This window comes from Haematobia irritans, chromosome 4 (genome assembly GCF_050003625.1).
Source record: "Haematobia irritans isolate KBUSLIRL chromosome 4, ASM5000362v1, whole genome shotgun sequence".
In the NCBI taxonomy this organism is placed as follows: Eukaryota; Metazoa; Arthropoda; class Insecta; order Diptera; family Muscidae; genus Haematobia; species Haematobia irritans.
In genome coordinates this window covers 41,722,924-41,850,341 of record NC_134400.1, presented here as the reverse complement: position 1 = coordinate 41,850,341, position 127,418 = coordinate 41,722,924, and the positions used below count along the sequence as shown (strand labels likewise).

General features: G+C 29.8%; 5 protein-coding genes and 2 long non-coding RNA genes across 10 annotated transcripts; 4 read left to right on the top strand and 3 right to left on the bottom strand.

Moving 5' to 3' along the window:
* Positions 1–5,830: 5,830 nt before the first annotated feature.
* Positions 5,831–7,540, top strand: LOC142235156 (uncharacterized). The gene is made up of 2 exons (XM_075306413.1): positions 5,831–6,137; positions 6,201–7,540. Exons 1-2 carry the CDS (start codon positions 5,954–5,956, stop codon positions 7,340–7,342), a joined length of 1,326 nt encoding a protein of 441 aa, XP_075162528.1. The 5' UTR covers positions 5,831–5,953; the 3' UTR covers positions 7,343–7,540.
* A 727-nt stretch (positions 7,541–8,267) lies between these two features.
* On the bottom strand, positions 8,268–9,949 carry RpL10Ab (ribosomal protein L10Ab). Its single transcript, XM_075304409.1, has 3 exons — positions 9,850–9,949; positions 9,337–9,492; positions 8,268–8,869 (listed from the first exon to the last, which is right to left on the bottom strand). Exons 1-3 carry the CDS (start codon positions 9,852–9,854, stop codon positions 8,377–8,379), a joined length of 654 nt encoding a protein of 217 aa, XP_075160524.1. The 5' UTR covers positions 9,855–9,949; the 3' UTR covers positions 8,268–8,376.
* Positions 9,950–17,384: 7,435 nt separating this feature from the next.
* LOC142232985 (NADH-cytochrome b5 reductase 3) lies at positions 17,385–34,461 on the top strand. 3 transcript variants are annotated; one of them, XR_012721270.1, is made up of 5 exons: positions 27,336–27,591; positions 29,547–30,203; positions 30,273–30,372; positions 31,389–31,794; positions 33,908–34,119. XR_012721270.1 is itself a non-coding variant. In XM_075303713.1 (4 exons), the coding sequence occupies exons 1-4, from the start codon at positions 18,350–18,352 to the stop codon at positions 34,078–34,080; spliced, it is 954 nt and encodes a 317-aa protein (XP_075159828.1). In that variant the 5' UTR covers positions 17,385–18,349; the 3' UTR covers positions 34,081–34,461. The 3 variants fall into 3 exon arrangements, 2 of the variants coding, with proteins under 2 accessions (XP_075159828.1, XP_075159827.1); XM_075303713.1 differs by lacking the exons at positions 27,336–27,591; positions 31,389–31,794 and adding an exon at positions 17,385–18,373 and having other exon boundaries at positions 33,908–34,461; XM_075303712.1 differs by lacking the exon at positions 31,389–31,794 and having other exon boundaries at positions 27,353–27,591; positions 33,908–34,461.
* Positions 34,462–38,318: 3,857 nt separating this feature from the next.
* Positions 38,319–39,107, bottom strand: LOC142236566 (uncharacterized). The gene is made up of 2 exons (XR_012722094.1): positions 38,690–39,107; positions 38,319–38,524 (listed from the first exon to the last, which is right to left on the bottom strand). It is a non-coding gene; the product is annotated as an uncharacterized LOC142236566 (long non-coding RNA).
* Positions 39,108–47,638: 8,531 nt separating this feature from the next.
* LOC142232676 (uncharacterized) lies at positions 47,639–48,181 on the top strand. The gene is made up of 2 exons (XR_012721168.1): positions 47,639–47,746; positions 47,804–48,181. It is a non-coding gene; the product is annotated as an uncharacterized LOC142232676 (long non-coding RNA).
* A 10,449-nt stretch (positions 48,182–58,630) lies between these two features.
* CycA (cyclin A) lies at positions 58,631–102,124 on the bottom strand. Of its 2 annotated transcripts, none has more exons than XM_075304264.1 (8): positions 101,790–102,124; positions 101,002–101,466; positions 96,055–96,326; positions 95,118–95,370; positions 66,886–67,109; positions 61,949–62,153; positions 61,639–61,886; positions 58,631–59,626 (listed from the first exon to the last, which is right to left on the bottom strand). In XM_075304264.1, the coding sequence occupies exons 2-8, from the start codon at positions 101,248–101,250 to the stop codon at positions 59,437–59,439; spliced, it is 1,641 nt and encodes a 546-aa protein (XP_075160379.1). In that variant the 5' UTR covers positions 101,251–101,466; positions 101,790–102,124; the 3' UTR covers positions 58,631–59,436. The 2 variants fall into 2 exon arrangements, with proteins under 2 accessions (XP_075160379.1, XP_075160380.1); XM_075304265.1 differs by having other exon boundaries at positions 101,806–102,124.
* Positions 87,207–88,689, top strand: LOC142233735 (RIB43A-like with coiled-coils protein 2). The gene is made up of 2 exons (XM_075304751.1): positions 87,207–87,396; positions 87,467–88,689. Exons 1-2 carry the CDS (start codon positions 87,280–87,282, stop codon positions 88,487–88,489), a joined length of 1,140 nt encoding a protein of 379 aa, XP_075160866.1. The 5' UTR covers positions 87,207–87,279; the 3' UTR covers positions 88,490–88,689.
* Positions 102,125–127,418: the final 25,294 nt, after the last annotated feature.

Genomic DNA, 127,418 nt, shown 5'->3' with positions numbered 1-127,418 from the left:
ATATATATATATATATATATATATATATATATAATATATATATATATATATTATATATATATATATATATATATATATATATATATATATATATATATATATATATATATATATATATATATATATATATATATATATATATATATATATATATATATATATATATATATATATATATATATATATATATATATATATATATATATATATATATATATATATATATATATATATATATATATATATATATATATATATATATATATATATATATATATATATATATATATATATATATATATATATATATATATATATATATATATATATATATATATATATATATATATATATATATATATATATATATATATATATATATATATATATATATATATATTTTTTTTTTTTGTTTATTTCTATACAAAATTTTGTCTAAATTTTATGTCACAAATATTGAACAAGAATAATAAAGTCTAGTTAATATATAGTCATAGTTATTAATATACAATTAAAATTTTTATAAAAACTTTATATACCTTAAGTATTTGAAAAATGTTCTAGATACCAACCGAAAGGTCGGATAATACAACTAAGTATATCGTATATGTATTAGTCACATAAAGCAAAGATAAATGTTTATAACATATAAAACTGATTAGATGATTAAAACCTAATTAGAATTAAAATTAATATACATTTTTGGGCATATTGTAAAATTATAGAAAATTCCTGCATAAATAACCAATTGACAAAATATATTAGAAACAACCCCATAAACATTTAAATGCGAAAACTCTTTTAAACCAATAAACTCCTCCCCCATCCATGAAACAGGTAAACTGTAATTATAGCATTTTAACTGAATATAAATAAAAAATAATCAAGCAGAATATATGTTAGAGTTAGCATTTATACAAAAAAAAACGTTTACTAACGATAAGAAAAGAAAAATCAATGGTCAATTTCTTATTTTGTTAAAGTGTATAGGCAAATTTCCCCCATTGAAGTTATTGTCGATAACTCTGTTAACATCTCACTCAATCCCTCGCTATAATTTTCGTATGCATCTCGAGAGAATTTGGGCAACAATGCAGTTTGCCATATATTATATTTCTGCAATAAGATCAAGATTTCGAACCGCAAAACCAAGACACTGGTTATCGTCCAATTGCTGGAGATATGAAAATGGGAGTTGAATGAATATAGAAAAAAATTTTTGAAAAAAATTTTCTATATAGAAAAAAAAAATTTGACAAAATTTTCTATATAGAAAAACAATTCTATAGAAATAAAATTTTGACAAAATTTTCTATAGAAATAAAATTTTGATAAAATTTTCTATAGAAATAAAATTTTGATAAAATTTTCTATAGAAATTAAATTTTGACAAAATTTTCATCATAAATAAAATTGTGACAAAATTTTCTATAGGAATACAATTTTGACAAAATTATCTATATAGAAATAACATTTTGACAAAATTTTCTATATAGAAATTTTCTATAGGAATAAACTTGTAAAAAAAAAATTCTCTAGAAATAAGATTCGTTAATAGTACGAAACATCACGTTAATTAATAGAAAATTCGTTATAATAACGACATATTTCGTCGTATTAACGAATTTGTTTCGTTGGCTGACTTTTAACGACACATTTCGTTAATATAACGAAACTTTTTTCTATTAGTGTAGAAATAAAATTTTGACAAAATTTTCTATAGAAATAAAATTGTGACAAAATTGTCTATAGAAATAGAATTTTGGCAAAATTTCCTTTAGAAATAAAATTTTGGTAAAAAAGTTTAAACCGATTTCTCGAAAATTTGGGGAAAAATTCATTAGAAGTGCACACTGGCTTGAGGAATTTCACTCTACCGAAAATTCCGTTAGCATAAATAATTGATATTTTATTTTTTTGTTTTCTCATGAGGAGGGAAATTTTTGTAAGAGATGCATACCGGCCTTTTTAATGAGAAGTTCACCATCTATGGTATCACCATGAATTTGTTACGCTAACGGCCGGTTAATAAAAAAAAACGTTTGTGCTGTCCCTAGCACTGGCCCATTCTTAAAAGAACAAGAAAAACATGGAATTTGACTAACTCAAAGTAAAAGTAAATGAAACACCTAAAATTATAAAAACAAAATATTATTATTGATACTGGAACAAAAGTAATAATATCGAATAAATTAATGCTTAGCTTTGTGTTAAATTTGCTGTTAAATGTAAAACAAAAACTTAAAAAAAAACAATGTAATGGTATCGCATGTTAATATTGATTATAAATTATAATAATTCCAATAATGATGGAAAACCAATTGACATTTACAGAGAAGACAAACCAAAAAAAACAAAAACAACCAAAATATTAAGCATAACAAATTTATGGTATGAAAATGTGAAAAAATAACAACACAAACGATTGAAGACATTATTAATTATAATTTTAAATAAAAAAGACAAACTATACAATAAATCAATAAAAAAAAATAATTCAAAAATTACCGTTTTTCTTATTCAATATACATAGCCTTTCAGCTTTTTTGAAATTGACGAAACTTTATAGAATCCCCACCGTTTTTATTTCTATAGAAAATTTTGTCAAAAATTTATTTCTATAGAAAATTTTGTCCAAATTTTATTTCTATAGATTTTTTTTTCAAAATTTTATTTCCATAGAATTTTTTTTCAAAATTGTATTTTATAGAAAATTTTCTCAAAAAGTTGTCAAAAATGTATTTCTATGGAAAATTTTGTCAATAATTTTATTTCTGTAGAAAATTTTGTAAAAATTTAATTTCTGTAGATTTTGTTTTCAAAATTTTATTTCTATAGAAAACTTTTGTCAAAATTTTATTTCTATAGCAAATTTTGTTAAAATTTTATTTTTATAGAAAATTTTGTCATAATGTTGTTTCTATAGAAAATTTTATTTGTATAGAAATTTTTGTCAAAATTTCATTTTCTTAGAAAATTTTCTCAAAATTTTATTTCTATAGAAAATATTGTCAACATTTTTTTCCTATAGCAAATTTTATCAAGATTTTTTTCCTATAAAAAATTTTATGAAAATTTTAGTTTTATAGAAAATTTTTGCAAAATTTTATTTTTATAGAAAATTGTTGCAAAATTTTATGGTTATAGAAAATTTTTGCAAAATTTTATTTCTATAGAAAATTTTATCAAAATTTTATTTCTATAGAAAATGTTTGCAAAATTTTATTTCTATAGAAAAATTTGTAAAAAGTTTATTTCTATAGACAAATTTGTCAATATTTAATTTCTATAGAAAGTGTTGTCAAAATTTTTGCCTATAGCAAATTTTATCAAATTTGTATAGAAAATTTTGTAAAAATCTTATGTCTATAAAAAATTTTGTCCAAATTTTATTTCTATAGATTTTTTTTTTTCAAAATTTTATTTCCATAGAATTTTTTTTTCAAAATTTTATTTCTATAGAAAATTTTCTCAAAAATTTTTCAAAAATTTATTTCTATGGGAAATTTTGTCAATAATTTTATTTCTATAGAAATTTTGTCAAAATTTTATTTCTATTGAAAATTTTGTCAAAATTTTATTTCTATGGAAAATTTTGCCAAAATGTTATTTCTATGGAAAATTTTGTCACAATTTATTTCTATAGAATCTTGTCAAAATTTTATTTCTATAGAAAATTTCATGAAAATTGTATTTCTATAGAAAATTTTGTCAAAATTTTAATTCTATAGAAAATTTTGTCAACATTTTTTTCCTATAAAAAATTTTATGAAAATTTTAGTTTTATAGAAAATTTTTGCAAAATTTTATTTTTATAGAAAATTGTTGCAAAAATTTATTTCTATAGAAAATTTTATAAAAATTTTATTTCTATAGAAAATGTTTGCAAAATTTTATTTCTATAGAAAATTTTGTAAAAAGTTTATTTCTATAGACAAATTTGTCAAAATTTAATTTCTATAGGTGTTGTCAAAATTTTTGCCTATAGCAAATTTTATCAAATTTGTATAGAAAATTTTGTAAAAATGTTATGTCTACAGAAAATTTTGTCAAACATCTAATTCTATTGAAAATTTCGTCAAAATTTTATTTCTATAGAAATTTTTCTCAAAATTTTATTTCTATAGAAAATTTTCTCAAAATTTTATTTCTTAGAAAATTTCGTCAAAATTTTATTCCTATAGAAAATTCTCTCAAAATTTTATTTCTATTGAAAATTTTGTCAAAATTTTATTTCTATTGAAAATTTTGTCAAAATTTTATTTCTATAAAAAATTTTGTCAAAATTTTTATACCTAAAGAAAATTTTGACAAAATTTTATTTCTATAGACAATTTTTAAGAAAATTTTATTTCTATAGAAATTTTGTGAACATTTTATTTCTATAGAAAAGTTTGTTAAAATTTAATTTCTATAGAAAATTTATGAAGTACATCTTAGTTGTAGAGGAATATTTTGCAGAATCTATGCACCTCTTGCCAAAATTATCCTTCCCATAAGAAATGCATTGCCATTAATGGACGGTACGGACCCTCAGAGTTTATAATAGCGGTGGGGATAAAATCAAACTATGAAAAGTTGGCAGGGTAATAAAGGTGTTAGAAGTGTATTACCATCAGCTGAATCCTAATATGAAGTACATTAATATATTGCTGGGCCTATTATTTCATAATTATTCATTTTATTGAAAATTAATTAAATATTTTCAAGAATATAACAACCAGAGAATGAATCCGCCGAGTCGCGCCACCGATTTTAGTCGCCGCCGACTAGTTTTTACCAGTCGACGCCGTCGCCGAATTTGTCGACTAATCTCGACTCAAAGTTAGCCGCCAATTAATCGAAAATATTGATTTGAATCAGAAAAAATTATTAATAATTGTTGCATTTTTTGTCAAAATGTTAAACTTTCCACCCAAAACCCGTCCGTATCAAGTTGCTATAATAATTCTGCAAAAATTTAGCTCAGAACATTTGAATTAAATGTAAATGTGATTGGAAGATAAATTGTACAACTAATCTCATTACCATTCGGATAACATCAAATTGATTTTATTATGGATAATTGTCCGCCGCCGATAAGACAAATTTATATCGGCTTAGCCGTCAAGCCGCCGCCGCCGGAGGCAAAAAATTAGTATCAGCCGGCGTGATATGTGTTTATAAATGTTTCCAAACAATGAAAATTACCGGAACACACCTAATATTGCTATTGTACAATTGCCACTACCTGCGTTGTACAACATTGAGATAAGCCGAAAAGCTAATGGGCCAACTGCACTACCATTCAGAGAATGAAGCCGCCGAGTCGCGCCGCCGATTTTAGCCGCCGCCGACCAGTTTCTTCCAGCCGAAGCCGCCGCCGAATATATCGACTCATCTCGACTCATAATTAGCCGCCAAGTAATCAAAAATATTGATTTAAATCAGAAAAATTTATTAATAATTGTTGTATTTTTTGTTAAAATGTTTAACTTTCAACCCAAAATCCATCAGTATCATGTTTCTATAATAGCTTTGCAACCATTTAGCTCAGAAAATGTAAATGAAATGAAAATTTGATTGTAAGTTTGGTTGTACAACTAATCTCATTACCATTCGGATTACCTCAAATCGATTTTATAATGGATAATTGTCCGCCGCCGAATAGACGAATTTATATCGGCTTAGTCATCAAGCCGCCGCCGCCGGAGGCAAAAAATTAGTGTCAACCGCCGCCGGCAAAAATGGGTCGGCTTCATTCTCTGCTACCATTACTAGGTGAGTGTTAAACGTCCCTGTTCTGTCTGATTGGCAGCACTTTCTGTTCTTGTTTACATCAGCTGTTCGAAATTGTAATTTGTTGTTGTAATTGTAAAGGGCCAACATATTTCCCTTGTATACTTCTGGAAATAATTTTAAACTCCAATTAAATAAAATAAAGGACATTTTGTGGCATTCATACAGTTTTACAATGAATCTTGAAAGCATGCTGCAAAATACCCAAAGACAAATTTCTGATTGGGAAATTAGATCAAGTTCAAATCATTTCAAAGCGAACGTAGTACGTGCTTTGACCCTATTAAAACTCCACATACAAAATTATCAACGTATTGTCGTAACAAAACGAAGGAGAGCATTGCAGCGACGCCGGAAACGTAAAATGGATCTTAGAAACCTATTTATACAAATGATGAATGACGTACACATTCAATTTGCAGAAATTATTCCTTTATGTGCAGAACCATCCGCTCTTATGGAAATTGTCAAAGAGAAGACCGATAAAATGTTCCGGCAGTGGGAAGACAATAATATATCAAACGGCGACGATATTACCAAGGATCAATTTAATTTCTTTGAGGATATTGTAAAGCATTTCACAGAAAAACAGTGGAACGATACATTTCACATGACCAGGACTACATATAATTTGATTCGAAATTCCTTGGAGGAGGCTTTTGTCGATAATGATAGTCAAGCAGAAAGTCTGATAGCAATGTGTATTTATGCTATGGCCACAGGAACAAATTTTCAATCAGTGGGCTTAATATTTAACAAGCCACAAACATATGTACAAACATCGTTGTATAGATTTTTAGAGGCAATGATAGAGCAATTTGAAGACCAGTATATCTCAATGCCCCATACACAAACTGAAGCCGATAAAGTCTGTCAAGCTTTCTCTAGAGCATCACATATGCCTCCTTGTTGTTTGGGAGTGTTATGCACTTTTGAATTACCCAACTATAGAAATGAGACTGGTTCTGATTCCAAGGCTTACGATACAGATCGTGTTATTGTACAAACTTTAATAGATGATCGTTTGCTATTCCGCAAAGTTGAAGTTGAGCACCAATCAGAGCCAACCATGTTTCTTAATACATCCAATGAGATTTCCCGCTTCAATGGGGTCAAAGTTGGCCAAGAAATATTGCAACGCTTCGTTGTGGGTCCTCCAATGTATCCCTTGCGCAGCTGGCTTATGCAAAAATACGAAAACCCTTGTGACCATAATGAACATGAGTTCAATAGAGCTCTCAGTCATTTGAATGTATTTAGAGAATTGGCTCTAAACCGACTCTTTGGACGATGGCAAATACTATCTTCTTCAGAATTTTTGGAGCCTGAATCAAGGAGTTTATTGGCCAAGGTTTGCTGCATTTTACATAATATTATGGAGAGTAATGGCGATGTTTATTGCGAGGATTGGAGCGATAACATTGATTTAAGTAAATATCAATACAACATGGATGTCAAGGAGCATATCGAAAGCGTTAGTCATGCACGAGCAGCCTGCGAAACTCGAAATCTGATTGCCCGTTTAATGCTGGGTGATAAAGATGACATGGAAAAAACTGTATAAGGATCCACATATTTTTATTTTGGCCGGTATTTGTGTATAGTTATAATAAATTTTTACTAAAATTAAGAAGAAAGCGGTTTTTATAAATCACCATAGTATTATCCCTTATTATTTATTGTAGTAATATAATTTTGAGGCATTCCAGATTTGAAATTTTGACCATGAGTTTTGAAAATAAAGAACAAATCTTTACTATAATTTTTGCGAAAAAGAGAAATAAAATATTGACAAAATTTTCTATAGAAATAAAATTTTGGCAAAATTTTCTATAGAAATAAAATTTTGACAAAATTTTCTATAGAAATAAAGTTTTGACAAAATTTTCTATAGAAATTAAATTTTGACAAAATTTTCTAAGAAACAAAATTTTGACAAAATTTTCTATAGAAATAAAAATTTGACAGCTTTTTTTTATAGAAATAAAATTTTATCAAAACTTTCGACAAATAAAATTTTGACAAAATTATCTCTAGCAACAAAATTTTCTATAAAAATATTTTTGCAAAATTTTCCATAGAAATAAAAATTTTACATATTCTATAGAAATAAAATTTAAAAAAAAAATTCTAAAAATAAGATTTTGACACAATTTTCTATGGAAATAAATTGTTGACAAAATTTTCTATAAAATGATTATCTCTAGCAATAAAATTTTAGACATTTTCTATAAAAATAAAATTTTTGACAAAATTTTCTATAGAAATAAAATTTTGACAAAATTTTCTATAGAAATAAAATTTTGACAAGATTTTCTATAGAGAAAAATTTTAACAAAATTTTCTATAGAAATAAATTTTTGAAAAAAAAAAAAATTCTATAGAAATAAAATTTTGACAGAATTTTGGACCGCCCTCCTTGTGTTTTCGAGGATTTTTCCTATAGCCGCCCAACTCCCTCCCCCTCAATGACAAACAACAAAACGATATAGGCTTTAAAATTTTCTAGCTGAATTTATTTTTACATTTTTCTCAAAGATCTTCCAATGTAAAAAAATACGTCACAAAAATTCTAAAACGAATATTTAGAGCACTGCTTTAGTACAAGCGTTGGGGTGGGCCCATGGATGACTTGATGTGCAATGAGCGGACGTTTTGCCAGTTCTTCTTCAACAAAGAGACCAAGAAATTAATGGACAAATGGATATTTTGTACCAACTCATCGGGTTCCATGTTGACATGACCGACGGCAACAGACAAACACAACACTTTCTTCATTTGGAACTTGATGGTAGATTTGACTTCTTCAATCTTACCCATCATGGATTCTTGATGGGACAAAAGACCAGGGAACTTGCCAGCCTTGTTCAAACCGGGACCCAAGAGACGGGGAATTTGTTTGATCAAGGATTCAGAAGCCAAGAAAGCATCATAGGACTTGGCCAATTTCTTGACCAACTTCTTGTTCTTATTCAATTTCTTCAAAGCTTCAGCATCCATGCATTCCACATTGTTGGCTTTAGCTTCATCACAATGCTGTTGATCACCCAAGACGCATACCTTCATTTTTGGGCGGGGGATGTGCTTCAATCTGGAAGATGAAAACAAAAAAAAACAGAAATTATTACATATTACTACACCATATTAATAAAAATTCTTCAATGTCTGTTGAAATCAGTGGAAAATACTCCACATAAAAACCAAAAGGCTCTTATGGTTTTCGGTTAATACATGCATATTATAAATAACATCACTTTCGTTTTTCAAGCCCTGGACTCCAAATCAAACTTTTGCTTTCGATTAATAAAACTTACACTTAACCCCTCCAAAAATTGTTTGGACAGAACGGGCAGCGTAGTTAAAAGTTTACATCGATTAATTAAAGGGAAATTATGGGTCGGCTTGTTAGGTTTCTAAGAAACCTGCCAGAGCCTACTCAGTTTGATTTTAAGACCCTGAGTACAGGTCCGCCAAGTGAATGACACTTGACTTCCTGCAGACCAATCACCCAACGGCGGATGTTAAGTCATACAGGTATTTTACTCATCTTCAACATACTTGACGGTGCCGGAGAAACGCTTGTCCTTTTGGGGATCGTAGTTCTTCAAACCGATTTGTAATTCCACGGTTTCCAAGAAACCACGCTTCTTCTTCTTGGAGAAATCCAAAGTAGCATTGACGCTCTCATAAAGCGTATCACGGGAAACCTTTGAACTGTAAAAGACAAGAAAATATACATGTGATTAATTTTCTTAGACTTGTAAATCGATAAAAAAAAAACTGATTATTGGTAAAATTTGTTAAATTTTATCTTTTCGAATCACAAAATCACATTTAGTAATTCATTTTTAAATTGTGATAAAATCTTTTATTCTAGCAATCACTTCCAAACTTAAAGTGGATATTGACAGTCCCATAAAGCTGGTTTGTAATTGCAAATTTATAAGAATATTACGAAAATATTAAATATCCTACAAAAGTGCTTCATAACTGATTGTAAAATTTTATTAAAACCAACTGATGCTCAAGATATTTTACGATTTTATTAAAGGCAAATTGAAGACCACTTACGCCATGACTGCTCTTGTCAAAAGTTTTACCAGAAAGAAATATTCTTGTCACAGTAGCTGGCACTTCATATTGGAGAGAAGTGGAGAGTTGTCTGTTGTGGAGATATTACAGATTTGTATTTCGGCCAATGTTGGCAATAGAGTTGCCACGCCTTATTTAGAAAAATTTGCTGAAAGAAAGTCGCAAAGAAATTACCAACAATTTGTCATATGCGCCGTCCAGGTTTTATTCGGACGGAATGTCTGTGTTTGTAAAGAATATTATGCGCTTAACACACTATCAGTTATTCCGGACGACAGTGCTCGTGTCGAACATATTCCATATACTGTTCACATTATAAGTTAACCCTTGTGTATGTGATAACACTGGAAGCGATACCAGCGTGATGAGGTCCCGTGGGATCTACAATAAAAAAGGATTGTAGAGAGGTTATCCCTACGATATTTTTCGATCATTTACTGTAGGTGGACTCTTCGACATTAAACATTTGGTTGTAAATATAGAGTTTTATTTAATTTTTAATAGGATAGAGATAATGTTAAAATTTTTGATTAGTATACTAGTGGCCCTGATGTTTGACGCAGGCGTGGTACCTATTAGTATCCTTATACGTACCAAGCAACAATATATTGTTTTTGTAGTTGAATGTTCTTAACAAACTGGATTTTTGAAGGAAAAACAATACGATTTTTTTAGTGGCGTTCGTTTTGCTCGCAGTATTATGTGCACAGTGGTTGTTTCAAACTTGGTCCAAATTGAGGCACATCTTGCCAAATTCCAGGAGCCGATAGGTCTGGAAAATGTATAGAAATATAAAAACTTATTTCGACCACGATTTCCATGAAGTTCAAATAACTTTTTTGCACTTTTACTCTCACTATATTGGATATATCAACGAAAGACATAAAATTATGTACTACCAAGCAACGAAACCAATGGAAACTTCAAAAATGACAAATTCTTCCAAATAACGGTATTTTCTGAAAGGATATTAGTGTTATTAATTGTTCCAAATCCGAAAATCGCAATATCTTTACACTGCTTTTTAAACTGTGCTAAAACCACTACCCAATAAACACAAACGTTTGAAAAATGCTAAATTTCAACAATTTTTCAAACAAAGGATTAGGGTAATATTCAAGTTGAGAAATTGTTGAGAAAATCGCGTTCTCAACAAAAAACAGACATTACCCTCAACAGTGAAATTCAACACATTAGCAATAATGTCTCAAGTGTTATCCTCAAATTGAAATGCATCGCTACTCAATAATTTGTCAAACAATTTTCGATGCGAGTCAAATTCAAAATTAACATCGTTGCAAATACTTTTCAACCTAAATTTGTATGAATGATATCCCCACTTCAAATTGAAAGTCAAAGCCAAAATTCTATGAATTTTGTATAATTTATTCATTTTCATCAAAATAAAATATATAATAATACACTACACTACATACTACACTACAATACCAATTGACAAATAATAATCTTATTAAACATATTAACAAATAAGAACAGAAAACAAAAACAAAACAAACAACAAAACTTTAAATATCTTAAACATTATTAGTAAACACTTTTGAATTGATAATTCGATTTCCTTTTGGTGTCATAAAACAGACCGCGTGTTAGAATTGATTTCCAGCAGAAGGAATTCACAAAATATCCATTTTAAACTGATAATAGCATATGAATTAAACTGACGATGTGATGCACATTTTCATCCAGAAGTTGTTGATTTCAACAATTTGTTGTTTTTAACAATTTTAATTGGTTGCACTTGTAATGTTTCTGGAAACTTTTTCTTGTCGATAAGACACTCATTTTTCATTGGTCAGATTCTTAATGTTTGCAAGAATGTAGCATCCAAAGATGTTAGTTTTCTGCAAAGAGATTTAAATTTAGTGACTTCTCTAAAGTGTTGATTTAATTTTTCATATTGACGTACCAATTATTAAAACTATTTGAAGCAGTTCCAGTTAATTGTCCACCATTTTTTCATCGGTCACCTTTTTAATGTTTTCAAGAACGTAGAATCCATAATTTTAATTTTCTGCAAAGAGATATACATTTAGTGACTTCCTTAAAGTTTTATTTTATTTTTTATTTTCACTTACCTATTTTTATAAACTATTTGGTTATTTGTCTAAAATTTTCCATTTTTTTAATTTCTTGCAATTGACCACGAACTTCGTTGCACAAATAAGTATTGAAAACCACATGGTTTTTTCGTTGCATTTTAGGGTAGTGTTTTGTCAAAGTTTTCTCATATTATCTTCAACACCTTTTCAAAGATTTCGTCAACATTTTGGCAAATTGGAAGTAATTCGCAAACAATTTGAAGATGTATTGAAGATGAGCTATTTCAAGTCGAGTTAAATTTATGTTGAAAATTATATTTACCCTCAAACTGAAAAGTTGTTGCATTTGAAAAACGCTCATCCTGTGTTTATTGGGTAATGTAATTAGTAATAGGTCCCATTGGACCTCATCACGCAGAATCACACTAAACTTTTTCAAATACCCATAAAAACCGATTTAATGATTCAATCACATAAAAATTTAAAGTTTTCAACTTAAAACACTTCAGTACAAGAAGTCATAAACCATCAAGCTGAAATTCATATAAAAGATAAAGTTATGTATGAATAAAAATCAACAAGTATATACGGCCGTAAGTTCGGACAGGCCGAAGCTTATGTACCCTCCATCATGGATTGCGTAGAAACTTCTTCTAAACACTGCCATCCACAATCGAATTACTTAAGTTGCGGTAACGCTTGCCGATGGCAAGGTATCTTAAAACCTCCTAACACCATCTTCTAAATTGTATGTAAGTCCATTCGAGGTATATATTAAATCAAAAAAGATCGATCCAATACCTATATAATTCAGTTTGACAAAGTAGACAAAAAATTTTCAACAGAAATAAAATTTTAACAAAATTTTCTATAGAAATAAAATATTCACAAAATTTTCTATAGAAATAAAAATTTTGACAAAATATTCTATAGAAAGAAAATTTTGACAAGAATTTCTACAGAAATAAAATTTTAACAAAATTTTCTATAGAAATAAACTTTTGACAAAATTTTCTATAGAAATAAAATCTTGGTAGATTATTTGTGGCTCGAGTGGCAGCCATGATTATGAACCGAATAAAATTTGAACAAAATTTTCTATAGAAATAAAATTTTGACAAAATTTTCTATAGAAATAAAATTTTGAAAATGATGAAAATTTTATTATGAACCGAATAAAATTTTAACAAAATTTTCTCTAGAAATAAAATTTTTACAAAATTTTCTATAGAAATAAAATGTTGACAAAATTTTCTATAGAAATAAAATTTTGGTAGATTATTTTTGGCTCTAGTGGCAACCATGATTATGAACCGATATGGACCAATTTTTGTGTGATTGGACCAATTTTGGTATGGTTGTTAGCGACCATATACTAACACCACGTTCCTAATTTGGACCGGATCGGATGAATTTTGCTCCTCCAAGAGGCTCCGGAGGTCAAATCTGGAGAACGTTTTATATGGGGGCTATATATAATTATGGACCGATATGGACAAATTCTGGCACGGTTGTTAAAGATCATATACTAACACCATGTTCCAAATAACAACCGGCTTGGATGAAATTTGCTTCTCTTGGAGACTTCGCAAGCCAAATCTGGGGATCGGTTTATATGGGGGCTATATATAATTATGAACCGATGTGGACCAATTTTTGCATGATTGTTATGCACTTTACAGACTATCAGTTATTCCGGACGGAATGTCGGTGTTTGTAAAGAATCTTGCAGTGTGTCGTATCGATACGACTTGTCGGCGATGACTAAATAATCGGTAAATGTGTTATCGATCCCATAAACATGCAGCATTATGCGCTTTACAGACTATCAGTTATTCCGGACGACAGTGATCGTGTCGAACATATCCCATATATTGTGCACACTATAAGTTAAGTCCGAAGGCATAATCGATACTGCTGCATGTTTATGGGATCGATAACACATTTACCGATTATTTAGTCATCGCCGACAAGTCGTATCGATACGACACACTGCAAGATTCTTTACAAACACCGACATTCCGTCCGGAATAACTGATAGTCTGTAAAGTGCATTAGAGACCATATACCAACACCATGTACCAAATTTCAGCCGGATCGGATGAAATATGCTTCTTTTAGAGGCTCCACAAGCCAAATCTGGGGATCGGTTTATATGGGGGCTATATATAATTAAGGACCGATATGGACCAATTTTTGATTGGTTGTTAGAGACCATATACCAACATCATGTACCAAATTTCAGCCGAATCGGATGAAATTTTCTTCTCTATGCGGCTCCGCAAGCCAAATCTGGGGATCGGTTTATATGGGGGCTATATATAATTATGGACCAATTTTTGCATGGTTGTTAGAGACCATATACCAACACCATGTACCAAATTTCAGCCGGATCGGATGAAATTTGCTTCTCTTTTAGGCTCTGCAAGCCAAATCTGGGGATCGGTTTATATGGGGGCTATATATAATTATGGACCGATGTGGACCAATTTTTGCATGGTTGTTAGAGACCATATACCAACACCATGTACCAAATTTCAGCCGGATCGGATGAAATTTGCTTCTGTTTTAGGCTCCGCAAGCCAAATCTGGGGATCGGTTTATATGGGGGCTATATATAATTATGGACCGATGTGGACCAATTTTTGCATGATTGTTAGAGACCATATGCCAACACCATGTACCAAATTGCAGCCGGATCGGATGAAATATGCTTCTGTTAGAGGCTCCACAAGCCAAATCTGAGGGTCCCTTTATATGGGGGCTATACGTAAAAGTGGACCGATATGGCCCATTTTCAATACCATCCGACCTACATCGATAACAACTACTTGTGCCATGTTTCAAGTCGATAACTTGTTTCGTTCGGAAGTCAGCGTGATTTCAACAGACGGACGGACGGACGGACGGACATGCTCAGATCGACTCAGAATTTCACCACGACCCGGAATATATATACTTTATGCGGTCTTAGAGCAATATATCGATGTGTTACAAACGGAATGACAAAGTTAATATACCCCCATCCTATGATGGAGGGTATAAAAAGGTCCAGCGGGACCTCATCACGCACAGAAGGGTTAAGTCCGAAGGCATAATCGATACTGCTGCATGTTTATGGGATCGATAACACATTTTCCGATTATTTAGTCATCGCCGACAAGTCGTATCGATCCAACACACTGTAATGCGCTTTACAGACTATCAGTTATTCCGGACGACAGTGCTCGTGTCGAGCATATCCCATATATTGTGCACATTATCAGTTAAGTTCGAATGCATAATCGATACTGCTGCATGTTTATGGAATCGATAACACATTTACCGATTATTTAGTGATCGCCGACATGTCGTATCGATCCGACACATTGTAAGATTCTTTATAAATACCGACATTCCGTCCGGAATAACTGATAGTCTGTAAAGCGCATAAACCAGGAATCGATAACAACGTCCTAACGAAAGTTTCATTTCATTTGTTATCAATGTATTTCTAACGGGTATTATATTTGTATTATATCGTGTATAATTTCAAAATATTTATTATGGACGAATAAAAGTTTGCGAAAATTCCTGTTACATGCCAATAATACAGTTTTGCTATATTTCATACGGGAGCAAACTAAACGTAGTCGATAACAACGTCTCAGGGACTCAATGTATTTGTTATGGGTAGTACATACCGGGCTTGAGGGGATCGACAACAACTCCTCACGAAATATTCATAAAAAGCAATACATTTCTTATGGGTAGCTGAAATTTCTCACACCGGACTTTATGTATATCAGATATTTCGCTGAAGGTGCCTATCAGACTTTAGCAATTTTAATACAATGTAAAACGTAATTCCCATCTCTGAACAACTAAATATTTTGATATTTTTAGATATCTTACGTTGTTCAGAGACTACATTAGATAATAAATATTATTTATGTTGAATTCTTTGAATGGCATATTTTATGATTATGTTTGAAAGATGCTAATGAAAATGCTATAGAAATCAAATTTCTGTCGAGTTCCCGAATGGGGCAAGACGATTCGTTTAAATGTTTAATCATTAATTGTTGGGTGATTATTTTTGTTTTTCATTTATATGTTCTATATATAAATACATACCATTTAAGTCATATAATTGAGTTATTTCTATACAAATAAGATTTTGACAAAATTTTCTATAGAAGTAAAAATTTTGACAAAATTTTCTCTAGAACTAAAATTTTGACAACATTTTCTATAGAACTAAAATTTTGACCAAATATCCTATAGACCAAAAATTTTGAAAAAATGTTCTATAGAAATAAAATATTGACAAAATTTTCTATAGGAATAAAATTTTGACAAAATTTTCTATAAAAATAAGATTTTGACAAAATTTTGTATTGACATTTTTTATCAAAATAGCAATAAAATGTTGACAAAAAATAAAATCCAATTTTGACAAAATTTTCCAAAAGAAAAAATTTAACAAAACTTTCTGAAGAAATAAATTTTTGCAAAATAATAGTTTTTTTGGTAGTCTCCTGCTAGCATTTCAAAGTTCCATTTCATCCTCATCGCTAATGCTATGTTCCCACTGACTCGTTTTCCTCATTCGTTTTTCCAAAACACTTCACCGTTCACACCGAGTTGAGATGTTTTAGTTTGACAGTTACCATGGAAACTAGAAATTCACATATATGCAACGTATGTTCAAATAATTACCGCGAGCGCAAAGGGAAAAAATGTTATGTAATTTTCACATGTCCATGTTCTTCAAAGCCTTCGTTTATTCCATTTTTTCTATGAAATTTATATCAATAATTTGACATATATTTTGAAATGGGTATATTATTCGGGGTATATTCCAAATTAGGTGGGTTCACATTCTAAAATTGATGTGTTTTTGAGGAAAACTTGTGTGTTTGGTCTTGATTTTTTATATTCATTAAAATGGATTATTAAAGAAAAGTAATCGTGAAAAAATGACGATTTTAGCGGCAAAACTCGAACTTAATACCCACCTTAACACATGATTTGTTCGACTAAAACATTCTTGAAATTCAATAAAATCGTGTTTTTGACTATGGCTTTTATAAAATCGATATTTTCTTCCCGCATGAATTTGTATGTTTTGCCAAATTTGTGAAAGACTATTATACATTATTATTAAAATGTCTACACAAAAGGTACTAAATCATTCGCGGGGCTACTACGGTACTGGCCAGGTGAAAAAATATTGAAAAAGTACTATAGCACTGCACTTTCCATTCCTGGTTCATACCGATTTTTACAGGTAGTAGCAATATCGATAGAAATTATCTAAGTCATCTGACGGAGATTTATATTTTACTACCATGAGAAATAGATTGCCACTGTTATGTACTATTATGCAGTTCTAGCATATCACTAAACCAGTTTGATTGTTTACATTTTGTTACAACAAATAAACAAAATTTCCAAATATTATTTTTCCCACTTGGAATTTTATTTGGGGACCGTTTTATAAAATAAAATATTTACTGCGAGAAGCTTCTTGGGCCTCTCGTAAGTTCAAACATTCTGTCAATTTGCCGGTATAAATACATAAATCTTAATACTCTCTTCCATGGGAACAATCCAATGGACCGGCAAATATTGTCAATTTCTATTTTGTGGTGGCCAAGTAGGAATAGCACGTAAAATTTAATTCAAGAGCATCAGCAACAGCAAATCTCGCATAGTGGGGTTGTTTCAATGAAAAAGAGAACAATAGTCAAATTATACTCGTGGGTTGTGGGCCTCACAATTGAAAGCAAATAATCCAAATGACAGTCTTACCGGGTACAGAGCATGGAATAGACGTACGCAATACTTTCTTCGACTATATCACAGAGGTGACAAAAAAAACAAACTTGAATTGACTGACAATACTATTAGAAATTGTTGTGTGTGGTGTGAAGTTAATGTCGGAAAAGGAATAAATTCCAATTTGAAGTTCCTAAGTAAAAAAAACAATTTTCGTTGCTCTTTGACAAACATAGCCAGCCACGGATTGTTCAACATTTTCCAGTGCCTTTATTAAAACTGCAAAACAAAACTGGATACATACCTTTAACACACAAATTGTTGGAAAAGATAAGAAGAAATCCTGAAATACCAGAACATTTTTGTGTATAATTTGAAGACGCAGCAAGTCTCATTCATGTGTGCTATGCATTGAAAAGCTCAACAGCTGGCTTTTACCTTAAATTGCATAAGAATCCAGCCATTGTAGTTAGACAATTTTACAAAAATCCATACGTAATAACAAACGGAGGAACATAAACAGCAATTTTGGCTTGAGCTATTGCATATTTATTTTGCTTGAGCAACGTCAGACTGATATCATCATTATTAGCGTCGTTTTGTCTGCTGGTATAATTTTTTTCTCTGAGAAAAGTTACGAGCCATAACCTTACACAATGGCACGTCCAATCAATGATAATGTAAGTTAAATAATAATACATTTTCTATGGATTTTTATATACATATATATATTTTTTTTCTTTAAATTCTTGTTCTTATATAAATTTAAAAATGTCCTATAGAAGTGTATTTTTTGTAAACACCATGTTCGTATAGTTTTTTTTTTTCTGTGTCGCTGAACATTTGACCATTATTATGTCATAGTATTATTATCCAAAGGTATAGAATAGACACTGTCATGCAATAATTAGGATAGCCTTATTGACTAAACAAAAATTTAAATTAAAACTGAAAATATTTAATTGAAAACCATAGGAAAGTTGAATTTTGAATGTCCACCAGGATGGAAGGAAAGAAACAGCTCTTAACCGTAGATTGATTAAACAAAAAATTAACTTGAAATTGAAAATATCTAATTGAAAACCATAGAAAAGTCGAATTTCAGATATCCCCCAGAAAAACCTTTCAACCTTAGATTATGGTCCTACAGATAATGAATCTTGAGTGAATGTGAACGTAAAGTGTGGAAAATCAGTGCACGAGGAAGGTTCTATAAGGGCCTAGATTTGGAAAAAAAAACAAAGAAATATTTTAGAAAAATTGCAGCTCGTTTTCCAGAGTAATAACCTTTATATTCATTACACTTGTCCCAGCAACCATATTTTTAAGCCTTCGTACAAATATTGTCCTGCATGCCGGCCAGTGACTTGAAGTTTTTAAATTAAGTTGTCCTAGGCAAAATAACGAGAATACAATGGATGGAACAGTAGGTCTTTGATCAATTCTATCGTGCATTATCACTGTATAGGAAAACTTTTTTCGTGATATTGGATCTCTTGGATTGCGCTTAAAAAGCGACAAACTCCTATCTGAACCACTAAGAAGTACTTCATAAATAAAAAAATTCTAAAGAAACAACATTTTGACAAAATTTTCTACAGAAATAAAATTTTAACAAAATTTTCTATAGAAATAAAATTTGATAAAATTTTCTATAGAAATAAAGTTTTGACAAAATTTTCTATGGAAATAAAGTTTTTACAAAATTTTTCAAAGAAATAAAATTTTGAGAACATTTTCTATAGAAATAAATTTTTGACAAAATTTTCTATGAAATAAAATTTTGACAAAATTTTCTTAGAAATAAAATTTTGACAATATTTTCTATGGAAATAAAGTTTTGACAGCATTTTTCTATAGAAATAAAATTTTGACAAAATTTTCTATAGAAACAAAAATTTTGACAAAATTTTCTATAGAAATAAAATTTTCTGATTATTAATTTTGTTCGGCTTGAGGTCATAGAAACAATCGATTATTGATTTGTTTTAATATTTATTTCCAATATTTCGGTTAGTGCCACTAAAAAAATAAAATTTTGACAAAATTTTCTATAGAAATAAAATTTTGACAAAATTTTCTATAGAAATAAAATTTTGACAAAATTTTCTATAGAAATAAAATTTTGACAAAATTTTCTACAGAAATAAAATCTTCAACAAATTGCTGAAGGCATGGAGAAACGTGTGGACCATATCGGAAGCCGAATTGGGGAGCTGATAAGAAATTTCTTTCTATGGATGAGAAATTTGTGGTTCATGATGAGAAATTTCTACACCTTGAGAAAAAAATGTCAGAACTAGAAATTAAAGGTGGTCCATTGCGCGTTATCGAGGGCTCAAAAACCAAACCTCCTGTTTTCGATGGTTCAACTTCATTTGATGTATTCAAATTCCAATTCGAAATGGTTGCTTGTAGAAATTTGTGGAATGAAGATAACAAAGCAAAGGGGTTACTTTACAATGAGCGATTGAGAAAGATGTTTAGGAAAGTACTAGAAAATAAAGATGATTCTGTTGACGTAATTTTATCGTTACAATTTTAAATTAACGGAAATTAATTGATATACACTTAAATCTAGAAATATCACATCCGTAACAATATAAAGGATATTATTCTCCACATAAAGAAGATCCAGAGATGTGCTACTGAGACGAAGTCCTTAGAACTGCCACAGTTCTAAGGACTTCGGTTTGGCAGGTCTGAATTTTAATTCCACAGCGTCTCACATGTCTGAGGTGTCTACACAGGCGATGCATAGTTTACCAGAAAAGTGCTTTAGTGGTGTATAATTGCACAGGCAGAAATACCACAAGATGTTAGTGAAGATGAGAGATAGTCAGGATGAATGCAACAAAATGTAGACAACTTAGAGTGAAATGTTTTTAATTTTCTTTTCCCTTCCCTACATAATTTTCTTTCTTTTATAGCGACTCCTAAGGTCCATAAAAAGAATTCTGGTTCTTATTGCCAGTATCCATTACCTTGAAATTTCTTCCAAAAATAATTGGCCGAAATTTCTATATAGCTCTATAGGTCAAGTACCACATTTTTTTATTCGTCATTTTAGAAAATGATTCAATAGTTCTACGAAATCATTTCAATCGTAGATGTTATGGTATTGTCAACCACCATGTGATTTTTTCTCTTTTTCAAAAATAGATGTGAGAAGTCATGTTTTATGTATCTGTCTGTCGATGCACATTATTGCACATTCGCACGATCACTTTCTAGACAAGCCTTTCAAACATTGTTCATAGTTTATTGGCCTGTTGGTTTGGTTGTACGATGGATGCTTTGGTATTTAGTATTTTTTGTATTCTAATGAAAACAATTATGTGCATAAATTTAAATGTTGGCAGGTGGAACGTGTAATTTGCTTGTGTATATAAAAATAAAAATTACAGCTGGCTTTTGAAACAAAAGATATAATAGTCATTTTTGTCAAAATTTTTGGATAATGCAATGGGATTTTTTTTCGATTATCGAAAAAGTGTACTGATAAGACATAGGTGCCCAATGCCTGACAATGTAAATTATACCTTGACCCTCGAAAACTGTAAACATTTTTTGTTACAATAAACAGGACACCAATAATAGTGCCATAAGCTTTTACTAAAGGAATTTTGTATACTTTAAAAATTAAATAATTTTATAGAGGTCGATTTTTCAGTTATATGCTTTTTTCCACCTTGTTTCCTTTTGTTTTGGCAGTTTCCCAAGCTCATAGAATTTATAAGTATTTTTTGCTAAAACAAAAAGCGGGAAAAGGTAATTTTTTTTTATTTCTTGTTCAAAATTTAGCATTGTTTCATTAAAAAAAATAAGTTTTTAATAAAAAATGGAAACATGTATAAACCTACTAGCGCTGTCAATGTAACATTTGGTATAAATAAGGTCAATTTCCCATCTTATACAACTATATTGTCTTTCAACCGTACGGAGATGCTTTGAAGTAATCAGAAATATAAACAGAACAGAACTCTTTTTGACATTTTGACTAAATTTGGGATTGAAACTATGGTCCTTTGCATTTGAGGCTGGTTGGCTAACTATTGTGCAAGACATGAATACGAAATACTGATGCGGCTGCCGCAGGCCGATGTGCAGGATATATTGGTTCAATTCGGTGCAGAGAAATCCTAATCTGCTCAAAAATATACTGACCGACGTCCTAAGTTGATCTAATTTTTCATTCGTTCGTTCGTGAATATAACTTTCGCATGGTAGAGGTCCCAATATTTTTCCGATTTTAATGAAATTCGATATAAAGGAGGTTTTTTTATGCACAAAGGCAAATACTTTTGAAATAGAAGAAAATCAATTCAGATTTATAAATGTTTTGGTGGAATTTTTCTATAGAAAATGTTGTCAAAATTTTATTCCTATAGAAAATTTTGTCAAAATTTTATTTCTATAGAAAATGTTGTCAAAATTTTATTTCTATAGAAAATTTTGTCAAAATTTTATTTCTATAGAAAAGATTCTCAAAATTTTATTTCTATAGAAAATTTTGTCCAAATTTTATTTCTGTAGAAAATTTTGCCAAAATTTTATTTCTATAGAAAATTTTGTCAAAATTTTATTTCTATAGAAAATTTTGTCAAAATTTTATTTCTATAGAAAATTTTGTCAAAATTTTATTTCTATAGAACATTTTGTCAAAATTTAATTTCTATAGAAAATTTTGTCAAAATTTTATTTCTATAGAAAATTTTGTCAAAATTTTATTTCTATAGAACATTTTAAATTGTATTTCTATAGAACATTTTGTCAAAATTGTATTTCTGTAGAAAATTTTGCAAAATTGTATTTCTATAGAAAATAAAATAAAATTTTGACAAAATTGTCTATAGAAATAAAGAAAAAAATTTTGTGGAAGCCACCGTGGTGCAATGCCCGCCTTGCATACACAAGGTCGTGGGTTCGATTCCTGCTTCGACCGAACACCAAAAAGTTTTTCAGCGGTGGATTATCCCACCTCAGTAATGCTGGTGACATTTCTGAGGGTTTCAAAGCTTCTCTAAGTGGTTTCACCGCAATGTGGAACGCCGTTCGGACTCGGCTACAAAAAGGAGGTCCCTTGTCATTGAGCTTAACATAGAATCGGGCAGCACTCAGTGATAAGAGAGAAGTTCACCAATGTGGTGTCACAATGGACTGAATAGTCTAAGAAGGGTTTTAGACGATGCAATAATTGCATGCAATAATTGCACGCAATTCTTGTTTGTAGGCAAACGGGGTAGAGAAGCAAAGGGGGTAGAAAAAATTTCATGTTTTCCGTTCCTCTTGCAATTTTTTGACATTTCTGAAACTTGAAATTTCAAGCGATTGCATGAAAAATTTCAACGTATAAATGCTGAAGTTTTTAAGAAGCAACTTTAAAAGAGAATACAAAAAATTGCACGCAACCAATTGCATCGTCTAAAACCCCTCTAAGTGAGTCTGATACATCGGGCTGCCACCTAACCTAACCTAACATAGAAATAACATTTTGACAAAATAGTCTATAGAAATAAAATTTTGAAAAATTCTCTATAGAAAAAACATGTTTACAAAATTTTCTAAAGAAAGAACATTTATACAAAATTTTCTATAGAAATTAAATTTTGGCCAATTTTTCTATGGTAATAACATTTAGACCAAGTCATCTATAGAAATAAAATTATTTAAAAATTTTCTAAACAAATTAAATTTAGAGAAAATTTTCTATAGAAATAAACTGTTGACAAAATTTTCTATAGAAACAAAATTTTGAAAAAATGATCTATATATGATTCTATAGAAATAAAATAATCTATAGAAAAAAATTATGACAAAATTTTCTATAAATTCAATATCTTAAAAAAGCTAATTTTTCGTATTATTTTATACCAAAAAAAAAACATCAAAATAAGATACTTTTATTTGGTTGATCGTGGTAAATTTTTTTCAAATTTTTGTATTTTTTTTGTTTTGGTAAAATTGGCAAAGGTGTCTATGATCCTTTTTAGTGCGTAAAAATCTGAAGATAGATTTATATTGTCCTGATGATAGCCTTTCGAAATAATTATCAATAAATCACAATTTTAATAAAATATAAGGTTTTATTTCTGTGATCAAACTGGTTGAATGTTACACGACCACTACTTCTAAAAAGAAAATCACAAAACGAAAATCAAAACGGAATTCAATAATAATGGAACAAAACAGAGTTGTACATATACATACAGGAATGATCAATAAGAAAAATATAAAGGGTCCTATTCACGACAATATGGAGTTATGTTATGCGCTTTACAGACTATCAGTTATTCCGGACGGAATGTCGGTATTTATAAAGAATCTTACAGTGTGTCGGATCGATACGACATGTCGGCGATGGCTAAATAATCGGTAAATGTGTTATCGATTCCATAAACATGCAGCAGTATCGATTATGCCTTCGGACTTAACTGATAATGTGCACACTATATGGGATATGTTCGACACGAGCACTGTCGTCCGGAATAACTGATAGTCTGTAAAGCACATTAGATTATGAATCGGTATAGAAATTCCTCCATTTCATTTTCCATATTTCCCAGAAATTATGAATTGGTTTGTATTTGAGGCTGCATGCGATTATGGGCCTATGGGAGCCAATTTTCTAACGATTATTGAAGAGCATGTACTACAAACTGATCGATGCCAAGGCAAACTGATCGATGCCATAGAAGTAAAATTTTGTGTATATGACGGATACAGCTATTGGTATCCCCATAAGAATTTTTATTCCAAGTACAATCGAGTACGTTTATAACGAACAGTTTTCAGATACGAAAGATATTTCATGAATTCTTCCTAACTACGGTTATAAACAACTGAATTCTGTTTCGTTGTAAATGTGCTCGGCTGTATTTCTATTCGTTCGAAAGTTTGTGTGATTTCAATAGATAGACTCGGAAATATAGCACAATGTATTTATGTTGTTTATAAGGTTCTAGTGTCCAGACAATTATCAAAACGAGTGACAAATTCAATATATTCCCCTATGTACGTAGAAAACTGATTGTCGAAAGTTTAACACTAATTTCGGTTACCCTAGGTAAAATTATTGACCTTGAAATACTGCAAAATCTCTATATGAACGATTCAAGAGAATATGCTTATTTTATTTCTCTTCACACATTGTTATAGAAATGACGACATGGTACAAAGTAAAAAAAGTACTTATTTATCTGTACTATATATACAAGCAGACAACTAAGTATGTTTGATTGTTTGATCTAACTGCTGTCGGTTGATAGTAGCACGTAGTAGTCTAATTTATCTGTTATGCCAGAGAAGGGAAATCAAAATTCTAATTAAAGCTCAGTATGGATTTCGAATAACAAAAATGACCAGAAATGCATTGGTCATTTTTGATGGCAACAAGTTCACTAGAGGTACATATTTACCGAACTTTAAGAAAAATTATTTTTTATTTATTTCATATTCAATAGAAATTTTTCTTTGTATACTTTTAGGCGGAACAATCGTCCGCTGAGAACATTATGATTCAAATGAGGAAATTGTTTTCCCAATTTTGTATTCGACTGGAAAATTCGATTATTTGTTAAAACATCCGATTATATCCGTAATCTTTAAGGTATTTGGGATGAAAATGTATAAAATTTACAGTATACATAACCGTTATTTAAAAGTGGCACAGTATAGCGAAAAGGTGGCACAATTATGTGAAAAGTATCACATTTAGTGGCACAATAGTGTCATCGGTTGAAAAAAGTGTAAAATTTGCCATTAAAGTGACATAACGGTAACACGGGCCTTATAGAAAGAATATTCCTATTCCGATTCGTGCGCAATTCGTCCACAGATTAAGTGCTCAATATGTCATCAACATAATTTAAATTTTATCTTTCATTGCATTACGATCACTCACACACAGAAGAAATCACCAAAATATTTCCAATTAAAAAGTTGATTGAAGTTGACATTTTTTTTTTCAATTAATAAATAAATTGATACAATTTTAACATTTTTAATTGAACAATTAATTGATACAATTAACTTTTTAATCAAACTCGGAAGACTAAGTCATTTAAAAAAGATGGAGATTTTTAATTAAAAATTTATTTGAAACAATCAATTGTTAATCAAACTGAAAACACTTTTTTAATTAAAAAATTGATTGAGGTTTGCAATCAACATTAATTAAATTCTTGATTGAATCAATTAAATTATTTGAAATTTGCTAAAGAAATAAATTAATTTTTTAATCAAGTTTTTTTTTTTATGACCAATTAAAACTGTGATACTATTATTTTCGTGATTGAAGACATTTCAATTAATTTCGTGATTGAATCAGACAATTTCGTCCAGCGTGATCCAAGTCCCAATTGCGGATTTCGTTAGTTTTCCAAAAATCATGTCCCGCATTAGCCCTTTTTACTAACGATTCAATCATTATATGTACTACTATTTGGAAAGTAATCCAGGAGCCAGGGACCTTCACGGCAATTTCCCACATTTGCAAAAAGTCATAATAATAACGATAACAAAACGAAGAGAAAAGGACAAAGCTTTATTGTTGTAGTTGTAACAGTTTTTAATGTAATTAAAAAGTGATCTGGTGGATAGTCGGATAGTTTTAGTTGGACAAGCGAAAAGGTGACGAGTGTCATGTGGCCCTTGGTTATAGATGGGACACACGTCAGCTACGCTGCTATCAATCACTGATAGGTAGGAATTGAGGCTAAAACCACCCTGTCTGCCTTGGGAGGTCTCTTTCCTCCGGTGCTATGGGCGGTGGTCGGACTTCGAAAACAGGATTAACCTTGTAGCTTCTCACCGCTTCAGCTACAGTATCCTCATGAATCCTGTTCAGACCTGTCTGCACAAAGCTTTATTTTTTTATCGTGAATGATTAGCATTAACATCCCAGCACAAAAAATTTGGAAGTTCTTCAAAAGGAACTACTTTAAAAACGCTTCCAAAAATTACTTCCCACAGATGTTCTTAATTTTAACTAAACAGGAAGTTCTTTTAGTTCAATCTTTTATAACTTGTTTTTTTTTTCACATTTTTAATGGGAAATTTTAATTTTTTTTGCAAATAAGTTAAAAACAGAGTGAAAATAAAATGGTACAAATTATTTTAAATTTGTCGAAATAAATTCTAAATCCATTCTAGAAAAATTGCGAATTTTTAAAAATATTTTGAGGTCAAACGATTTAGACAAACTTTAGAATGCATTAAAAATATAAAAAAATATAAAAATTATTCATTTGGCAAAATATCACAAAATTCACATCCAAAAAACAGGATTCGGATCATACCTTGACAAACCCATGTTAAATTCATTGCTTTTGTGCCAATTTAGCACCACTTCCGGATCCAAAAAGAACATTTAAACTACTTTTTGGCGATGCTTTTTTGCTGAGTTCCCAATGGCCGTTAGTTTGTAAATCCCACCTCTGTCATGTTACTATTATGTGTCTTATCTCTCTCTCTCTCATAAACAAATTCTATACGAACTTTACTCCAAACTTTTTACTGTCAAGCTCTCAAACAAAATGAGAGCTTTTTGTTTATCACCACTTCAGCTGGCTGTATTTTTTTCTTTTTTTCTGTATTTGTTATTGCTATTCTGATAGTAGTCAATCTCATGAGGTCTGATTACGTTGTTGTTATTGTTTTTAATGGGGAATCATAGGTGGCGATACACACAATCTCCGGCAAAAAATGTGAATTTAACAAAATCCAAAAAGCCGCACAGTCATCAACGGGAGTAGCAAGTGTTTAGTATTTGGCTTAGTAGGCGAGGGAAACAAACCTACATTCATATTTGAAAAATTAATAAACATCAGACCGTGCGATTTTTTAAGGGCCAAAATTGTTTTTAGAAATAATGGCATCCAAAGCTGATGAATTCGACGTAAGTTTGAAATAATCCCGCATTGTGTTTACATAACTCGTGTGTTTTTTGTACGCCCTTAAAATGTGGTTTAATATTTGGTGATGTTATATTTGACATTTTATAATTATTATTAATATATAAAAAAGAAATGTTTTCTGGATGTTTCGTTAACCTTTGTCGAGATACATTGTATCAAGTTTTACTCCGTTTTGTGAATTTATAAACTTAAGGGTCAAGGTTTGTAGACATTACTACGATGTGTTTAAATGCAAGCTTCGCAATAGACTTCGATTGGACCAGTACTTCTCAAACGGTTTTCGCGGACCCCTACGCCGAGTTGACCACTATAGTTTCATTAGGTTATGGTTAGCATGCCCGCCGCAGGTTCGATACCTGCTTCGACCGAATACCAAAAAGTTTTTCAGCGGTGGATTATCCCACCTCAGTAATGCTGGTGCCATTTCTTAAGGTTTCAAAGCTTCTCTAAGTGGTTTCACTGCAATGTGGAACGCCATTCGGACTCGGCTTGTCATTGATCTTAACATGGAATCGGGGAGCACTCAGTGATAAGAGAGAAGTTCACCAATGTGGTATCACAATGGACTGAATAGTCTAAGTGAGCCTGATACATCATGCTGCCTCCTAACCTAACCTAATCTATAGTTTCATTACACCGTTTTTGAGAAGAAAGATAATTAAATATGAATACGGCGATAGTTTGAATAAAGAAAATCAACAATTTCTTTGTGAAAAAGAAATTGTCGCTTTCAATTCGCTCAGAAATTCAAGTCTGGAAATCGGTTCATTTTAAGCAAAGACAATCTTGTACATTATCCGCTAAGAGGGTCCGAAATTTCTAAATCTTCTTCAAAAATTTTCTATATAAATAAAGTTTTTACAAAATTTTCAATAAAAAATTTGGACAACATTTTCGAAAGAAATAAAGTTTTAAGAAAATTTTCTATAGAAATAAAGTTTTGACAAAATTTTCAATACTACTCTATAGAGAGTAGCAATCAATTACTAAATTTTTATATTTATATATAAAATTGTTTTTGTAACGTAGTCTACATATAGTAGTAAAATATGTACTTAGTATTAATTTTTTTAAAGTAAATTTAATGTAATTCTTTATTTTGTGTATCCCTGTAACCGTATATGGCCATTTCGGCTTGGTTGTAAAATGAGTTAAATAAATACAAAAAAAATAAAATTTTGACAAAATTTTCTATAGAAATAAAATTTTGACAAAATTTTTTATAGAAATAAAATTTTTGCAAAATATTCTATAGAAATAAAATGTTGACAAAATTTTCTATAGAAATAAAATTTTTGCAAAATATTCTATAGAAATAAAATTTTGACAAAATTTTCTATAGAAATAAAATTTTGACATAAATTTCTATAGAAATAAAATTTTGACAAAATTTTCTATAGAAATAAAATTTTGACAAAATTTTCTATAGAAATAAAATTTTGACAAAATTTTCTATAGAAATAAAATTTTGACAAAATTTTCTATAGAAATAAAATTTTCACAAAATTTTCTACAGAAATAAAATTTTGACAAAATTTTCTATAGAAATAAAATTTTGACAAAATTTTCTGTAGAAATAAAATTTTGACAAAATTTTCTATAGAAATAAAATGTTGACATTTTCTATAGAAATAAAATTTTGACAAAATTTTATATAGAAATAAAATTTTGACAAAATTGTCTATAGAAATAAAATTTTCATAAAATTTTCTATAGAAATAAAATTTTGAGAAAATTTTCTATAGAAATAAAAGTTTGACAAAATTTTCTAATTAATATCGGATAAGTTTTTAGTATGCCTATGTTTTCTTTGAGTGTATTGCCACTTGTTGTGTACCCTTTGGATGAGTGTTATCGGTCATATTGATATTATATGTCTAAAATTATACCATTTATATCTATTTTTTATTAATCTTTCTTTGAATCGTATTTGCAGATAATTCCTATTGCTGTGGGCGTAATAGCCGTCGTTACGGGAGCTGTTATCATCCACTATTTTATCAATAAGAAATCCACAAAGAAAGCCCGCCCAGAACCTAATAGAACTGCCCGTTTACGTACGCTTATCGATGCTAACGACAAATATCAATTGCCCTTAATTGAAAGAGAAGAGCTAAGTCATGATACCCGTCGTTTCCGTTTCGGTTTGCCCTCGCATCAACATATTTTGGGTTTGCCCGTGGGTCAACATATACATCTTATTGCCACAATTGATAGCGAATTGGTGATACGACCCTATACTCCAATCTCATCGGATGATGATGTTGGTTACGTTGATTTAGTGGTTAAGGTCTATTTTAAAGATGTCCACCCGAAATTTCCTGCTGGTGGCAAAATGTCTCAGTATTTGGATCAATTGAAAGTTGGTGATAAAATAAGTTTCCGTGGTCCCTCAGGTCGTTTGCAGTATTTGGGCAATGGTAGCTTTTCCATCAAAAAATTACGCAAAGATCCTCCCAAGACCGTGACAGCTAAGCGTGTAAATATGATTGCTGGTGGTACTGGTATTACTCCTATGTTGCAATTGATACGTGATGTTTTAAAGCACAATGAAAAGGATAAAACAGAATTGGCTTTACTATTTGCCAATCAGGTATGTGATATAATGGTGCAATGATGCAACTATTTCTGCCAACTTACACGGTTCTTCTTCTTATTGTAGAGTGAAAAGGATATTCTTTTGCGCAATGAATTAGATGAATTGGCCAAGAAATATCCCGAACAATTCAAAGTTTGGTATACTGTTGATAAGGCTGCTGAAGGTGAGTTTTAAATATATGCGACTTTTGGTTGATTTTTTTGTATATTTGTTTTTCCAATTATTTGCAATCTCTATTTAATTTTGTTAATTCGAGTTCTTTCATCACTTTGTTGAATTTTTTAAACATATCACACACGTTAATCATGTCAATGGATAAAAATTGGGTATACAAGCATGGTTGCCACTCGAGCCAAAAATAATCTAAAATAGTCTACATTTTGTGAATATTTTATTGCTATAGAAAATTTTGTCAAATTTTTTTTTCTATAGAAAATTTCTATAGAAAATTTTGTGAAAATTTTATTTCTATAGAAAATTTTGTGAAAATTTTATTTCTATAGAAAATTTTGTGAAAATTTTATTTCTATAGAAAATTTGGTCAACATTTTATTTCTATAGAAAATTTTGTCAAAATTTTATTCCTAGAGAAAATTTTGTCAAAATTTTATTTCTATAGAGAAATAGTCTAAATTTTGTCAACATTTTATTCCTATAGACAATTTTGTCAATTTTTTTTCTATAGAAAATTTCATAAGAAAATTTTGTCAAAATATTTTTTCTATAGAAAATTTTGTCAAAATTGTATTTCTATAGAAAATTTTGTAAAATTTTATTTCTATAGAAAATTTTGTCAAAATTTTATTCCTAGAGAAAATTTTGTCAAAATGTAATTCTATCAACATGTTGTTCACAAGGGCGCCGGTTGATTAAATAAATAAATAAATAAATGTTATTATTGAAACTCCAGATGGTGATTCAGTAATCTGTAACCCAATTTCCCGTAGGTTGGTTTTTCCTGAGACATAACATGTTTCTCGTCTTGATATCAGTTTCTTGGGTTTATTTCGTTTCTTTTTGTTCTTTCTTTGCTTTGTGTGTTTTTTTTTGCTTATTATGTAAAAGAATAATATAATAAGAAATTGAAAATATCCCCATAAAATCCTTTCCAAACTTTTGAAATTCTCCCATTTGAAAATGCTGCTCAACAAATGCGGACGCAACGACCTAAACGCAAAGGCTGGGCCTATAATATTGGTTATGTCAACGATGATATGATGAAGGAGCATCTATTTCCACCAGCTTCGGATACATTGTGTTTACTATGTGGCCCACCACCAATGGTGAATTACACATGTATACCTGGTCTGGAAAGATTGGGACACCATAGCGATAATCGTTTCAGTTATTAACAAAGCAAAAAAAAAATGAGAAAGACACGCAACCACAATGCAGAACATGAAAGCTTGAATAGAAGTTTAAATGGATTATTATAGAAATGCAAATATTAGAATGTGTGTAGCACAGTAACTGCAACAACAACAACTACAAATATCCGTCATCTTGAGATTTTGTTATTGATTACTACTAATAAGTTAATTTCAAACTCGAAATGCTGCATCCAATCTGTGAGAGTACAATAAAGGTAGTTAACAATCGCAGATTAGCGTTTTCTATAGAAATACAATCAAAATTTTATTTCTATAGATTTTTTTTTTAAATTCATCAAAATTTTATTTCTATAGAAAATTTTGTAAAAATTTTATTTCTATAGACATTTTGTGAACATTCTTATAGAAAATTTTGCCAAAATTTTATTTCTATAGACAAAATTTGATTTTTATACAAATAAAATTTTGTCAAAAATTTGTTTCTATGGAAAAGTTTGTCAAAACTTTATTTCTATAGAAAATTTTCTCAAAATTTTATTTCTATAGAAAATTTTGTTAATTTTTTTTTTCTAAAATTTTGTGAAAATTTTATTTCTATAGAAACTTTTGTCAAAATTCTATTTCTATAGAAAATGTTGTCAAAATTCTATTTTTATAGAAAATTTTGTCAATATTCTATTTCTATAGAAAATTTTGTCAAAATTCTATTTCTATAGAAAATGTTGTCAAAAGTTTATTTGTATAGATAATTTTGTCGAAATTGTATTTCTATAGAAAATTTTGTCAAAATTTTATTTCTATCGGAAATTTTGTCAAAATTTTATTTCTATAGAAAATTTTGTCAAAATTTTATTTCTATCGGAAATTTTGTCAAAATTTTATTTCTATTTATTTCTATAAATTTTGTCAAAATTTTCTATTTATTTCTATAAATTTTGTCAAAATTTTATTTCTATAAAAAATTTTCTCAAAATTTTATTTCTACTTGATTTATTTTGAAAATTTTCTCAAAATTTTATTTCTATAGAAAATTTTCTCAAAATTTTAATTTCTATAGAAAATTTTGTGAAAATTTTATTTCTTTTTTTTTAAATTTTATTCTATTTCTATAGAAAATTTGGTCAAAATTTTATTTCTATAGAAAATGTGTCAAAATTTTTTTCTATAGAAAATTTTGTAAAAATTTATTTCTATAGACATTTTGTCAAAACTTTATTTCTATAGAAAATTTTTTCAAAATTTTATTTCTATAGAAAATTTTCCCAATGTTTTATTTCTATAGAAAATTTTGTCAAATTTTTTTTCTATAGAAAATTTTGTCCATTTTTTTTCCATAGAAAATTTTGGGAAAATTTTATTTCTATAGAAAATTTTGTCAAAATTCTATTTCTATAATAATTTGATAATTTTGTCGAAATTTTATTTCTTTCATTCATTTTGTTTTGTTATTGTTGGTTTTTGTTCTTTAATCATTGTTGTTGTTTTTTTGAGGAAGCACGCTCGAAATAAAACCCAGCCGGCATAAGCCGGCTATCAATGTAAAACCTTTTTTCGGAGGGTTCAAGTGTGGTTTATTGTTGGGTTTAATGAACTGCCTGAATTTATTCTGATAATTGGTTGATAGTTTTGCTGCAAGTAAAGGATGCTGATGAGGAATGTAAAAAAACAACAGCAATGATTAAAGAACAAAAACCAACAACAACAAAACAAAAATTTTATTTCTATAGAAAATTTTGTCAACATTTTATTTCTATAGACTAAATTTGAAAAAATTTTATTTCTATCGAAGATTTTGTCCAAATTTTGTTTCTATAGAAAATTTTGCCTCAATTTTATTTCTAAAGAAAATTTCGTCAAGGTTTTATTGCTATAGAAAATGTCACAATATTTTGTTTCTGTAGAAAATTTCATAAAATTTTATTTCTATAGAAAATTTTGTGTACATATTATTTCTATAGAAAATTTTGCCAAAATTTTATTTCTATAGAAAATTTTGTCAAAATTGTATTTCTTTAGAAAATTATTATGAATGATTGGCGGCATAAACTAACGCAAATGGACAGTGTGTTTTTTATTTGTATTCCGACACAATTTTATTTGATTGATTGACATGGTCAATTGTTTTGGTAAAAAAGTTATACTCTAACTTTCTGTAAATGCTGCCATTTGTAAAGATTTCCTTCCGGAAATGGTCGAGTAACGTAATTTCTTAGTCGCTGTTTTTCATACTTGAAAAAAACATGTTTACGAGAATATATCACATATTTCTTAGAATAAATCTTATATTTGCTCTTTAAGCATAGGTTCTTATTTATGTAAATATTCTAAATGTCGATTTTTTTAAACAATTTTTTCTTACTTTTTCAGGCTGGCCCTATGGTGTGGGCTTTGTCAACGAGAACATGGTTAAGGTACATCTCTTCCCTGCCAGTGATTCAACTATTACATTGATGTGTGGTCCACCACCTATGATAAATTTCGCTTGTAATCCCGCCCTTGATGCATTGGGCTATCATCCTGATAATCGTTTCGCTTATTAATTAAAAGATATATATTTTATCTAACAGTTACTTATTTAACACCGATCTTTTTTTGTTAAAAAAATTTACATAGGCCCGGTATGCATCTCGTGCGAAATTTATGTTTGCCAGACGATAAAATAGATGGGGAATTTATTACATTTTGCAAAATCAAATCTCACGAAAGTTCCTCTAGCATACACAATTTCGTTAAAGTTGCATATCGGTCTTTCAACTGGGTAGGTGGTGTTTTGTAAAGGAAATCGTTGACTAACCACTGCCTTACTCAAATACTCAGAATTTACTTTTCTAAATTTTAAATTTATATTGCATTTGTTTGTCTTATCCGTGTTGTGATAATGAACTTGAAAATATATTTTTGTGTATATTTTTTCTTTTAAATTTTCTTTTTTTTAAGAAACAAATATATGGTTTGATATTATGTTGATTTGTTGAAAACAAAACAGCAACAGAATTGTTAAAAACAAAAACCAAGACTTTTAATAAATGGATTAAACGATAACAATATGATGTACAATTTATATTAGTTTAGATAACACTTGAAGAATAAAAGTAGCAAAATATATGCTGAAATTGAATTGAATTGGGCTATACATAAATTTGTGAAATAATCCGGGTACTTCACAAATTTCCTCTAGAAATAAAAATTTTCTATAGAAATAAAATTTTGACAAAATTTTTTATAGCAATAAAATTTTGACTAAATTTTCTATAGAAATAACATTTTGACAAAATTTTTATAGAAATAAAATTTTGACAAAATTTTCTATAGAAATAAAATTTTGACAAAATTTTCTATAGAAATAAAATTTTGACAAAATTTTCTATAGAAATAAAATTTTCTATAGAAATAAAATTTTGACAAAATTTTCTATAGAAATAAAATTTTGTTGTTTTAATTAGTTGACCTTTAAACTTTTAATTATATTTGCTTAGTTCGGCTTGAGGTCATGTGAATAAAAACAGATGTTGTTGTTTTTTGAGTTGTATTTTTATATTTAAAATTTTCCAATATTTCGAGACATCTCCGATGCTCGTCTTCAGGGAAATTACTTTAAACAAAAAGAAAAAACATTTAACACATTAACAAAAAAATATATCATTACATGAAAAACACAGATAATTACATTTAAATTTAAAGAACAGTGAACTTCTTTACAAGGGAGTATATTTACAACTAAAAGCTAATCTGTCTTTCTATATTTTTGTACAATATTTCTATAAATATGTGCACAATGGTCCGTATCAGTCTTAAAATTCATTCGTCTTTCTGCAGGTACATTTATAATATGTAGCATCTCCAGAGTAAATCTCCTTTTATAATTGGTTTCTTGCGTCAAAATATCTACGTCCTTAAAGTTGGGTTTGTGTCCTGTTAAAGTGCAATGTGCTGCAAGTGCCGTCTTTTGCTCCAAGGGCTTATCAGTGGCTTTCTGATCAGATTTATGCCCTGAGAGTCTAGTTTTTAATTTGGTTTTCGTTGTACCAATATATACTTTTTGGCAAGTATCAGAGTCATTTCCATTGCATTTGATCTTATATACTACGTTTGACTTGTCTTCTTTCTTAATTTTAGATTTTGTCTTGCTGAAGAATTGATTTACTGTATTATGAGTCCTTTGTGCAATTTGAAATTTGTCCTTATTTAGCATGTTAGATGATTTGAATCTTTCCCCCAATTCTCGGAAAGATTCAAATCATCTAACATGCTAAATAAGGACAAATTTCAAATTGCACAAAGGACTCATAATACAGTAAATCAATTCTTCAGCAAGACAAAATCTAAAATTAAGAAAGAAGACAAGTCAAACGTAGTATATAAGATCAAATGCAATGGAAATGACTCTGATACTTGCCAAAAAGTATATATTGGTACAACGAAAACCAAATTAAAAACTAGACTCTCAGGGCATAAATCTGATCAGAAAGCCACTGATAAGCCCTTGGAGCAAAAGACGGCACTTGCAGCACATTGCACTTTAACAGGACACAAACAAAACTTTAAGGACGTAGATATTTTGACGCAAGAAACCAATTATAAAAGGAGATTTACTCTGGAGATGCTACATATTATAAATGTACCTGCAGAAAGACGAATGAATTTTAAGACTGATACGGACCATTGTGCACATATTTATAGAAATATTGTACAAAAATATAGAAAGACAGATTAGCTTTTAGTTGTAAATATACTCCCTTGTAAAGAAGTTCACTGTTCTTTAAATTTAAATGTAATTATCTGTGTTTTTCATGTAATGATATATTTTTTTGTTAATGTGTTAAATGTTTTTTCTTTTTGTTTAAAGTAATTTCCCTGAAGACGAGCATCGGAGATGTCTCGAAATATTGGAAAATTTTAAATATAAAAATACAACTCAAAAAACAACATCTGTTTTTATTCACATGACCTCAAGCCGAACTAAGCAAATATAATTGAAATAAAATTTTGACAAAAATTTTTATAGAAATAAAATTTTGACAACATTTTCTATAGAAATAAAATTTTGAGAAAATTTTCTATACCCGTGTAAAAATTGGAGGATCCAATCCTATCTAATATCAAATTGGGTCTAATTGGATCTGTTCAGATATTGGTTCAGACATAATTAGATATGCTATATATGGTGCTAGATCTGGTTAGATATAATTGCAGATCTCATCATATATAGTATAATATCTAATTATATCTGGCATATCTAATAATATATGCTTGGATAGGACCATATATAGCACTATATCTAATAAGATATGGTAGATATAACATCATATCTGACTATATATGGGGTTAAATACGGTCCAAAATATAAAAAAAAATCATGAACAAGTTTTTTGAAAAGATTTTTGAAATACACGTCTAAACCTCAATGCCATTATGTCAAATGTCAACGCCGTCAGGAGCATCACTTCTAAACAAATTTAACGCCAGACTAGCTGAGAAAATTAAGAAATTTAATATAATTGTTTTAAATGAGTTCCTTTGATAAAGTGTATATCGTTTCCTTTATTGCGGAGATTATGTAGGTAAGTAGATTGTATTTGTTATTTCCTTAGTAGTCATTTTCATTTTGTTTTACTATTTTCTAGATTTGGAAAAAAAAGGAAACCTCAGTGGTGTACAGGTTAACATGCCCGCCTTGCATTCAAAAGGTCACGGGTTCAATCCCAGTTCCGACCAACACCACAAATTATTTCGGCGGTGGATTATCTCCTCGCAGTAATGTTGGTGACATTTCTGCTTCAAAGATTCTCTAAGTTGTTTCAGCGCAACGTGAAATGCCGATAGGACTCGATTATAGCAAGGAGGTCCCATGTTATTGAGCTAATTATTGAATCGAGCGGTAGTCAGTGATAAGTGAGATGTTGATCACTGTGATGTCATGATGGTCTGAATAGTATGTATGAGCCTAAAATAACAGCCTATCGCTATACCTAACCTGATCCCGAATACACTTTAAATGTTAGTATTAAAAGCAACATAAAATTATATGGCAATTTTTATTGCAACTTAAAGAAGAATGATCCAAAACAATACTAATACTTGCTTACATAGTTCAATATATTGCCATATTTGTTTATTCCTATATTTGTTTAATAATTGTTTTTTACTTAATTTCATTGCAGATTGCCTTAACGCTAATACTTTAGTCGCGTGTCTAAGTCCAAAGCAGAAGAAACAAACGAAAAAACCCTTGGACAACACTCTAACTCAACTGTCAATACTCTTAAATAGCTTTGATGGATCAATTTAAATTAAACATATTTATTATGCACATACTTTTTGTCTGTATTATTAAATAAAAAATTGATCTCATTTTATATACAAATTATGGGCTTTTATGTGTTGAAAGATCTCGAAAGAAACAATTGTATCAAATAATATACAATTATATCAAATTAGATCTGATTAGATGTGTCTCATTTTTGAGATCTGCTCTGATCCAATTTCATAGTATTTAGATCTGACCAGATATAACCATTTTTCGGATCTGCTCAGATCTGACCATATCTTGGCTCAGATCTAAACATATCAAATCAGATCCCCCAATTTTTACACTCCCGTGTAAAAATCTGAGCAGATCCGAAAAATGGTTATATCTGGTCAGATCTAAATACTATGAAATTGGATCTGATCAGATCTCAAAAATGAGACACATCTAATCAGATCTAATTTGATATAATTGTATATTATTTGATACAATTGTATCTTTCGAGATCTTTCAACACATAAAAGCCCATAATTTGTATATAAAATGAGATCAATTGTTTTATTTAATAATACAGACAAAAAGTATGTGCATAATAAATATGTTTAATTTAAATTGATCCATCAAAGCTATTTAAGAGTATTGACAGTTGAGTTAGAGTGTTGTCCAAGGGTTTTTTCGTTTGTTTCTTCTGCTTTGGACTTAGACACGCGACTAAAGTATTACAGCGTTAAGGCAATCTGCAATGAAATTAAGTAAAAAAACAATTATTAAACAAATATAGGAATAAACAAATATGGGAATATATTGAACTATGTAAGCAAGTATTAGTATTGTTTTGGATCATTCTTCTTTAAGTTGCAATAAAAATTGCCATATAATGTTATGTTGCTTTTAATACTCACATTTAAAGTGTATTCGGGATTAGGTTAGGTATAGCGATAGGCTGTTATTTTAGGCTCATACATACTATTCAGACCATCATGACATCACAGTGATCAATATCTCACTTATCACTGACTGCTGCTCGATTCAATAATTAGCTCAATAACAGCTCACGTTGCGCTGAAACAACTTAGAGAATCTTTGAAGCAGAAATGTCACCAACATTACTGCGAGGAGATAATCCACCGCCGAAATAATTTTTGGTGTTGGTCGGAACTGGGATTGAACCCGTGACCTTTTGAATGCAAGGCGGGCATGTTAACCAGTACACCACTGAGGTTTCCTTTTTTTCCAAATCTAGAAAATAGTAAAACAATATGAAAATGACTACTAAGGAAATAACAAATACAATCTACTTACCTACATAATCTCCGCAATAAAGGAAACGATATAACCTTTATCAAAGGAACACATTTAAAACAATTATATTAAATTTCTTAATTTTCTCAGCTAGTCTGGCGTTATGCGCTTTACAGACTATCAGTTATTCCGGACGACAGTGCTCGTGCCGAACATATCCCATATATTGTGCACATTATAAGTTAAGTCCGAAGGCATAATCGATACTGCTGCATGTTTATGGGATCGATAACACATTTACCGATTATTTAGTCATCGCCGACATGTCGCATCGATCCGACACACTGTAAGATTCTTTACAAACGCCGACATTCCGTCCGGAATAACTGATAGTCTGTAAAGCGCATTAAATTTGTTTAGAAGTGATGCCCCTGACGGCGTTGACATTTGACATAATGGTATTGAGGTTTAGACGTGTATTTCAAAAATCTTTTTAACTTGTTCATGATTTTTTTTATATTTTGGACCGTATTTAACCCCATATATAGTCAGATATGATGTTATATCTACCATATCTTATTAGATATAGTGCTATATATGGTCCTATCCAAGCATATATTATTAGATATGCCAGATATAATTAGATATTATACTATATATGATGAGATCTGCAATTATATCTAACCAGATCTAGCACCATATATAGCATATCTGTGCATATCTAATTATGTCTGAACCAATATCTGAACAGATCCAATTAGACCCAATTTGATATTATTAGATAGGATTGGATCCTCCAATTTTTACACGGGCGGGTAGAAATAAAATTTTGACAAAATTTTCTATAGAAATAAAAATTTGACAAAAAATTTTCTATAGAAATAAAATTTTGACAAAAAATTTTCTATTTGGAAATAGAATTTCGACAAAATTGTCTATAGATATTTTACAAAATTTTCTATAGAAATAAAATTTTGACAAAATTTTCTATAGAAATAAAATTTTGACAAAATTTTCTATAGAAATAAAATTTTCTATAGAAATAAAATTTTGACAAAATTTTCTATAGAAATAAAATTTTGACAAAATTTTCTATAGAAATAAAATTTTGACAAAAATTTTTATAGAAATAAAATTTTGACATATAGGATATAGAAATAAAATTTTCTATAGAAATAAAATTTTGACAAAATTTTCTATAGAAATAAAATTTTGACAAAATTTTCTATAGAAATAAAATTTTCTATAGAAATAAAATTTTGACAAAATTTTCTATAGAAATAAAATTTTGACAAAATTTTCTATTTTGACAACAAATTTTCTATAGAAATAAAATTTTGACAAAAAATTTTCTATAGAAATAAAATTTTGCAAAAATTTTCTATAGAATTAAAATTTTGACAAAAAATTTCCTATAGAAATAAAATTTTGCAAAAATTTTCTATATAAATAAAATGTTGACAAAATTTTATATAGAAATAAAATTTTGACAAAATTTTCTATAGAAATCAAATTTTTTAGGGTTTTTCTTATGCCGATTGTCGGTTTTGTATACCGAATTGTATTTTTGCCAGTACACCGTTAACATCGTATTACACTTTTATTCAAAACTGTGTTTTTTATTTGAATTAATTTTTTCTCACACTTAGTCATTGAATATTTCAATCATACACATCGTTATGTATTGAGCCGGTTGAATTCGTTTGCATTCTCATACATGTTAAATTTTGAATTAAATTTCATACGGGGGGAAAAGTTCAGGTTTCTGTTTACATTGAAACAATTTGTATGGGATTATAAGAATATGCTTACTTCGGAACTGTTAATTTTTTAAATGATTAAAAAGTAATTGTTTTTTATTGCAAATTCGATGATTTATTTAATTGGGACAATCAATTAATGAAATTCACTACATTTTTCCAGATTAATTCAATTAAAAACTAAACTTAAATACTTTTCTTGTCATTTGATGATAGTGTATACGATTTGTCACTTTATAATGTGTTTCCGTTTTTGAATATTACAATTTTCAAATATTTTCTTTATTGATTTTATTTTTCAATTTGGTTAAAAAGTCAATTGTATCAATTAATTTAATTATCAGTTAATAATTTAAATATAAATTAATTACGAGTTCAACATCAATGAACTTTTTAATTGACAATAATTTTTCTGTGTAGATATTAGTGTGCATATAATAGAAGTCGGTATCAGCTATTACATTGATACGATGAAAGCTGTCCATCGATTGCCGCCTTAGTGTTATGTGGTCCAGTTTAATGTGTTGATGTTCGCAGCTTTAGTTCGTTCAAGTACGCTGGTTTGACTCAACCAGCGTACTTGTACTTTTGTTGTGTGCAAGATGTAGGGTGGAGATTAAATGTTCAATTTCAGCTAAGGGTCTTTACATTTTGAGGTTGTTCGTTTTTCGTTCGTTTGTATTTTCCCGGTAAGCTCAGAAATGGCTGAACTGATTCACATGAACGAAGAGGGATCATGTGGTGAAAATAGGGTATCTCATGTTTTGAATATTAGGCCAAAATTTTCCGATTTTCTTGAAACTTTCAGGGAAGGTTTGGGGGTGACGTTCGGACAAAGATCCACTACTTTATTTTTTGATATTTGATTGGGGAAGGGTGACCACCCCTTTGCCCGCCCCTTTAAAGTACAGTGAAAAAACTAAACTTCTCCGAGTTACTTGAAATTTACAGAGGACGTGGGGGGAGGTTATGGGGTACCCGGTTTTTTAATATTTGAACGGGGAGGTGTCCTTTCCCTTGCCCGAATTTTTGAAAAGTGGAGCAAAGTTCTCCTTAAACTTTTCAAGAATGGTTGAAAGTAACGTCTAGACAAAGATTCGCTACTTTATCTTTCGATATTTTCGCAGAGAATGTACCTTGGAATTTTCAGAGATGGATGAAAGTGGTGTCAAGACAAAGTATTTAATTTTTCGATATTTGGTTGGGGAGGGGAACCTCTTTTTTATGTTGATATCAAAGCCCATGTTCGCATATCCACTATCAGGTGAATATATTCCACAATTTCGGTGTTCTACTCTCCATATCACCGGAATATTCCTGAAATTAATTCACTAGCATAAGTCAAGGTGAAAGTTTAATAATGTCCGCGATGGATGTACTTTCGATATGGTGCATTCACTAACATCACCTGGAAAACGTTAACTTAAGCAGTTTTTTAATGTTTTTGGAGCAATCTGGTTGGTTCCACAAAAGTAAATAATAGAGAAGGTTCAGTGCCCATATGTAAAAGGTACTTTTAGTTAAATGTGGTATCACAATGGACTGAATAGTCTAAGTGAGTCTGAAATTTAATCGGGCTGCCAATTTAACCTAACCTAACCTAACATCACATACCAAATTTTTGACGGATCGGATGAAATTTGCTCTTCCCAGGGGCTCTGGAGGTGAGATCTGGGGATTGATTTTTATGGGGGCGCTATATAATTATCGACGTAACAGGTTGGCTGATAAGTCCCCGGTCTAACAAAGAAAAACAGATAATCGATAAAAATTATTTCATACGCATCCCAAAAAACAGAGGCCATTACTTTGCCAGCGGACTTTTGAGTCTTTCCACGCTTCGGAGACGGTTCACCGGTCGCTGTCCACTCAGCCGACTGTCGATTGGGCTCAGGAGTGTAGTGATGGAGCCATGTTTCATCCATTGTCATATATCGACGGAAAAACTCGGGTGTATTACGAGTTAACAGCTGCAAACACCGCTCAGAATCATCAACACGTTGTTGTTTTTGGTCAAATGTGAGCTCGCGCGGCACCCATTTTGTACAGAGCTTCCGCATATCCAAATATTGATGAATGATATGACCAACACGTTCCTTTGATATCTTTAAGGCCTCTGCTATCTCCATCAACTTCATTTTACGGTCATTCAAAATCATTTTGTGGATTTTTTGATGTTTTCGTCGGTAACCACCTCTTTCGGGCGTCCGCTGCGTTCACCGTCCTCCGTGCTCGTTTCATCACGCTTGAATTTTGCATACCAATCAATTATTGTTAATTCCCTGGGTCAGAGTCCGGACACTCATTATCAAGCCAAGTTTTTGCTTCCGCCGTATTTTTCCCTTCAGAAAACAGTATTTTATCAAAACACGAAATTCCTTTTTTTCCATTTTTTTCACAATAACATAAGTTGCTTCACAAAAGACGCTCTATTTCGCAAACTAATTGACTTACAGACGTCAAATTTTGACACGAATCATTTGAAGGTTGGTACTATATAAAAATATGCATTTAATACTAGCGACGCCATCTATGTGTCAGACCGGGGACTTATCAGCCAACCTGTTATATGGACCAATTTTTGGATGGTTGTTGGAGAGCATATACTAACACCACGTACTAAATTTCAATCAGATCGAACGAGGTTTGCTCTTCCAGAAGGCTCCGCAAGACAAATTTGGTGGGCGGTTTATATGGGGCGGGCTATACATAATTATGGGCCGATATGGACCAATTTTTACATGGTTGTTAGATAGCATATACAAAAATGCTCCTCCAAGAGCCTTCAGAGGTCAAATCTGTGGGCTAATCACGGCATTCGATATCGACAACTTTTGATCGAAATCTAAATTTTTCCGATCACGGGAGTCGATATCGAGTTTTTTTGATCGACAATTTTTTCGATTGGTAAATTGCAATCGTTAAACATTTGTCCTTGTTTTTTACATTGTTTTCGCCATATAGGTATAGTAAATATATTAGTTTAATGTTAGTTCGAATTGTTGCTAATTTGTAGTAAATTTACATATTTTGAATATTTAGGACCAATGCAACTCCAATAAAAGTTAAACAAAAATTGGTCATGTGTACATTAAGGGTAGATTTGTAGAATCTGCCCTGTACTCAGTGGTGCATCACATAGAAAGATCCATGACATATGGCGAATATACATTGGCGGCGTTTTGGACATTGAAGGTGCTTTTAATTATACGAAAATTGATAAAGTAGTACAGGCATTAGAGAAGAATGGTGTCGAGAAATTCGTTATAAAGTGGATCGAGGTGATGCTGCTAAGCAGGGACTAGCGACTAGTCGAGCTAGCGAACTCCACAAGGAGGGCTAGGACCACTAGAGGATTGCCACAGGGAGGGGTAATATCACCTTTGCTATGGCTACTGGTGGTGAACGAGGTATTGACTGGGCTGACCAGTAGGGGCATCAAGGTAGTGGCATACGCGGATGACATTGTGATAATGGTATCGGGGAAATTCCTGGACTCTATTTCGGATGTGCTAAGCGAGTCTTTGCAGTATCTTTCGGAGTGGACACTAGGATGCGGATTATGGGTGAACCCTGGAAAGACGGAGCTGGTACTGTTCAACAGGAGGAGAAAGGTTGTCGGTTACAAGTCGCCTGAATTCCAGGGCACGAAGCTGACCCTCTCGAAATCAGCAAGGTACCTGGGAGTTCTTTTGGATTCCAAACTAAACTGTATGGAGAATACAGCGGGTCGCATAAAGAGGGCCTATGCAGCATTATACTCGTGCCAGAAATTGGTCGGGCAGCGATGGAGAATGAGGCCTTCTCTTTTTGTCTGGCTTTATACCGCGGTTGTAAGACCTGTGGCCACATATGGTTGTCATGTTTGGTGAACAATCGTGAACCACCAAAATCATATGTTGAGAATAAATATGACTGCACTTATTTACATGACAGGCGCTATGAGGACCACAGCCACTGCCGCTTTGGAGGTACTGATGGTTAGGTTAGGTTATGTGGCAGCCTGGTACAGGCTCACTTAGACTATTCAGTCCATTGTGATACCACATTGGTGAACTTCTCTCTTATCACAGAGTGCTGCCCGATTCCATGTTAAGCTCAATGACAAGGGACCTCCTTTTTATAGCCGAGTCCGAACGACGTTCCACATTGCAGTGAAACCACTTAGAGAAGTTTTGAAACCCTCAGAAATGTCACCAGCATTACTGAGGTGGGATAATCCACCGCTGAAAAACTTTTTGGTGTTCGGTCGAAGCAGGAATCGAACCCACGACCTTGTGTATGCAAGGCGGGCATGCGAACCATTGCACCACGGTGGAGGTACTGATTGGAGTTATCCCACTCAATTTACACTTAAGGAAGACGGCGGAACTGACACTTCTGAGACTTAAGAGCTTGGACAGCCTGCAGTCATACTGAGATTCTGGCCGGGCAGTATAGAGAGACGGATCATATGGCCACGGAGCATGTTTATCATAACAAACCGACATACATTATACCAAGTATAGAAGAGTGGGAAGACAGGAGGATACCCTTCGGAACCCTGAACATGTATACAGACGGGTCAAAGATGGAGGATGGAACGGGCAGCGGAGTCTATTGCAGTGAACTAGAAATAAGGGAGCCTTACACGCTGGATAGTGATTGCAGTATTTTTCAGGCTGAGATTTCTGCGATCACAAAGGCTGCTGAGTCGCTGCTGATGAGGCCGTTATACAGAAGCAGCTATAAAGGCATAAGGTCTAAGGTAGTCCGCCGCTGTCGTCGAGAACTCAAGGTTCTCACTGAAAAGCATAATATAACTCTGTGCTGGGTACCTGGGCACTATGGGAGGAAATGAAGAAGCGGATGTGCTGGCTAAGGAGGGTGCTCGTGGAACGAATAATGTCCTAGCGGACGTTTTTCCTCCACTGTCTTCTTATCATTACAGGATAGAGGTAAAATATGACGAACTATGGCGAAGACGCTGGGTTTCTTCGGTTGGTTGCGAGCAAACCAAGTTGACATGGGACGAAAAGAAACGTAGGAACTGCGAAATTTTGATGTCGATGAACAGAGAAGAATTGCGTATCATAACAGGACATAACACACTTGGCAAAAACATGGTAAGAATAGGACTTAAAGACGACGAATCTGTAGATGATGCCTGGATCCGGAAGTTACGAAGGACTCGTACCACTTCCTGTGCCAGTGTCCAGCTTTATCCTTTAGTAGAAACAAGATATTGGGGTCCTTTTTATACCCTCCACCATAGGATGGGGGGTATATTAACTTTGTCATTCCGTTTGTAACACATCGAAATATTGCTCTAAGACCCCATAAAGTATATATATTCTGAGTCGATCTGAGCATGTCCGTCCTTCCGTTCGTCTGTTGAAATCACGCTAACTTCCGAACGAAACAAGCTATCGACTTGAAACTTTGCACAAGTAGTTGTTATTGATGTAGGTTGGATGGTATTGCAAATGGGCCATATCGGTCCACTTTTACGTATAGCCCCCATATAAACGGATCCCCAAATTTGGCTTGCGAATCCTCTAAGAGAAGCAAATTTCATCCGATCCGGCTGAAATTTGGTACATGGTCTATAACAACCATGCAAATATTGGTCCACATCAGTCCATAATTATATATAGCCCCCATATAAACCGATCCCCCGATTTGGCTTGCGGAGCCTCTAAGAGAAGCAAATTTCATCCGATCCGGCTGAAATTTGGTACATGGTGTTAATATATGGTCTCTAATGACCATGCAAAAATTGGTCCACATCGGTCAATAATTATATATAGCCCCCATATCAACCGATCACCAGATTTGACCTCCGGAGCCTCTTGGAAGACCAAAATTCATCTGATTCAGTTGAAATTTGGTACGTGGTGTTAATATATGGCCTCAAACACCCATAAAAAAATTGGACGTAATAGGTCCATAATTATATATAGGCCATATATAAAACGATCCCCAGATTTGACCTCCGGAGCCTCTTGGAAGAGCAAAATTCATCCGATTCGGTTGAAATTCGGTACGTGGTAGTAGTATATGATATTTAACAACTATGCCAAAAGTGGTCCATATCAGTCCATAATCATATATAGCCCCCATATAAACCGATCCCGAGATTTGGTTTTGGAGCCTCTTGGAGGAGCAAACTTCATACGAGTCAGTTGAAATTTGCTAAATGTAGCCATCAGATAAATCCCAATCACACAAAAATTGGTCCATATCAAGTTCATAATTGTATATAGCCCCCATATAAGCGACCCCCATATTTCAATTCTGGCTCTCTATGTATTGTCTAATACATACCACGTATGGACTAACTCACAATTTAGAAAACGATATTAAGAAGTTTTAAGATACCACAACCCAAGTAATTTGATTGTCGATGACAGTCTTTCGTATAAGTTTCTACGCAATCCATGGTGGAGGGTACACAAGATTCGGCCTGGCCGAACTTACGGCCGTATATACATGTTCTTTCATGCTCTCACTGATCTGCTGGAGTGCAGCTTAAGGGACATACTTGCATTCATCAGGGTCTCTGGTTGGTTGTTCTGAGATTTCTTTCAAAGAGAACGAGCAGGAGGAAGCTCTGGGACAAAGCGGACCACATCGGAAGGAAGAAGATGGAGAGATCACATCGAGGAATCACAATGGACCTATACTGGTCTAAGTGGACATCAATTTCAACACAGAAATTGATGTCATCCTCTACAATAGTTTTGGGCAATGTCGTTCACTTGAGTGATCGATCTTTTTCGTTCCGGACCGGCTGAGGAACTAGTTCCTTAACATCATTCTATAGTACCATTTAGTTCCTCGGCCAAAAAAATGTCAAGTTTTGTTTACAATGTGTCGAGAAGACAAATCAGCTGTTAATTAATCGTCATATAGTGGCATCGAACCTGAAAAACGGAGTAAATAATGGCGAATAAGGCTGCAAGAAAACATTTAAAGGTACGTAGATGTGGAAAATCTAATTATAAACAATTTATTTACATTTCTTTTTCTCAGAAATCCAAATACAAGGCAACAGCTAGCAAAAAGGATAATGGCAATTGTTTCAGCGTGACCTGAGGAACGATTTAAACAAATTGTGTGATACAAAAGAACTTAAATTGTAATTGGAATATATATGCCCATGTTCATTCGGTCTGTTTCTCACCCAACTATTTATATATTTCCAGTAAATGCTTGCTTCGAGGTCATTCATTAAAATAGAAATCTAGAGAGCAATATGCTCTCTAGATTTAATTTTCCAATCGCATTTTAACATCTGACCAGAATTTATTGACCAAAATGTTGAAACCAAAAAGCTTGTCTATGTGTTTTGTTAATAGCTGTCAACCTGTGTATTTTGTTAATGAAGTTATAAAGTTTACTTTTACCAAATCTTGTAGTGTTTGTTCCATACTATGCTCCAACAATATTTGTGACATGTCCCAATAAACACAAGCATTGGGGAAATACGCTTTCAAACATTTTTTCAAAGAATTACCTTAAAATTCAATTTGAGAAATTGTTGAGAAAATCGCGTTCTCAACAAAAAACAGACATTACCCTCAACAGTAGAATTCAACACGTTAGCACCAATTTCTCAACATATTAAGGTGAGTACTATGTTCGGGTTTTTCACCAAAACACTAAATTAAAAGTACAAATATATTTGTGAAGACGTTTGTATTTTGCTCAAGTCTTACCAAATAATGGATGGAAAAGTTGCAAGGAATTGATTGCAAATAATTTTATATTTCTAAATTAATTAATTAAAAAAAGTAACCGTGAAAACAAGCTGGTTTTCAGCTTGAAAACTGAACATAGTACTCAGCTTTAGCAACAACTTTTCAAACTAAATTTCATTTTAATGCTTCAAACCTATTGGAAAATTTGTTGAAGGCAATCAATTTGCAAGGCCATTTGAATTAATGTTGAATATGGGATTCACTATCAAATTGATATGGTGTTACATGTGAAAAATACTCATCCTTGTGTTTGTTGGGGTATGGTGGTACAATTTTTTCTTTAAGGTGAGTATTAAGTTCGAGTTTATGCCTAGTACTAAGTTCGTTTATGCGAAAAACGAATATCTTCATATATCTCCGTAAATAGGATCTCAAACCCAGGGATGTTAACTTATTTATGGGAAATAATATACCTGCCTATTTTTTCGTGCGAACAATCCAGGGTTGTATAAATATTTGCTTTAAAATGCTCAAAACAAAGATTTCGCATTTATTCCGCGCTAACCTTTTTTATATGGAGTATAACAGTTTTTCGCGTGAAAACGTGATCTTAGTACTAGGCTTTAGCCGCTAAAATCGCTAAAGTGAAAACTAAATCAGTAAGAACAAGTATAAACGGCCGTAAATTCGGCCAGGCCGAATCTTATGTACCCTCCACCATGGATTGCGTAGAAAGACTGTTATACACAATCGAATTACTTGGGTTGTGGTATCTTAAATCGTTTTCTAAATTGTGAGTTACTCCACACGTGTATATATTAGACAAAAATGTATGTAAATCTACAAATAATTACGAATCGTCGATATGGACTTTTGCACGGTACTTAGGGAGCCAGAATTGAAATATGGGTGTCGCTTATATGGGGGCTATATATAATTATGAACTTGATATGGACCAATTTTTGTGTGATTGGGGATCGATTTATCTGGGGGCTATATATAACTATAGACCGATACGGACCTAGTTAGGCATGTTTGTTAACGGCCATATACTAGCACAATTTACTAAATTTCAACTGATCTGACAAATCTCCGGATCGGTTTATATGGGGGCTGTATATGATTATGGACTGATATGGACAACTTTTGGCATGGTTGTTAAATATCATATAGTAAAACCGCGTACCAAATTTCAATCTGATCGGATGAATTTTGCTTCTCCAAAAGGCACCGGAGGTCAAATCTGGGGATCGGTTTATATGGGGGCTATATATAATTATGGACTGATATGAACCAATTCATGCATGGTTGTTGGATACCATATACTAACATAACGTACCAAATTTCAACCGAATCGGATGAAATTTGCTCTTCCAAGAGGCTCCGGAGGTCAAATCTGGGGATCGGTTTATATGGGGGCTATATATAATTATGGACCGATTTCGAGCAATTTATGCATGGGTGTTTGAGGCCATATACTAACACCATGTACCAAATTTCAGCCGGATCGGATGAAATTTGCTTCTCTTAGAGACTCCGCAAGCCAAATCGGGGGATCGGTATATATTGAGGCTATTTTTGACCTATGTGGACCAATTTTTGCATGGTCATTAGAGACCATATACTAACATCATGTACCAAATTTCAGCCGGATCGGGACCGATTTCGACCAATTTTTGCATGGGTGTTTGAGGCCATATACTAACACCATGTACCAAATTTCAGCCGGATCGGATGAAATTTGCTTCTCTTAGAGACTACGCAAGCCAAATCGGGGGATCGGTTTATATGGAGGCTATTTTTGACCAATTTTTGCATGGTCATTAGAGACCATATACTAACATCATGTACCAAATTTCAGCCGGATCGGATGAAATTTGTTTCTCTTAGAGGCTCTGCAAGCCAAATCGGGGGATCGGTTTATATGGGGGCTATATATAATTATGGACCGATGTGAACCAATTTTTGCATGGTTGTTAGAGACCATATACTAACACCATGTACCAAATTTCAGCCGGATCGGATGAAATTTGATTCTCTTAGAGACCTCGCAAGCCAAATTTGGGGGTCCGTTTATATGGGGGCTATACGTAAAAGTGAACCGATATGGCCCATTTGCAATACCATCCGACCTACATCGATAACAACTACTTGTGCCAAGTTTCAAGTCGATAGCGTGTTTCGTTCGGAAGTTAGCGTGATTTCAACAGACGGACGGACATGCTCAGATCGACTCAGAATTTCACCACGACCCAGAATATATACTTTATGGGGTCTTAGATCAATATTTCGATGTGTTACAAACGGAATGACAAAGTTAATATACCACCCATCCTATGGTGGAGGGTATAAAAATCATTTTTGTCCTTAAATTTTAATTGATAGCAAAGATAATCTCAGATTATGTTGCTATCTTTTAAAAAGGTATTTAAGTCTTTAAATTTATGGACTAGATAATTAAATACATTTCATCACATATTGTTATGGAGAAATACAACTTTTTCAACTTTGGATGGTTTTAAAAGCGTTCTTCTATCGCTAATTATCCTACCAGTTGCTGAAAAGATTCTTTCGCATGGCACAGACGTCGCCGTAATACATAGTCTTTTTAGGGCGTGTATATATAATCTTGGGAAGACATTTCTCATTTGACACCACCACTTTAATGGGTCCATCTTCCGTCCGACGCAGTATTCTTTTAAGTATTTATCCAATTATTTTATGACCGCTACTGTATTGTTTTCAGTTTTTGCACAATTTTTGTATTTTTCGTCAAAGAGCTTCCAGTACTCCAGTACTACTCATTTGAATCGCTCTACTGGCGTTGTTGTTATTTATATCACATTCTGGTAATTTTATCCGGCATATTTTTTCTCTTAATTGTTTTACAGCCCAGTCGTAGTTGACGTCTCTTTTAAATGCTCTCCGTTTAAAACGGGGATCAAGTAAGGCGCTTTCTGCATAGATTTAGTTCCTCTCATAATCACCAAATCTTGTGTATAAATCTTTTTGAATACTTGTTGTCATTGTGGATATTTCGGGTGTTTTAGAAGAACTTTTGGCAATCGTCTGATCCAAAATGTTACATAATACTAAAACCTTCTCTGCCGAAATGTCCATTGTCATTTGGTAGAAAGGTTTTAATATTGGTAAGTGGTAAAATTTCTTCTATAACATCATATTCCTCCAGTGGGAACAAAAGATCTGGTCTTATCAATGATAACATATTTATCACTTCATCTTTCAAGGTAAATATTCTTTGGAGCATTTCATATGTCGAATTCCATGTGGTTTCTACGTCTTGTTTCAATTTAAGAGGTACTTGAAGAAATTGCCTTTGATTTTCACACAATTTATTTAGTGCACTCGAACTTTTATGAAAGAATGTGACAATTTTTCTTACATTTTTTAAGGTGTTTTCTATTGGAGCCAACGAATTCTGAACCACTAAATTAAGAGTGTGGGCGAAGCATCAGTTACGACTGCAAATACCTTATTGGCAATACCAAACTCAATGCAAACATTCTTCATAAATACAGCGAGATTCTCATTCTCAGCAGTGTGTTTTTCGTTGTATTCTCAGCAAGCTAACAAATGTGATTGCATCTCTGTATTTCCATCGATATAATGGGCAGGGACCATCGATATAATCAAAAATTTCACATAAATGGGAGTTTAACTTTGGCCCCCGTGGTCATTTGGTGCCGCGCGAGCTCACATTCGACCAAAACAACAACGTGTTGATGATTCTGTTTGCAGCTGTTAACTCGTAATACACCCGAGTTTTTCCGTCGATATGTGACAATGGATGAAACATGGCACCATCACTACACTCCTGAGCAGCGTTGCCATTTTGGTTCGATCTTTGGTCCGATTGGTCCAAAAGATTTCTAATTTTTAAATTTGGTCCGATGGTCGGACCAAACGGAATTTAGCCAATTTTGGTCCATTTTCATTTGGTCAAATTTATAAATTTTTTGAAGTATTTAAAATTTTTATCACGTAGTCACTGAAAAAAAATATTGGCGTGAGGCTGAAGACTCATTTCTCTGATATAAAGTTTGTTTCCTAGTCCAAAAGTCTGAGACATTTTTAACACTTTATTTTAAGTTGTTTCTTACTTGAAACATAAAACAATTTTCACTTGTAGTCGAGTCTTAATTTGGACATTTTTAATGGACATTAATAGCATATGAAGAAAACAGCTGGATTAATTAATAAAATTTGTTTCCTAGAATCAAGTACGCCAAACTCAAATTTACAAGTGTATTGTAACGTAAATGTGTCCTTACTTCTATTCTCCGCCTCTTTAGCTCAGAATCAATACTAAACTCATTATTGTACAGACAAAATCTTTGGAACCAACCATCAATGTTTTTTTTTCACTGTGGGATCAAATACCATTTCAATTACAGAAAATCGAATGAAAATTTCGTGTTTTAGGTCTTGGGCCAGGTTTTACACCTTTTTGGACAATTTCAGCCCTATACTCGAATGCGCGCAAAAAGTAGAATAGTAGGATTGAGCTATATAAGAATATGGACCGCATGAAATTGTGGATGCAAAGCAACACTACAGCAAATTGGATGAAAATTCGGAAAACTATTATAATCTCTCTAGTAGTAAAATCGTGACTGTTGTCTTTAACCATCTCTAAGTCGAAAGTTTAAGTCAACTTTTTGTAATATTGAATTTCGACTTTTGATGTCAACTAAAATTGACTTTAAAATTCGACCTTTTCAGATTTTAAAAAAGTTGAAAAGTCGACGTTTTGATTCCTAGGTTAGGTTAGGTGGCAGCCCGATGCATCAGGCTCACTTAGACTATTAAGTCCAATGTGATACCATAGTGGTGAACTTCTCTCTTATCACTGAGTGCTGCCCGATTCCATGTTAAGCTCAATGACAAGGGACCTCCTTTTTATAGCCGAGTCCAAATGGCGTTCCACATTGCAGTGAAACCACTTAGAGAAGTTTTGAAACCCTCAGAAATTTCACCGGCATTACTGAGGCGGGATAATCCACTGCTGAAAAACTTTTTGGTCTTCGGTCGAAGCAGGAATCGAACCCACGACCTTGTGTGGGCAAGGCGGGCTTGCTAACCATTGCACCACGGTGGCTCCCAACCATGATTCCTATGACAACCGCTAAATCATATCATTCCTTTCTGGTTTAACTTTTTTAATAAAATTACTATGTACAATAATAGAATACTTTTTAAGGTATTTTCTTCGAAATTGGAAATTTGGTCCGCTGGGGGGAAAGTTGGTCCGATTTTGGAAAAAAATTGGTCCAAAATAAATTTTCGTTGTGGCAACGCTGCTCCTGAGTCCGATCGACAGTCGGCTGAGTGGACAGCGACCGGTGAACCGTCTCCGAAGCGTGGAAAGACTCAAAAGTCCGCTGGCAAAGAATGGTCTCTGTTTTTTGGGATGCGCATGGAATAATTTTTATCAATTATCTTGAGAAGGGAAAAACCATCAACAGTGACTATTATATGGCCTTATTGGAGCGTTTGAAGGTCGAAATCGCTGCAAAACGGCCCCATATGAAGGAGAAAACCAAGACAACGCACCGTGCCACAAGTCATTGAGAACGATGACAAAAATTCATGAATTGGGCTTCGAATTGCTTCCCCACCAACCGTATTCTCCAGATCTGGCCCCCAGATGGATGATCGCAGGGAAAAAATTTGGCTGCAATGAAGAGGTGATCGCCGAAACTGAGGCCTATTTTGAGGCAAAACCAAAGGAGTACTACCAAAATGGTATCAAAAAATTGGAAGGTTGTTATAATCGTTGTATCGCTCTTGAAGGGAACTATGTTGAATAATAAAAACGAATTTTGACAAAAAAAATGTGTTTTTCTTTGTTAGACCGGGGACTTATCAGCCAACCTGTTATATGAATAAAGGTTGAATTACACACCATGCGTCAATCCGTGCGTTGATGGAAGGGTTGATTTTTTTCTGTTTGCGGCAGACTATTCGAGCTTTTGATTTCAAAGAGAAATTTCAACTCTTCAATCATCGGACGCATTGAACGCATGGTATGTAATTCTACCTTAAGACTTACTATAGAAAAATAGTTTTCTTGTAATCCTTTCAAAACTTAAAGAAACACTTTTTTGAATATCGAAGTGTCCGACATGGTTTTAAAGTGAATGTATTGTTGTAAAACTTAGAGGTGTGCGCGTGACACGCGTGAATCACGTGAGTCGTGAATAAAATCTGAAGCAACTCTAGTGAATGTGCGTGAATAAGACTAAAATAAATATGTCGTGCGCGAGCCTGCGTGAGTAATAAAATCGGTTCGTGAATGTACGTGAATAAAATTTCTGCAAAATTACGCTCACGAAAAAAATCAAGATTTAATTCTTACTCGTATGTTAACTGAAATTGATTTAGCTGTCTAACTATATTTTATTTATGAATTTTGTTACCGTTGCTCATTCCCGATGGGAAAATGTCGTGAGATTCGTGAATTTGTCGTGAGTCACGTGAATTGTCGTGAATCGTGCGTGAGTGTGAGTCTGTAAAAGTACTTCGTGCGTGAGCATGCGTGACTACTGCATTTCATTTCGTGAATGTGCGTGACTGTGAGTGGCTACGACACTTATCGTGCGTGAATAAATATTTGACTTCGTGAATGTGCATGAGTGTGATTGAAATTTCACTCATGCGCACACCTCTAGTGTTTTGTTTTTATGTTTTTCAGTTTGGATTGTGTTATTCTTTGGAATTTGTTTCTTTTGAATACCAATTGTTCCGATTAATGACATATTTTCGTTTTTTGAATATTTTATCAACTGCAAAAAATGATATACCGATACAAAACATTGGAGAAGGATATAATTACATATTTCATAGGATGATTTGTTAGCAACTACATGGCAAACCTTATACGATATTTTATTTTATTTAAATGAAGTGCAAACATTTTGATCTTACTCAATTGTTTTTATTCAATGTTTCTTTATTGAAAATTATTATTGTATAAATAGTAAATATATATGTATGTGTGTGTGTGTTGTATCTCTTGGTATAGTTAGATAAAAAAATTTACTAAAATGCTAAAAGGAAACTTATATAACTTATAGACATTTTGCAATTATTATAGTTTTGTATAAATGATGGTATTGAAAAACTATTTTTTTAGCATCTCATATTGAGATTTTTTTTTTATGTTGAACCTTATCCATCTTCAATACGTTATGATAGAAAATAGTAATTTTCGTTTTTTTTTTTCGTTATTTATATATCTATTAATAAATTATTTATTTTGTTCATTTTATGGCATTCTCGATATTATTTGTTTTCAAGACTTTTTTTCTCAGTAAAATGTTTTTATTTATTATGTATAGTATGTTGTGGGCGCTCTAAGGCATTGATTGATTTATTAATTTTTATGTTTATGTTTAAAGAAAAAGTAAAAAATAATAAGCGTCTTGTTTGTTTGCTTTTTGTTTGATACTAGGGCTGGGCGTTGTATATAATAAAAGACTAATTACTTAAATAAAGATAGCCAAACATCCTATAGACTAAATACAAATGTTTGCTGCTAAAAGAAAGTGTTATTTTTTTCCTAGAATAGAGAAAGATTATATTTTGCCATTATTATTTTTAGAGAAATCACAATTGATTAGTCATGGTAAAAAAAAAAATTTAAAATATATGTAAAAAATTTAAAAACTTCAAAATAAAAATATGTAGAAAACAAAACAAAAAAAAAAATATGGAAAAAAATTTTGCAAAATAAAAAACTTTTACTAATTGATTATTAGAAAAGAGAAAGGTGGTCTTCGAAATCGACTTCATTTTCATGTTCATTTTCGACTCAAATTGCGATAGCAACGGCGAATTACGTCCTTAAACTGTACTCAAGGCTTAAAGTACTTCTCTACAACGAAATTCAACCCTCAACCATCTTCGTGGTCACGGTTAAATCTTTATATTTTTATTTTATTATTTTTCAAATAACATACCAAGTATGGAGGTAAATATCGGTGTTTCCTTTTTGAAATATGTTTCAAATATTTTTATTTTTTTAAATTTATTTAAACTTTTCAAATTTTGTTTAATAATTTCAAATATAGTTTTCGATATGAATCTGCCACAAATTAGTATGCCCAAGTCTTTGGAGGGAACTTATAATCATATCCACCATTACACAGACAATTATTTGTTTTGCATTAAAGTTGATAAAAATGGGAAACTTGTAAGCTAATTAAAAAAAAAAAAAAGTTTCAAAACTTTTTAATTTTTTTTATATGCACAAAACAGTCTGGACTTTTTTGGTTATTTAAACTTTTTAAATTTTGCTTAATAATTTCAAATATAGTTTTCGATATGAATGTGCCACAAATTCGAATCCCTAAGCCTTTTTATAATTGTATTCATTACAAACACAATTATTTGTTTTTTAATAAAATTTTTAGAAAACGGAAAACTTGTAAATTTAAAGCTCTATTAGTCCAAATTGGCCTTTTGGGTATACGAAGAAGGTCAACCTTACCAAATAATAAAAGTAAATTTTACACAGACAATTATTTGTTTTTTTTTTTTTTAATAAAATTGTTAACAATCGGAAAACTTGAAAATTGAAAGCTCTTTAGTCCAAAATTGGCCTTTTGGGTATTCGAAAAATTATGTATGTCGAAAAATTATAAAAATAATCTTTTCAATTTTTTTTTTGTTTAACGGAAAATATTATTTTTTGTCTTCTGATTACAATCAATAGTTTTGACCATCATAAAGGTGGGAACTCGAATCAAATAAACCATATAACAAATAGGCCCAACTTCGAACTTGACCTACACAAAAAAAAAATTTTTTTGTATTCAATCACGAAATTAATTGATCCAAATAATTTTTAATTGAAATGTCTTCAATCACAGAAATGATAGTATCAATTAAAAAAAATTAATTGAAAGTCAATTAAAAAATTAATTGATACTATTAATTTTTGTAATTGATTTTTGTTTCAATTAAAAAATTTTCACCATTTTCAATTAAAAATTTCAGAAAACATTTTCACCAATATTCAATTAAAAATTTAGTTGATTCAATATATTTTTTTTAATTGAAACAAAAATCAATCACAATAATTAATAATATAAATTAATTTTTTAATTGACCTTTAAATTTTTAATTGATACTATAATTTCTGTGATTAAAAACAATTCAATTAAAAAGTAATTGCATCAATTAATTTCGTGATTGAACACAAAAATATTTTTTTTTGGTGTAGGCAAATATTTGACCAAAATGAGTGTCAAACTTTTTGCCAGGAACATTTTCAAAATATCTGGACACCGTCTTTGGAAAGTACTCCCATTGTGACGTTACACATCCTATATGAGCGAAAAATGTTCGCTAGGTTGACCATGGCGAAGAGTTATTTTGTTGATTTATGTTATTTACCTAATGTGACCGTACGCAAGTTATTGCCATATTGCGCTACATATATAGAAAAAAAAAAACACCTATAATTAGGATATTTTTGCATTAATTAAAAAAAAAAATCTATTTAAATATAGAGATAAAATGTATAATAGCCAAAAAGTAACTAAGACTCATAAGCAGTTGATGTAGAGGTTTTGACTTTGCTCCGCTTTTAATTTCAATTTTTGATGACTGCTAATTCTACAACAGAAACGGTGCCTCTATTTTGAAAGCTTTTGGTTGATATTGATAAATTTTTGTATAGCCCCTTTTTTGGTCTTAAATGTTTAGGCAAACAATAGCAATTCAGGATTTTTTTTTCTTCGCCGAGAATCGGGCCAATCACTTTCTTTACATTTTTTATCACCTCTACATCTAAATAAAATTTCTTTGATTAATGCATAAATCACAAATTAAAGCAATATTGAGATGAGTAGGTCATGCCTGCAACCTCCACATATAGGGCTAAAATTTTTCACACAACATCACCTTCAGCGTGAAATATTTTTTTTCTCGACAAGAGATCAGTGTTATTGCGCCGTATACGAATTTCGTAATTGTAAAAGATTTGAATTGCGATGGTTTGTTTTTTTTTTTTAAATCTTCTCTTCATGTTTATATATTTTTACATATATGTTCACAGAACTGTATGTATGTCGAAAATAACGAAAAACAGAAAAAACGATAAATTATAAAAAATAAATAATATAAACTCGGCTTAAAGTCATGACATTGAATTTGTTGTTCTCTTTCTCTTACATAAAATCCAAAAACATATATATTTATAATTGATTTGGTGTTATATAATATTGTGTATAATCAATTGATTTTTTGTATGGCTCGTTTCTCTAATTATATTAATATAATTTGTAGTGTTAAAATATAAAAAAAATATATATAAATGACTTAAACTAACAAAATGTAATGGGGTTTTTTATATTTATAATAATAAAAAATAATAAATTTATGGGCATAGGTGGTGGTGGTGCTGCTGCTGGTTGGTGGTGGTACATTGCAAATAAATACAGCCTCTCCTCTTTTGCGCTTTAATTATTTTTTTTTTTTGTAATTCTTGTTTAATTTGCTTCCTGTTATGGGTATTTTTTTAAGCTTATCCAAATTAAAATTTTTTTGAATTTTGTCTCCTATTTAAAAACAAATTTTCTTTAAGAAAATATCGTTTAAATGATTGTACAAGAAATTTCTATAAAAAAAGAGGGATCAAGGCATGTATGTTATTTACTATTCTAAATTACATTTAAAAGAAATTTCTAGTTAAAAAAACAAATGTTTTTTTATCATCTACATAAGTTATACAATTATAAAATCTAAAAAGGGTTTGTTTGGAGTGTGTGTGTGTGTATAATGACCATCCATTTTCTAAATTAGTTAATTTAAGGTAAATTACATTTTCTTAAAAACAAAACTATGAATAATGTTTTTTTCTTTTTTGTAATTTTAAAAGTTTATAATAGAAAAAAAAAACGAAAAATATTTTAAAACAAACAAAATAAAAATATTAAATTAAAACTTAAAAAACAAATTCACATTGGAGGATGGCGTTGATGTTGCGGATGCCCCTGCTGTTTTCTCTGTGGAGATTTGTCCTTCTTTTGATTTTTGTTGAATTGTAAATTCGTTATATTTATTTACCAACTCAATGAATTGTTCGTCATCAATGTTGACTGGCTCAATGGTGGAGACTGAACGGAATCTGAAATAGGACAGGATAAAAAGATTTAAATAATATTTAAAATAAAAGAGGACTAAATTATAAAATTTTGCTATTAACTATACTGCATGCCCTAACGTCTCTTTTTGTTGTGACTAAAGCTTTTTGAAGCTTTAGACCAATGTTGCCAGATTAAACTATGTGACAGCAAATAAACAACGGAAACATAAATATTTGAATCTTCTAAGTGAAGGAATGCTGCAATATAATCACAAAAAGTAGATTTTTCAAAATATTGAAAACGTGTAATATTTGGAAAAGTGAAATCATCAAAATAATGTTGTGACAATTTTAGTATTAAAGGAAATTTTGTCAAAATTTTATTTCCATAGAAAAATTTTATTTCTATAGAAAATGTTGTGAAAATTTTATTTTTATGGAAAATTTTCTCAAACTTTTATTTCTAATTAGAAAATTTTGTCAAAATTTTAATTCTATAGAAAATTTTGTCAAAATTTTATTTTGTCAAAATTTTATTTCTATAGAAAATTTTGTCAAAATTTTAATTCTATAGAAAATTTTGTCAAAATTTTATTTCTATAGAAAATTTTGTCAAAATTTGATTTCTATAGAAAATTTTGTCAAAATTTTATTTCTATAGAAAATTTTGACAAAATTTTATTTCTGTAGAAAATTTTGTCAAAATTTTATTTCTATAGAAAATTTTGTCAAAATTTTATTTTTATAGAAAATTTTGTCAAAATTTTATTTCTATAGAATATTTTGCCAAAATTTTATTTTTTATAGTATTAAATTTCTGTTTTGTCAAAATTTTAATTCTATAGAAAATTTTGTCGAAATTTTAATTCTATAGAAAATTTTGTCAAAATTTTATTTCTATAGAAAATTTTGTCAAAATTTTATTTCTTTAGAAAATTTTGTCAAAATTTTATTTCTATAGAAAATTTTGTCAAAATTTTATTTCTATAGAAAATTTTGTCAAAATTTTATTTCTATGGAAAATTTTGTCAAAATTTTATTTCTATAGAAAATTTTGTCAAAATTTAATTTCTCTAGAAAATTTTGTCAAAATTTTATTTCTATAGAAAATTTTGTCAAAATTTTATTTCTATAGAAAATTTTGTCAAAATTTTATTTCTATAGAAAATTTTGTCAAAATTTTATTTCTATAGAAATTTTTTTCTATAGAAAATTTTGTCAAAATTTTATTTCTATAGAAAATTTTGTCAAAATTTTATTTCTATAGAAAATTTTGTCAAAATTTTATTTCTATAGAAAATTTTGTCAAAATTTTATTTCTCTAGAAAATTTTGTCAAAATTTTATTTCTATAGAAAATTTTGTCAAAATTTTATTTCTATAGAAAATTTTGTCAAAATTTTATTTCTATGGAAAATTTTGTCAAAATTTTATTTCTATAGAAAATTTTGTCAAAATTTAATTTCTCTAGAAAATTTTGTCAAAATTTTATTTCTATAGAAAATTTTGTCAAAATTTTATTTCTATAGAAAATTTTGTCAAAATTTTATTTCTATAGAAAATTTTGTCAAAATTTTATTTCTATAGAAAATTTTGTCAAAATTTTATTTCTATAGAAAATTTTGTCAAAATTTTATTTCTATAGAAAATTTTGTCAAAATTTTAATTCTATAGAAATTTTTTTCTATAGAAAATTTTGTCAAAATTTTATTTCTATAGAAAATTTTGTCAAAATTTTAATTCTATAGAAAATTTTGTCAAAATTTTAATTCTATAGAAAATTTTGTCAAAATTTTATTTCTATAGAAAGTTTTGTCAAAATTTTATTTCTATAGACAATTTTGTCTATATTTTATTTCTATAGAAAATTTTGTCAAAATTTTATTACTATAGAAAATTTTATCAAAATTTTATTTCTATAGAACATTTTGTCAAAATTTTATTTCTATAGAAAATTTTTTCAAAATTTTATTTCTATAGAAAATTTTGTCAAAATATTATTTCTATAGAAAATTTTATTAATTTTTTTTTATAATATAAGAAAATTACACTTACTTCTCAGCTTTATATTTCTCTTGTATGGCCTGTTGTGCCAAATTGACAGCAGCACTGTGACTTTTACATAAACACAAAAACACTTCTCTCAAATCCTCCAAACGGTATGTAGTAATTTCCTCCAATTCAGATGACCATACAGGCAAATCACATAGGTGACGAGCTAAAGCCAATGAAGCAGCAGAAATCATTGAAGGATGGAAACGCAAATAGGGATCAGCTTCCAACAAAGACAATTCGGAAATGTACTGAAAAGAAAATTTCAATGTAAGAAATATATATTTTTTCAATTTTATTTTTGAAAACTTACCAAAGTAAGAAATTTAACTTTATCTGGAATATCGGTGAGAACCGAATAGGTGTTGATGAACACATAAGCAGTTGGTGTACACAAGTCAAATGATAAAATTTTCAATATAATTTGTTCCATGCGCAAAACTTGAGCCTTGCTATAAGTATCATCGGTTATGAAAACAAATTCAGCTACATCTGGTGGATAGATTTCCTCGTATTTTCTAAAAATAGATGAAAATAAAGATTAATGAAAATTTAAGAAAAAATGAAAAGAAAAAAAGTAAAGAAAGTCTAACAACTATTTTAAACCAATCAGCCTTTTCAAACGAAAACCATAAAAATTTGCTAAGCAAAATCAGGACACCTAGAGCAAATAATTGCATTTTCTATGTACAATTTTGAGAAAAATGTTTATAGAAATAAAATTTTGACAAAATTTTCTATAGATATAATATTTTGACAAAATTTTCTATAGATATAAAATTTTAATGAAAACTTAGTGTGGATAACTGATTCAGGAAATTTTATTAGGGTGTTGGAGCACTGATGTAGATCCTTTCTGTTCCTTTTTAATTATAGGTTCCCTTGCCTGTTCTCAAGGGAAATTGTTTTTGTTTTCCGGTAGCACCCACACCAACAAACAGAATGACACATCTCAATTCTATACTCAAAGTTAAAAATAAACAAGTAAGGAAAGTCTAAAGTCGGGCGGGTCCGACTAAATTATACCCTGCACCACTTTGTAGATCTAAATTTTCGATACCATATCACATCCGTCAAATGTGTTGGGGGCTATATATAAAGGTTTGTCCCAAATACATACATTTAAATATCACTCGATCTGGACAGAATTTGATAGACTTCTACAAAATCTATAGACTGAAAATTTAAGTCGGCTGCTAATGCACTAGGGTGGAACAAAATAAGGGAAATATTTAAATCTGAAGCAATTTTAAGGAAACTTCGCAAAAGTTTATTTATGATTTATCGCTCGATATATATGTATTAGAAGTTTAGGAAAATTAGAGTCATTTTTACAACTTTTCGACTAAGCAGTGGCGGTTTTACAAGGAAAATTTTGGTATTTTGACCATTTTTGTCGAAATCTGAAAAACATATATATGGGAGCTATATCTAAATCTGAACCGATTTCAACCAAATTTGGCACTCATAGCTACAATGCTAATTCTACTCCCTGTGCAAAATTTAAACTAAATCGGAGTTAAAAATTGGCTCTGTGGTCATATGAGTGTAAATCTGGCGAAAGCTATATGGGAGCTACATATATCTAAATCTGAACCGATTTCAACCAAATTCGGCACACATAGCTACAATGCTAATTCTACTCCCTGTGCAAAATTTCAATTAAATCGGAGTAAAAGATTGGCCACTGTGGTCATATGAGTGTAAATCGGGCGAACGATATATATGGGAGATATATCTAAATCTGAACCGATTTCTAAACAATGCTAATTCTACTCCCTATGCAAAATTTCAACCAAATTGGGGTAAAATTCTGGCTTCTGGGACCGTATTAATCCATATCGGGCGAAATATATATATATGGAAGCTATATTTAAATCTGAACTGATTTCAATAAAATTTGGCACACTTGACTATAGTACTAATTGTTCTTCTTGTGCCAAATTTTAAGCAAATTAGCGTAAAACTCTGGCTTCTGGGGCCATATAAGTCCATATCGGGCGAAATATATATATGGCAGCTATATCTAAATCTGAACCGATTTCTTCCAAAATCAATAGGGTTCTATTCTGACACATACTTGTGCCAAATTTGAAGTCTATTGGACTAAAACTGCGACCTAGACTTTGATTACAAAAATGTGTTCACGGACAGACGGACATGGCTATATCGACTCAGTAGCCCACCACCCAGAGCATTTTTGCCAAAGACACCATGTGTCTATCTCGTCCCCATCTGGGTGTTGCAAACATATGCACTAACTTATAATACCCTGTTCCACAGTGTGGCGCAGGGTATAAAAAAATTGCCACGATGAAGTTATTTGTTCCAATATCTACTCGCAATAATAATAAATTCATTTTGCTCCCCCTTCCCCTTCCTCACATCATAGAAATAGAAATTACTAACGCGTCTTGTCTATGATTGATTCAAGTTACTTGGAAGTTATATATTTTATAGTTTGTGCAAGTAGCACTGTATTCCCAGTCCACACCATTGGAAACTCTTTCACATCATCATCATCATCATCACACACAGCACCACAATTCAGCATATACAAGAAAAGAAAATCAGTGATGCACAAAGAATAAAAACGAGTAATTCTGTAGGAAGATCCTCCATTCAGTGACAATGCTTGCACTAAGAGGGCTACTACAACCCTATATCACACAGATAAATCCAATGTAGACTCCTCGTAAAAGTCATAAGAAGAAGCCAATGGTTTTCTATATAAAAGTTGGTATTAAATTGGATTGAAAATCATTTTCGTGTTTTATTTAAACGTAAGATAGAAACCAAAGGGATTTGTTGGACTATCGTAAAGAGTGCTTCGACACAAACCCCAGATTATTCACATACTTTCATAGAAAATGCAGCATGGGGAAAGCAACAAAAATAAGCGCATATCATACGGTCGAAACCGATTTCAATATACTCTTATCTTTGAAGGCTTTTCTAATTTTCGATAGGAATAAAATTTTGGAAAAAGTTTTTATAGAAAAATTTTGGAAAAAAAATTCTATAGAAATAAAATTTTGGAAAAGTTTTCTATAGAAATAAAATATTGGAAACATTTTCTATAGAAATAAAATTTTGGGGAAAAATGTTATTTTGAAATTTCAAAAAGTTCAAAATAACATTTTTTAAACTTGGTAGACTACTTTTGGTGTAATTTTCTCAAATTTTTTTTAGATTATTTTTGGCGCGATTGGCAACGGTGAGAGTTCCCTTATCACTAAGCGTCCACAATAGAAAAATCGAACACTTATTGATGCGAGAGAAATCCACCATCTAAAAAGCAATATATGGAATAAGACATGAAGGTTGCGCAAAGAATCGTATTGAATTTACTAAAAATAAGAACGCCAATTAACGTCTCGCCCTTTAGAAATTAGGTGATATCTTGTGTTTAACATCATCTGCATTTAAAAATTTTTTAACTGAAAACTTTAAGGATAAATAAACAACTAGAGGAAGAGCTTTGGCTATACAAACCAATTCAAAGGAACCACAACATTTTGAATGTCATTTCCCTTTTTTTGGTGAATTAAGAAAAGGCAAATAGTTGATAAGAAACAAGTGGTTGTTGTTGCAATCATCCTTGTTGTAGTACTCAAGGATGACACTATTTTCACTATTCACTAAATTGAGAAATCTTTTGGTTGGATGAAAAATACAAATGATTTGACTGCTGTCTTTGCACAAGTAGTAGTAAAATACAAAGGGAAAGGATTTTTTTATTCACACAAAGGGGAATTTCCATGTAAAGAAAATGCAACAGTACGGATTGTTTAATGAGCTTGTCATTCGGTTTGTAGCACATCAAAATCGATGAAACATTTTTTTATGTCATTCCAAATATACCTCAAATAAAAAAACAAATTTTTAAATTAGTTGGAGCTATTTAAAAAGATTGGATTTTCCCGTAGTGACTCTTATGAATTGTGGACACGGGTGCCACAGTTGGAAGAATTCTACCAAAATTGGTAGATTTTTTACTGTTTGGTAGATTGGTAGAATTCTTGATGTTTTGATAGATTTTGCAAAATATTCCTCTTCAATTAAAATGTACTTCACAAATTACCTCTAAAAAGGTTAAGTTAAGTTATGTGGCAGCCCGATGTATCAGGCTCACTTAGACTATTCAGTCCATTGTGATACCACAGTGGTGAACTTCTCTCTTATCACTGAGTGCTGCCCGATTCCATGTTAAGCTCAATGACAAGGGACCTCCTTTTTATAGCCGAGTCCGAACTGCGTTCCACATTCCAGTGAAACCACTTAGAGAAGCTTTGAAACCTTCAGAAATGTTACCAGCAAGTCTGAGGTAGGATAATCCACCGCTGAAAAACTTTTTGGTGTTCGGTCGTAGCAGGAATCGAACCCACGACCTTGTGTATGCAAGGCGGGCATGCCAACCATTGCACCACGGTGGCTCCCCAAAAATTACCTCTAGAAATAAAATTATTCCAAAATTTCCTTTCGAAATAAAATTTTGACAAAATTTTCTATAGAAATAAAATTTTGACAAAATTTTCTATAGCAATAAAATTTTGACAAAATTTTCTATAGAAATCAAATTTTGAGAAAAATTTTCTATAGAAATCAAATTTTGAGAAAAATTTCCATGGAAATCAAATTTTGTGAAAATTTTCCATAGAAATCAAATTTTGAAAACAATTTTTATAGAAATAAAATTTTGAGAAAATTTTCTATGGAAATAAAATTTTGAGAAAATTTTCTATGGAAATAAAATTTTGACAAAAATTTCTATAGAAATAAAATTTTGACAAAATTGTCTATAGAAATAAAATTTTGAGAAAATTTTCAATAGAAATGAAGTTTTGAGAAAATTTTCAATAGAAATGAAGTTTTGAGAAAATTTTCTATAAAAATAAAATTTTGACAAAATTTTCTATAGAAATAAAAATTTTGACAAAATTTTCTATAGAAATAAAATTTTGACAAAATTTTCTATAGAAATAAAATTTTGACAAAATTGTCTATAGAAAAATTTTATTTCTGTAGAAATAAAATTTGTCTATAGAAAATTTTTATTTCTATAGAAATAAAATTTTTTGACAAAGCTTTCTGTTGAAATAAAATTTTGACAATTTTATTTCATTTTTCTAAGAAATAAAATTTTGACAAAGTTTTCTGAATTGCTGCAAAATAAACCCTGAGGAAATAATGTGTATTTTCTATATGTCACTGTCTTGTAATTACACTCTGTGCACATAAAGTACTTACGATGCAATGTACATAGCTGCCGTTCCAACCAATTGCAATTTGTTGCGTACCACCGACATATGGCTAAGGAAACGATCAATATATGATACTGAGAGATACAAGGTTTCAGTATCTAAATTATATTCCTCGGAAACTTCAACTAGCCAATCGACTAAAATGGTACGCATTGAGTAGTTAATGTCAGTTTGGCGCCTCATGTAATGGGGTTTGGGACGATGTTTTTTCTGGAAAATAAAAAAGAAAAGATTTTTGTTAAATATTAATAACAAGTAAATATTAAATTATTTTTGGTTAGTAAGATGGCTGACTTAGACAATATTACACATTTAAAAAAAATGGTGTCTGCTAATATACTTTTGTAATTCACCGTTTAGTGAAAAAAAAATTTTCAACAACACAAAATAGATGTTTTTTCTAATTAAGTCCGCTAATATTCTTAAAAAAGCTTGTTTAAGCCAAGCTGAAAAATGTTTTAGGGTAATCGAGTTTAGAAATTTTGATACAATTTTCTATAGAAAAAAAAATTGTCAAAATTTTCTATAGAAATAAAATTTTGTCAAAATTTTCTATAGAAATAAAATTTTGAGAAGATTTTCTTTAGAAATAAAATTTTGACAAAATTTTCTATAGAAATAAAATTTTGACAAAATTTTCTATAGAAATAAAATTTTGACAACATTTTCTATAGAAATAAAATTTTGACAAAATTTTCTATAGAAATAAAATTTTGAGAAAATTTTCTATAGAAATAAAATTTTGAGAAAATTTTCTATAGAAATAAAATTTTGAGAAAATTTTCTATAGAAACAAAATTTTGACAAAATTTTTTATAGAAATAAAATTTTGACAAAATTTTCTATAGAAATAAAAAATTTTGACAAAATTTTCTATAAAAAAATTGATAAAATTTTCTATAAAAAAATTGACAAAGTTTTATATAGAAATAAAAAATTGACAAAATTTTCTATAGAAATAAAATTTTGACAAAACTTTCTATAGAAATAAAATTTTGCGGAAATTTTCTATAGAAATAAAATTTTGCGGAAATTTTCTATAGAAATAAAATTTTGATAAAATTTTCTATAGTAGACAAATTTTGACCAAATTTTTCTATAGAAATAAAACAGAATAAGATTTTTTGTTTGGTAACATTTTCTCCAAATTTTGTTAGATTAATTTGGACTCGAGTGGGAACCGCCAATGCAACCCCCAGCCCTGGCTACGTCTCTGTCTATACCATTAGTATGTCATGGATGAATATGCCACAGATGATATTCTTTACAAGTACGTTGAAACGTGAGCCATTGATATGGAGATACTCTTTTTCTCTGGTTTCGACCACATACAGGGTGATCCAATATATAAGCGATGTTAATTAATTAAGGTGGGTGATACATCTTAATGTAACATTAAATTTCTAAAATGAAGAACAAAAAATTGAGGGTTCGACAGGAAACCCCCTTAAAACTAAAAAGCGCAACTATTTTAAACCTAGGATTGATGCACTGAAAAAAAAGTTTACCCAGATTCTAAGATTTGTCTTTTCTTAAATTATTTTGGTATTAAATACCGAGCCAAAAATGAGGAATACATTACAACTCTTTCTTAAATTTTGATTTTGCATACTTCATACCCACTCAAAAAATAGTTTACTTGGATCCAAAGACTTTGATCTAAACTTAAAGGGGTTATGAAAATTCCAAAGGTTTAAATTTAATTAAAAAAAAGCAAATGTTATGAATTAAAATGCCGTTAATTTAAAGAAATTGGTCCTTAATAGTGTGTATTAGGTCAATATTTTTTTACGCAAAAATGTCATTCATATGTTAAGAAAGTGAAATTTTTGTGCTTACGGCAATATACATTTTTTCAGTGTAACTTCATCTTCCTCAATCTACTACAAAATATGTCCACTTTCTATAGAACCATAAACCATGGAAAATTTGTTGTTTCTGGTATTTTTACTTCAGTCTTAGTGGGTAATCTGTTCATTATGATTGGACCACCCTTTATTTGAGAGATAGGAACAAATATTTGAGACTTTGCAGATAAAAAGAAACGGGTTTGCTTTTAATGAGAAAATATATTTAAATTAAAGCATTCATATATTATTAACGTATGAATGAATGACTGACTGACTGACTGTGCTCCCAATGGTCATTCCAGAGCCCCAAAAGTACCTCAGTCAGCAGTCATATATTTTTCACTTAGGCAAACATAAAAAAGAAGAGGGGGTGGTGGCGTTATGTTAATAAATATTTCAAATAAACAATTTGAAAAAATTATAGACATCGTTGCTACAGAGGAGGTAGATATCATCGTTAATGTTTGGAACGTAGTTTTGAAAACAAGGTTTTGTACTTTTACACATTTATGGTTTTGGGATTTGCTATTTGTTATGCTAGACAGAGTAATTTTACCACATTGATTTGTTATCGGTCGATTGACGTGTGTTTACGTTTTTTTTTTGAAAATTTCTTCAATTATTGTAATGGACAAGAGCATGAAGTAAGCATAAATAACCAACCATGTCCAAACTTATTTTAACACTTTTGTTAAAAATCCGTGTTGGAACGATTAAATAAATATAGATTTTGGTAATTGATAAGATTAAATATAAAACGAGAGAGTTTGGAAAAGAGCGAAAGTAGTATATAAAGTTTACTTGATACAAAGTATTCGACATTCACTTAAGGATTTTGGTATTGATTTTGAGCCAAAGATACTGATTGTTTAAAATAAAGAATTTGTTTACATTATTATTGAGTATAATATTGAGTATCCCAAAATTTGGTATTTTCAATTATAAGATTTAAGATCTTGATGTAGTAGCTTTACGAAATCAATCAATAAATAAAAATAAAAAAAAAATAATCTTTCATATAAATTCAATATTTTTTAGTGTAGAGTTGAAACTTTTTGGAAATTTAAATTTTTTCATACAAAAAAAAAAAAAAAAAAACAATCACAAAAATATTTTCTATAAAAATAAAATTTTGCCAAAAATTTCTATAGAAATAAAATTTTAACAAAACTTCCTTATAGAAATAATATATTTATAAAAAATTTGTACTGAAATTAAATTTTTGAACACATTTTAACAGAAATAAAATTTTGAGAAAATTTTCTATAGAAATAACATTTTGACAAAATTTTCTATAGAAAAAAAATGTTCAGGAAATTTTCCATAGGAAAAAAATTTTTGAGAAAACTATTATATTTTCTATAGAAATAAAATATTTCCATAGAAATAAAATGTTGAGAAAATTTTCCATAGAAATAACATTTTGAGAAAATTCTCTATAGAAATAAAATTTTGAAGAAAAAAATTTTTTTTGAGAAAATTATTATATATTCTATAGAAATAAAATTTTGAGAAAATTTTCTATAGAAATAAAATTTTGAGAAAATATTCCATAGAAATAAAATTTTGAGAAATTTCTATAGAAATAATAATTTTGACAACATTTTCTATAGAAATAAAATTTTGAGGAATTTTTCCATTGAAACATTTTTTTGGAAAACTATTATATTTCCATAGAAATAAAATTTTGAGAAAATTTTCCGTGGAAATAACATTTTGACAAAATTTTCTATGGAAATTTTGACAAAGCTTTTTATAGAAATAAAATTTTGAAGAAAAAAAATTATATTTTCTATAGAAATAAAATATTTCCATAGAAATAAAATGTTGAGAAAATTTTCCATAGAAATAACATTATGAGAAAATTCTCTATGGAAATAAAATTTTGAGAAAATTTTCCGTGGAAATAACATTTTGACAAAATTTTCTATGGAAATTTTGACAAAGCTTTTTATAGAAATAAAATTTTGAAGAAAAAAAATTATATTTTCTATAGAAATAAAATATTTCCATAGAAATAAAATGTTGAGAAAATTTTCCATAGAAATAACATTATGAGAAAATTCTCTATAGAAATTTTTTTTTTTGAGAAAATTATTATATATTCTATAGAAATAAAATTTTGAGAAAAAATTTTTTATAGAAATAAAATTTTGAGAAAATATTCCATAGAAATAAAATTTTGAGAAATTTTTCTGTAGAAATAAAATTTTGAGGAAATTTTCCATAGAAAAAAAAATGGAGAAAACTATTATATTTTCTATAGAAATAAAATATTTCCATAGAAATAAAATTTTGAGAAAATTTTCCATGGAAATAACATTTTGAGAAAATTTTCTATGGAAATTTTGACAATGCTTTTTATAGAAATAAAATTTTGAAGAAAAAAATTATTATATTGTCTATAGAAATAAAATTTTGAGAATTTTTTTTATAAAAATAAAATTTTTTTGACCAAATTTTCTATACAAAATAAAATTTGGACAAAATTTTCTATACAAAATAAAATTTGGACAAAATTTTCTATACAAAATAAAATTTTGACAAAATTTTCTATACAAAATAAAATTTTGACAAAATTTTCTATAAAAATAAAATTTTGCGAAATAGAAGATTGTGAAAAAAATTTCTTTAGAAATAAAATTTTTTAAACCAACAAGTTTCAAGTCTACTAAAACTATTGAACATATATAGAAGGTAATTTTTTTTTCTTTATTTCTTTATTTTTATTTATTTTATTTATTTATTGATTTTGAAAAACTAGTACAAGATCTTAAATCTTTATAATTGAAAATACCAACTATCAATTACAACTTAATAATAAGGAAAAATTTTCTTAAAATTAAAAATATAATTAAATCATATTTTTTAATTCAGTTGAATATTTGACATTTGTGTCTCTTCCTTAAAATAAAGAAAATCATTTTCACATGTAAAGAAATAATCTTTATATTAACCGAGATATTGAATCTTTGGATTAAAAGTAAATAGGCTTCAATATAGGCTATAATTTATATTGAGGATGTTGTGGCTTTGATTTAAAGTAGTTTTGAATTTTTAATATCAACTTAAGTTTAGGAAATGTTTTCTTCAAAAACAATCGACTTTAACGGAGAGACTTAGACTCAAAGATTCGTGTCCTAAATTTAATGAAAAAAGTTTTTTTGGTAATTAATTTTTTTAATTTAAAGGTTTATGTTCCTAATTTTTTTGTTTTTGTTTTGTTTTTAACGTTATAAATAAAAAGCATGATATCGGCCTTATTAAGGAAGGACAAGTTTCTTGCTTGTCCTAATATTTAGGTTACATAATCCCATTATTATTTCAGTGTAATTATAATTTCATACAGACTAGATAGCTCCTAAAAATGTCTATATTTTAAAGGAGCTACATTTTGGCTCGGAATGAATAACAAAATCCTTAAGGGAAGGTCAAAATCTTTAGATCCTATCAGCGTTGCCGATTGGATTAATTTAGATCTTAACTAGTCTAACATTAATTTTATCACCATTTAGTTGAAAATCTTTGAAATTTTGTATTGTTCATGCATACTCTTAGGCGGTAAAAATACACTGATAATATTATGGTAAAAACAGAAATATTGCTGACATATATTTGTTAAGAACACAGAAAAAAATGTCACGAAAATTTTTCCAATTTAAGTCTTAATTGAGTTTTAAACAAGTATATACGGCCGTAAGTTCGGCCAGGCCGAAGCTTGTGTACCCTCCACCATGGATTGCGTAGAAACTTCTACTGAAGACTGTCATCCACAATCGAATTACTTGGGTTGCGGTATCACTTGCCGAAGGCAAAAAGTATCTTAAAACTTCCTAACGCCGTCTTCTAAATTGCAAGGTAGTCCATATGTGGTATATATTAAACTAAAAAAGGTCGATTAAATACGTATATAATTAAGTTTGAAATAAAATTTTGATAAAAGTTTCTATAGAAATAAAATTTTGACAAAATAAAATTTTGACATTTTCTATAGAAGTAAAATTTGGACAAAATTTTCTATAGTAATAAAATTTTCAATAGAAACAAAATTTTGTCAACATTTTCTATAGAAATAAAATTTTGACAAAATTTTCTATAGAAATAAAATTTTGAGAAAATATTCCATAGAAATAAAATTTTGAGAAATTTTTCTGTAGAAATAAAATTTTGAGGAAATTTTCCATAGAAAAAAAAAATTGGAGAAAACTATTATATTTTCTATAGAAATAAAATATTTCCATAGAAATAAAATTTTGAGAAAATTTTCCATGGAAATAACATTTTGAGAAAATTTTCTATGGAAATTTTGACAAAGCTTTTTATAGAAATAAAATTTTGAAGAAAAAAATTATTATATTGTCTATAGAAATAAAATTTTGAGAAATTTTTTATAAAAATAAATTTTTTTTGACCAAATTTTCTATACAAAATAAAATTTGGACAAAATTTTCTATACAAAATAAAATTTTGACTAAATTTTCTATACAAAATAAAATTTTGACAAATTTTTCTATAGAAATAAAATTTTGACAAAATTTTCTATAGAAATAAAATTTTGAGAAAATTTTCTATAAAAATAAAATTTTGCGATACTTTGCTATAGAAGATTGTGAAAAAAATTTCTTTAGAAATAAAATTTTTTAAACCAACAAGTTTCAAGTCTACACTAAAAACTATTGAACATATATAGAAGGTAATTTTTTTCATTATTTTTCTTTGTTTTATTTATTTATTGATTTTGAAAAACTAGTACAAGATCTTAAATTTTTATAATTGAAAATACCAACTATCAATTACAACTTAAAATTTTGGGACACTCAATTTACTCAATAATAAGGAACAATTTTCTTAAAATTAAAAATATAATTTAATCCTATTTTTTAATTCAGTTGAATATTCGACATTTGTGTCTCTTCCTTAAAATAAAGAAAATCATTTTCACATTTAAAGTAATAATCTTTATATTAACCGGGATATTGAATCTTTGGATTAAAAGTAAATAGGCTTCAATATAGACTATAATTTATATTGAGGATATTGTGGCTTTGATTTAAAGTAGTTTTGAATTTTTAATATTAACTTAATTTTAGGAAATGTTTTCTTCAAAAACAATCGACTTTTACGGAGAGACTTAAGAATCAAAGATTCGTGTCCTAAATTTAATGAAAAGTTTTTTTGGTAATTAATTTTTTAAATTTAAAGGTTTATGTTCCTAATTTTTTTGTTTTGTTTTTAACGTTATAAATAAAAAGCATGATATCGGCCTTATTAATGAAGGACAAGTTTCTTGCTTGTCCTAATATTTAGGGTACATAATCCCAATATTATTTCAGTGTAATTATAATTTCATACAGACTAGATAGCTCCTAAAAATGTCTATATTTTAAAGGAGCTACATTTTGGCTCGGAATGAATAACAAAATCCTTAAGGGAAGGTCAAAATCTTTAGATCCTATCAGCGTTGCCGATTGGATTAATTTAGATCTTAACTAGTCTAACATTAATTTTATCACCATTTAGTTGAAAATCTTTGAAATTTTGTATTGTTCATGCATACTCTTAGGCGGTAAAAAATACACTGATAATATTATGGTAAAAACAGAAATATTGCTGACATAGATTTGTTAAGAACACAGAAAAAAATGTCACGAAAATTTTTCCAATTTAAGTCTTAATTGAGTTTTAAACAAGTATATACGGCCGTAAGTTCGACCAGGCCGAAGCTTGTGTACCCTCCACCATGGATTGCGTAGAAACTTCTACTGAAGACTGTCATCCACAATCGAATTACTTGGGTTGCGGTATCACTTGCCGAAGGCAAAGTATCTTAAAACTTCCTAACACCGTCTTCTAAATTGCAAGGTAGTCCATATGTTGTATATATTAAACTGAAAAAGGTCGATTAAATACGTATATAATTAAGTTTGAAATAAAATTTTGATAAAAGTTTCTATAGAAATAAAATTTTGACAAAATAAAATTTTGACATTTTCTATAGAAGTAAAATTTGAACAAAATTTTCTATAGAAATAAAATTTTAACAAAATTTTCAATAGAGACAAAATTTTGTCAACATTTTCTATAGAAATAAAATTTTGACAAAATTTTCTATAGAAATAAAAATTTGACAAATTTTTCTATAGAAATAACATTTTGGTAGATTAATTTTGGCTCGAGTGGCAACCATGATTATGAACCGATATGGGACCAATTTTTGTGTGATTGGGGATCGGCTATATATAACTATAGACCCATATGGATCAATTTTGGCATGGTTATTAGCGGCCATATACTAACACCACGTTGCAAATTTCAACCGGATCGGATGAATTTTGCTTCTTCAAGAGGCTCCGGAGATCAAATCTGGGGAACGGTTTATATGGGGGCTATATATAATTATGTACCGATATGGACCAATTTTTCCATGGTTCCTAGAGACCATATAACACCACGTATCAAATTTCAACCGAATCGGATGAATTTTGCTCCTCCAAGAGGTTCCGGAGGTCAAATCTGGGGATCGATTTATATGGGGGCTATATATAATTATGGACCGATATGGACCAATTTTTGCATGGTTGTTAGAGACCATATACTACCACATACCAAATTTCAACCGGAGCGGATGAATTTTGCTCCTCTAAGAGGCTCCAGAGTTCAAATCTGGGGATCGGTTTATATGGGGCTATATATAATAATGGACCGATATTTTTTTGCATGGTTGTTAGAGACCATATCATTACACCATATACCAAATTTCAGCCAGATCGGATGAAATATGCTACTCTTATAGGCTCCGCAAGCCAAATCTGGGGGTCCGTTTATATGGGGACTATACGTAAAAGTGGACCGATTTGCAATACCATCCGACCTATATCAATAACAACTACTTGTGCCATGTTTGAAGTCGATAGCTTGTTACGTTCGGAAGTTAGCATGATTTCAACAGACTTTATGGGGTCTTAGAGCAATATTTCGATGTGTTACAAACGGAATGACAAAGTTAATATACATATTATATATATAAAAATTGAAATGTGTAAAATATATTACAGAATAAATATATGTAATTATGACCACAAACGTGGTACAAAAAAGTAAAAAGTATCACATTTAGTGGCACAACAAAAAGGAGGCACAAAAGTATCACCGCTTGAAAAAAAGTGACAAATTTGCCACTAAAGTGGCCCAACGGTAACACTGGATCCAATGAAACTTTTTTGATTCAGCATTCAGGACAAATTTAACTATTTTTTTCTATTCTACTTTTTATTCCGTACAAATCACTGTGTATAGCATAGTTAGGGGGGCTTCTATTCAATTACAAATATTTATGTGTATTGCGTACTCCTCAATTACCACCCATATAAAATTAAATATTTACTTGAAATGACCATTTAATAGCATGTTTACACATCACCATTAATTTCTTTAAACGACCACTAAAAAAGTAACTCAAATTGGATATCATTGTGAATTTCAAATGAAATAAAGAAACAATTTTTATTCCTCATTTTTCTATATCAAATAAAAGGTATAATATTTGTATATACAATTTTTTTTTGTTTTGGAACGAATACTATGTCACCTACCCTACTCACCTCTATGTGATACAATTAAAACCCAAAAGTAAAGAAATATCCACGATAAAGTCCAAGAAAAACATACTATCATGTAATGAAGCTTATATGCTTCATGCAGAGAAAATTAAAAAAAAAAAATCATAAAAATTCATAACACACATCCAATCATGAGCTGATTATTGAACGTGTCTATTAACCACTTAAAGGCATATCTTCGTATAGTACACAGTACTTGCTGGAGGATTATTTAAAATTCACTACTAGTAACATTTGGGAAGAATAAATACAAAAACAAAAATGCTGTAAAAAACACAGACACATAAAATTCGGCTGGAAATCAAAAGGCCGAAAAAAAACTGTCTATATATAATATGATAAAAAAATATTATTATTATTATTATTATTATTATTATTATTATTATTATTATTATTATTATTATTATTATTATTTGTTTTACAATATTTTCAGTGGCAAAATATTTTTGGGACATTAAGTACTTTGCAATTCCATTTAGTATCCGAATGATTGGCCACTTCATGGGAATTTATTTCAAGACCGACCAAATGTTAGGCTAGGCCGTCTATAGAACTAAAAATTTGGACAAAATTTTCTATAGAAATAAAATTTTGAAATTTTTCTATAGAAATAAAATTTTCTATAGAACTAAAATTTTCCAAAACTTTTTATAGAAATAAAATTTTGACAAAATTTTCTATAGAAATAAAATTTTGACAAAATTTTCTATAGAAATAAAATTTTGACAAAATTTTTTATAGAAATAAAATTTTGACAAAATTTTCTATAGAGATAAAATTTTGACAATTTTTTCTATAGAAATAAAATTATGACAAAATTTTCTATAGAAATAAAATTTTGACAACATTTTCTATAGAAATAAAAATTTGAGAAAATTTTCTACAGAAATAAAATTTTGACAAAATTTTCTATAAAATGTTGACAAAATTTTCTATAGAAATAAAATGTTGACAAAATTTTCTACAGAAATAAAATGTTGACAAAATTTTCTATAGAAATAAAATGATGACAAAATTTTCTATAGAAATAAAATGTTGACAAAATTTTCTATAGAAATAAAATGTTAACAAAATTTTCTATAGAAATAAAATGTTAACAAAATTTTCTATAGAAATAAAATTTTGACAAAATTTTCCATAGAGATAAAATTTTGACAATTTTTTCTATAGAAATAAAATTTTGACAAAATTTTCTATAGAAATAAAATTTTGACAAAATTTTCTATAGAGATAAAATTTTGACAATTTTTTCTATAGAAATAAAATTATGACAAAATTTTCGATAGAAATAAAATTTTGACAAAATTTTGACAAAATTTTCTATAAAATGTTGACAAAATTTTCTATAGAAATAAAATGTTGACAAAATTTTCTATAGAAATAAAATTTTGACAAAATTTTCTATAGCGATAAAATTTTGAAAATTTTTTCTATAGAAATAAAATTATGACAAAATTTTCTATAGAAATAAAATTTTGACAAAATTTTCTATAGAAATAAAAATTTGAGAAAATTTTCTACGGAAATAAAATGTTGACAAAATTTTCTATAAAATGTTGACAAAATTTTCAATAGAAATAAAATGTTGACAAAATTTTCTATAGAAATAAAATGTTGACAAAATTTTCTATAGAAATAAAATGTTGACAAAATTTTCTATAGAAATAAAATGTTGACAAAATTTTCTATAGAAATAAAATTTTGACAAAATTTTCTATAAAAATAAAATTTTGACAAAATTTCATTTCATTTTCATTTTCATTTCATTTCATTTTTTATTAAACATCAATACAAAGGAAGCCACTAAAGGCCTATTATACATGTATTGTAATAAAGAAGCTATGTTAGATATTGTAAAACTAATTTTAAATACCTAGAAATTATTTTATAACAAAAGTATATGGCTCCCCAGCCACATGAATATAATATAATTAATACAAAAAAAGAATAAAAGAATAAAAAGTCCTATAAGTGCCAGACATCAATGCGTCAGTTTACCGTACTCATATTATTCAAATAGTCAATTAGTTTCCTTCTATATTCGTTACAAGAACAAGAGAAAACTTTTAGATCAGAAGGCAATCGATTCCACAAACGAAAAACTCGGACCAGAAAGGATTGTTCGTATATGTTAGACTGAATTCTCGGTACATCGATCTGTACATTTCTTGTTGAATTAATAAATGTAAATTCACGGGTCAAAACTTCCGGCTTCCCGTACTTAAAAATTTTGTAAAAGTGAAAAACAGACTTCATCTTAATATAGTTCCTGAAGGAACATCCTAAGATATCAGGAATACACTGGTTAACTAGATCATGATCCCGAACCCGTAAATTGAACACATATCGGACGATCTTCCTCACGACTCTCTCCATTCGATCCAAGTTATATGACCAGGTCCCGGAATAAACCTCAATACCGTAATTAAGCTGAGACATCAACAAAGAATGTGCTAACCGAAGACGAACATGCTTTGGCGTATATGCACGCAGAGCATATAGTCTCCTCAAAGTCAGACATACCCTATTACCCATATTATCAATATGATTGTCAAAACAAAGGCTGGAGTCAAGAATAATACCAAGGCACCTTAAAGAATCAACATAATTAATTGTCTGACCTAAAATGGAAAGTGTAAGAGAAAAATTTGAACGATTCCTGGGCTGAAAAAGTATTGCCTTTGTTTTGGAAGGATTTATGACAAGACCATTTGTCGTTAAAAGTCCCGCGATATATTCAAGATGGGAGTTAATAGATAGTTCTGTAGCATCACCATTAAATAGAAGAAAAATATCATCCGCAAAACAAAACGGTTGACAAAAAGAATTTCCCATGGAACAGATTATGTCATTAATAAATGCCAAAAAAAGTATTGGGCCCAAAACTGACCCTTGGGGTACACCCGACGTAACTCTTCCAATACTTGATCTGGAACCATTAATAGAAACATACTGTGACCTATCCGTTAGGTATGAAAAAATTAATTTACACGCTGTATAGGAAAAACCAATGTTACTGTGAAGTTTGTTTATAAGGTATGAAAAATTAATGCAATCAAATGCCTTGCTAAGGTCTAATGATACTAAAACACAATCGCGACGCCTATCAATTATATTCCTAACCTTGTCAGTAAGCGATAATACGGCAGAAGTGGCATTAAAATTCCTCCTATAAGCAAATTGATTGGGGTGGAAAAGTGAGTTACTTTCAATATGTTCTAGGATCTGCGCCTTCATTAAATTCTCTAGGATTTTTGACATTGACGGCAAAATGCTTATAGGTCTCAAATTCCCAATATCGCTTCGTCCCTCTTTAGGAATGGGTACAACACGACCCAATTTCCAAGCATCCGGAAAAATTGAAACTGTAAGTATTGTGTTTACCAAGTGGAGGAACATAGGCAAAATTAGAGGTAAGATTTGTTTAACAAACTTGTTAGGTATATCGTCATAGCCGGTCGCATTCGATTTAATTGAATTTACGGCCAAAATTAAGTCATTTTCATTAACACAGCGAAAAGAAAAAGAGCCAATAGTGTCAACAGTACCGCCAAAATCTAAAGTATGCACATCACTCGGTCGCATATTACTTAAGAAATTGTCAGCCACTAATTGAACATCATCTTCATCAACCTCCAAATCCCCTCGTCCAACACAACCAATTTTGCGAATTTTTTTCCACAACTGAGAATTGGTACCACCTTCAAATAGCCTTTTGCCATACTCAAACCGTGTTTTCCTAATAACCGACTTAGCCCTATTTCTAAGTCGACAATACGCCCTCCAATTCAAGTCCGAACGATTTCTAATAAATCGGCAGTAAGCGCCATCTCTCTTCTTCATTGCTTCCAAGATTGCTCTCGAATTCATAAAATTATCGCCTAAGCTAACATTTCTTCTTGACACAGGGACAAAAGAATGAAGACGATTTATGACGTCATTAAGAATCGATAACTGTAGATTAACATCACCCATGTTAAATGAAGGAGGTAGCTGAAAGTCACTTAATTGTTCACTTAGATATTCCAAATCCACACGGCCGTAGTCCTTATATTCACTTATTTGATTCCGCAAATATGAAGAAAATTGAAAAGATATAAATATTAGACTATGATAGGAACAAAATAAGGGAAATTGAATTTGACCCTTAACTGAAACAGATGAAGGGTGGCTTAAAAGAAAATAGTCAATTAAAGATGTAGAGTTTGAAGCACAATGATAATGTGTAGGTGCACTATTATGTATACATTGAAGGCCACACCGTGTACCGAGAGATCGTAAATTACGCGATTTAACAACATCAAAGAGATTATAATTGAAGTCGCCCATAATAACAATATTCGGATACCTGTCAAAAACGTCACCATGAATTTCTTCAAAAGCCTCAACATTTCCACTTGGTAAATACACTACGCCGACTATTACTGATGAATTCGTACCAAAGATTTCAACAAAAAGTGATTCGCATACTCCATATCGTGTTCCTCGAAAAATAACTTTGTAACGCAGGTTAGTTGAAATGTAAAGGCAGACTCCTCCACCTCTTCGGGAATTTGAACGGTCATTCCTGACTAAATTATAGTTCGGAATCGATAAAGCACTAGAAACAATATTAGGTTTGAACCACGTTTCCGATATACCAATTATATCTAAGTCTGAGTTAAAAAATGTATTCCTGAACTCTTCAAGTTTGCAACTCGAGTTTGATGGACATAAACTTTGTGCATTTATATGTCCAATATTCAAATTACCCGAGTTACTACATATCATGTTATTCAACATTTGATTATCGCTGGCTATAGGACCAAGATTATCGTTATAATTCATATATTAAATATCCATGTGTTTGGGGGAGCCAACTTAGATTATAAAAGATACGAATTAAAAAGAGATCAGATATAATTTTCAAATTAATTTTCAAAACCATTTTTTTAAATTTTCCTCAATGAGCAAAATGAGATCTGAAACTACTTAAAGTTGAAAAATAATGCTAGTTATAGGGTCGATGTGTAAAATTGAAAGTATAAATATTCTTTACTTAAAATATATATATATATATACACATACATACATATATATATATATATATATATATATATATATATATATATATATATATATATATATATACATATACACACATATATATATATATATATATATATATATATATATATATATATATATATATATATATATATATATATATATATATATATATATATATACATACACATACATACACACACATATACATATATATATTTGGAAAATTTTATATATTTTAGTTCTATTTGTGCGAAAATTCAAAGCAGCACCAGAAAAAAAATTAAAGTACAAATTAACATTCAAATTTACACATGACCAAAGAGACGAACTATGTATAGGAGCAAGAGATGTATATGTACAAAAATTTAAAGAATTATAATTTACAATGTAACTTTAAACAATGATATACATTCTGGAATACTGATAATTTTAGACTCATTATTGAGCATCATTATCTTAACCTTTAAAGATTCACGGTTTAAAATGTTATAACCATTAATTTTTTTGTCTTTTTTCAATTTTGCGCATGATCTTTGTAATTTACTGGCAAGTTTAGAATAATTATCATTTAAATATACACGACTTTCATCATTGCCTTCTAATATATCAGATACTTTAACATTCTTAATTTTATAATAGGCTGCCATTAAATTATCTCGTTTCTTAACACTAGCAAATTGGGTTAGTATTGCGCGATGTTGCCTAATATACATTATGTTAGTGATATCAACTGGAGATATTTCCAATTTCAAAAAGTTGCATAGCAAAACAATTACATCCTTCAGGTTTTCCAAATTGTCCGGTAGGCCTGTAATAACCACATCATTCCTCTTCAACTGATGCTGAAGCGCATGATTCTCCAACTTTAGCTCAAGAATTTCACATTTATTCGCCAAAGACTCAGAAGCCATAGTTTCTTTAACGCAGTTTAGGTCTGTTTTGATTTCTTTCAAACTATTGGTCAATTTCATTCTGATATCTTCCACCACAGATTCAAAAGTAGATTTCATTTCGCAATTTTCTTTTTTCATTCTATCCGAAAGTTCAACAAAAGATGTTTTCATTGATGCAAACTCTTTCCGCATTTCAATTTTAAACGAATCAACAGAATTGTCTGGTGGTTTCTCCATACAGCGTACGCAAGTATATGCTAAATTGCGATTTTTATCTAGTGTAGTAAAAAGGGTTTTCGAAACATTTTCGCAATCCGCATGGAACCATATGTTGCACAATCTACAAAGTAGAGCTCTTGTGCGCTCGGTCTCCTCATTGCATATTCCACAAGGATATGACATTTTGTTTGGTCACAGTAATGATTATACAAAAAATATAACCACCGAAAACGGCAATACAGCTGTTATTGTAAAAACGCCGAGAAATCACCAATACACCAGCAACCCACAACCGCAGAAACAACAGCTAAGCAACAACAACAGGTAGAATGAAATATGGCAATCTCGCAAATGATGATACAGTCCAGTTAATTTATATCAAATTAATTTAATGGATCGAGTTTGAACAAAACTTCATATGACAGATGTCACTAACTCTGTATTTAACACGTTCTAATAGTTATTTTACACTATTACTCTCACTTATTTAGTTTAATTCTATCTCAACTCAGAGGAAATTTTTACGATGGTCTATCTCAACATAGTGTTGCCAAACTTTTTTTCTTTTTTTCTATAGAAATAAAATTTTTTTCTATAGAAATAAAATTTTGACAAAATTTTCTATAGAAATAAAATTTTGACAAAATGTTCTATAAAGATAAAATTTTTCTATAAAATGTTGACAAAATTTTCTATAGAAATAAAATGTTGACAAAATTTTCTATAGAAATAAAATGTTGACAAAATTTTCTATAGAAATAAAATGTTGACAAAATTTTCTATAGAAATAAAATTTTGACAAAATTTTCTATAGAAATAAAATTTTGACAAAATTTTCTATAAAAATAAAATTTTGACAAAATTTTCTATAAAGATAAAATTTTGACAATTTTTTCTATGGAAATAAAATTATAACAAAATTTTCTATAGAAATAAAATTTTGACAAAATTTTCTATAGAAATAAAAATTTGAGAAAATTTTCTACGGAAATAATACCGGTAAACCTAGCCATTGCAATGATTGAGAAGAAATGGGACTTCATCAAAAATTATACAAAAATACCTCGTGATATTTTCAAGGAACTAGCACTATTTTGTATCAAAGACAGTAGGTACTTCAAATATGAAGATAATACATATGAACAATTGAAAGGAATGCCAATGGGATCTCCAGCATCTCCAATAATTGCTGACATCATCATGGAAGAGCTACTAGACGTGTCCTTAAGCAAGATACCGAAACCTCGAATTATAACAAAATATGTGGACGACATATTTGCGATAGTAAAGAAAACCGACGTGGAAAGTACTCTTGACGCATTAAACTCATTCCACAGCCAAATACAATTTACAATGGAGTTAGAGAAGGATAACAAGCTACCATATTTAGACTGTAACATACTGAGAGATGATAATTGTTTGAGGCTGAATTGGTATCAAAAACCAACAGCAACTGGACGACTAATAAATTATAATTCAAAACACAATAAAAGTATAATCCATATGACAGCAATCAATTTTATAGATCGAATCTTAAGGATAAGTGATGCAGAATTCCACAAGGAGAATGAAATAAAGATAAGACAAATATTGACCACAAACGATTTTCCAAATAGAATAATAAGCAGACTAATAAATCGCGTTAAAAATAAAACACTTGACGAAAACATTAAAACTAAGACTATTGAAGAGCCGGACCATAATAAGGATAAGTCATACAAACCCATGACTTACGTTGAAGGATTCTCAGAGCGTTTTTTCAAATCGGACGTATATAACAAGGACAAGATTCAAATTGCTTCACGCACATCGAGAACAGTAAAGGAATTATTCAGCAACACAAAGTCAAAAATAAAGAATGAGGACAGGAGTAACATAGTGTACAAAATTAAATGTAATGGAGACAAGTCCAACATATGCCCAATGGCATATGTTGGCACTACAATGACCAAACTTAAGACAAGACTTTCGTCGCATAAATCAGACCTTAAAGCTGTAGACAAATCAGTAGAGCAAAAAACAGCACTTGCAGCTCACTGTGCAACAACAGGACACAAGCCCAACTTCACAGACGTCGAGATACTTGCTCAAGAGAATAATCATAGGCGTAGATACACTATTGAGATGCTTAATATAATAGATCTCTCTCCTGACAAGAGAATGAATTTCAAAAAAGACACGGAAGAATGCGCGAGAATGTATCGACACATCATAAACAAGCATCGACACAAACGAAGCTTAGGCTTGCAGAACGAACAGCATCACACGAACTCACGTTAGTTATTTTCAATATATTATATCTAAAATAATATTGTGATTTGTGAACATTAAAAGTAATTCAATTTTTGTAATTTATGTAGATACAAAATCCCAGAAGATGGTTAGTGGCACTAACCGAAATATTGGAAATAAATATTAAAACAAATCAATAATCGATTGTTTCTATGACCTCAAGCCGAACAAAATTAATAATCAGAATAAACATAAAATAGGTCAACAACACTCAAAAATATTTTTAAGAAATAAAATGTTGACAAAATTTTCTATAGAAATAAAATGTTGACAAAATTTTCTATAGAAATAAAATGTTGACAAAATTTTCTATAGAAATAAAATTTTGACAAAATTTTCTATAGAAATAAAATTTTGACAAAATTTTCTATAAAGATAAAATTTTGACAATTTTTTCTATGGAAATAAAATTATAACAAAATTTTCTATAGAAATAAAATTTTGACAAAATTTTCTATAGAAATAAAATTTTGACAAAATTTTCTATAGAGATAAAATTTTGACAATTTTTTCTATTGAAATAAAATTATGACAAAATTTTCTATAGAAATAAAATTTTGACAAAATTTTCTATAGAAATAAAATTTTGACAAAATTTTCTATAGAAATAACAATTTCTATAGAAATAAAATTTTGACAATTTTTTCTATAGAAATAAAATTATGACAAAATTTTCTATAGAAATACAATTTAAGTTAAATTTGAGATTTATTTTACTTTAATCCTTAATATAACTTCTTTTTTTCAAAAGAGTATATATTTAAACTCATCTCATCATTAGCATTTGTTCAAAATATCGAAGATTTATATTTGACTTGTGGTTTCTACGAATACATCCACATCCACCATTGTGATGGGGGGATTCGAACAAATTAGAAACTTTGTTAGTTTTGGGGTTTTTACACTTAACAACCTAAAAAATATAAATAAACGTTTCTCACCATAGTGGTTTGTTGTTATGGTAAGTTAACATGGCAATCAAACCTTTCTTTGCCCATAATCTTTAGACCATATAAACATACAAATATTCCTACAGTGAAGACGGAGGAGATTCGAGGCTCAACATAGAAAAAATACCATTTGTTCAAAAGAAGGAGATCAGGGGAATCGATTTCAAGAAACAAAAAGTGTCAGAGGAAAAACACACATATCCAAATCTTGCAGTCATGTCAAAAGATAAATAAAACAAAAGAAAAAAAAACACAGGTACTTAAATATGGATAACATGGCATCACAAAAGACTTAGGGGCCGCCGACAAAATCAACAAAGAAAAGCAGTTAAAGCAAAAACTACTTAACCCAATAATCATTTAAAATATTTTACAAATTAACAACTTAACTACGAAACGAAAGCACACCAAATGAAATCAGTAAGTATACACCAAAGGAATAAACGAGCATAAATTTAAAAAAGTTGAATCTAGAGTTTTTTTACAAAAGTCGACTAATCGACATTTTGTACAAAAAGGCAAAAGGTCCAAGTGGACATTTTGTAATCTTCAAAATTGAAAATTTTGTCAAAATTGTATTTCTTTAGAAAATTGCCAAAAGTTTATTTCTATAGAAAATTTTGTCAAAATTTTAATTTTATAGAAAATTTTATAGAAATTTTATTTTTATAGAAAATTTTGTCAAAATTTTATTTTTATAGAAAATTTTGTCAAAATTTTATTTTTATAGAAAATTTTGAACAAATGCTATTTCTAATTTTATTACTAGAGAAAATTTTGTAACAGTTTCTCAAAATTTTATTTCTATAGAAAATTTTCTAAAAATTTTATTTCTATAGAAAATGTTCTCAAAATTGTATTTCTATAGAAAATTTTCTGAAAACTTTATTTCTATCGAAAATTTTCTGAAATTTTTATTTCTATAGAAAATTTTCTGAAAATTTTATTTCTATAAAAATTTTTCTGAAAATTTTATTTCTATAGAACATTTTCTGAAAACTTTATTTCTATCGAAAATTTTCTGAAATTTTTATTTCTATAGAAAATTTTGTCAAAGTTTTATTTCTAAAAAAAATTTTGTCAAAATTTTATTTCTATAGAAAAATTTGTCAAAGTTTTATTTCTAAAAAAAATTTTGTCAAAATTTTATTTCTATAGAAAATATTGTTAAAATTTTATTTCTGTAGAAAATTTTGTCAAAATTCTATTTTTATAGAAAATTTTGTCAACATTTTATTTCTAAGAAAATTTTTGTCAAAATTTTAGTTCTATAGAAAATTTTTGTCAAAATTTTAGTTCTATAGAATATTTTTGCAAAATTTTATTTTTGTAGAAAATGTCAAATTTTATTTGTATTTCTTTTTGAATTATTTCTCTGTGCACCTCAGGTATTTGAATACAAAAATATTTTGAATATTAAAATTGTCAATCCAAATATACCTCATTTTCCTTTTCCATTCCTATTAATATATATTTTATTGTTTTTTTTTTTTGCTTCCTCCAAGACAATGACAAATTTTATGACCCAAGCCGATCTCAATGAGGCCACTAAATTACAAAGACGCCAACAGTTTGAAGAGGAACGAAAGAAGCGTATCTTTAATGCCAAACAACGTCTTTATGGGGTAAAAATGAAGATATTTTGAAAATATATATACATACATATTTTTCTGAAATAAAATTTCAATTTTCCAGCTGGATCTTGATGCCTTAGACAAACAAATAGCAGAAAAGAATAAAATTCGCCAATGGGAAAGGGAAAAGGATTGTCGTTATGAACAACAAACTGAAATGATGCAAAATGTTATCCATGCCAAGGAATTGGAATTGGAAAAACGAAAACGTTTAATGGAAAGCGATTTACATTATTATCGCTCACGTTTCCAAACCAAAGACCAGAGGCGAGAATTCGATCTCAACGATCCAGAGAGTATAAAAAAATCCAAACCTCTACGTACTGCCGATGATGACATCAACTTGGGCATATCAAGTGCCCAAATTTTTATAGGTGAAGATTTGGGTCATGTCGAACGTCAGCGTAGGCAACGTGAACAACAACGAGCTTGGTTGGATCAACAAATCCAAGAGAAGAAGCAAGCGGAAATAGCTCGTCAACAGGCTGATCGTGTCATATACGAGTCCATACAATCGCGAGATCAACGCCTCCAAGATATGGCCTGTTCTGAGCGTAAAGTGCGTAATCAAATGCATAATTCCATATACGAGTACAATAGTGAACTGGCTCGCCGTAAACGTGAGGAACGTCTGCGAAAACAAAAGGAAAACATGGAAGATGATATGGCCGAAATTTACAATATGCTTTCCAGTGATATACTAACTGAAAATCCCGATGTGGCTCAGTCTCGAACAAATCCCAATAAGAAAATTGCCTTTATGTATCGTGGTATGACCCCTCAAGAATTGGCCAATTTCCGTCGTGATCAATATCAGCAAGTATTGGATCGCAAGAAGGCAGAAACCGAAAAGCAAATCATGGATAAACAGTGGGAACAATATGCCATAAATATGGATCGTCAATTGCAATGGAAAGATCATGAAATGGAACGTAAGCGTCAGAGTGAATTTCAAAAGGTTCTTGAGGAGAATGATAAATTGGCTCGAGAGCAAAAACTTCAAAAAGATTATAATGAAAAGGTTATGCATGTGAATAAAGTAACCCAAGAGTTTTTCGATAAATTCAATACAACAACACGATAAAGTAGAAGAGCCATCTCTAGGGCAAGAAACTTAAGATATTGGGCGTATTCAATGGAAAAAACGGAACAAATATTCGAATGAAGAGTTGAGTAAAACGTCTAGCAAGGTTTATTTCCTTATAATTTGAAAAATTATCAAAAATATGCTTCACTACTTTGTTTTTTATCAATAAAATTTATTTGATTCAAATAAACAAAAAACTGTTGGCTTTTTTTAATTTTGAACGCCCAAAAGAGTTTCCAGTAGAACTAGACGGAATCTGACTTTTTGCCGCAGACAATGTTTTGACAAAATTTTCTATAAAAAAAAAAAAATTTGAAAAAATATTCTATAGAAATAATAATATTTTTGACAAAATTTTCTAAAGAAAAAAATTTTTGACAAAATTTTCTATAGAAATAAAATTTGGGACAAAATTTTCTATAGAAGTAAAATTTTAAGAAAAATTTCTATAGAAATATATTTTTGCAAAAATTTTCTATAGAAATAAAATTTTGCAAAAATTTTCTATAGAAATAAAATTTTGCAAAAATTTTCTATAGAATTAAAATTTTGCAAAAATTTTCTATAGAAATAAAATTTTGAAAAAAAATTTTTGTAGAAATAAAATTTTGCAAACAATTTCTATAGAAATAAATTTTTGACAAAATTTTCTGAACAAAAAAAACATAAAAAATTTTCTAAAGAAATAAAATTTTGATAAAATTTTCTATAGAAATAAAATGTTGAAAACATTTTGTGTAGAAATAAAACTTTTTTTTAAATTTTCTATAGAAATAAAATTTTGATCAAATTTTCTATAGAAATACAATTTTGACATAATTTTCTTTAGAAATAAAATTTTGACAAAAGTTTCTATAGAAATAAAATTTTGAGAAAATTTTCTATAGAAATAAAATTTTGAAAAATTCTTTTATAGAAATAAATTTTTGACAAAATTTTCTATAGAAATAAAATTTTGAAAAATTCTTCTATAGAAATAAAATTTTGAAAAATTCTATAGAAATAAATTTTTGACAAAATTTTCTATACAAATAAAATTTTGAGAAAATGTTCTATAGAAATAAAATTTTGAGAAAATTTTCTATAGAAATAAAATTTTGAGAAAATTTTCTATAGAAATACAATTTTGAAAAATTCTTCTATAGAAATAAAATTTTGCAAAAATTGTGTATAGAAATAGAAATGTTGACAAAATTGTCTATAGAAATAGAAATTTTGACAAAATTTTCTATAGAAATAAAATTTTGACAAATTTTTCTACAGAAAAAAATTTCTCTAAATTTTGATAGATTATTTTTAGTTCGAACACCGCAACCACAAAATGTATCATGACCCGTTTCCTGCTGGAACTAATGCTTCTTTCTTACTGGCGTCTAATAAAACAAATTACCTTTTTCCTTTATCTAATAATCCACTTCCTTTCAATATGTTCTTGTGTAACTCTTATGAGCAGGTAGTTGTTAATAGCCGGCAGTTGATTTATTACCATATCATAAGGAAAATAATAAACTGCAAGAAGGAACACATCTATTAAGGTATCAAAACGAAATACCATTAACAATTCAAAATGTCACTGGATTCAAATGCACACAAAAATTGTATGTACAAGATAAGCTATCGCACATCCAAGTCCTGATGTAGGTAATATATTCTCATAAAGATGCACATGAGGACTACAACAGAGACAGCTGATATTTATCTATATATTGCCCTCCATGTTTGTGTACAATGGAATTTTCCAGGAATTTTGACAGGAGTCGTAAGATGGAAAATCTTTTTGTTTAAACTCAATTGATAAGATGCATTGCATTAGAGTGGCATACGTAAAGGAAAGTGTGATCAACCCTTATTGAGATGAATATGTTATTTTGTTGAAAATGGTAAACGCATTTATTATCCTTAAAAAGGATTGGTAGCTACACTGAAGGAATATGTTTTTTAGGAACAAAGTTTTATTTTGGAGATAATATTTATTTTTATTTGCCGAAGGTACTCTTGTAATCCTATGGCGCCAAAATCTTAGCGATTCTAAGTGCTATCCAAAACCTTCTCTAGTGATATATATAGTTGTAAACTAACCCCATATAAATTCATTTTCATCTATAGACTTTTTAGCATCCCATTAAAGAACCTCCCATGATGATCGGTAGCACTGGTCTTCAGAAAATCGTGAAAGAAATTTTTTTCTGGATAGCACGTGAACAATAGCTTTTAGAATTCGAAAAATTATTCGGTATACGTGAGTTAAATTGTACTCTGTCCATCCCCATATCTTTACTACACTTATCTACTTTTCTTTGGAATATAAAAAAACAAAGATAAACGAACGAGGCAGATGTTTTTCCTTAAATGATCAACATAGAAAATGGCTTACAGTAAATATACAAAAATGGGATATTTTTTACATGTATTTGTATTTGTTTACCGAGTAAGATGTATACAAACATTAGACATATACACATGCATTTTGAGAAAACCAAGGATTCCTTCGTGTAGTTTTCTTCTATGGAATAAAAAAAAGAAAATGATAAAATATGTGTTACACAACAATAAGCCCCCTTCTGGTGGTAGATTCATTATTCCTTTCAAAATTTCTATCGCCTCTTCTTTGTCTAGTACACAAACCTCCTTGTTCTTCTTTTCTTCTTCTATTGTTTTGTTTTTCCGTGTGTAGCTATTGTCTATTCTTTATAGAAATGCATGTTGTTTGCTGATAACATTTTCATATCTATGGCAATACTTTGGAAAATGTATGCAATGACCTCCGCATGCATCGAGAATTGTGCATATGTTACGCAGAGGGAAATAATGAAAACCAAGAAAATAAAAAAAAAAAAAACAAGAAAAAAAAACAACGTGTACAAATATTTCATCCCCTAAGGTAACTCAAATATCGAAAAACCAATACAAATAGGAGTTATTATTATTATTAAAAGTAGTTTATTCAACAGAACTTTAATACTATTAAAAATAAAATTTTGGCAAAATATTCTATAGAAATAAAATTTTGACAAAATTTTCTATAGAAATAAAATTTTAACAAAATTTTCTATAGAAATAAAATTTTGACAAAATTTTCTATAGAAATAAAATTTTGACAAAATTTTCTACAGAAATAAAATTTTGTCAAAATTTTCTATAGAAATAAAATTTTGACAAAATTTTCTATAGAAATAAAATTTTGGCAAAATTTTCTATAGAAATAAAATTTTGGCAAAATATTCTATAGAAATAAAATTTTGACAAAATTTTCTATAGAAATAAAATTTTGACAAAATTTTCTATAGAAATAAAATTTTGGCAAAATTTTCGATAGAAATAAAATTTTCTACAGAAATAAAATTTTGACAAAATATTCTATAGAAATAAAATTTTTCCATTCGTTTTGTTTTGTTATTGTTGGTTTTGTTCTTTAAGCATTGTTGTTGTTTTTTTATTTCAGCTTAAAACCATGCATTGACTAAACTACAAGTGTAGCTTAACCAACAGAGGAAAAGAATGTTTGTCAAATTTATTTGGGCAAAGCCCTATAGACTGCAAGATGTTTGGATGGACGCACGTTTCGGAATTACCACATTCCTCATCAGCATCCTCTACTTGCAGCAAAACTATCAACCAATTATCAGAATAAATTCAGGCAGTTCATTAAACCCAACAATAAATCACACTTGAGCCCTCCGAAAAAAAGGCTTTACATTGATAGCCGGCTTATGCCGAAATAACCAACCATCTTGCAGTCTATAGGGCTTTGCCCAAATAAATTTGACAAACATTCTTTTCCTCTGTTGGTTAAGCTACACTTGTAGTTTAGTCAATGTATGGTTTTAAGCTGAAATCAAAAAACCAACAACATTGAAATAAAATTTTGACAAAATTTTCTATAGAAATAAAATTTTGACAAAATTTTCTATAGAAATAATATGTTGACAAAATTTTCTATAGAAATAAAATTTTGACGAAATTTTCTATAGAAATAAAATTTTGACAAAATTTTCTATAGAAATAAAATATTGACAAAATTTTCTATAGAAATAACATTTTGACAAAATTTTCTATAGAAATAAAATTTTCTATAGAAATAAAATTTTCTATAGAAATAAAATTTTGACAAAATTTTCTATAGAAATATAATTTTGACAAAATTTTGAAACAAATTTTCCATAGAAATAAAATTTTGACATTTTTTATAGAAATAAAAATATAAGAAAATTTTCTATAGAAATAAAATTTTGAGAAAATTTTCTGTAGAAATAAATTTCTATATTTTATAGAAATAAAATTTTGACAAAATTTTCTATAGAATTAAATTTTGACAAAATTTTCTATAGAATTAAATTTTGACAAAATTTTCTATAGAAATAAAATTTTCTCAAAATTTTCTATGGAATTTTTACAAAAATTTCTCTACAATAAACCGACTATTGTTTTTAGCAGATTTTTTTTCTGAGTGTAAGAATCTTTCCCTCTTTTCTTTGCCGCCTTTCTACTATGCCACCTTAAGTGGTCACACAAACCATCCCTTGTCACATTTTTTTTCTCTAAAAACGCATTTGAAATGCCTCCACAGTCCAGGTATAACAGGTAACTCCTTTTATTAGAAACCAGATGGGCCCACAACTTTACCCCCAAAACATAATAGAGAAAAACATCGTATTAAAAAAACACACCCCATCTTAATTATCTAGTTAAAATTCTTTTTCATTCCTTACCATCCAAAGAAAATATTTTTTTTGATTTGATGCCTGAAAAATTGGCCCTACTACTTTAAAAAGGAAAGTACGAAGAAAGAAAACAAAAAAATTCCTGATATCGTTTTCTTTGACAATTTTGTTTGTATTTTTGAAACTTTGAGTGACGCTAAGCCTATAAGGGAACAACGCTCAATTTGTTTTTGGAAAATTTCTTCTTTTGGATGTCAGTGTCAGGAAATTGTTTTTGTTTTTCTTAGAGCTCTCCTCTTGTACAAAAAAGTAACAGATGGGGATTAAACTCTCTCAAAGTAATTTAGATGGGTTCATTTAGTTCATTAAAGAAATATGATAGCCTTTTGAGGAGGAACTGTACCCATTGACAAAAAAAAAGAAAGAAAAAAAGGAGTAGCGTAAATTATATGCCAAGGTTAATTGTTGGATGTATGGACAAAAACTAAGTATGAACCAAAAATATTGGGAAATTGATCTATAGCAGGTTTAATTGATAGGGAATATGATGATAAATATACAAATCGAAGGTGCTGCAACACTTTAGCTCACTATATATAGTCGGGATCGATATTAGAGCTCGACCGAAGCACGGGCTTCGGCATTCGGTCAAAAATTGATAATCGGCCACGAATCGACCTTCGGCGGCCGATTAACCGAAGCCGAAGCTTTGTGAATAATTTATTTCATATTGAATTGTCCAAGTATTGAATTTGTCTCAGTCAAAACACCCAGGTCAAATAAAACGTAAAAAAATATTTAAAAAATCCTGAACTGAATTACCTTTTATTGCCGTATTTATGCATTTGTTGATTTTTTTAATTCGGCCAAAAAAATTCCCGCTTCGGTCGAGCTCTAAATCGATATTAAGAGTATCTCCTGGCCCAAGGAGATGATAAATCTGGGTCACATCAACAACAGCACTATAGGGTTCAACATACCGAAGACTTTCCGTTGTATGCAAATGGAAAATACTTTCGTTATAAAAAAATGTATATAAGATTTTTATTTATTTTACCTTAAATTTCAAATTAATTCGTTATTTGCTCAATGGAGATGATCCACGCAATTATTTAAATTTCTTATATTAAATGCTTTACTTTTTTTCCTTCTTCCATTTCCTTGACTTCTTCAAGGTCTTTTTTCTTACTCCCTAGTGTGTGCAAACAAATCCTAACTTTTATTTGATTTTGTTGTCGTTGATGTTATTCATCATTATTGTTTATTTAGTACCACTTGAATTATTTTCTTTATTCATATTTCTCTCTCCCCCCCTATCTGTTTCGATTTTGTCAGGTTTTATTATTATTCTCTTATTTGTTTATTGTTGCAAGGATTTGGTTTTTACTAAAGATTGTATACGTCCTACCCCATCCCCCCATCCATCCGTGGATTTTGTAAACGTTTTCTATGAGTATCCTTGTGACCATAGAACGAAAAGGAACCCCAGCCATTAAATTACAAATTGTGTATATATATTTTGTAAATATAGCTTTAAGATTTTCTCTAGTCTATGACAGGAAGGGATCTTATTTAGTATAGAGGTTTAATCAATTATCCATGATGAAATACAGTCCCCGTCCCCACCACATACGATATGCATTCACATTTTCCATGAACATCTCAAAATTCTCTTACCAACAAATAAAAATGCAGATTAGGATATCTGCCAACCACGGTGTAACAACATCGAAAAATCTTGGTATAACAAGGCAACATGCTTAAAAATTTCCTTTGGCATTAATTGCAACATTTATAGCAAGGCCTACTTCCCAATATATACCATATATTCTTACTTACCTTCATTATGGCACCAAGGTTTTTAGTCGTCACAGCCTTTTATATTTTGGTTAGTATGACAATTATTGAATGCTTCATTCTATTGAGCCATTTTATGCAATACTGAGAACCTTTAGTTTACTTACCTCACTTTCACGGAAATATTCTAATATATTCCTTTGATATTCCACAACTTCAAAGAAGCGTTGACGATCATTACGTGGTATTGAAAGATTTTTTTGTTCCGAAGATTCAGCAACATCTTTAGAATTGCTATTGTCGAAAATGGTCGCTGTGGACATGGAACGATCTACTGACATAGGTGATAAAACATCCGATACGGACATTGGTGTGGTGTCCAAAATGTATTCATGGTCGTCATATTTATTATGAATATCACTGAAATATATAAAAAAGAAAAACACGTTAAAAATAATTTTTAAAATGTTATTTCTATGGAAAATTTTGTCAAAACTTTATTTCTATAGAAAATTTTGTCAAATTTTTATTTGTATAGAAAATTTCTATAGAACATTTTGACAAAATTTCTGTTTCTATAGAACATTTTCTTGAAATGTTATTTCTATAAAACATTTTGGAAAATATCATTTCTATAGAAAATTTTCTCAAATTTTTTTCTATAGAAAATTTTGTCAAAATTTTATTTCTATAGAAAATTTTGTCAAAATTTTATTTCTATAGAAAATTTTCTAAAATTTTTTCTATAGAAAATTTTCTCAAATTTTTTTTTATAGAAAATTTTGTCAAAATTTTATTTCTATAGAAAATTTTCGTCAAAATTTTATTTCTATAGAAAATTTTCGTCAAAATTTTATTTCTATAGAAAATTGTGAACATTTTATTTCTATAGATTTTTTTTTCAAAATTTTATTTCTATCGAAAATTTTGTCAAAATTTTATTTCTATAAAAAAATGTTCTGCAGATTTTATTTCTATCAAAAATTTTGTCAAAATTTTATTTCTATAGAAAATTTTTGCAAAATATTATTTGTATAGAAAATTGTATAGAATTTTGGTCAAAATTTTTTTTCTATAGAAAAATTAAAAATATATAAATCTTACCTCCTTTCAGTTAAAATATTATGATGTTGCGAACGCTGTTGTTTATCTTGGAAAACATTCTCTTTGTCCACAACATCTTGACTAGTATTTTCAGTTTGTTTAACATTGAAGACACCACTTGAAATTGCTGTTTGCTGTGGTTCAATATTCTCATTGTGATCTTCATAGACGGAAAATGTTTTGAACTGTTCCACTGGGACCACAGTTGATTTTTTACCACCCAATGTTTGGTCGTCTTTAATATTTTTAACATTGCCAACTTCGCGGAATGCCTGTAAAAAAAAATATACATAATGAATAATAAAATAAATACATAAAATTAAGAGATAGTATATAGTGGGTATTCTAATAATATGGAAACCAGCCTTTCTCCCTTACTCTTAGGTAAACTATTCTTAAAAAGGTTTTCTGTTTTTCCCCCTCACAGGTCAGAGGGGGTGTTCAATTTGCCATAACGCGTTTGTCTTGTAATGATGATCACTATATTGATAATAATTGCATGCAAGCGGTTTAGTGTTTCATTTAGACCAGACACATATCGGTTTGCATGCATACGACTCTGAGAGCTAGGGGGTAAGTTGAAATTATTTTCAGCAAGTTTAGTAGGGCATTTCGTACTTGGAGTATAGACCCACATATAGTGTATGACGATGGTGTCATGTATAATAAAGGAAGAAATAATATACTATACAAAGGGCATGTAGACCACGAGGATATATAATATAGAATAAAAATCTGTGAAGCGTAAAAGAATGAAATATGAAACGCAATGCAATATACAATTGTTACAAATAGAATACGAATAGCGTCTACGCCAAAGCAGATTTTCTCCTAGTCAAATATAATTAATGATCTGGACAACAACAAAAAAATCTATACCACATCAAGAACTCATTTATCAAAACTTTTGCAGTAGTCAGGGCAATTTGGGGAATTGAATTTCAGTATAAAGTTTGGACATATTACGATCAACAAATAATAGTTCCAAATAACCTTGCTCATTAAATGCGGAAGACTCCTAAAAATTAAAACAAAAACAAACCCAATTAGCCTTAATAATAGGATGAAATACTGTTAATTTTTTTGGCTTCTCTGTGTTTAAAATTCTCATACATATATTCCCAAAAGGTTAGAAATGTCAACGATTTCAAATGCCTAACATACAAACATAGTATACGATTTGACAGCCCTATCCATAAGTGTTTAAATCGTTTCTCTCTTTCTCACTCTGGTTGTTCTATATGGGAAAAATCCTGTTACACACCAATAACTCCTCTGAGATGTTTCACTGATAATGGCTTTGCGGATGGTTCACATTTTCGCCTATGCAAGTGTAGAAAGTATATGTATTTGTAGCTTTGAATTTGATGAGCCAGCTGTTGCAATACATTGTTGATGTAATTCTCTCTACTCTTCGTATTTTCTTCTTTCTGAGTAAGAAAATTGCCACAGAGTTGTTGTTGTTACTTCTATTGCGTTTTCTTTCGAATTGTAACGGACAAAAAGGCGGGAAAAACATTAGAAAATTTTAATGTAAACAAAGCGTAAGTCAAAGGGGCAGATGTTGTCAATGGCAAAGACAATAAACTTTAGGAAGATAGGAAATTAAGTGCACGAAATAAATTTCCATAAAGGGGAAAATGTAATTTTTTGTTGTTGCCTAAAATTTAACATTGCTTCATTAAGAAAATTAAGTTTTTCATTTAAAAAATAAAAACAAATAAAAAATTACAAACATGTATGGAACTAACATGGTAAATGCAACATTTGGTATGACGCAAGCCAATTTCTATCTTCATAAAGTTTATTGTCTTTGGTCAATGGGATCAGTTATGATCCATTGACCATAAAGTTTGTGATCCATCTATTCAAAAAGTGAATAGAATAAAAAAAGATATGAAATTGAAAAAAAAAACTACTTGCAAAATAAAAAAGAAATAAAGACAAGGCTTCCGACATACGTGGGGACCAAAACAATAATTTTTAATACTTAGTATCACATTGTAGTTTGTATAAATAAGCCACTTAGTGACTTCAAATTTCAAAATAAAATAAAACAAATATAATAATATGCTATATAATCTGATATCCGAAATGAATCCAAATACTAAGTCTATTTTTTAAACCTTAGAAATGAGATAAAAAATATATTAATTTACTATATACTCTGGTATCCGAGATGTATTTGGTCTATTTATCCTCCATCAAAATGACAACGCTAAATTTTATATTTCTAATAGCCCATTCACATTAGGTTCGAAATCTACTAAAATTGGATTTGAAATCCCTGTTTTATAAAACAAATGACAATTGAAATCTAGTTAAAGTGGATTTTGTCAACACCTAAATTATCGGCATATTTTTTTTTTTACTTAACGCACCCTTTTCTTGTCTTATTATTCAGGCATCTAGAATTACAATTCTGAATAAATGAAATGAATTTTATGTAGCAAACACGCTCTAGCTGAGATTTAGAAACGTAACCCCACAATCTTTCAATTAATTTATCTCCAACATTCAACTAAAAAATGTTGCCTGATTGAATTAAAGCATTGACCACGTTTTAATCATTCTCTATGTACATTTTCTATACCCACAACATCCTCTTTAAACCAATGATGTCCACTATCGCCCACACCTCTACCTTCTGTGAAACCCCCAAAACATTACAATAAAACCAATCATCGTTTATTTGATTGATTTCTTCCAAGTGACAATTCTCTATAGCACAGGAGAAATTTCAAGTCATAAAAATGTCAACCTAACTTAAATGTTATGGCAAATATTTAAATAAAATGACTTTCATATCATGATGTCACAATAAATATAAACAAATCATAAAACTTTAACATAATGCCCATAGTAAAGATTGTCCATTGTATTCTCCTCTACACTTACAGCATAAAGTCCTCCCCTCCCACACCCCACCACAAGCGCATTGTGAATTTGTTGGGCAGAGAGCAAATGGTAGGTCGCCTTACAGTCGCTTTATGTCGAGTGGTTTGCCTTTTGAGTCTCTGATAAGAAATTACACTACAAACATCTCAATTATATGCTTTCCAATAACATTAAACAATGAATGGTTTTCACTACTCATAATTTTGACACAAGAAGACCATATGCGGGTATGACTTTTTTTAAGAAAAGTCGCGTGCTTCCTCCATATTTTCCTACTAAATGTGAAGACCAAAATTCCCTTAAGAGAAATCATCGCCATTTGTATATATATAACAAAATAAAAAAAGAAATATAAAACAATTATTTTTTCAGGTCCCCCTCTTCCTATGTTACAATTGGAAGGTGAGGGAATTAGAAGAGGGGGGATGTGGCTTGGAACAAAGTTTATTTGAATATTCGATAAAAAAAATGCTAACACAAAATTTGATTAGAAGCATTGGACGAACAAAGAACCAAATGCGAGATAGTATAGGAAGATGAAAAAAAGTAAAGATGAACGAAAATTTGGTCGAGTCGAATTTTGTGTTCCATTCATCATAATTTTTATAAACATTAGCTCAGAACGTCTGTACTTGGGTTGTGGTTGAGTGTTTGCAAATTATAGGAATAACAAAGGTCGATATGAAAAATTGACCAACGATTCTGTTCCACTTAGAGAAGTTTCACAGTCTGAATAAAAGGAATTGGAGCTGAACGTCCATTTTGTCCGTGCATAAAATCCATTCTCAAATGATGTCGGTAACAGCAGTTTTATGTGCGGCTATTGGAAAAGTGTGTGGCATCTTCTCTGAAGAAATTTGATGTTGTTGTGTTAGCCCTTTTCGAGTCTACCAGTAAATAAACATACTCCAACAGGGGGTTTACAGTCCTCGAGCAGGATTGAAAACCCTGTGTCATCCCTAATCGGCTGCAGAGAGGCCAGGAAACGTTGTTATTGCTGTATTTTTTTGTTTATTGTCCAATAAGATTTTTCAAAAAATAAACATATAACGCTTGGCCAATGGGAAAGAGGCCGGACTTGGACAAGGAGACTCATTGTGTCGACCACGATATGTACGGCTGACGGTAAAAGTTGTGTTTATTCTCCGAATAGTGCATTATGGATCTTGGATTTCAGATTTCAACTATGCGACTAGGATGGTATGTGTCCACAACTATCTGGTTGAGCCGTGCACGTTAGGCTGGCTGGGCCAGTAGAAAGTGATGTGTTCCACATGCATTTTGATTACAGATGGAAAAACGCCCCACTGCCGGATTTCCTTGAAATCCCACAATTCATGGCCAGTTTATCTATATTGAACAAACTCTCTCACCCGTTTGGAATCCTAAAAAATAGCTGAATTTATTATCACAATACAAATATTTTTGCTCTTCAGGCGAACGAAAGGGCCCGTTTTGAAATAAACTGCTTTAAAATTTAATTCATAATGGAACTACATAAGGATCATGTCAGTCATTGTAAAATTATAATTACGAAAAAAATCTAATCTAAACCCTAAAAAATGTATGTTGAAATATCATATATCCGACGCAGATACATCAAGAAAATTCATAGTCAGCTGTTTCTGTGATGCTACCTCATTCTTCTTACGCCATGTCTACGTTTCGTTTTATTAAAATATAACAGGAATTGAAGTGTATGTGTGTGGAAGAAAACGAGAGAGAGAGTGGAATTCACAAAATAAAAGAGAGACTTGGATATTTAGTTTAGTTAAAAATTTCGCCATTATCTTTGTCACCCTTCTACCAAACAATGAAATATAAATATGTAACAACAACATATCCCAGTATAGGATATAAATGACAGCAAAAAATAAAAAAGAAATATGACGTCAGAGATAACCATACTATTGAAAATTTGTTAAGTCTGCACCACCATCTATGTATGTGAAATGGTTTTCAAAAAACTAAGACCCACCACCTTTTGACTGTGACATGTTGATAATGCACTCCTGCGACGAATTTAATGATCACATACTGGAAACTTACCACTTTATTGCTGCCTATTCCTGTATGAACTCCATTGTTGTTGGTGTTATTGCCTGTGCGTATATTGGCATTTGAATTAAGAGTTGCAAAATTGGCGCGTCCCTTCACAGGGACGCCACCACTAACACCCATTGGTACATGGGCACCCAATGGTTGTTTAGATTTTCCCTTAATGGGAATATTGCGAGGATTCTCCTTTCCGGCATCTTGCAAGATTTGAAATGGAGCGTTTGTTGTTGTAGCGGCCATTGTTATTTAGATGTCTGTAAATTCTTCAGGTATGTCAATTTTATTGTTGCCTGGTTGAATGGTGGTATTCCTTTGACTATTGGTTTTTGTTTGTGGATCGCACGAAAAACACACACACGCACGGTTCAAACACAAATGTTCAACACAAATACACGATTAAAACAGGGTGTTTGGTATTAATAAAAAACTCACAGTAGAGACGGAAGATGGAATATTCTATAACAAAATAGAAAATAAATAATTCTTAATATATTTCACTTGACATAAAAATGACAGATAAATACTAAATCAATTATATCCTATAATTTATTCCAAATTTGGGAAAATATCTTTTAAATATATTTAAGGTTTTTCCAAGAACATATTTTATTTCTTTTTCACTTTTGCATTGTTTTACAAGCCTTATATTTGTTTTTGTAGATTCCCGTTCGTTTTTTCTGCACAAGTAATTTAATTTCGCGTTCTTCGTCAACTCAAGCAATGGACACTGTATTGTATTGCAGATTTCGTCGTATATTTATCCTCGATTTGATGCTTACTCTCGTATACACATACACACTCATGCAATTAGAGCGCGCTCACACACATACACCTTTTTGAAGGTTTTATATGGGGTTTCAACAAAAAGGCATTTAATAAAATTCCACTCTTTAGGCTCGCGATATTCGCAAAAAGCCTACACACAATAGACGTATATTAATTTTACTTTTTCTTTAAACAAATTTATAACATTTTCCAATTTTTTTTTTTGGATGTAGACCGATATTTGTTAATTTATGTTGCTCTTGAATTAGGAATGTTGTTCTCTCGTGGCCGTCATGAATTGTATTGATGGAAATTTGAATTCGAGCGCCTGTAAAATGAAATTGTTGAAGCGATCGCTGGATGGAACGTTTTACAATTATGTAGTGGACTTACTTATGGCTGGCAACGTTCGTTTGTGGGGAGTTGCCAATCAAAAGTTGATGCAGGGTTGTATTGCTAGAAGGTGGTGTTTAGAATTACCAAATAGTGCGGCCATTCGGAAAGTGCCTTTTTAACTGTAAAAAAAAAAATAATTTCGTTGCTTAGCGATTCGCAAATCGTCTTCCATTATACTACGTTCGCACTAGACACGAAATCTCGCTATTTAGAACCAAAATCTCTTTACAAATCTCAAGTGTTCGATCTGGCAAAATAACGAGATTTCGTAGATTTGAGGAATTAACAGCTGTTTGTAAATATATCAATACAAACAAGGAAAATTGGGGCAGGGTTGCAAAAAGCGCATTTTTAGTACTATATTTAGAACCAAAATCTCTTTACAAATCTCAAGTGTTCGAACTGGCAAAATAACGAGATTTCGTAGATTTGAGGATTTAACAGCTGTTTGTAAATATATCAATGCAAACAAGGAAAATTGGAGCAGGGTTGCAAAAAGCGCATTTTTAGTACTAAAACCACAGTTGTACAAGGCAGTATAGGGGATTTTGAAAGAAATTTTGTTGAACTCCTCTACGAGCCAGCTGATATTTGCCTATTGCAAATCTATTGAGATCTAGGAGGATTTCGACCAAAATCCTCGTTTGCGAGGATGTCGTGTCTAGTGCGAACGTAGTATTAAATGTTAAGAAAAAAACTTTCGAGCATAGTGTAAACGTATTATAAATAATATTTTTTTCCCTATACATCGAGATATGCAAATTCATTGCCAGTTAAATAGTAAACAAAGGAGTTGCATTCATAACAAATCTATCTACAAACTTGTCTCGAAAGTTATAAGATAGTGTGAACGGCACTTTAGGGATGCAGATCAGAGAATGTAGCCGCCGAGCATTTTTTACCAGTCGACTCCGCCGAATATTTCGACTCATCTCGAATCTAATTCAGCCACCAAAAAATGAAAAATAATGATTTAAATCAGAAAACTTTATTAATAATTGTATTTTTGGCCAAAATGTAGAACCTTCCACCAACAATCAATCATCAAGTTGCTATAATTATTTTGCGAAAATGTAGCAAAGAAAATTTGAATGAAATGTAAATTTGATGACACGCTTATTTGTACAACTAATCCCATTACCATTCACCTTTTTAATTTTATAATGGACAATTGTCCGCCGCCGCCGGAGGCAAACATCCGCCGACAAAAATAGGTTGGCTTCTTTCTCTGATGCAGATGTTTGACATGGAGAATGAAGCCGACCCATTTTTGTCGGCGGCTGACACAATTTTTTTGCCTAAGACGGTGGCGGCTTGACGGCTAAGTCGATAATATCGAGTGAGTCACAACATTTTCGTGCGTGAGTGTGCGTGAGCGTGAGACCTACCAAACAATATCGTGCGTGAGTAAGATTTTTCCGTCGTGAGTGTGAGTTAAATTTTACTCACGTGCACACCTCCTACCTCGATATTAGGGCTGTTTTCTTTTAGCACTGGATATGCTAAGCCGTTAAGGACTAAAATAAAACAGAGTACTCGTTTATCCAGGACATCTCCAAAAATATGCAACACTGTCATCAGCTGTTTAAAAACAATCACAGAAAAGAAGTGAAATCTTGCATTTTTAATGTATGAAATGCTTCAATTAGTAATAAATATTTACTTCTGCGATTATTTATGACACTGTATCACTTTGAATTTCATGTTTTTCGGTAAAATAGTCAAAATAAATTGCTATTGTGAATCGAAGAAGCGTCACTTTATCCAAATACAATCTGGCAACATCGGCGCGAATTGCACTGATGAGATGTTCTGGATAGAACACCAGTGCAACGATGTTCTGGATAGCCCATACAAATTTTGCATCCAGTGCAAAAAGAAAACAGCCCTATTATCGACTAGAGGTGTGCACATGACACGAAATATTCTCACGAAAATAATCCCGCTCTCCAACGTAAAACGCTTAAAAGTTAAATTCATTTGCAATTTTAGTGACACCTAGGATGTTAAGAGTTTAATAACACTCTCGATATTAATCGTGCTCATGATTTCAGATACGTCCCTCAGGTAAATTACTCATAAAAATATTCGTGAGTCACGACATTTTCGTGCGTGATGCGCTTTACAGACTATCCGGACGGAATGTCGGTGTTTGTAAAGAATCTTACAGTGTGTCGGATCGATACGACTTGTCGGCGATAACTAAATAATCGGTAAATGTGTTATCGATTCCATAAACATGCAGCAGTATCGATTATGCCTTCGGACTTAACTTATAATGTGCACAATATCACAGGTTGGCTGATAAGTCCCCAGTCTGACACATAGATGGCGTCGCTAGTATTAAATGCATATTATTTTTATATAGTACCAACCTTCAAATGATTCGTGTCAAAATTTGACGTATGTACGTCAATCAGTTTATGAGATAGAGCGTGTTTTGTGAATCAACTTTTGTTATTGTGAAAAAAAAATGGAAAAAAAGGAATTTCGTGTTTTGATAAAATACTGTTTTCTGAAGTGAAAAAATACGGTGAAGCAAAAACTTGGCTTGATAATGAGTTTCCGGACTCTGCCCCAAGGAAATCAACAATAATTGATTGGTATGCAAAATTCAAGCGTGGTGAAATGAGCACGGAGGACGGTGAACGCAGTGGACGCCCGAAAGAGGTGGTTACCGACGAAAACATCAAAAAATCCACAAAATGATTTTGAATGACCGTAAAATAAAAGGAACGTGTTGGTCATATCATTCATCAATATTTGGATATGCGGATGCTCTGTGCAAAATGGATGCCGCGCGAGCTCACATTTGACCAAAAACAACAACGTGTTGATGATTCTGAGCGGTGTTTGCAGCTGTTAACTCGTAATACACCCGAGTTTTTCCGTCGATATGTGACAATGGATGAAACATGGCTCCATCACTACACTCCTGAGTCCAATCGACAGTCGGCTGAGTGGACAGCGACCGGTGTACCGTCTCCGAAGCGTGGAAAGACTCAAAAATCCGCTGGCAAAGTAATGGCCTCTGTTTTTGGGATGCGCATGAAATAATTTTTATCAATTACTTTGAGAAGGAAAAACCATCAACAGTGACTATTATATGGCCTTATTGGAGCGTTTGAAGGTCGAAATCAAAACGGCCCCATATGAAGAAGAAAAAAGTGTTGTTCCACCAAGACAACGCACCGTGCCACAAGTCATTGAGAACGATGGCAAAAATTCATGAATTGGGCTTCGAATTGCTTCCCCGCCAACCGTATTCTCCAGATCGGACCCCAGCGACTTTTTCTTGTTCTCAAAAAAATTGGCTGCAATGAAGATGTCATCGCCGAAACTGAGGCCTATTTGGAGGCAAAACCGAAGGAGTACTACCAAAATGGTATCAAAAAATTGGAAGGTCGTTATAATCGTTGTATCGCTCTTGAAGGGAACTATGTTGAATAATAAAAAAACGAATTTTGACAAAAAAATGTGTTTTTCTTTGTTAGACCGGGGACTTATCAGCCAACCTGTTATGGGATATGTTCGACACGAGCACTGTCGTCCGGAATTATAAGTTAAGTCCGAAGGCATAATCGATACTGCTGTACGTTTATGGGATCGATAACACATTTACCGATTATTTAGTCATCGCCGACAAATCGTATCGATCCGACACACTGTAAGATTCTTTACAAACACCGACATTCCGTCCGGAATAACTGATAATATGTAAAGCGCATAAAGCGCATGAGTGTGAGACCTACCAAACAATATCGTGCGTGAGAAAGATTTTTCCGTTGGTAGTGTGCGTGAGAAAAATTTTACTCTTGTGCACACCTCTAGTCGATATACATTTATCCACTCGGCGGCGGACAGTCATCCATTATAAAATCAATTTGAAGTTATTCGAATGACAATGATTTTGAGTTGTACAATCAAATTTACACTTCATTAAAATTTTCAGAGCTAAATTTTTGCGAAACCATTATAGTAGTTTGAAATTGATTGATTGTGGGTTTAAGATTCAAAATTTTTGGCAAAAAATATGATAATTAACAAGTAAGTAAAGTCTAAAGTCGGGCGGGGCCGACTATATTATACCCTTCACCCCTATGTAGGCCAAAATTTGTGTTACCATCTCAACTACTTCACATTTGCTGGAAGCTATATAAAGGAGACAATTTTTTTACTTCTTACAGATTTTGACTAAATTTGACATGTATAGTTAGAATAAAAATTCTGCTATCTATGCGAAATTTCACGTAAATGGGAGTATAACTTTGGCCCCCTGGTCATATGACTGCAAATCGGACGGAAGATATATATATATATATATATATATATATGGGAACCATATCTAAATCTGAACCGATTTCAACCAACCGATACTACTAAACGTACTCCTTGTGCGAAATTTGAAGCAAATCACGGCAAAACCCTGGATTTTGAGGTCATATAAGTTCAAATCGGACGAAAGATATATATGGGAGCTATATCCAAATCTGAATCGATTTTGACCATATTTGGCACATACAATAGTATCGTTAAAAGTACCGCTTGTGCAAAATTTGAAGTAAGTCAGGGCAAAACTCTGGCTTTTGAGACCACGTAAGTCCAAATCGGGCGAAAGATATATATGTGAGCTATATCTAAATCTGAACCGATTTTAACAAAATTTGACACACTTAACGATACTATTAAACGTACCCCTTGTACAAAATTTGAAGCAAATCACGGCAAAACTCTGGCTTTTGTGGCCATATAAGTTCAAATCGGACGAAAGATATATATGGGAGCTATATCTTAATTTAAACCGATTTCAATCAAATTTACCAAGCATTGGTAGAATGTCAATTCTACCTTCTGTGCAAAATTTCACGAAGATCGGTAGTAAACTTTGGCCTCTGTGGTCATATGAGTCTAAATCGGACGAAAGATATATATGGGAGCTATATCTAAATCTGAACCGATTTGGCTGATATTTTGCAAGCTTTTCGAGATTCATAAAATATTTGGATGTACGGCATTTCAAGAAAATCGGTTAATAAACACGTTAACTATGACCAAATCGGAGATAAATACATATGGCAGCTATATCTAAATCTGAACCGATTTTTTTCCAAAACCAATAGCGATTGTCTCTGTCCCTGTCCTATGCCTCTGTCTCTGTCCTATGCCAAATTTGAGGACGATCGGACTTAAATTGCGAGCTGTACTTTGTGCACAAAATTACATATACAGACAGACGGACGACTCAGAATTTAATTCTAAGACGATCGGTATACTAAACGATGGGTCTCAGACTTTTCCTTCTTGGCGTTACATACAAATGCACAAACTTATTATACCCTGTACCACAGTAGTGGTGAAGGGTATAATAATATATTTTTATACCCTCCACCATAGGATGGGGGTATATTAACTTTGTCATTCCGTTTGTAACACATCGAAATATTGCTCTAAGACCCCATAGAGTATATATATTCTGGGTCGGGTGAAATTCTGAGTCGATCTGAGCATGTCCGTCCGTCCGTCTGTTGAAATCACGCTAACTTCAGAACAAAACAAGCTATCGACTTGAAATTTGGCACAAATAGTTGTTATTGATGTAGGTCGGATGGTATTGCAAATGTGCCATATCGGTCTACTTTTACGTATAGCCCCCATATAAACGGACCCCCAAATTTGGCTTGCGAGGCCTCTAAGAGAAGCAAATTTCATCCGATCCGGCTGAAATTTGGTACATGGTGTTAGTATATGGTCTCTAACAACCATGCAAAAATTAGTCCACATCGGTCCATAATTATATATAGCCCCCATATAAACCGATCCCCCGATTTGGTTTGCAGAGCCTCTACGAGAAACAATTTTCATCCGATCCGGCAAAAATTGGTCCACATCGGTCCATAATTATATATAGCCCCCATATAAACCGTTCCCCCGATTTGGCTTGGGGAGCCTCTAAAAGAAGCAAATTTCATCCGATCCGGCTGAAATTTGGTACATGGTGTTAGTATATGGTCTCTAATAACCATGCAAAAATTGGTCCACATCGGTCCATAATTATATATAGCCCCCATATAAACCGATCCCCCGATTTGGCTTGCAGAGCCTCTACGAGAAACAATTTTCATCCGATCCGGCTGAAATTTGGTACATGGTGTTAGTATATGGTCTCTAACAACCATGCAAAAATTGGTTCTCATCAGTCCATAATTATATATAGCCCCCATATAAACCGATCCCCCGATTTGGTTTGCAGAGCCTCTACGAGAAACAATTTTCATCCGATCCGGCTTAAATTTGGTACATGGTATTAGTATATGGTCTCTAACAACCATGCAAAAATTGGTTCTCATCAGTCCATAATTATATATAGCCCCCATATAAACCGATCCCCCGATTTGGCTTGCGTAGCCTCTAAGAGAAGCAAATTTCATCCGATCCGGCTGAAATTTGGTACATGGTGTTAGTATATGGTCTATAACAACCATGCAAAAATTGGTCCATATCGGTCCATAATTATATATAGCCCCCATATAAACCGATTCCCAGATTTGACCTCCGGAGCACCTTGGAAGAGCAAAATTCTTCCCATTCGGTTGAAATTTGGTACGTGATGTTAGTATAGGGTGTCCAACAACCATGCAGGAATTGGTTCCTATCAGTCCATAATAATATATAGCTCCCATATAAACCGATCCCCAAATTTGACCTCCGATGCCTTTTGGAGAAGCAAAATTCATCCGATCTGGTTGAAATTTGGTACGTGGTGGTAGTTTATGATATTTAACAACCATGTGAGTTGAAATTTTTCGTAGAAGTTTCTACGCAATCCATGGTGGAGGGTACATAAGATTCGGCCTGGCCGAACTTACGGCCGTATATACTTGTTCTAATTTAAATCGATATTTTTGATCAATTGGCGGCTAAATTTGAGTCAAGATGAGTTGACATATTCGGCGGCTTCACTCTCTGGTGCAAGGTTCAAATTTTTTTTTGGCAAAAATACTATAATTATTAATACATTTTTCATAATTAAATCAATATTTTTGATTAAATGGCGGCTAAATTTGAGTCGAGATGAGTCGACATATTTGGCGGCGACTCAGACTGGCATAAAATGGTCGGCAGCGGCTAAAATTGGCGGCGTGACTCGGCGGCTTCATTCTCTGATGCAAATGTTGACATGGATCTCCCAAAAGTTGTACAATAAATATGTATGTCTGAACGGTATATTACTGAATATATAAGAAATTAGCGTTGCCAATCGTTATAACGCGAGATCTGTGCCTGCAACTGATCAGTAGCGATATTAGCGATATCACTCCTAATATCTCTGACAAGAGGCCAATTTCTGATTGGAGAGTTCAGATTAAAGCGCGGCGACTCAGAATCTATGGTTCGAAGTAAATTTCTGTTTAGAGGCTACATATAAGATTCGATCAATATTTATTTCTTCCATATAATTCAATTATTTCATTCATGTATTTTTTGAGAATCTTCCATATTTGTTGCCTTTTGTCTTATGAGTCTTTGTTAAAATGGACATCTGTTTGTTTTTTTTTTTAACAAAACAAATTAAAACCATAAATCTGCCAGATTATTGACCAATGAGCTAAATGCATGCCACACCCTAACTTGGCAGCATTCATAATGAACTACAAAGGATATGCAGTATATTCAAATGTTACTGTTGTTTTTGTTGTTGTTCAAGATCTTAAAACACACACACTTTGTTCCTTTATTAACTTGCTCTTACATTTCTGTACTCATAGAAGGAACCTCAAGCAATGTGTATACAATGTGGAATAAAAAGAAGCATTAACTTCTGATAGTTCTCAAATGTACATCCTTGGCGTATGTGTGTGTGTGAGTGCGTTTGTGTCTTCCTATTTCCCGCTTTTTTTCGGATGTTTCCCTCTCTGCATGTGCTCTCTGCTGTATGTGCTAATGGATAAAACATCTGCGGCAAGCACATTGCATTGCATTAGAATGTCCTTGCAATATGCAACAGTTAACAATGACAGCGCCGACAATGTCACCACTCAAATCAACTCAACTCAGTGATTGTCCAACCTTCTTGCCACCTTCGCTCTATGCCATATTATTTTGTTGTTGTTGTCGCTGTTGTCCTTGGTCTACTAGATTTTGTTAAAACCTCTTCTCTGTGTCAAGGATATTAAGGTGAGGGCAGCATGTTGCCATAGTTAAATTTAGGTGAGATGGAACTAAATTCAATAAACATGTGAGGAATACCAGGGACCCCCCAAAGAATATATCTATGGCCAAGATATGAATTTGTGATTATATGGGGTTTAAGTCCATTCAATTGCACAAAGGAGTTTCTATGGGGGTTGAGGGGGGCCCAAACAATGGTAGTTAATAGCACTAGATATCTACATATCTGTATACACTGGGCAACCTGACTGTTACCGGGATAAATGCGGAGATCTCTGAGAATGACTTGAGGCTAAGGGTCATACTTTCCAGAGAAATAAAATTTTGACAAAATTGTCAAGAGTAATAAAATATTGAAAAAATTTCCTATAGAAATAAAATTTTGACAAAATTCTCTATAGAAATAAAATTTTAACAAAATTTTCTATAGAAATAAAATTTTGACAAAATTTTCTAGAGAAATAAAATATTGACAAAATTTGGGCAAAATTTTCTAGATGAATAAAACTTTGACAATATTTTCTATAGAAATAAAATTTCGACAAAATTTTCTATAAAAATAAAATTTTGACAATATTTTCTAGACGAATAAAACTTTTACAAAATTTTCTATAGAAATAAAATTTTGACAAAGTTTTCTAGAGAAATAAATTTTTAACAAAATGTTCTATAGAAATAAAATTTTGACAAAATTTTCTATAGAAATAAAATTTTGACAAAATTTTCTAGAGAAATAAAATGTTCTATAGAAATAAAATTTTGACAAAATATTCTATAGAAAGAAAATATTGACAAAATTTTCTAGACGAATAAAATGTTGACAAAATTTGGGCAAAATTTTCTAGACGAATAAAACTTTGACAATATTTTCTATAGAAATAAAATTTCGACAAAATTTTCTATAAAAATAAAATTTTGTCAATATTTTAGACGAATAAAACTTTTACAAAAGTTTCTATAGAAATAAAATTTTGACAAAAGTTTCTATAGAAATAAAATTTTGACAAAATTTTCTATGGAAATAAAATTTTGACAAAATTTTCTATAGAAATAAAATTTTGACAAAATTTCCTAAAGAAATAAAATTTTGACAAAATTTCCTAAAGAAATAAAGTATTGACAAAAATTTTTTTTTAATAAAAATTTTGACAAAGTTTTTTTATAGAAATAAAAAATTGACAAAATTTTCTAGACGAATAAAACTTTGACAATATTTTCTATAGAAATAAAATTTCGAAAAAATTTTCTATAAAAATAAAATTTTGACAATATTTTCTAGACGAATAAAACTTTTACAAAATTTTCTAGAGAAACAAAATTTTTGACAAAATTTTCTAGAGGAACAAAATTTTGACAAAATTTTCTATAGAAACAAAATTTTGATAAAATTTTCTAGAGAAATACAATTTTGAGAAATAGAATTTTGACAAAATTTTCTAGAGAAATAGAATTTTGACCAAATTTCTCTATGCAATTACAATTTGTACTAAATTTTGTATAGGAATAGAATTTTGACTAAATTTTCTATAGAAATAAAATTTCAACAAAATTTTCTATAGAAATAGAAGTTTGACTAAATTTTCTATAGAAATAACATTTTGACAAAATTTTCTATAGAAATACAATTTTGACAAAATTTTCTACACAAATAAAATTTTGATAAAATTTTCTATAGAAATACAATTTTGACAAAATTTTCTAGACAAATAAAATTTTGACAAAATTTTCTATAGAAATAAGATTTTTGACAAAATTTTCTGGAGAATTAACGTTTTGACAAAAATTTCTAGGAAATAAAGTTTTGACAAAATTTTCTAGAGAAATAAAGCTTTGTTAAAGTTTTCTAGAGAAATTTTCTAGAAGAATAAAATATTGAAAAAAAAAATTCTATAGAAATAAAATTTTGACAAAATTTTCTATAGAAATACAATTTTGACAACATTTTTTAGAGCAATAAAATTTTGACAAAATTTTCTATAGAAATGAAATTTTGATCAAATTTTCTATAGAAATAAAATTTTGCTACAATTTTCTATAGTTTACAAAATATTTTATAGAAATAAAAAGTTTGACAAAGTTTTTTTATAGGAATAAAAAATTGACAAAATTTCTTAGCAACAAAATTTTGACAAAATTTTAAATAAAAATTTTAACAAAGTTTTTTTATAGAAATAAAAAAGTGACAAAATTTTCTACACGAATAAAACTTTGACAATATTTTCTATAGAAATAAAATTTCGACAAAATTTTCTATAAAAATAAAAATTTGACAATATTTTCTAGACGAATAAAACTTTTACAAAATTTTCTATAGAAATAAAATTTCAACAAAATTTTCTAGAGAAACAAAATTTTGACAAAATTTTCTAGAGAAATGTAATTTTGTCAAAATCTTCTAGAGAAATACAATTTTGACAAAATTTTCTTGTAAAATGGAATTTTGACAAAATTTTCTAGAGAAATATAAATTTGACCAAATTTCTCTATGCAATTACAATTTGTACTAAATTTTGTATAGGAATAGAATTTTGACTAAATTTTCTATAGAAATAAAATTTCAACAAAATTTTCTATAGAAATAGAAGTTTGACTAAATTTTCTATAGAAATAAAATTTTGAGAACATTTTCTATAGAAATACAATTGTGACAAAATTTTCTAGACAAATAAAATTTTGACAAGATTTTCTATAGAAATAAGATTTTTGTCAAAATTTTCTAGAGAAATAACGTTTTGACAAAAATTTCTAGGAAATAAAGTTTTCACAAAATTTTCTAGAGAAATAACGTTTTAACAAAAATTTCTAGGAAATAAAGTTTTGACAAAATTTTCTAGAGAAATAAAGCTTTGACAAAGTTTTCTAGAGAAATGAAATTTTCTAGAAGAATTAAATATTGAAAAAAAATTTCTATAGAAATAAAATTTTGACAAAATTTTCTATAGAAATAAAATTTTGACAAAATTTTCTATAGAAATGAAATTTTGATCAAATTTTCTATAGAAATAAAAGTTTGCTACAATTTTCTATAGTTTACAAAAATTTTTATAGAAATAAAAAGTTTGACAAAGTTTTTTTATAGAAATAAAAAATTGACAAAATTTTCTAGAGGAATAAAATTTCGACAAAATTTTCTATAAAAATAAAATTTCGACAAAATTTTCTATAAAAATAAAATTTCGACAAAATTTTCTATAAAAATAAAATTTCGACAAAATTTTCTATAAAAATAAAATTTCGACAAAATTTTTTTATAGAAATAAAATTTTTGCAAAATTTTCTAGAGAAATACAATTTTGATAAAATTGTCTATAGAAATAAATTTTTGAGGAAATTGTCTATAAAAAAAAAACATTTTTACAAAATTTCTCTAGAGAAAAAAAATTTTTACAAAATTTTTCTAAAGAAATACAATTTTGACAAAATTTTTCAATAGAAATAACATTTCGACAAAAATTCTCTGGATAAATAAAATTTTGATAAAAATTTATATAGAAATTAAATTTTCACGAAATTTTCTATAAAATATACAATTTTGACCAAATTTTCTGTATAAATTAATTTTTGACAAAATTTTCGATAAAAAATAAAATTTTGACAAAATTTCTTAGCAACAAAATTTTGAAAAAAAATTCTATAGAAATAAAATTTTGACAAATTTTCTAGAGAAATAAAATTGAAATTGTTTGCTGGGTTAACTCTATCTTTTGTTTGTTTTTTTTGTTTCTTTTATGAATATCAACTAAATAGCTGCTGTATAACACCGACACATATGACATTGTTCACATAGATAAACAATCACAAAGCTTTAAACACAAAGGAAAGAACGAAAGAGAGCAAGAGGGAGAGAGAGGAGATTCAGAGAGAACGAAAAATCATAAGTGACATTGCTTTGTAAGCTGTCAACGGAAAATATGGAGACGGAAACAACGAATGGCCTTTGTCAGTAAACGGAATAAGTGGGATTCTACTGTCAGTTTTATTCCACTATACCCCTCGTCTTTGCTTGATTGTTATGATAATGAAGAGGAGATGTTTGCCAAAAGACTATTTGGTCCATGGTACGTACAAAAGGCCCCATAGAACTATAGGTGTACATAGTCGATATTAACATAGTCTGAATGAAGAGGAAATTTTCTACAATCTTCTTGTGATCTTAAAAAAAAAAAATAAAAAAACATGTCAATACAAATGTGACATCATAGACATTTGTAATTGAGGACTTTGTCAAAGTTTATTCATTGGAAGAAGACAAACGAAAAATTTTCTAAGTCGATTTAGCGATGTCCGTCCATCCGTCTGTTAAAATCACACTTATTACCAATTTTATTTTATTTTTATTAAAATTTTTTGCAAATTTTATTTCTATCGAAAATTTGTGCAAATTTTATTTCTACAGAAAATTTTTGCAAATTTTATTTCTATCGAAAATTTTTGCAAAATTTTATTTCTATCGAAAATTTGTGCAAAATTTTATTTCTATAGAAAATTTGTGCAAAGTTTATTTCTATAGAAACTTTTTGCAAACATTTATTTTTACAGAAATTTTGTGCAAAATTTTATTTCTACAGAAAATTTTTGCATAATTTTATTTCTATAGAAAATTTTGTCTGATGTTTATTTCTATAGAAAATTTTGCCAAAATTTTATTTCTATACAAAATTTTATCAAAATTTTATTTCTATAGAGAATTTTGTGAAAATTTTATTACTATCGACAATTTCGTCAAAATTTTATTTCTATAGAAAATTTTGCCAAAATTTTATTTCTATAGAAAATTTTATAAAAATTCTATTTCTATAGAAAATTTCTATAGATAATTTTATCAAAATTTTATTTCTATAGAATATTTATGCAAAATTTCAATTCTATGGAATTTTTGTCAAAATTTCTACAGAAAATGTATGTAAAATTTCATTTCTATAGAAAATTTTCTCTAAATTTTATTTTAAGGTTCTATTTCTATAGAAGTTTTTGTCAAGATTATATTTCTATACAATATTTTATACAATAATTTATATTTCTATACAATAATTTATATACATTTTTTGAAAAATTTTATTTCAATAGAAAATTTTGTCCAAATTTTATTTTTGTAGAATATATTGTCAAAATTTTATTTCTATAGAAAATTTTTGCAAAATTTTATTTCTGTAGAAAATTTTGTCAAAATTGTATTTCTAAAGAAAATTTTTGCAAAATTTTATTTCTATAGAAAATGTTTGCAAAGTTTTATTTCTATAGAAAATTTTTGCAAAATTTTATTTCTATAGAAAATTTTTGCAAAATTTTATTTCTACAGAAAATGTTGTCAAAATTTTATTTCGATAGAAATTTTTTGCAAAATTTTATTTCTGTAGAAAATTTTGTCAAAATTGTATTTCTAAAGAAAATTTTTGCAAAATTTTATTTCTAAAGAAAATTTTTGAAAAATTTTATTTTTGTAGAAAATGTTTTCAAAATTTTATTTCTATAGGAAAATTTTGCTAAATGTTATTTCTATAGACAATTTTGACAAAATTTTATTTCAAAATTTAATTTTTGCAGAAAATTTTGTCAAAATTTTATTTCAATCGTTTTGTTTTTTTATTGTTGGTTTGTACTTCAATCATTCTTGTTTTGATCTCAGCTTAAAAAGCCATTGCGTTGACTTAACTGCAATAGTAGCTTAACACACAGAGGAAAAGAATGTTTGTCAAATTTATCTTTATCTTCTTTTCCTCTGTTGGTTAAGCTACTATTGTAGTTTAGTCAACGCAATGGTTTTTAAGCTAAGATCAAAACAACAAATAAAATTTTATTTCTACAGAAAATGTTTTCAACATTTTATTTCTATTTTGTCAAAATTTTATTTCTATAGAAAATTTTGTCAAAATTTTATTTCTACAGAAAATTTTATCAACATTTTATTTCGATAGAAATTTTTTGCAAAATTTTATTTCTATAGAAAATGTTGACAAAAATTGTATTTCTATAAAAAATTTTTGCAATTTTTTTGTCTTTAGAAATGTTTGCAAAATTTTATTTATTTTATTTAGGGTACATTAGATCCGGTGGAACCACTCTAAATATGATGATAGCAACTGAATTTAGCACATTTTCACTTGCTATTTTTCTAACTCTCCTCACTGAACGTCAAAAGTCCTCTTTATGAAAATGGACTCTTGGCCATTATGGACCACTAAAGCTGCTATATCTCACAAACGAAAAAAAAGGAAACTTTCTAATGGATAAAATGAGCAAAATTTTCATGTAGAAAATGAAATGTCACCAGAGCCAAGGAACAAAAAGACAATATCCTGATGAAAATTTATTGCATGTTTTGTGGGTGGTACTAAAAGACACATTCTTCGCCCCATCTCAGGAAAAAAGAAATCTTGTTAACTTAAAACTCAATAAAAAAAGAATATTAAACTTTTTTTCACAAAGCTCCAGTCTATGTAAGTAACAGTGAGACAAAGCAAAATGTGGGGATGTCTTAACATGAAAATCATCTACAGCTAAGACCAACATAATCTCAGAAATAATAGCAGTGTTTTTATTTAATTAATAATATTTTTAAAAATATTTTTTTTTTCAATTGATGATAAAACAGAAAATATATATTTCAGAATACAGTGAAACTTCTTAGAAGTGGACACGTATGGTCGTCTAAATGTTGTCCTTAGTTGGGAGGTGTCCAATCAGAGGTTGATTTTAATGTTTAATGTTTAAAACGAAAAATTTGCCAATTTCTTTTTTTCTTTAGAAAATTTTGTCAAAATTATATTTCTATTAAATTTTTTTTTGCAAAACTTTAATTCTTTCGAAAATTTTTGGAAAATTGTATTTCTATAGAAAATTTTGTCAAAATTTTATTTCTATAGAAAAAATCTATTATTTATATAGAAAATTTTGTCAAAATTTTGTTTCTATCGACAATTGTGTAAAATTTTGTACTTCTATAGAAAATTTTGTCTAAAGTTTGTTTTTTATTTCTACAGAAAATTTTGTGAAAATTTTATTTTCTATAGTAAATTTTGTCAAACTTTTATTTCTATAGTAAATTTTGTCAAACTTTTATTTCTATAGTAAATTTTTGCAAAATTTTATTTCGATAGAAAATTTTGTAAAAAATTTTGTTTCTATCGAAAATTTTGTCAAATTTTTATTTCTATAGAAAATGTTGTCATAATTATTTTTTTTTTTACAGAAAAATTTATCAACATTTTATTTGTATAGAAATATTTTTCAAAATTTTATTTCTATAGAAGATTTTGTCAAAATTTTATTTCTATAGAAGATTTTGTCAAATTTTTATTCCTATAGAAAATTTTGTCAAAATTTTGTTTGTATAGAAATATTTTTGCACAATTTTATTTCTATAGAAAATTCTGTCATAATTATTTTTTTTTTACAGAAAATTTTATCAACATTTTATTTGTATAGAAATATTTTTCAAAATTTTATTTCTATAGAAGATTTTGTCAAACTTTTGTTTCTGTAGAAAATTTTCTCAACATTTTATTTCTATAGAAAATTTTGTCAAAATTTTAATTCAATAGAAAATTATGTCAAACTTTTAATTCTACAGAAAATTTTCTCATCATTTATTTCTATAGAAAATTTTGTCAAAATTTTATTTCTATAGAAAATTTTGTCATTTATAGAAAATTTTGTTTTCTACAGATATTTCAAATTTTTATTTCTATAGAAAATTTTGTCATAATTTTGTTAAATGTTTATTTCTATAGAAATATTTTTGAAAAATTTTATTTCTATAGACAATTTTGTCAAAATTATAATTCTATAGAAAATTTTGTCAAACTTTTAATTCTACAGAAAATTTTCCCAACATTTATTTCTATAGAAAATTTTGTCAAAATTTTAATTCTATAGAAAATTTTTTCAAAATTTTATTTCTATAGAAAATTTTGTAAAATTTTATTTCAATAGAAAATTTTGTCATTTATAGAAAATTTTGTTTTGTACAGATTTTTTTTTCAAAATGTTTTTTCTATAGAAAATTTTGTCAAAATTTTGTTTGTATAGAAATATTTTTGCAAAATTTAATTTCTATAGAAAATTCTGTCATAATTATTTTTTTTCTACAGAAAATTTTATCAACATTTTATTTGTATAGAAATATTTTTCAAAATTTTATTTCTATAGAAGATTTTGTCAAAATTTTGTTTCTATAGAAAATTTTCTCAACATTTTATTTCTATAGAAAATTTTGTCAAAATTTTAATTCAATAGAAAATTTTGTCAAACTTTTAATTCTACAGAAAATTTTCTCAACATTTATTTCTATAGAAAATTTTGTCAAAATTTTTATTGTAAAGAAACTTTTTTCAAAATTGTATTTCTATAGAAAATTTTGTCAAAATTTTATTTCTATAGAAAATTTTGTCATTTATAGAAAATTTTGTTTTGTACAGAAGTTTTGTTTTCAAAATTTTATTTCTAGAGAAAATGTTTGCAAAATTTCATTTCTATAGAAAATTTTGTCAAAATTTTATTTCCATAGAAAATTTTGTCAAAATTTTATTTCCATAGAAAATTTTGTCAACATTTTATTTCCATGGAAAATTTTGTCAAAATTGTATATCTATAGAAAATTTTGTGGTGTTGACCATTTTATCATATATTTATCTATAGAAAATTTTCTCAACATTTTTATCTATAGAAAATTTTCTCAAATTTTTATTTCTATAGACAATTTTCTCAAAATTTTATTTCTATAGACAATTTTCTCAAAATTTTATTTCTATAGAAAATTTTGTCGAAATTTTATTTCTATACAAAATTTTTTCAAAATTTTATTTCTATAGAAAATTTTGTTAAAATTTTATTTCTATAGAAAATTTTTTCAAAATTTTATTTCTATAGAAAATTTTGTCAAAATGAAAAAGGCCTTTTGGCTTAAAAAGGCAATTTCTCGTAGTTGATTCAGTACAATTTCAAGAATGCTATTGATCACCCCTGGTGAGAATCATGAGAGTGAATTCTTTGAAGAGCTTCTCTCTCTCCTTCTCTGTCACTAGATTTCAAAAATGCTCAACCTCCTAAAAATATGCTTTAAAATTTCAAAACATGGTTAACGTCTGGTTGAACGGAAGTATGAGAAAATACGACCATGGAACGTTCAGGGGAAATGAATATTTCAAAATTCCCATAGCCGTTCTTTATGTCCCTTGCACGGACAACCCCCTTGGCATTCAATTTTTTAAGGTCACCATCGTCATCATCATCACCACCACAACAACAGTATTAGCGTTTTTCATTTTGCTACAGTTTCCTTTTGTCGCTTGTCTCAAACTAATGCAATTAAATGGAATCACAGTGGAAAAACGATCCAAGTCAACCAAAAACAAAAAAATGCGAAACCAACCGACCGACAAAAAAAAGAAAAGAAGCGGAAAAGTAGGAAAATTGAATAAACCATGATATGGAGATTTGTTATGAAGGAAAACGGGAAAACGCGAAAAGTCAAGTAGCCATGACGTTATCATTATAATCTTCTTAACAGCGTGTTGACCATTTCAAGCGACATCGCGTATATTCTCGGCACACATCTGCATGGAATGTGCAAGGATAGCCCCCGAAATTCCGTAGTTGGTTTGCATCTGTTCTCCAGCCATTATCAGTTTGTTGTTCTTTGAATGTCTTCGTTTTGCTTTATTTTTTTCACTTTGATGGAATTAACTGTCTTCTAGGATTTTCGGGAAATGAACACGCTGTTGCAACAACATGACGCTTGATTAATGGAGGATTTGTATCAAATTAAGTTACATTCGTTATCAAGCAATTTGAGTCTGAGAAGAAAGATTCTACCAAGAAAATTGTGCACTGGGCCAGCAAGACATAGAATTTTTCATCCAGTGAGCTATAAATATGCAAAGGCTCAAGATGTTCTATCTTCAGAAGGAGATTTGTTATATTAGTAAAATGAATTTGACAAAATTTTCTATAGAAATAAAATCTTGCAAAAATTTCCAATAGAAATAAAATTTTGACAAAATTTTCCATAGAAATAAAATTTTGAGAAAATTTTCTATAAAAATAAAATATTCTATAGAAATAAAATTTTGAGAAAATTTTCTATAGAAATAAAATTTGGACAAAATTTTCTCCAGAAATAAAATTTTGATAAAATTTTCTATAGAAAGAAAATTTTGAGAAAATTTTCTACAGAAAGAAAATTTTGATAAAATATTCTATAGAAATAATATTTTGAGAAAATTTTCTATAGAAAGAAAATTTTGATAAAATATTCTATAGAAATAATATTTTGAGAAAATTTTCTATAGAAAGAAAACTTTGATAAAATATTCTATAAAAATAATATTTTGAGAAAATTTTCTATAGAAATAAAATATTGATAAAATTTTCTATAGAAATAAAATTTTGAGAAAATTTTCTCCAGAAATAAAATTTTGAGAAAATTTTCTCCAGAAATAAAATTTTGAGAAAATTTTCTATAGAAAGAAAATTTTGATAAAATATTCTATAGAAATAATATTTTGAGAAAATTTTCTATAGAAATAAAATATTGATAAAATTTTCTATAGAAAAAAATTATGATAAAATTTCCTATAGAAATAAAATTTTCATAAAATTTTCTATAGAACTAAATTTTGAAAAAAATTTCTATAGAAATAAAATTTGGTGAAAAATTTCTCTAGAAATAAAATTTTGAGAAAATTTTCTATAGAAAAAAATTTTTGATAAAATATTCTATAGAAATAATAATTTGAGAAAATTTTCTATAGAAATAAAATTTTGAGAAAAGTTTCTATAGAAATAAAACTATGACAAATTTTTCTATAAAACTAAAATTTTGACAAAATTTTCTATAGAAATAACATTTTGCAAAGATTTTCGGTAAAAATAAAATTTTCCATAGAAATAAAATTAAGATAAAATTGTCTATTTCTATTTTCTGTAGAAATAAAATTTTGCAAAAATTTTCTATAGAAATAACATTTTGCAAAAATTTTCTGTAGAAATAGAATTTTGGTAAAAGATTCTATAGAAATAACATTTTGCAAAAATTTTCTACAGAAATAAAATTTTGCAAAAATTTTCTATAGAAATAAAATGTAGCGAAAAATTTCTATAGAAATAAAATTGTGCAAAAATTTCTATAGAAATAAAATTTTGCAAAAAATTTCCGTAGAAATAAAATATTGACAAAATTTTATATATAAATAAAATGTCGATAGAATTTTCTATAGAAATAAAATTTTGAGTAAATTTTCTATGGAATGAATATTTTTCAAAAATTTCTATAGAAATAAAATTTTGACAAAATTTTCTATAGAAATAAAATTTCGCAAAAATTTTCTATAGAAATAAAATGTTTGGAAAATTTTCTATATAAATAAAATTTTGAGAAAGTTTTTTATAGAAATTAATTTTTGTTCATTCGTTTTGTTTTGTTATTGTTCGTTTTTTTTCGTGTAATCAATGAAATTAGTTTTTGACAAATTTTCTATAGAAATACAATTTTGGCAAAATTTTCTATAGAAATTAAGTTTTGACAACATATAGAAATAAAGTTTTGACAAAATGTTTTATAGAAACAAAATTTTGCAAAAATTTTCTATAGAAAAACAAGTATATACGGCCGTAAGTTCGGCCAGGCCGAAGCTTATGTACCCTCCACCATGGATTGCGTAGAAACTTCTACTGAAGACTGTCATCCACAATCGAATTACTTTGGTTGCGGTAACACTTGCCGATGGCAAGGTATCTTAAAGCTTCCTAACACCGTAATATATACCACATTCGTAATTAATATAATATAATTAAGTTTAACGTTTCTATAGAAATAAAATTTTGAAAAAATAAAATTTTGACAACATTTTCTATAGAAGTAAAATTTGGAAAAAATTTTCTTTAGAAATAAAATTTGGAAAAAATTTTCTATAGAAATAAAATTTTGACAAATTTTCTATAGAAATAAAATTTTGACAACATTTTCTATAGAAATAAAATTTTGACAAAATTTTCTATAGAAATAAAATTTTGACAAAATTTTCTATAGAAATAAAATTTTGACAACATTTTCTATAGAAATAAAATTTTGACAAAATTTTCTATAGAAATAAAATTTTGACAAAATTTTCTATAGAAATAAAATTTGGACAAATTTTTCTATGGAAATAACATTTTGACAATGTTTTCTATAAAAATAAAATTTTGGTAGATTATTTTTGGCTCGAGTGGCAACCATGGTCCGATATAGACCAATTTTTGTGTGATTGGGGATCGGCTATATATAAATATAGACCGACATGGACCAATTATGGCATGGTTATAAGCGGCCTTATACTAACACCATGTTCCAAATTTCAACCGGATCGGATGAATTTTACTCCTCCAAGAGGCTCCGGAGGACAAATCTGGGGATCGATTTATTTGGGGGCTATATGTTATTATGGACCGATATGGACCATTTTTGGCATGGTTGTTAGAGACAATATATTAACACCACGTACCAAATTTCAATCGGATCGGATGACCTTTGCTCCTCTAAGAGGCTCCGGAGGTCAAATCTTGGGATCGGTTTATATGGGGGCTATATATAATTATGGGCCCATGTGGACCAATTTTTGCATGGTCATTAGAGAATATATACCAACATCATGTACCAAATTTCAGCCGGATCGGATGAAATTTGCTTCTCTTAGAGGCTCCTCAAGCCAAATCGGGGGATCGGTTTATATGGGGGCTATACGTAAAAGTGGACCGATGTGGACCAGTTTTTGCATGGTTGTTAGAGACCATATACCAACGCCATGTACCAAATTTTAGCCGGATCGGATGAAATTTGCTTCTCTTAGAGCAATCGCAAGCCAAATTTGGGGGTCCGTTTATATGGGGGCTATACGTAAAAGTGGACCGATATGGCCCATTTGCAATACCATCCGACCTACATCAATAACAACTACTTGTGCTAAGTTTCAAGTCGGAAGTTAGCGTGATTTCAACAGACTGACGGGCGGACGGACATGCTCAGATCGACTCAGAATTTCACCACGACCCAGAATATATATACTTAATGGGGTCTTAGAGCAATATTTCGATGTGTTACAAACGGAATGACAAAGTTAATATACCCCCATCCTATGGTGGGGGGTATAAAAAACAACTCAAGAAACCGATGTGAAGTACGTGTTACAAATTTTGTAGCACACCCAAACATTGAGGAGAATAGAATATTTGTTTTTTCCCCCAATTTTCCCACTTTTTTCAATGGGGATTTATTGTGTCTATAGAAAACTACCGTAAGTAGGTGCTTATAGCTGGGATTTAACAACACCTTAGATGCAACCGGGAATTATGATATGGTTGTGGTATGTTAGGACGTGGAGAGCTAGAACAATACGAGTACCAACGAATAATCATCAATATGGCTTATAAAGGTTACAGATACAATTATGGTCATAAAAGTGTATATGGGGCTATAATGTTGATGTTCAATAGAAAACCTCGCAAATATTCAGGGAAAAGCCTAGGATAGTGCTTTCGAATGATTTTTTGTTTGTTTTTTTTTTTTTTTTTTTGGAAAATAATATCCTCCCAACTATCAGCAAAAAATAATAAAATGGGGAAAAAACATGAAAAATTATACAAGGGTTTTCCAAATACGAGGTGTTATTTATACCCTTCGCCACTACTGTGGTACAGGGTATAATAAGTTTGTGCATTTGTATGTAACGCCAAGAAGGAAAAGTCTGAGGCCCATCGTTTAGTATACCGATCGTCTTAGAATTAAATTCTGAGTCGATTTAGCGATGTCCGTCTGTCTGTCTGTCTGTCTGTCCGTCTGTCTGTCTGTCTGTTGATGTATTTTTGTGTGCAAAGTACAGCTCGCAGTTTTAGTCCGATTGTCCTAAAATTTGGTACGGGGTCCTGTTTTGGCTCAAAGACGATCCCTATTGATTTTGGAAAAAATCGGTTCAGATTTAGATATAGCTGCCATATATATTTTTCACCGATCTGGTCATAATTGGCGTGTATATCAACCGATCTTCCTTAAATTTCGTACGTCCAAATATTTTATAAGTCTCGAAAAACTTGCAAAATATCAGCCAAATCGGTTCAGATTTAGATATAGCTCCCATATATAGCTTTCGCCCGATTTACACTCATTTGCCCACAGAGGCCAATTTTTTACTCCGATTTAGTTGAAATTTTGCACAGGGAGTAGAATTAGCATTGTAGCTACACGTGCCAAATTTGGTTGAACTCGGTTCAGATTTAGATATAGCTCCCATATATAGCTTTCGCCCGATTTACACTCATATGACCACAGAGGCCAATTTTTTGCTCCGATTTAGTTGAAATTTTGCACAGGGAGTATAATTAGCATTGTGGCTATGCGTGCCAAATTTGGTTGAAATCGGTTCAGATTTAGATATAGCTCCCATATATAGCTGTCGCCCGATTTACACTCATATGACCGTAGAGGCCAATTTTTAACTCCGATTTAGTTGAAATTTTACACAGAGAGTAGAATTAGCATTTAGATATAGCTCCCATATATATGTTTTTCTGATTTCGACAAAAATGGTCAAAATACCAACAATTTCCTTGTAAAATCGCCACCCACCACCATGGATTGCGTAGAAACTTCTACGAAAGACTGTCATCCAAAATCGAATTACTTGGGTTGTGGTATCTTAAAACTTCTTAAATTGTTTTCTAAATTGTGAGTTAGCCCATACGTGGTATATATTAGACAAAAAAGGTATGTGTAGGTAAGTCTACAAATAATTACGAATCGATATGGACTTTTGCACGGTACGTTGGGAGCCAGAATTGAAATATGGGGGTCGCTTATATGGGGGCTATATACAATTATGAACTTGATATGGACCAATTTTTGTGTGATTGGGGATCGATTTATCTGAGGGCTATATGTAACTATAGACCGATATGGACCTAGTTAGGCATTGTTGTTAACGGCCATATACTAGCACAATGTACCAAATTTCAACTGATTCGGATGAAATTTGCTCCTCCAAGAGGCTCCAAAACCAAATCTCGTGATCGGTTTATATGGGGGCTATATATGATTATGGACTAACATGGACCACTTTTGGCATAGTTGTTAAATACTACCACCACGTACCAAATTTCAATCAGATCGGATGAATTTTGGTTCTCCAAAAGGCACCGGAGGTCTGGGGATCGGTTTATATGGGGGCTATATATAATTATGGACTGATATGAACCAATTCCTGCATGGTTGTTGGAAACCATATACTAACATCACGTACCAAATTTCAACCGAATCGGATGAATTTTGGTCTTCCAAGGGGCTCCGGAGGTCAAATCTGGGGATCGGTTTATATGGTGGCCATATATAATTATGCACTGATGTGGACCAATTTTTGCATGTCATTAGAGATCATATACTAACACCATGTCCCAAATTTCAGCCGGATCAGATGAAATTTGCTTCTCTTGGAGGCTCCTCAAGCCAAATCGGGGGATCAGTTTATATGGGGGCTATATATAATTATGGACCGATGTGGACCAATTTTTGTATGGTTGTTCCAAATCATATACTAACACCATGTACCAAATTTCAGCCGGATCAGATGAAATTTTCTTCTCTTAGTGCAATCGCAAGCCAAATTTGGGGATCCGTTTATATGGGGGCTATACGTAAAAGTGGACCGATATGGCCCATTTGCAATACCATCCGACCTACATCAATAACAACTACTTGTGCCAAGTTTCAAGTAGATAGCTTGTTTCGTTCGGAAGTAAGCGTGATTTCAACAGACGGACGGACATGCTCAGATCGACTCAGAATTTCACCACGACCCAGAAGATATATTCTTTATGGGGTCTTAGAGCAATATTTCGATGTGTTACAAACGGAATGACAAAGTTAATATACCCCCATCCAGGGTATAAAAAAATTGCAAAAATTTCTATAGAAATAAAATTTTGCAATAAAAATTATATTTTGCAATAGAAATAAAATTTTGATAAAAATAAAATGTTAATAAAATTTTTATAGAAATAAAATTTTGCCAAAATTATCAATAGAAATAAATTTTTGAATAAAATTTCTACAGAAATAAAATGTTGACAAAATTTTCTAGATAAATAAAATTTTGACAAAATAGTCTATATTAAAAAGTTTCTATAGAAATAGAATTTTACAAAAAAATTCTATAGAAATAAAATTTTGAGTAAATTTTCTGCAGAAATAAAATGTTGACAAAATTTTCTATAGAAATAAAATTTCGCAAAAATTTTCTATAGAAACAAAATGTTTGGAAAATTTTCTATATAAATAAAATTTTGAGAAAGTTTTTTTTTTTTTGTATGGAAATTAATTTTTCTTCATTCGGTTTGTTTTGTTATTGTTGGCTTTTTGTTCCTGTAATCAATGAAATTAATTTTTGACAAATTTTTTCATAGAAATACAATTTTGGCAAAATTTTCCATAGAAGTTTTGACAACATACAGAAATAAAGTTTTGACAAAATGTTTTACAGAAATAAAATTTTGCAAAAATTTTCTATAGAAAAAAATTGCAAAAAAAAATTCTATAGAAATAAAATTTTGCAATAAAAATTAAATTTTGCAATAGAAATATAATTTTGATAAAAATAAAATGTTAATAAAATTTTTAATAGAAATAAAATTTTGCCAAAATTGTCTATAGAAATAAATTTTTGAAAAAATTTTGACCAAATTTTCTAGATAAATAAAATTTTGACAAAATTGTCTATACTAAAATGTTTCTATAGAAATAGAATTTTACAAAAAATTTCTATAGAAATAAAATTTTGACAAAATTTTCTATGGAAATAAAATTTTGGCAAAATTATCTATAGAAGCAAAATTTTACTAAAATTTCTATAGAAATAAAATTTTGCAATAAAAATTAAATTTTGCAATAGAAATAAAATTTTGATAAAAATAAAATGTTAATAAAATTTTTTATAGAAATAAAATTTTGCTAAAGTTATCTATAGAAATAAATTTTTGAAAAAATTTTCTATAGAAATAAAATTTTGACAAAATTGTCTATACTAAAATGTTTCTATAGAAATAGAATTTTACAA

What these genes read in the sequence shown, in the direction of transcription:
- LOC142235156 (XM_075306413.1), top strand. Translation starts at nt 5,954, where the DNA reads ATGAATCTTGAAAGCATGCTGCAAAATACCCAAAGACAAATTTCTGAT. An exon ending in ATTGCAGCGACGCCGGAAAC is followed by an intron (nt 6,138 to 6,200) that starts GTAAAATGGATC and finishes TTCAATTTGCAG; the next exon opens with AAATTATTCCTTTATGTGCA.
- RpL10Ab (XM_075304409.1), bottom strand. An exon ending in CGTTTCTCCGGCACCGTCAA is followed by an intron (nt 8,870 to 9,336) that starts GTATGTTGAAGA and finishes TTCATCTTCCAG; the next exon opens with ATTGAAGCACATCCCCCGCC.
- LOC142232985 (XM_075303712.1), top strand. Translation starts at nt 27,565, where the DNA reads ATGGCATCCAAAGCTGATGAATTCGAC. An exon ending in CCAAAGCTGATGAATTCGAC is followed by an intron (nt 27,592 to 29,546) that starts GTAAGTTTGAAA and finishes TCGTATTTGCAG; the next exon opens with ATAATTCCTATTGCTGTGGG. An exon ending in TGTTGATAAGGCTGCTGAAG is followed by an intron (nt 30,373 to 33,907) that starts GTGAGTTTTAAA and finishes TTACTTTTTCAG; the next exon opens with GCTGGCCCTATGGTGTGGGC.
- LOC142233735 (XM_075304751.1), top strand. Translation starts at nt 87,280, where the DNA reads ATGACAAATTTTATGACCCAAGCCGATCTCAATGAGGCCACTAAATTA. An exon ending in CCAAACAACGTCTTTATGGG is followed by an intron (nt 87,397 to 87,466) that starts GTAAAAATGAAG and finishes TCAATTTTCCAG; the next exon opens with CTGGATCTTGATGCCTTAGA.
- CycA (XM_075304264.1), bottom strand. Translation starts at nt 101,250, where the DNA reads ATGGCCGCTACAACAACAAACGCTCCATTTCAAATCTTGCAAGATGCC. An exon ending in GCAGCTATGTACATTGCATC is followed by an intron (nt 62,154 to 66,885) that starts GTAAGTACTTTA and finishes ATCTATTTTTAG; the next exon opens with AAAATACGAGGAAATCTATC. An exon ending in GAGAAATATAAAGCTGAGAA is followed by an intron (nt 59,627 to 61,638) that starts GTAAGTGTAATT and finishes GTCCTATTTCAG; the next exon opens with ATTCCGTTCAGTCTCCACCA.